Raw genomic sequence first — 144,179 nt, forward strand, 5'->3', positions numbered from 1 at the left:
CAGGTCCATCAAGGTTACATTTTTTCTCATCAGAGAATAAAACTTTCTTCCACCTTTGAATGTCCCATGTTTGGTGCTCTCTTGCAAAGTCCAAACGAGCAGTTCTGTGGCGTTCAAGGAGACGAGGTCTTTGAAGACGTTTTTTGTTTTTGAAGCCCTTCAGTCTCAGATGCCGTCTGATGGTTATGGGGCTGCAGTCAGCACCAGTAAGGGCCTTAATTTGGGTCGAGGATCGTCCAGTGTCTTGACGGACAGCCAATTGGATCCTACGGCTCAGTGCTGATGACATTTTTTGGGGTCTTCCACTTGACTTTTTTGTTCCATAACCCTCAGGATTATTTAAGAAATTCCAAATGACTGTCTTACTGCGTCCCACCTCAGCAGCGATGGCGTGCTGTGAGAGACCCTGCTTATGCAGTTCAACAACCCGACCACGTTCAAAAAGGGAGAGTTTTTTTGCCTTTGCCATCACAACCTGTGACTACCTGACAGAAAATGACAATGAATCCACACCTTTGCACAGATTTGGCCTTTTAAAGGTATGTAATCCTAAAATTTGGATCAGCTGAAAAACAGCCTGTTTCAGTTTAATCGTTATTTTCAATTAATTTAATGCTCAAAAAATGTTTTGTCTGACTCCCATTTCTTCTTGTTGCATGTTGAAGCTCTACTTGGAACCTTGTTAAGATCCAACCATGTAAAATATGTTTTTTTGCCATTTTTCAAGTGGTCTTAAACTTTTGATCAGGACTGTATATACTGTATATACAGGTGAAACTCAAAAAATTCGAATATCGTGCAAAAGTCCATTTATTTCAGTAATGGAGCTTAAAATAAGAATTTTGTGAAAAGGTTCAATATTCTAGGCTCAAAGTGTCACACTCTAGTCCGCTAATTAATCCATACCCCCTGAGCAAAGGGTACCTCAAAATTGTGACTTTGGGGTTTCATAAGCTGTAAGCCATAATCATCCAAATTATAACAAATAAAGGCTTGAAATATCTCGCTTTGCATGTAATGAGTCTCATCTGTTAGTTTCACCTTTTAAGTTGCATTACTGAAATAAATGAACTTTGCACGATATTCTAATTTTTCGAGTTTCACCTGTATATATATATATACACTCACCTATAGAATTATTAGGAAGACCTGTTCTATTTCTCATTAATGCAATTATCTAGTCAACCAATCACATGGCAGTTTCTTCAATGCATTTAGGGGGGTGGTCCTGGTCAAGACAATCTCCTGAACTCCAAACTGAATGTCAGAATGGGAAAAAAAGGTGATTTAAGCAATTTTGAGCGTGGCATGGTTGTTGGTGCCAGACGGGCCGGTCTGAGTATTTCACAATCTGCTCAGTTACTGGGATTTTCACGCACAACCATTTCTAGGGTTTACAAAGAATGGTGTGAAAAGGGAAAAACATCCAGTATGCGGCAGTCCTGTGGGCAAAAATGCCTTGTGGATACTAGAGGTCAGAGGAGAATGGGCCGACTGATTCAAGCTGATAGAAGAGCAACGTTGACTGAAATAACCACTGGTTACAACCGAGGTCAGCAGAGCATTTGTGAAGTCACAACACGCACAACCTTGAGGCGGATGGGCTACAACAGCAGAAGACCCCACCGGGTACCACTCATCTCCACTACAAATAGGAAAAAGAGGCTACAATTGGCACGAGCTCACCAAAATTGGACTGTTGAAGACTGGAAGAATGTTGCCTGGTCTGATGAGTCTCGATTTCTGTTGAGACATTCAAATGGTAGAGTCCGAATTTGGCGTAAACAGAATGAGAACATGTTTCCATCCTCTGATGGCTACTTCCAGCAGGATAATGCACCATGTCACAAAGCTCGAATCATTTCAAATTGGTTTCTTGAACATGACAATGAGTTCACTGGACTAAAATGGCCCCACAGTCACCAGATCTCAACCCAATAGAGCATCTTTGGGATGTGGTGGAACGGGAGCTTCGTGCCCTGGATGTGCATCCCTCAAATCTCCATCAACTGCAAGATACTATCCTATCAATATGGGCCAACATTTCTAAAGAATGCTATCAGCACCTTGTGGAATCAATGCCACGTAGAATTAAGGCAGTTCTGAAGGCAAAAGGGGGTCCAACACCGTATTAGTATGGTGTTCCTAATAATTCTTTAGGTGAGTGTATATAGTATGTAGCATTACTTAGAGGTTGTGGGGTGCCAGTACTGTTCAGGAGCAGCATGTGACAATCATTAGGACAGACGTACGGTGTGTGTAGTGACTCTCCACTTCTCCCTGTATACAAAGTTCCATTGACACATCTCCAATATGTTGTATTGTTGTATTAGCCATGCCAAATAGGGCCTAAATAGAAGTACCAGACATTATAGAGTCACACACTGTTTAAAGAAGTGTCATACAGTTGCCTAAATAACAGTGCTATACACTGCGTGCAGAATTATTAGGCAAATGAGTATTTTGACCACATCATCCTCTTTATGCATGTTGTCTTACTCCAAGCTGTATAGGCTCGAAAGCCTACTACCAATTAAGCATATTAGGTGATGTGCATCTCTGTAATGAGAAGGGGTGTGGTCTAATGACATCAACACCCTATATCAGGTGTGCATAATTATTAGGCAACTTCCTTTCCTTTGGAAAAATGGGTCAAAAGAAGGACTTGACAGGCTCAGAAAAGTCAAAAATAGTGAGATATCTTGCAGAGGGATGCAGCACTCTTAAAATTGCAAAGCTTCTGAAGCGTGATCATCGAACAATCAAGCGTTTCATTCAAAATAGTCAACAGGGTCGCAAGAAGCGTGTGGAAAAACCAAGGCGCAAAATAACTGCCCATGAACTGAGAAAAGTCAAGCGTGCAGCTGCCAAGATGCCACTTGCCACCAGTTTGGCCATATTTCAGAGCTGCAACATCACTGGAGTGCCCAAAAGCACAAGGTGTGCAATACTCAGAGACATGGCCAAGGTAAGAAAGGCTGAAAGACGACCACCACTGAACAAGACACACAAGCTGAAACGTCAAGACTGGGCCAAGAAATATCTCAAGACTGATTTTTCTAAGGTTTTATGGACTGATGAAATGAGAGTGAGTCTTGATGGGCCAGATGGATGGGCCCGTGGCTGGATTGGTAAAGGGCAGAGAGCTCCAGTCCGACTCAGACGCCAGCAAGGTGGAGGTGGAGTACTGGTTTGGGCTGGTATCATCAAAGATGAGCTTGTGGGGCCTTTTCGGGTTGAGGATGGAGTCAAGCTCAACTCCCAGTCCTACTGCCAGTTTCTGGAAGACACCTTCTTCAAGCAGTGGTACAGGAAGAAGTCTGCATCCTTCAAGAAAAACATGATTTTCATGCAGGACAATGCTCCATCACACGCGTCCAAGTACTCCACAGCGTGGCTGGCAAGAAAGTGTATAAAAGAAGAAAATCTAATGACATGGCCTCCTTGTTCACCTGATCTGAACCCCATTGAGAACCTGTGGTCCATCATCAAATGTGAGATTTACAAGGAGGGAAAACAGTACACCTCTCTGAACAGTGTCTGGGAGGCTGTGGTTGCTGCTGCACGCAATGTTGATGGTGAACAGATCAAAACACTGACAGAATCCATGGATGGCAGGCTTTTGAGTGTCCTTGCAAAGAAAGGTGGCTATATTGGTCACTGATTTGTTTTTGTTTTGTTTTTGAATGTCAGAAATGTATATTTGTGAATGTTGAGATGTTATATTGGTTTCACTGGTAAAAATAAATAATTGAAATGGGTATATATTTGTTTTTTGTTAAGTTGCCTAATAATTATGCACAGTAATAGTCACCTGCACACACAGATATCCCCCTAAAATAGCTAAAACTAAAAACAAACTAAAAACTACTTCCAAAAATATTCAGCTTTGATATTAATGAGTTTTTTGGGTACATTGAGAACATGGTTGTTGTTCAATAATAAAATGAATGCTCAAAAATACAACTTGCCTAATAATTCTGCACTCCCTGTACAGTGTCGTCACCATACACTGCAAATATAATATAGTACTGCCATACAGTGCTCAAAAACTGGCATACAGTGAGTAAATAACAGTGCCACACATAATATAATATGATAACAGTGCTGCACAATTTATATTAATATTTGTGGTGGTTCCAAGCCTCCTGTATAAGCCGATCTGGAGTGGACAATGTACCCTACTGTGGTGTTCTATGTACATGACTGCATGTAGACGCAGCACTTCACGCCCACTGAATGCGCCGCCAGTTGTCAGAAAGGAAGCCTTCGCTGCTCCTTGGCCCATGTAGATCCCCCCACGAGCGGTGTGTCACCTTTGCTGTTTATGTCGCTGCAATGTTGACAGCGCTGCATTCTCTTCATACAGCTGATCGGTCGGGGGGTGCCAGTAGTCAAGTCCCTCCGAACTGATATTGATGAATGACCTATCCTGAGCATAGGCTATCGATATAGTATAGGTGGACAACCCCTTTAGGCCTCATGCACATGGCCGTATCGCAGCCTGCAAACAGCGGGTCCGCAATATGCGGGCACCGGCCGTGTGCTCCCCGCATCACGGATGCGGACCCATTCACTTGAATGTGTCCGCAATCAGTAGCTGCAGTGCGGAACGGAGGCACGGAAGCACGAAGTGTGCCTCCGCACCTCAAAAAAATAGAACATATTCAAATTTTTTTGTGGTGCGGATGGATCACGGGCCCATTCAAGTTGAATGGGTCTGGATCCGTCCCGGCCGCCGCACGGACGTTGCTGGTGCATTGGGGACAGCAAATTGGGTCCCCAATGCACGGAATGGCCGTGTGTATGAGGCCTTAATCAGGGATGTAGCGAAGGGCAAGTTCAACTTGGGCCCCCCTTCCCTCAGTGCTTTCTGGCCAGGGGCAGGGAAGCACATAGTCTTTGTACTGCCAGAGGCAAAAATTTAAACGGCCGTCCTCTTCCCCCATGCCAAATTTTTGACCTTACCCCTTCCCTCAAGCCAGAGGTGTAACCTGCATGCACTTTCTATAATACCGGTGTCTTAATATGCAGCACAAGGGTCTTTGGGCCCCTCAGGCTCCTGGGCCCAGTAGCAACTGCTACCTCAGCACCCCCTATAGCTGCGCCCCTGCTTTTTAGTTTTCAAGGGGTTCTTGTGTTTTCATTTTCCGCTAGTGCATATTTGTCATTTTCTTCATGACCACTGGGGGGCAGACTAAGTCTAGCTGTAGAGCAGGCTGCCGGAGTTATGTTATAAAGTACGTTCCTTCATCTCTTTTTGCTTCACTGTCAGACTCTTTGATGCATTTGTGTGTTTAATCCGTGTTTGTTTTCTTGAGATATTTTTTTCCGGAGGCTTTGTGGCACCGCAACGCAACAAGTGATGAAAAATACACAAGAAATGCTACGTTCCTCCAAGGAGAGCAAGGACCTCGGGCTTCCTGCCTTCTACCAATTCCCAGTCCTCACAAGCCTGCATTTTTTTTAAATGCCTTATGCATAGATTTACCAGTAGTACAGAACCCAGCGCACTCCAGTCGCCTTCTCTAGTTCTCTGCGTAGGTCTATGGGGGGCGGATAGCCGCTTCCTGTAGAATGTGGTATACAGGTAAGGGCTCATGCACACAGCCATTGCTAGGCTATTCCGTGCATTGGGGACAGCAATTTGCAGTCCCCAATGCACGGGCAAAGTCTGTGCAGATTCCGCAGATGGATCCAGACCCATTCAACATGAACATGTTAAATTCTTTTGCGGTGCGGAGGCACTGAGAGAAACCCTATAGAAGCACCAAGTGGGGTTCCTCCGTTCCAGCCCGGACCGTCTGGATTGCGGACTCAAGGCCATGTGCATGAGCCCTAATACTGCATAGCTCTCGAGCGAGTGGCTGAACAAGTCCCTCCTGGGCCCCAACACTCAATCTGCAACAGGGCCCCCCTTCCCACCCACTATGTGCGAATACTGGTGTCCTATATGGCAGGAGGGCTTGGGTGCGACTGCTACCTCTGCAACACCTATAACTCCGCACCTGCGAAATCGCACCCTCCTAGTAGAAGGGGTTTCTTGGAAGCGCTGGGTCATTTGGATGACCTCTAATATACTGCACATGCCCTGATTCTACCAGATATTATCACGGCCCCTTGTTGGCCCATATTTCCTGCGGGTCCCGCTGTAACAGCATTGCGGCTTTTACCCTTAGTGACTAGTGCATCGTGTCTCAACCCTCCACCATATAATAGCGCCTCAAACACAACAGGTCAAAGTATTCTAGGTGGGGGTCTAAGCCCTGGGACCAGCGATCAGTAGAGTGAAGGGGCGTTGTGCTGCAGCGACCACTTCACTATAGACCACCAATGTGAATCCCTGGCAAATAACCCATAATGATGGCGTACGGCCAGAAGTTTGGCAGATACAAGCGTGCGAGTGATCCATAAAAGTAGCTTGGTCTGTAACTAATTGTCCTCTTGTTTATTTAGTTTGTGGCACAGGATATCATTTTATGAGATTATACACTGTGACCCACATACAACTGGAGAGTTATAAACCTCTGCGTTACGTCAGCGTATCTGATGGTAGCTCGGACCTGTGATAACTCAGAGCAGTGTCCTATGTGACCATACCAATGAACTATCTCACTGCAGCGCTCTATGGGGTCAACTGGCACGTTCCTCTGAACCTACCCCAGTATGACATCCTAGAATAACCTGCCCAGTGTGCTCCTGTTACTGTACTGACCTATCCAGTATGGCATCCTATAACTTGTTCTGCTGTACCATCCTCTGGTAACCTACCCAAGTATGTTCCTGTGAAAATCCATCTTACTGTAGCGTCCTATAATTACCTACCCCAGTGTGATCCTGTACTAATCTATCCCGCTGCAGTCTCCTTTGGTAACCTACCCCAGCATGACATCCTGCAATAACCTGTCCCTCTCGTGGTAAGGTACACCAACATGGTATCCTACAATAACCTACCCCCGTAGTGTCCTCTGGTAACCTTACCCAGTACGGCATCCTATAATAACCTGCCCGCTGCAGCATCCTCTGATAACCTACCCATGTAGGTCCCAGTTAAATAACCATATCTCCCAGCATTGCTCTGCCTCTCCCTTCACTTACCTCTCCTCATGTAGCAGACCTCACCACAGCTTCTTCTCCTCTTCACTGCCCTCCTCTCCTGCACTGGTCACATGACTGTGACATCATCGCAGGTCCTTCTCAACCACTGCCTGTTTTACTGGTCACATGACCTGTGATGTCACCACAGGTCCTTCAGCTCTTCCACTGCATTAGATTCAATTGTATTGCCCTCCTCATCAATACAGTTGTATCTAGCTGGCAGGCAGGATATTTGAGGTCTGGCACAAAACATCAGGGGCCCAGGCCTGGAATGTTTTAACCTAGCAACGCCCCTGACTGGGACTGTATGTTAGGGCTGAAGGGAGGGATGTTATTTACATGGGACTGTATGTTGGAGGTGGCTGGGGAGGGGGTGATGTTATTTACATTGGACTGTATGTTGGAGGGGGCTGGGGGAGGGAGTGATGGTATTTACATGGGACTGAATGTTGAGGGGGCGATATTATTTACATGGGGCTCTATGGTGGAGGGAGGGAAATAGTGTTGTTTACATGGGACTGCATGTTGGAGGGGCTGAAGGGAGGGGAACGATGTTATTTATGTAGGACTGTATTTTGGAGGGGGCAGGAGAGATGGTGTGATGTTATTTACATGGGACTAACTACAGGAGGCACTGCAAATTCAGGGGACATTAAGCGTTCTTATTACTACTGGGGGCTCTATAGGAGGGACTTAGAGATCTGCCTTATTTCTATATTTCTACTAAGAGCACTATGGGGGGTGTAGGAAGGTACAAGGGGTGACGTCATATCATCGCGACTTCCAGGAGCTCCAGCATGCTGCAATAGTTTGGAGTGAGTGACTATGGACGCGGAGTGCCCCCCAACTGCTGCCTCATGTCTGTGGAGTCCTGGTCGAGGACAGCAGCAGAGAACCCCCTGTGTATTGTGATCTGAGCCTTGTGCTGGGCTGAAAAGCTGAGACCCGTGTGTTGGGCGAGCAGGCCACCTAAAGCCTGCGTTTAAGGGACTTTCACACTAGCGTTTTTCTTTTCCGGCACTGAGTTCCGTCCTAGGGGCTCTATACCCGAAAATAACTGATCAGTTTTATCCCCATGCATCCAGGAGGCATCAAGATATCTTCAGTTCAGTCACTGAACGGCGTTTTGGACGGAGGAATTATCTCTGTCCAAAATTCCGGATCAGATGCCGGATCCGGCATTAATTTACATTGAAATGTATTAGTGCCGGATCCGTCCTTCTGGTAAAAATGTGAAAAAAATATACAACGGATCAGTTTCTCCGGATGACATCTGGAAAGACAGATCCGTTCTTGCAATGCATTTGTAAGACGGATCCGCATCTGGAGGGCTCTTCTACTAATGGGGGCACTCTTGGGGAGTATTATTACTGTGGGGTCCAATAGGGGGGCAGTATTACTAATGGGGGCACTCTAGAAGGGAATTACTATCAGTGGGACTATGAGGAGCACTATTACAATGGGGGGCACTAATATTTCTTTAGGATAGTATTTGGGGGTATTGGGGGGCACAGCGAGCAGCAGGATAACACTGCGGGGACTCCAGATTGGGGGATTATGATAGAAAAGTGAGAAAGCTAAGATGTCTGTGTGTCACACTCTGCAGAGACGAGGCGCGGCTGAAAGAAGTTGTACGGACCAAATGGAGATGATGAGAAGATCTACATCAAAGGAGACGTCACCTGGAGGCCCTGGATGTGACAGGTATGTGCTGCTGTATAGCAATTAAAGGAAAATCCAGTGTGCGGGGGGAGGGGGGGCGACTTAAAGAACTGGGCCATATTCATTGGGGCTTGGGCCCCGGATCTTTTGAGACCCTAGCAACGCCCCTGTACCCCGGTATCATATCCTATAAAAACCTGCCCGCTGCAGCGTCCTCTGATAACCTACCTTTGTATCACATCTTATAATAACCTGCCCGCTGCAGCGTCCTCTGATAACCTACCCCTGTATCAGATCTTATAATAACCTGCCCGCTGCAGCGTCCTCTGATAACCTACCCCTGTATCACATCTTATAATAACCTGCCCGCTGCAGCATCCTCTGATAACCTACCCCTGTATCACATCTTATAATAACCTGCCCGCTGCAGTGTCCTCTGATAACCTACCCCTGTATCACATCTTATAATAACCTGCCCACTGCAGCGTCCTCTGATAACCTACCCATGTATCACATCTTATAATAACCTGCCCACTGCAGTGTCCTCTGATAACCTACCGCTGTATCACATCTTATAATAACCTGCCCGCTGCAGCGTCCTCTGATAACCTACCCCTGTATCGGATCTTATAATAACCTGCCCGCTGCAGCGTCCTCTGATAACCTACCCCTGTATCACATCTTATAATAACCTGCCCGCTGCAGCGTCCTCTGATAACCTACCCCTGTATCACATCTTATAATAACCTGCCCGCTGCAGCGTCCTCTGATAACCTACCCCTGTATCACATCTTATAATAACCTGCCCGCTGCAGCATCCTCTGATAACCTACCCCTGTATCACATCTTATAATAACCTGCCCGCTGCAGCGTCCTCTGATAACCTACCCCTGTATCACATCTTATAATAACCTGCCCGCTGCAGCGTCCTCTGATAACCTACCCCTGTATCAGATCTTATAATAACCTGCCCGCTGCAGCGTCCTCTGATAACCTACCCCTGTATCACATCTTATAATAACCTGCCCGCTGCAGCATCCTCTGATAACCTACCCCTGTATCACATCTTATAATAACCTGCCCGCTGCAGTGTCCTCTGATAACCTACCCCTGTATCACATCTTATAATAACCTGCCCACTGCAGCGTCCTCTGATAACCTACCCATGTATCACATCTTATAATAACCTGCCCACTGCAGCGTCCTCTGATAACCTACCGCTGTATCACATCTTATAATAACCTGCCCGCTGCAGCGTCCTCTGATAACCTACCCTTGTATCACATCTTATAATAACCTGCCCGCTGCAGCGTCCTCTGATAACCTACCCCTGTATCACATCTTATAATAACCTGCCCGCTGCAGCGTCCTCTGATAACCTACCCCTGTATCACATCTTATAATAACCTGCCCGCTGCAGCATCCTCTGATAACCTACCCCTGTATCACATCTTATAATAACCTGCCCGCTGCAGCATCCTCTGATAACCTACCCCTGTATCACATCTTATAATAACCTGCCCGCTGCAGCATCCTCTGATAACCTACCCCTGTATCACATCTTATAATAACCTGCCCGCTGCAGCGTCCTCTGATAACCTACCCCTGTATCACATCTTATAATAACCTGCCCGCTGCAGCGTCCTCTGATAACCTACCCCTGTATCACATCTTATAATAACCTGCCCGCTGCAGCATCCTCTGATAACCTACCCCTGTATCACATCTTATAATAACCTGCCCGCTGCAGCGTCCTCTGATAACCTACCCCTGTATTACATCTTATAATAACCTGCCCGCTGCAGCGTCCTCTGATAACCTACCGCTGTATCACATCTTATAATAACCTGCCCGCTGCAGCGTCCTCTGATAACCTACCCCTGCATCAGATCTTATAATAACCTGCCCGCTGCAGCGTCCTCTGATAACCTACCCCTGTATCACATCTTATAATAACCTGCCCGCTGCAGCGTCCTCTGATAACCTACCCCTGTATCACATCTTATAATAACCTGCCTGCTGCAGCGTCCTCTGATAACCTACCCCTGTATCGGATCTTATAATAACCTGCCCGCTGCAGCGTCCTCTGATAACCTACCCCTGTATCACATCTTATAATAACCTGCCCGCTGCAGCGTCCTCTGATAACCTACCCCTGTATCACATCTTATAATAACCTGCCCGCTGCAGCGTCCTCTGATAACCTACCTCTGTATCACATCTTATAATAACCTGCCCGCTGCAGCGTCCTCTGATAACCTACCCCTGTATCACATCTTATAATAACCTGCCCGCTGCAGTGTCCTCTGATAACCTACCGCTGTATCACATCTTATAATAACCTGCCCGCTACAGCGTCCTCTGGAAACCTACCCCTGTATCACATCTTATAATAATCTGCCCGCTGCAGCGTCCTCTGATAACCTACCCATGTATCACATTTTATAATAACCTGCCCGCTGCAGCGTCCTCTGATAACCTACCCCTGTATCACATCTTATAATAACCTGCCCGCTGCAGCGTCCTCTGATAACCTACCCCTGTATCACATCTTATAATAACCTGCCCGCTGCAGCGTCCTCTGATAACCAGGCTACACTTTTGTAGACATTTTTCTTGTATCAGATACAGAATAATTTAATGACTTCGATATTTTTTCCTCCGTTTGGAGAGATCGGTGTCATCGTCATCAGTAACAGAAGGCGACTGAATTACCATCTTCTGGATAAGAAGAGTAATCACCTCATCTAAATTCTGTTCAGACGCCATCCTGCTCTGGGCTACCGGGGAGAAGCTGATAAACTTACTTATTAACAATGAGATGATCTGGGATTAGTCACAAGTAACGAGATCTGCAGTTTAACCAGAGGCCATTTAGATAAGTGTCCTCTGCAATGCAGCAGCGGAGTACACATTGTCATATACACTTGGCCAGGCTATGGAGGAACCCTACCTACCATGTGATAAAAGTGCTGGGCAGGAGATTTTCTCCCATAGGCTTCCTTATGCCTTCAGCTTACCGGATGGCACCGGCACTGGGTTACTGACCGCACAGGCAGGAGGAGGAGGACTTGGTTATTATTTTAAGGGTCATTATTAGTATGGGGGGCACAAAGGGGTCATGTCATCTCAGAGTTTGATGGTAGATCAGTAGGATATGTCATCAAAGTCAGATAGGTGCAGGTGCCATCTTTGAGACCTCGCCTTTTTGCTGACTGAGGAGAAAACTGAAACCGCGTCCCTCCCTCCCCAATGCCAATTTCTTAACCTAACCCCTTCCCTTCAGCACATGGCCCTTCGGCTGCCCCTCTCTTGCCCCTACCTGGTGCTGCCTGGCCTTATTGGTGGTGCACTCCTGCCCGCACCTATACCCAAAATGAGACTCCGGAAGTGAAGGAGAGTGCACCCCGCTTGCGCGGCGTGCTCCCCATTCACTTCTATGGGAGTTCCGAAAATAGCCAAACAAGGACGCTCGGCTATTTTTGGAAGTCCCATAGAAATGTATGGAGAGCGCACAGTGCAAGCGTGACCTTCCCTCAATTCACTTATATGGGACTATCGGATATGAATGGAGGGCGGCTGCTCTCCGGTCACTCCAGGGGTCCCGTTCTGTAGATAGGTCCTAGAGATATGTTACCAATGTGTAAGATGAGAATACCCCTTTAAGTATCTGGGGTCGGGAAGAAAGGGGGAACTATGACTGTATGAAGAAAAAAAAAAGGGGCAACTTTAACTTTCTGTTATGCCGTTTCGGGTATTACCAGGTAAGGCCCAAAGCTCTTGGCCTAAAAGGGGGGTTCGTTTTATCATCGGTGGGACTACCTCTGTCTTAGGCACAATGTGTACACAATTTTTGTCTACCAGTAGCCACTATTATTGAGGTTGCTATCCGTCTGACACCGTTTTTTTCATGGTCACTATCTGACAATATCAATTGAACATTTTCTTTATTGTCTTCCGATCTCAACACGATCAATTAAAGGGGTTCTCCACTTTGAACAATCTCTACTGCTTAGAAGGGTCCATTGACAATAAGCTGATCATAAAGTGTACTCCTGTTGGAGGTCAGCTGTAATCTGTGGGGAAACCTAGAAGAAGACATTCAGTTTCCCTGCAGCGTCACCACTGGGGAAATTAAGTCCGCAGCCCATTCGGTCCTGTCCTGTGTAATGCAGGACAGGTCCCCCAACAGCGAGACATGATCAATGTAAATGCTCTACAGTCCGGCCACGAGATGAGGATCCTGAAGACCATTGAACTCTTCGAATTGAATGGGGTTGTGTTGCAATCCATGACACAAAGTATGGTCAGGAGCAGGGGCATAACTACCATAGCAGCAGACCATGCGACTGCTATGGGGCCCAGTTGGGATCATCCCCTCTTCTACTGGGGGTAAAAACTTGGTCAGGACTCTACCCTCTAAAGAAACAACTTTTAGCAAACGAGGCCCAAGGGTTATCGAAAGGAGTTTAGGCAGAAACCCTTCTGTCCTGTGGTGGTGGGGGCTGGTTTGATTCTTGCTATGGGGCCTTTACTTCTCTATGGTCAGGAGTAGAGCTGGAAAAAGCCAATGAGCAGCATCAACTTCTGTCTTGAGATCAGCGATCCCACTTGTTGCCCCGGCTGTCCATGCCCTTCACCATCTCACTCCTCCCAATGGGCGCCTCCTGGAACATTCACCTGCTCTCCTGTTTTGTTTCCCCGAGTGGTTTGTACCCATCTGCATCCCTCTGCTTCTTCCTGGTGGGCATAGAGTAGCGCTGCTCGGGTCATTCCATGCAAACTGAGGACTGCTGCTCGCCTGCTCTGCATAGCAGTAGCCCCAAGTCAAATCTGTTCAGTGGCCCGTGCGCTTCTTTAACATAACCCCCACTGATCAGGTGGAGGAAACTATTTGATTCCTTGGTCCACCACTTAGAGAAGATGAGCATGTCCAAGAAAAGACAAGATACATGACATAAGATCTCTGATAGACACGTACTCCTCTGTAGATGAATAACAGTAGACAGCCGGCATGAGTTACATAGAACAAGCTGATGTCTCATCTGGCATTCATGAAGCTTTGTCCTCGAGTCTTGTCGCCACGTTCTGCGCAGGATATGAGCTGCTGAAATGTTAAACGGTCAAAAGGTTAAGCTGTCGTCTCCCCAGAGTCGGAGGCAGCCTGAGGTTATGACTAGAGATGAGGGAATTTCATATTTTGAAATTCGTTCACTCTTCGTTTACTGGTAAAAGGTGAATTGCGTTATGGATTCCGTTACCACGGACCATAACGCAGTTCTATGACGGAATGCCTTTAGAGACATTCCGTTATTCATTCCGTCATAATAGACGTTTATGGGCTGCAAAACGGATCCGTCTCGTTTCAGTTATGCAGGGGAGTCCTCTCCTGATCCTGAGTCCTCTCCTGCATAACGGAAAAGGGACGGATCCGTTTTGCAGCCCATAGACTTCTATTATGATGGAATGAATAACGGAATGTCTCTAAAGGCATTCCGTCATAGAACTGCGTTATGGTCCGCGGTAACCGAATCCATAACGCAATTCACCTTTTACCAGTAAACGAAGCGTGAACGAATTTCATAACCTGAAATTCGCTCATCTCTAGTTATGACTGTACGCGCAGACATCTGAGATTTATACCAGAAAAATGGAAGACATCAGTTCTCTAAGGTTCTCCGCATGTTTGTCTGGAGCAAGTGCGAATTAGCATAGGAAGAAACATTCCTCCAATCCTCAACAGGACCATTCAAGGTGGTCCCCAAGTGGGTACTTATCTACAGGTACCCAAAGGTGTTACTGGAAGCTCATGGGCTCCCACCTTCCATATTCTGTTAATAATACTGGTGTCTTGTATGGCAGAGGGGTCTTTCAACCTAGATCGAGCCATTAATTGTTTACCACATGAAATAACAATACCGGACCATATATTCTTATAACTGTATATTGTGCTATTCCTCTATTATTCCTAGTAGAAGCTTATAAATAAAGGTACAGCTGGGTTTTACTACTGGGGACGAGTCCCTGCACAGTCTGACTGTGCTGCTGCTATTGTCAGACTGAGCAGGGGCATTCCCCAAACTATTAACATCCAGTTAGACCTTTACCTAAAAAACTTCTAGAAGGAATAATAGAGGAGTGCACACAACATACAGAAGAAAAATATGCACTAGAATTGTTATTGCATGGGGAATCCAAATTGCTACTACAGACAGACATGTCGGGAGAGGTGAAAGGACACCTTTAAATGATACTGTTCTATCAGCCACCACTAGGTGGAGCTGTGGATCTAGCATAGAGTTTATAAATCTATATAAAGTGAGCTTTATGTAAGGTTCGCTAATCCCGCACCGTTCAAACGTACTAGGAGTATTAGGTGTTACCAATCCTCTCTAAATTCCTGAACAGTACAAATTATGGGGGATGGGCGTTTTGTCGTCTCCATTGTGGGCACCAAGGTGCTCGGGAAAATCCCACTGTAAAAATTGGCCCATGGGCCCTTCCTTATTGCCGCTCTCTATTTTATACTCCTCTCTGTCCATATAACAGTCATCTTTCTTGGTTATCTGTCACCATCGGACTCTCGGCCTCAAGATGCCCAATCTAAGCCCTCATGCACATGAACTTATCTGCCTTACGGTCCGCAAACAACAGGTTCGCAAAATATCGGATACCGACCATGTGTGTCCCTCGCTTTCCCATCCTGCCATATTGTAAAAATGCTTATTCTTGTCCGCATCACCTTCTGTCTCGGGACCAGTGATCCAATCTGTTGCCCACCTCCATCTCCCTCCTCCCAGAACACTCCCCTCCCCTCTTGCTGTGTTTCCCCAGTGGTAGGTACCTGTCTGCACCCCTCTGGTGGGTATGGAGTAGCGCTGCTCGCTCCACCCCATGCAGACTGTGGCCTGCTTCTCACCTTCTCTGCCTCTCACTGCCGATAGGGCACACACATTTCCTCCTGCTCTTAAAAGGACTGCCTCTTAATCTTCCCCAGCCTATGGCTGGCCACCTTTTGGGTGCGGGAAGGTGCCTGGGCAATAGGTTTTCTAGCTCTCTAGACCTTGCAAAGGTCCACCATATCGCATTTGACTACTTGTGTTTTACCTTGGCCTGACTACTGGATTTAAACCCTCTGTTGCCTGACCTGACTTCTGTCTGATTCCTGGATATGAAGCACAGATCCACAAGACATGGATAGCGGTCATGTGTGTCCCACACTTTCCCGTACCGCAGCTCCCTCCCTATTCTAAAAACGCCTAATCTTGTCAGCAAGACCAACAAAAATAAGACATGTTCTATTTAATTTTTTTGCATTGCAGGGTGGCAAAGGGTAGTTACAATTTTTTTTTAATTAAATTTTTTTGTCCTGTTCACCACAAATATCCCTTAAATTGGCATCTACCTTTGATATCACAGTCCTGTTCTTCTATGACAGAGCTCCTGCAGCTTTTCCTCTGTTATCAGCCGCCGGATGCTTAATCCTCAGGAAGTGTTAGGTCCTCAGCAGAACAAGCGTCCCATGCTCCACGGATCTCGCTGCTCGCTTCACGAGACAAGCACAGTTACCAGCAGATCCACTAATTGGAGATGGGGACGTCGCTGTGTCAAAGAATTAATCCTGGTTTGTTTTCTCAAATTTTTATTTTTAGGCGCTCAGAGGGCGGGACGGTAAATCCCTCCTGACAAACGTTCTTCCAAGCAGGCAACCGTGGCGGCAGCATCGCTTACACATAATAATCACTTCTGTCTGTCCTTCATCCCAGGTACTGCCGCACAGATTGCGACGCATGGGAAGAAGCGATCCTGATCTAGGTTTTTGAATGGAATACCAAAGCAAAGTGAAGACTGACACAGGAAGAGAAGAGGGGGATATTTCTGATACATATGTAATTTAAGCAGGGTGAAATCCCATAAGGTTGCTGCTATTTGTAGGTGTACCCATGTGACCTTGCGATTTAGAATTATTAAGATTTTTACATAGGGGGGTTCATGGGGTTATCCTATATATGTATTTTTTCATTGGGGCAATTGAAGGGTATACCAATAACATTTACAAAGACAGGTGCACTCTGCGGTCTGACTACACCCTCATCCTGATATTAAAATTGAGAGTTTAGCCAATATATCCTACTGTGGAGGACATGTCATATTCTTGAAGGGTATGTGAAAAAAGCGTCCTCTCCTCCATCATATAGATGCTAGTAGTAGCCGGCACTGTATGAGGAGGCATTCTGAGGCTTGCACTGGAGGCATACCTATAGGGGGCTCGTACCAGAGGTGTGCCTATACGGGATTCAGAGGTATCAGTTGCACCCCAGTTCTTGGTGCATGAGGGGGGCCCATAGGTTCTTCTGACACATAGGAAGACACCAGTATTATAGATGGCAAGTGGGGCCCTGTTACTGACTATGCGGCCTAGGAAGTTGCAACTCTTTGGGGGGCACACCAAATACCTCTGTTGCTGTACAGCAAGCATGTCAAACTCAAAGGCTAACATGGGCCAAAAAAAAAAAAATTTAAGTTTATGTGGGCCGCATCAAAAAAAATAAAATTTTTTTACAATATAATGCAGACGGATCCGTTCTAAACGGATCCACCGTCTGCATTATATGAGCGGATCCGTCTCAGACGGATCCGCTCTGAACGCAAGTGTGAAAGTAGCCTTAGGGGCGAGAACCTGGGATCTTTCATCCCTTGTCCTATTCAGCTCTATTAGGGTGAATAGGACTTCACACTGTCCCTGCTGCTCTGTGCCTTGTGCACACAGCATCAGGGATGTTACCATGGCAACCAGGGCTTCTGTAGCGTCCTGGCTGCCATGGTAACTGATCGGAGCCCCAGGCTTACACAGCTGGGGCTCCGATCAGAAGCTGCCACTGCACCACCAATGAGGGGGAGGGGAGAGGTTCCTGTGGCCACTGCCACCAATGATTTTAATACTGGGGGGGTTGAGAGGGGCTGGCGCACTGTGCCACCAATGATTTTAATGGGATGGGGGGTTGAGGGGGGCACACTGCACCACCAATGATAAATTTCCCCTTTATACAGGAGGCTGGTACTGGCAGATCAGCAGTTAACCCCTCAGGTGCGGCACCTAAGGGGTTAACTGCCTCTGATCGCAGCTCCCTGTCAGCGGCAGGGTGCCGGCAATGCGATTCTGCTGCCGGCACCCGCCTCCTGTATTGTGTTAAAGACTGACTCTTACTATCAGGCCACACAGAGCGGCGCCCAGCGATGTCTCAGCACTCACCATTAGTCCTGGGCGCCGCTCCGTTCGCCTGCAGTGCTCCATTACTGTCTCCTCTCCTGCTCCACATGCTGCTGATTACTATCGGAGCGATGGGAGGAGACATCAGCTTCACTAGTGGGCGTTCCTTCTTCCTGGCTGTAGCGCTGTCCAATCGCAGCGCAGGGAGAAGGAACGCCCACTAGTGAAGCTGATGTCTCCTCCCATCGCTCCGATAGTAATCAGCAGCATGTGGAGCAGGAGAGGAGACAGTAATGGGGCACTGCGGGCGAACGGAGCGGCGCCCAGGACTAATGGTGAGTGCTGAGACATCGCTGGGCGCCGCTCTGTGTGGGAAATGGGAATAGTCCTATCATTGGTGGCTCAGTGCGCCCGCACCTCCTCCGCCCCTCTCTCCTCATTGGTGGCGCAGTGCGCCCGCCCCTCCTCCCCCCCTCTCTTCTCATTGGTGGCAGCGGCAGCAGCACAGGGGGGAGGGAGGACAGCTTCCTTCTCCCCGTGCTGCTGAGAGAACATGAGCGCGCCGATAGCAGCGCGCTCATGTTCAGAGATACTAGACTGCCGGGCCGCAAAGATATTCATTGCGGGCCGCATGTTTGACACCCATGCTGTACAGGAAGTGGTTTGTGTTAATTAAAAAGCATGTGTGACCTCTCCTGACATGTCTGTTTTAGTAACTACTTTGCATTCGCCATGTAATAATTTTGGAGCAGCTATTAAGAGGTCTGGTCTGAGGTCTAGAATATCTGGTCTGGGGACTGTATTACTTTGGAAGGTTTGGTCTGAGGTCGTATTACTTTAGAAGGACTGGACTGAGGTCTGTATTTATTTAGAAGGTCTGATTTGAGGTCTGTATTTGTTTAGACGGTCTATATTTGTTTAGGAGGTCTAGTTTGAAGTCTGTATTACTTTGGGAGGTCTGGTCTGAGGTCTGTATTACTTTGGGAGGTCTGGTCTGAGGTCTGTATTACTTTGAGAGGTCTGGTCTGAGGTCTGTATTACTTTGGGAGGTCTGGTCTGAGGTCTGTATTTGTTTGGGAGGTCTGGTCTGAGGTCTGTATTTGTTTGGGAGGTCTGGTCTGAGGTCTGTATTTGTTTGGGAGGTCTGTATTTGTTTAGGAGGTCTGGTTTGAGGTCTGTAATACAGTCCTGATCAAAAGTTTAAGATCACTTGAAAAATGGCAAAAAAAATCATATTTAGCATGGCTGGATCTTAACAAGGTTTCAAGTAGAGCTTCAACATGCAACAAGAAGAAATGGGAGTGAGACAAAACATTTTCTGAGCATTCAATTTAATGAAAACAACGAATAAACTGAAAGTTTAGGACCACAGCTCCAAAAAAAAACTAAACCCCCCCAAAACAGAAATCCAACTTCCAAACATGAACTCAGTAATGAGTAGTTCCGCCGTTATTGTTTATCACTTCAAAAATTCGTTTCGGCATGCTTGATGCAAGCGTTTCCATGAGGTGAGTGGGAACATTTCTCCAAGTGGTGAAGACGGATGCACGAAGGCCATCTACTGTCTGGAACTGTTGTCCATTTTTGTAAACTTCCCTTGCCATCCATCCCCAAAGGTTCTCAATTGCATTTAGATCAGGGGAACACGCAGGATGGGCCAAAAGAGTGATGTTATTCTCCTGGAAGAAGTCCCTTGTCCTGCGGGCATTGTGTACTGTAATGTTGTCCTGTTGAAAAACCCAGTTGTTACCACACAGACGAGGGCCCTCAGTCATGAGGAAAGCTCTCTGTAACATCTGGACATAGCCAGCGGCCGTTTGATGCCCCTGCACTTCCTGAAGCTCCATTGTTCCAGTGAAGAAAAAAGCACCCCAGACCATTATGGCGCCCCCTCCACTGTGGCGCGTAGAAAACATCTCAGGTGGGATCTGCTTGTCATGCCAGTAACGTTGGAAACCATCAGGACCATCAAGGTTAAATTTTTTCTCATCAGAGAATAAAACTTTCTTCCACCTTTGAATGTCCCATGTTTGGTGCTCTCTTGCAAAGTCCAAACGAGCAGTTCTGTGGCTTTCAAGGAGACGAGGTCTTTGAAGACGTTTTTTGTTTCTGAAGCCCTTCAGTCTCAGATGCCGTCTGATGGTTATGGGGCTGCAGTCAGCACCAGTAAGTACTGGAGGATCGTCCAGTATCTTGACGAACAGCCGATTGGATCCTCCGGATCAGTGCTGATTAATTTTTTTTTGGGTCTTCCACTTGACTTTTTTGTTCCATAAACCTCAGGATCATTTAAGAAATTCCAAATGACTGTCTTACTGCGTCCCACCTCAGCAGCGATGGCGCGCTGTGAGAGACCCTGCTTATGCAGTTCAACAACCCAACCACTTTCAAAAAGGGAGAGTTTTTTTGCCTTTGCCATCACAACGTGTGACTACCTGACAGAAAATGACAATGAATCCACATCTTTGCACAGATTTGGCCTTTTAAAGGCATGTGGTCCTAAAATTTTGATCAGCTGAAAAACAGCCTGTTTCAGTTTAATCGTTATTTTTAATTTATGGGCATGGCTAAATGCGTCTTGGACGTGGGTAAGGCATGCCGAACCTGAACTATGGCTGAGTTGTGCCGGAAGCCACGGGCGTGGGTAAGCCTGGAGAGGGCGTACCCTATTGGAGTGTGTGAAAAAAGGGGTGGGAGGGAGGGGCAAGTGAGACACACCACCTGAGGGAAGGAATTGGCAGGTATATATGGGGAGCAAACGCCCTGCCCACAAATACAGGCTGAAATCAGCCTTAATACTTATGGGCATGGCTAAATGCGTCTTGGACGTGGGTAAGGCATGCCGAACCTGAACTATGGCTGAGTTGTGCCGGAAGCCACGGGCGTGGGTAAGCCTGGAGAGGGCAAAAAGACAAGTACACTATGTTGTCTACACTGGTTTATTCATATTCTTCCAGCCCGCATGACCTATAACGCCAACAACTGAAAAGCTTGAGAAATTTTCCGGTGTGGATTCGGAATGTATCTGTTGAAGCAAGATGACCTCCAGCGCCCCATGGATCGAATAACGTGAGCGGGGACTTGGTGTTTCGAAGCTGACGATGCCGCCCCGATACGTAACGAGTGACCCGAAATGGCTCCTGGGTCGTACCCCAGACCTGCCGCCAGAGAGCGGATGTGGGACGTGAATTGGTTTGAAGTGAGGGGTTTGTTCTTGAAGGGCAGGAGCAGACTGTCAGGAGGCGCTGTGTGCAACAGGGACAATAATTTATTGAGGATCTGGACTGGACACCAATTATTCCGGGTAGGGAAATATTTAATTTCAGTGGATGGCCCTGTCTGGTTTGTTTTGGTTGACGGAATGCTGAGTACATAATAGTTATAGTGCCACGACAGTTGTTCTTTGCGAAGACCGCCGGGTCTCGGAGAGCTGCCAGTGAACTCTCCTGGCAGGAGGAAGCCGTAAAAACTTAGAAACATGGCCGCTTGGATGACCGTGCTGGTCAAGGGCCAAAAAGGATCGCCGTCCAGGGCAGAAGACAAATCCCTGAACAGCTTGCCGGACACCGGCTGTCTGCGGGTGGCAGCCTGTTTTGCATTTTCCTGTATTCCCCTGAGGGCCGCCTTGATGACCTGGTTGGACAAGATAGAAGAAGAACCCGGATTACTGAGCATAAAATGGAGTTGAAGGCCTGCTAGGTATAATTTGATAGTATTATATGAGAGCTTTTGTTGGGAATGGCAGAAGACTATGAACGCCAGTAAGTAAGATATTTCGTCGCGGCCGCCCTGAGGATAGAGAAGTCTAAAACTCTCAAACGCTTTCAACGCTTTATAATTCCTGGACATATTTGGGGCTAATGATTGTGTTATCAGATGTGTTATGGATCAGAGATTCTAATCCATCACTGGGGTGTTGTATGCCGGGGTTGTGGCACCCGTGGGGTCCGCGTCGGGCATCTCCTTGCGGGGCTTTGCCTGTTTTTAGAATGATAATGGCCGGAGACGCTTCTAGGAATCTGGGGAAAACAAAGTAAACTGAATAACGTACCCGTGGGGATAGGATAAGGACAGTGAGACCCCTTGACCATCCGTGAGGCTCCTAACTAAGAACCGAGCCCGGATGGCCTGGAGTGGGGTGTGGCGGACTCAATATGACATATGGCGTGGAAACAATAATGGCTAAATTGAAGGTCCAGATGTCGCCCAGCATTTGGCTCATCCTGGCGGGACCCGGAGGCAAGATAAATGATGTGACATGGTATCAGTGGTAGCTGAACCTGGACAATCTAGGTGACATGCAACATTAAAACTCGGCCTGTACGATCCAGGTGACATACAACATTAAAACTCGGCCTGGACGATCCAGGTGACATACAACACAGAACTCGGCCTGGACGATCCAGATGACATACAATGTTAAAGTTGGCCTGGACGATCCAGGTGACATACAACATTGAACTCGGCCTGGACGATCCAGGTGACATACAACATTAAAACTCGGCCTGGACGATCCAGGTGACATACAACATTAAAACTCGGCCTGGACGATCCAGGTAACATACAACGTTAAACTCGGCCTGGACGATCCAGGTGACATACAAGGCTAAAGTTGGCCTGGACGATCCAGGTGACATACAACATTGAACTCGGCCTGGACGATCCAGGTGACATACAACATTAAAACTCGGCCTGGACGATCCAGGTGACATACAACGTTAAACTCGGCCTGGACGATCCAGGTGACATACAACGTTAAACTCGGCCTGGACGATCCAGGTGACATACAACGTTAAACTCGGCCTGGACGATCCAGGTGACATACAACGCTAAAGTTGGCCTGGACGATCCAGGTGACATACAACATTGAACTCGGCCTGGACGATCCAGGTGACATACAACATTGAACTCGGCCTGGACGATCCAGGTGACATACAACGCTAAAGTTGGACTGGACGATCCAGATGACATACAACGCTAAAGTTGGCCTGGATGATCCAGGTGACATACAACATTAAACACGGCCTGGACGATCCAGGTGACGTACAATATTGATCTTGGCCTGAGTGGTCCAGGCAACAGATAATTTAAGTACGCGGTATATGTGGTAACTAAACTGATCGCGCGCCACTGACGAATCTTCCCAGCCAAACCTGCGTTTGGAAAACGGGGAACCTGCCACGCGCAATTTTGTACCCCTGACACCTGCTGGCAGAGTGAATCCCTGCCTCCATGCCGAGACACAATTCTGACCTGCAGGGACCAAGTAGCTTACTGGCCCATGTGCTGTTGATTAATATATGTAAATACGCACACCAAAATTGCCCCTGATACAGGCTGAAAGCTGGGCTGCCGCAGCTTGGCGTAACGCCGGCAACAATGCCCACTGCTTCCCACCTGTGCCGCCTCTGCTATATAGCGTCTCTGCTGGGGCAATGATTTTATTATCCCTTTTTTTTTTTTTTTTTTTTTAAACTGGGGCGGATATTTCCGAATGGACATGTGGCGCGCTCATGGCCGCTGCAGGGAGGGGAAGGGGAACCCCCGTGCCTGCGACCCTGCTAGGACTGGGATGTGCGGTCCCCCAGTGCGAGCCTGGAGTGGACGGACGTGTGTGCCTTTCAAGGGGAACCTAGACTTGTACTCTTTCCCTAACTAAACATAGCTACCCCCGACTGCCCATTTCCTGCCACCGTAGGAGCTCCGGAAGGCAGAGCGAGCGGTGGACGTGTACAGGAGGGTCATTTCTTCGGCGCTCGGCTGAACATGCCTGTGGAGGCCCGGCGGTGACGTGTGCGTTCCACCATGAACCGCACGTCATCCGCGAGAAGGGGAGACCGACCCGTGGCCGCAAGTATACGGCACGCTCCATTGGACAAGTACTTACCTGGTGACAACCAGGAAAAACACTTTAAGTATTGCACTATACCGTGTAGCGAACCGAAACTTTTGAAACAACCGTGATGCTTGCACGTGCCGGCAGCTGGATGTGGCTCCTCTTGAGAACGAAAACTTCTCTCAGGAATGTCGCACTGTGCAGAGAATCGTACTGAAGAGAAAAAAACAGACGTGAAGCTTGCTGGGCAGCTAGGTGTGGCTCTTCCTACAGATGCAAGTGAGACACACCACCTGAGGGAAGGAATTGGCAGGTATATATGGGGAGCAAACGCCCTGCCCACAAATACAGGCTGAAATCAGCCTTAATACTAATTGAATGCTCAAAAAATGTTTTGTCTCACTCTCATTTCTTCTTCTTGCATGTTGAAGCTCTACTTGGAACCTTGTTAAGATCCAGCCATGTAAAATATGATTTTTTGCCATTTTTCAAGTGGTCTTAAACTTTTGATCAGGATTGTACCTTAGGATGTCTGGTCTGAGGTCTGTATTTGTTTAGAAGGTCTATATTTGTTTAGGAGGTCTGGTCTGAGATCTACATTACTTTAGAACAGAGATCAGCAACCTCCGGCACTCCAGCAGTTGTGAAACTACAACTCCCAGCATGCTCCATTCACTTATTTTGGAGTTCTGAGGACAGCCAAGCAAGTGTGCATGCTGGGAGTTGTAGTTTCACAACAGCTGGAGTGCCGGAGGTTGCTGACCCCTGCTTTAGAAGATGTGGTCTGAGGTCCATATTTGTTTAGGAAGCCTGGTTTGAGGTCTGTATTTGTTCAAATTGTCTAGCTAGAGGTCTGTATTACTTTAGGTGGCCTGGTCTATGGTCTATATTACTTTAGTAGGTCTGGTCTGAGGTCTGTATTACTTTAGAAAGTCTAGTCTTTTAGATCTATATTACTTTAGGAAATCTGGTCTGGAGTCTGTGTTTCTATAGGGGGTCTGGTCTGGGGCCTATTACTTAAAGGGGTTATTTGAGATAATCACTGTCCTTTGTAGTATACTGCTGAGGACCGCGAATCGCTGCAACGGTCATGTGCCATATTCCTGCACATCACCACTGTAGTCTGTAAACAAACAGCTGTAGGACTGGACTGGTGGCGCAGAAGTATACAGCCATATTTTTTTTTTACTTTTTCATTATTTTTCCGCACGAGTGCAAAACATTGTAATGCGTTTTGCACTCTCGTGAGAAAAATCGCGCATGTTTGGTACCCAAACCCGAACTTCTGTAGATTGTATTATTTCCCCTTATAACATAGTTATAAGGGAAAATAATAGCATTCTGAATACAGAATGCATAGTAAAATAGCGCTGGAGGGGTTAAAAATAAATAAAAATAATTTAACTCACCTTAGTCCACTTGATCGCGCTGCCCGGCATCTCCTTCTGTCTCCTTTGCTGAACAGGACCTGTGGTGAGCATTCATTACAGGTCAAGGACCTGTGGTGACGTCACTCCGGTCATCACATGATCCATCACCATGGTAAAAGTTCATGTGACGGATCATGTGATAATGTCACGGCTGTATGTGAGCAACAAGAGCATACACAGTAAATAGAGCTACTGACCGGACCCAAACTAGGGAGGATAAAGGGTGACCCCTGTCAGACCCTCAAAGCTCTCCCTATGCTGCTAAAGCACATGCCCGGATCCAAATGGTAGAACGAGGCATGCCCGCGTACCTAAGACTGATGACCACTGTAACCCCTACAATAGTGGAAGGGGCACGGCCACCGGTGCCCTGCTCAGTATATGAAGGGAACCGTGGTCGCCTCAGATCCAGTCAGAAAATAAACAGATACACTACAATGTCTGCACACTTAGCTGAAGGAGCTGCAGCAGCAGAGAAGACGGATCCAAAGACAGCTGGCAATATCCGGAGTACTTGCTGCAGCAGAACACAGGTCCAGTGAAATGATAGCTTACAAGTGAAGATACTCAAGCAAGAGCTACAACTCAAATGAGAAATATAATCCACACCCTACAAAAGGAGGAGGGGTGATTTAAAGGCAGGGAAATCAAACGCAGGAGGAACAGCTGGGAGGAAGGAAACAGAAAGTAAAAACCTCATCACAGGGGCGGAGAAACAGAGCAGTGAGAACTCCTCCAAGCTCTAGTAGTGACATCATCACAGGGGTGGAGAAACAGAGCTGTGAGAACGTCCCAAAGCTCTGGTAGTGACAGTACCCCCCCCCCTCTACGGGTGGACTCCGGACACCCAGGACCCACCTTCTCAGGATGAGCCCTATGAAATGCCCTGATGAGGCGAGTGGCTTTAATGTCCGACACCGGAACCCACATCCTCTCCTCAGGACCATAACCCTTCCAATAAATGAGGTACTGAAGAGAACCGCGGACAATGCGAGAGTCCACAATTCTGGAAACCTCAAACTCCAGATTGCCCTCAACCAAAATCGGAGGAGGAGGCAAAGAGGAGGGTACCGTGGGCTGGACATATGGTTTTAAGAGAGATCTGTGAAATACATTATGTATCTTCCAAACCCGTGGAAGATTAAGACGGAAGGCAACAGGATTGATGACTGACAAGATTTTATAAGGCCCAATAAACTTGGGACCCAATTTCCAGGAGGGAACCTTCAGTTTAATATTTCTTGTAGACAACCACACCAGATCACCCACATTCAGGTCCGGACCAGGCACACGTCTCTTATCAGCCACACGCTTATACTTCTCACTCATCTTTCTAATATTACTCTGAATCTTTTGCCAAATGGTAGACAAAGACGAGGAAAATCTCTCCTCTTCAGGTAAACCAGAAAGAGCCCCTCCCGAGAATGTCCCAAACTGCGGATGGAACCCATATGCACCAAAGAATGGTGACTTATCAGAAGATTCCTGACAACGGTTGTTCAGAGCAAACTCAGCAAGAGGGAGAAATGAACACCAATCCTCCTGGTTCTCTGCCACAAAACAGCGCAAATATGTCTCCAGATTCTGATTGAGGCGCTCAGTCTGACCATTCGACTGCGGGTGAAAAGCAGAAGAGAAGGACAGCCGAACCCCCAGGCGAGAACAGAAAGCCTTCCAGAACCTGGACACAAACTGCTTGCCTCTATTGGAAACAATATCAGAGGGAATGCCATGCAATTTAACAATATGGTCGACAAAAGCTTGTGCCAACGTTTTAGCATTGGGTAAACCAGGGAAAGGTACGAAATGAGCCATCTTGCTAAAACGGTCCACCACCACCAGGATCACCGACTTCCCTGAGGAACGAGGAAGATCCGTGATAAAGTCCATGGACAGGTGTGTCCAAGGACGGGAAGGTATGGGTAACGGGAGAAGGGAACCTGAAGGCCGTGAACGAGGGACCTTAGCGCGAGCGCACGTCTCACAAGCAGCCACAAAACCCTCCACCGACTTACGAAGAGCCGGCCACCAAAATCTCCGAGCAATGAGATCTACCGTGGCTCTACTCCCGGGGTGACCAGCAAGAACAGTATCATGATGCTCCTTGAAGAGTTTGTGACGTAGCTCAGGAGGCACAAACAACTTCCCAGAAGGACAACGGGCAGGTGCCTCAGTCTGGGCAGCCTGGATCTCGGCCTCTAAATCAGAATAATGAGCAGAAACAACTACCCCCTCCGCCAAAATGGGACCCGGGTCCTCGGAGTTTCCTCCTCCCGGAAAACAGCGAGAGAGAGCATCAGCCTTCACATTTTTGATCCCAGGGCGGAATGTAACAACAAAATTGAATCTGGAGAAGAACAGAGACCATCTGGCCTGTGTCGGATTCATACGCCTGGCCGACTCCAAGTAAGCCAGATTCTTATGGTCGGTAAAAATGGTGATAGGGTGCCTGGCCCCCTCCAACCAATGGCGCCATTCTTCGAAAGCCAACTTGATGGCCAACAACTCCCTATCTCCCACATCATAGTTTTTCTCTGCCGGGAAGAGTTTTTTAGAGAAAAAGGCACAGGGTCGCCATTTGGCAGGAGAAGGGCCCTGGGACAAAACCGCACCCACACCCACCTCGGAAGCATCCACCTCAACAATAAAAGGTAAGGAAACATCGGGATGCACCAAGACGGGAGCAGACGCAAAACTCTCTTTAATCTTAGAAAAAGCTGCAAGCGCCTCCTCCGACCAAGAGGAAAAATTCGCCCCCTTTTTTGTCATGTCAGTGAGGGGTTTGACAACAGAGGAATAATTCAAAATGAACTTTCTGTAATAGTTCGCAAAACCCAGAAAGCGCATCAATGCCTTCTGATTCTCAGGAAGCTCCCACTCAAGTACAGCACGGACCTTCTCCGGATCCATGCGAAAACCAGAAGCAGAGAGGAGAAAACCCAGAAATTGAATCTCCGATACCATAAAAAGACATTTCTCCAGCTTGGCATACAATTTATTTTCCCGCAGAATCTGCAGAACCTGAAAAAGATGATCCTGATGGGTCTGAACATCAGGGGAAAAAATCTAAATATCATCAAGATACACCAATACAAATTTCCCCATTAAATGGTAGAAAATACTATTAACAAAATGCTGAAAGACTGCCGGAGCATTCATCAGGCCGAAAGGCATAACGAGATTCTCGAAATGCCCGTTAGGAGTATTAAAGGCCGTTTTCCATTCATCCCCCTCTCTGACCCTGACCAGGTTGTACGCGCCTCTCAAATCCAATTTGGAAAAAACCTTGGCCCCAACAATTTGGTTGAAGAGGTCCGGGATCAGAGGAAGGGGATAGGGATCGCGAATCGTGATACTGTTCAGCTCCCTAAAATCTAGGCAAGGTCTCAGAGAGCCATCTTTTTTTTTAACAAAAAAAAAACCCGCGGCAACAGGTGATTTTGAGGGACGAATATGCCCCTTATCGAGACTCTCAGAGATATAGGTTCGCATTGCGATTCTTTCCGGTTGTGAGAGATTGTAGAGGCGTGCTTTTGGCAGCTTGGCGCCGGGAATGAGGTTAATGGGACAGTCAAACTCCCGGTGAGGAGGTAGCTCCTGAACACCGCTCTCGGAAAACACGTCCGAGAAATCAGAGAGAAATGATGGCGCAGTTTTAGTAGACACCTCTGCAAAAGTCGCTGTGAGACAATTCTCTCTACAAAAGTCACTCCACTCTTTTATTTGCCTTCCTTGCCAATCAATAATGGGGTTATGTCTAGTGAGCCAGGGTAACCCCAAAACTAGAGGAGAAGGCAATCCGTTAAGGACAAAACAAGATATATCCTCCACATGAGTGTCACCTACAGCTAGCCGGATATTGTGAACAATGCCCTTCAGAGATCTCTGTGAGAGTGGAGCAGAGTCAATAGCAAAAACAGGTATATCCTTTTCTAATGTGCAAACCTGAAAACCATGCATGGCTACAAATTGAGTGTCAATAAGATTGACGGCCGCTCCACTATCGACAAAAATCTCACAAGAAATGACTTTGCTCTCTAGCGCCACCCTGGCAGACAGGAGAAAACGGGAACTGCAGGTCAGAGGAAAAGCATCAATTCCTACATCAACTTTGCCCAAAGTAGCAGATGAAGCAGAATTTGATGATTTACCTTTTGAGGTTTTTCTCTTATTATCGCTCTTAGTACAGTTCAAGAATCTCCCCTAGACGGACAAACATTTGCCAAATGACCTATGCCCCCACAACAAAAACACACCATACTCTGAGGACTAAATCCTCTTTTATCAGGGGCAAGTCGACCTAGCTGCATGGGCTCCTCCTCAGAGGGGAGCGAGATAGGATGAGGCCCCTGCACACTGAATGAGTCCGCACCACTGCCCCTAGACTGACAATGGCTGGACAGAGAGGTCTCGTTTCTTTCTCTTAGACGCCTGTCAAGGCGTACCGCCAATGACATGGCAGACTCTAAGGACGTTGGTCTCTCATGGAAAGCAAACGCATCTTTCAATCTCTCTGAGAGACCATGACAGAACTGACTCCGGAGTGCAGCATCATTCCAACCTGAATCAGCTGCCCATCTCCGAAATTCAGAACAATAAAGCTCCGCAGACAGTTTGTTCTGGCATAAAAAACGTAAGTTAGATTCGGCCAGAGCAACACGATCCGGGTCATCATATATCTGCCCCAAGGCCACAAAAAATCTTTCCACGGATCGAAGGGAGGGATCCCCTGATGGCAGCGAAAAAGCCCAAGTCTGAGCATTACCCCTGAGCAGGGAGATGACAATCCTCACCCTCTGCTCCTCATTACCAGAGGAGTGGGGACACAAGCAAAAATGGAGTTTGCATGCCTCTCTGAAGCGAACAAAATTCTCACTGCCCCCGGAGAACGTTTCCAGAAGTGAGACCTTTGGCTCGCAACAGACTCCATGGGCCGGAGCAGAGCCCAATGCTTGAAGCTGAGTCATAGATTGACGGAGATCCGCTACCTCCAAAGAAAGACCCTGCATGCGGTCAACCAGGCCAGAAAGCGGATCCATGTCAAAAAGGACGGTTTTGGTGGATTATAATGTCACGGCTGTATGTGAGCAACAAGAGCATACACAGTAAATAGAGCTACTGACCGGACCCAATCTAGGGAGGATAAAGGGTGACCCCTGTCAGACCCTCAAAGCTCTCCCTATGCTGCTAAAGCACATGCCCGGATCCAAATGGTGGAACGAGGCATGCCCGCGTACCTAAGACTGATGACCACTGTAACCCCTACAATAGTGGAAGGGGCACGGCCACCGGTGCCCTGCTCAGTATATGGAGGGAACCGTGGTCGCCTCAGATCCAGTCAGAAAATAAACAGATACACTACAATGTCTGCACACTTAGCTGAAGGAGCTGCAGCAGCAGCGAAGACGGATCCAAAGACAGCTGGCAATATCCGGAGTACTTGCTGCAGCAGAACACAGGTCCAGTGAAATGATAGCTTACAAGTGAAGATACTCAAGCAAGAGCTACAACTCAAATGAGAAATATAATCCACACCCTACAAAAGGAGGAGGGGTGATTTAAAGGCAGGGAAATCAAACGCAGGAGGAACAGCTGGGAGGAAGGAAACAGAAAGTAAAAACCTCATCACAGGGGCGGAGAAACAGAGCAGTGAGAACTCCTCCAAGCTCTAGTAGTGACATCATCACAGGGGTGGAGAAACAGAGCTGTGAGAACGTCCCAAAGCTCTGGTAGTGACAGATAACCGGAGTGACGTCACTATCCCGATCGTCTCCTAGCAACTGTGCGTGAAAATCGCACCGCATCCGCACTTGCTTGCGGATGCTTGCGATTTTAACGCAACCCCATTCACTTCTATGGGGCCTGCGTTGCGTGAAAAACGCAGAATATAGAGCATGCTGCGATTTTCACGCAATGCACAAGTTATGCGTGAAAATCACCGCTCATCTGAACAGCCCCATAGAAATGAATGGGTCTGTATTCAGTGCGGGTGCAATGCGTTCAACTTACGCATCGCCTCCGCGTGGAATACTCGCTGGCGTGAAAGGGGCCTTAGGGTTTCCTCTAGGAGGTGTCCATCTTCCTTCCCTAGTTTCCAGGCCTTATTCCGGTATCCCCTTTCCCTCCTATGCTCGGTGTGGTGTTCTCCTCCCACACACGAACGTGACAGAAGGAGGCGGACTCGCTCTGGAGATAAGTGCAGGTTCCAGGGGAGGGACCCGCACCTGTCTGATATTGAAGGCATATCCTAGCGATATGCCACCAATGTATGAGATAAGACAACCCATTTAAACCAAGCACAATGCCTTGTAGGGCTAGCTTAGCCAAATGTTATGATACCTTTCACTTAGTGATCTGTTGCTTCATTCTGAAGTGAAAGTACATTTAGGCCTAGTTCACACAAACGTTTTTTTTGCGAGTGTACGGGCCGTTTTTTTGTGTTCCGTATACGGTCCGTATACGGATCCATTCATTTCAATGGTTCCGCAAAAAAAACGGAATGTGTTCCGTATGCATTCAGTTTCCGTATTTCCGTTTTTCCGTTCCGTTGAAAGATAGAGCTTGTCCTATATTTGGCCGTAAATCACGGGTCGTGGCTCCATTCAAGTCAATGGGTCCGCAAAAAAAACGGAACACATACGGAAATGCATCCGTATGTTTTCCGTTCCGTTTTTTCTGAACCATCTATTGAAAATGTTATGGCCAGCCCAATTTTTTCTATGTAATTACTGTATACTGTACATGGCATACGGAAAAACGGAACAGAAAAGCGCAAAGGAAACGGAAACACAACGGAACTCAAAAACGGAACAACGGATCCGTGAAAAACGGACCACAAAAAACAATAAAAGCCATACGGTCGTGTGAACTAGGCCTTAATCTGTATGCAAGTGCACTGAGGGCAGGCCCAAGCCATTCTGTGCACTCTTGCTTCTGCTTCTTCTGTGAGCTCCTACCTCTTGATTGACAGGGCCAGGTGAGATGACTATGCAGGAACCTGGCCATGTGAATCGGGAAGAAGAGGAAGAGGATGGCTAAGGAAGCTGGAGGAGAAGGGTGCACAGAATGGTCGGGGCCCATCCTCTAATTTGCATATGGAGTAAAAATATTTTCTCCTAAAGGTATTCAGCTGAGCTAGGTCTACAAGGTATTGTGCCTGATTTTACAAGTGAATTTCCAAGTGACAGACTCCCTTTAAGAGGTCTGAATATTTACAGGGTGGCACCAATAGGTGGCGCTACAGAGTTTAAAAAAAAGAAAAAAAAAGTCTTTAATGCAACCTAAATAAATAATTATAATTTTAGATTAATAGATACAGAAAACGAAGGAAAAAATTCCAGATAACAAAATTTCACATGATAAACACAGATAAAAAAAAAAAAGGGAGAGTTTAATGTGACTTGAGGCGTCTTATCGGGATTGCTATTAATTCCTTTGATGTTGAGATCTGGCCGTCTTCAGACATTTCACAGAGAAATATCAGCACGTTAGACAAGAGCCTCCATCAGACATTGGATTGCACGTCAGCCATGAGAGATCAAACATCTTCACCCTTCGCACAATATTAATTGTCATCAGCACTAATTTCTTTGATTTCTCTCACTCCTCAAAGACCTTCTTAACCTAATGTGGCCCCATTGGCCCTTCAGATGAACACAGTCTATTGTTCCCTGGTATCAGCCGTTTCAGGCTGTGGAGAGACTCTAGTGATCTTCAGTAATGGCCGGAGAAGCCCTCTCCCATTTGTTCATATCTCCAGCGCTGAGATTTCATTTTTTAAATAAACCAATGAATACTGTCTATATAATAGAGCTGGTTGTACAGGGAGTGCAGAATTATTAGGCAAGTTGTATTTTTGAGGATTAATTTTATTATTGAACAACAACCATGTTCTCAATGAACCCAAAAAACTCATTAATATCAAAGCTGAATATTTTTGGAAGTAGTTTTTAGTTTGTTTTTAGTTTTAGCTATTTTAGGGGGATATCTGTGTGTGCAGGTGACTATTACTGTGCATAATTATTAGGCAACTTAACAAAAAACAAATATATACCCATTTCAATTATTTATTTTTACCAGTGAAACCAATATAACATCTCAACATTCACAAATATACATTTATGACATTCAAAAACAAAACAAAAACAAATCAGTGACCAATATAGCCACCTTTCTTTGCAAGGACACTCAAAAGCCTGCCATCCATGGATTCTGTTTTGATCTGTTCACCATCAACATTGCGTGCAGCAGCAACCACAGCCTCCCAGACACTGTTCAGAGAGGTGTACTGTTTTCCCTCCTTGTAAATCTCACATTTGATGATGGACCACAGGTTCTCAATGGGGTTCAGATCAGGTGAACAAGGAGGCCATGTCATTAGATTTTCTTCTTTTATACCCTTTCTTGCCAGCCACGCTGTGGAGTACTTGGACGTGTGTGATGGAGCATTGTCCTGCATGAAAATCATGTTTTTCTTGAAGGATGCAGACTTCTTCCTGTACCACTGCTTGAAGAAGGTGTCTTCCAGAAACTGGCAGTAGGACTGGGAGTTGAGCTTGACTCCATCCTCAACCCGAAAAGGCCCCACAAGCTCATCTTTGATGATACCAGCCCAAACCAGTACTCCACCTCCACCTTGCTGGCGTCTGAGTCGGACTGGAGCTCTCTGCCCTTTACCAATCCAGCCACGGGCCCATCCATCTGGCCCATCAAGACTCACTCTCATTTCATCAGTCCATAAAACCTTAGAAAAATCAGTCTTGAGATATTTCTTGGCCCAGTCTTGACGTTTCAGCTTGTGTGTCTTGTTCAGTGGTGGTCGTCTTTCAGCCTTTCTTACCTTGGCCATGTCTCTGAGTATTGCACACCTTGTGCTTTTGGGCACTCCAGTGATGTTGCAGCTCTGAAATATGGCCAAACTGGTGGCAAGTGGCATCTTGGCAGCTGCACGCTTGACTTTTCTCAGTTCATGGGCAGTTATTTTGCGCCTTGGTTTTTCCACACGCTTCTTGCGACCCTGTTGACTATTTTGAATGAAACGCTTGATTGTTCGATGATCACGCTTCAGAAGCTTTGCCATTTTAAGAGTGCTGCATCCCTCTGCAAGATATCTCACTATTTTTGACTTTTCTGAGCCTGTCAAGTCCTTCTTTTGACCCATTTTGCCAAAGAAAATGAAGTTGCCTAATAATTATGCACACCTAATATAGGGTGTTGATGTCATTAGACCACACCCCTTCTCATTACAGAGATGCACATCACCTAATATGCTTAATTGGTAGTAGGCTTTCGAGCCTATACAGCTTGGAGTAAGACAACATGCATAAAGAGGATGATGTGGTCAAAATACTCATTTGCCTAATAATTCTGCACTCCCTGTATAGAGAAAACAACACACACTCAATAGAGTAATAGAGTCAAATATGCTGAATAGATTTATTGTAGTACACTCAAAAATTGTGGAAAATACTCAAAAATTGTGGAAAATTAATTCACAGTTGCTTGCCTTAAACCGCAGGCAAGTATTGTCTGATGAAGACATATAATAGAGCTGTACAGTGCCAAACTGATATCACCATACAGTGCCCACATAATACTCCTATACAGTGCCCACATAATGCTTGTCTACATTGTCAATACAACACTTCTATACAATATCTACATAATACTTCTATATTGAGTCCACTTAAAGGGGGTTTTCCATCTTGCTAATTCCTCCTCATCTGCAGCCAGATCTGCTGTTCACTTCCTGGATTCATGCTTCTAAGGCTGGGCGGGGCTTAGGCAGTTTGAGTGATGCCCTGCCACGCCTCTTTCTGACATCACACTCCTTACGTGCTCGTTCATGTGTCTCCTATGGCCACCGCTTCTCTACCGAACCCCTGGGCCGCTCGTGTGTAGCATCCCAGAGTATGTCACTAAAACTCTGTCACCCTGCTATATAATGTTAAGGTGTGAATGTGTTAACATCCTGTATAATCTGACATTACATTTGTATAATATGGATTTACTGGGACTGTTTAATATGTATATGCTGTAATTCTTGATGTACACCAGCAGGTGGCAGCAATATGTAGGCAGTCTACAGTTAGCTAGTTAACAGACCTAGACTGGAACAGACCATTCCGGGCTAGCTTCCCCCTATCTGAGGAGGAGTGGAATGTTCCCACATTCTACTTCAGAGGAAGGATAGAAAGTTCTAGGCAGTGTACCAGCCACCCCCTGTTGGGGTAGGCTGTGTCAGTAGGAGCTCCCAGAAATAGGGACCCCAACCAGGGATCCAAACCTCCCTGAGGCACAAGATCAACCTCCCCAGCCTGAGTCCCTTACCTCAGCTGGATGACAAGGAGAAGCAGCCATCTTCAGAACTATCAGATCTCCAGGAAGAAACCACCATTCCCTGCGAGCAGTCCTGTAAGTACAGATTCCAGAACAAGGAGAAGATAAGTACCTCCATAGCTAGTTAGGCCCAAACCAAGCAGAACTCAAGACAGAGCAGAAGACAGATACCTGCCAGATTCTTAAAGGCGTATGTATTAGATGCAGAATATATATATATAATTCCTGCCACATATTGCCAATACCTGTTGGGATCCTAGACTACTGCTATAACTGTATGGATCTAAAGCTGCATCTAATAACATCAAGTAAAGACGAGTTGGACCCTATCTTCTGTGTGGAATTCCATCATTCCTCAGTTACTCCTATTGACAGCACTCAATTTGTTGCATGTGAGCCAGGATACAGGAGTCCAGCCATACTACAGGTAGGAGACACCGTTGACACAATACAGAGACAATATCCCCCTCTGGCATTCCTAACCTGGTACGTGTGCTCATACCATCTTAAAGGGCCCTTCTACAGTACCTGCGCAAGCTGCAACTGGTGTCACGAACTTATTCACACCTAAATCTGACCCACTGCATAGCAGCCCCAATGACCCAGTGTCCTGCTCATTGCACTTGCGCAGAAGAATTATTTTTTTCACCCAGACAGCCGCTCATTGCAGTCCTGAACGTGCATGCTGCCGCGCATGCGCAAAGCTTATTTCTTTAGTATGAGAGGCGGCACTGAAGAAATATGCCTTGCGCATGCGCGGCAGCGTGCACGTTCAGGACTGCAATGAGCGGCTGTCTGGGTGAAAATTAAGTGTCTTCTGCGCAAGCGCGGCCCATGAATTCGGGAGGCGAGCAGTGGACGTATCTATGGGGTACAATATGACAACAATGAGGTAGGAGGGAAATAATTTTATCAAGAAAGGTGGGAATTTGCCAATACAATATATTTACAAAAATGATCACTGGCAAATCATTAACAGATTAAACAGTGATCATTGTGATGGGAATACCCCTTTAATACTTCCTTAGGTTCCATTAACGCGTCCGTATGTGTTTTTCGGATCTGCAAAACACGGACACCGGCAATGTGCGTTCCTGCCTTTTCTTGTCCACAATTGCGGACAAGAATAGGACATGTTCTATTTTTTTGCGGATCCGGAAGTGCAGATGCGGACTGAATGAAATGAATGGGACCGCACCTGTTCCGCAAAATTGTGGAACGGATGAGGACGTGTGAATGGACCCTTACAGTGTCCACATAATACTCCTATACAGTGCCTACAAAGCCCCAAAGCACATTTTTGAAAGCCCCCTCCTGTGCAACCCCCACTCCTGTGGCTAGTCAAAATAGCTCTCTCAGACCAGGCAGCCGCTGCGTCCATTTCCTACAAGTATATGCTGTATATCATGTCACTATGTACTGTAACTGTATATAATGTCATTGTATAATACTGTTTAGGAGGCACCCTCTTCTGAGTTTGGGCCCCACAGCAGCCACTTCCCCTGCTTCCACGATAGCTACGCCCCTGCTTTACATTGTCCATATAGTATTTCTATACAGTACTTACTTAATACAGAGTAAACATAATACTTCTATACAATCCCTACATAATACTTCTATACAATCCCTACATAATACTTCTATACAATCCCTACATAATACACCTATACAGTGTCCACATAGAATTTCTATACACTGCTTACATAATACTCCTATACAGAGTAAACAGAGTACTCCTATACAGTGTCTACATACTGTAATACTTCTATAAAGCGTCCACTTTAAAATATTATATAGCGCATAAATGATAGTACTATACAGTACATATTTAGTAGTTCTATACATTGCATATATACAGTGGTGTAACTAGAAATGTCTGGGCCCCACAGCAAGTTTTTGAACAGGCAGCAACTTCTTCACTCCCCGGGCTCGTCAGACGAGGCCCAGCAGCCACTTCGTCCTTTTCCTACAGTGTCATTGTATAACACAGCTGAGGGGGGGCTGACATTAAAATCTTTTAGTCCTCCTCCTAGATGGGCCCCTTCTGAGTTGGGGCCCCAAAGCAGCCGCTTCCCCTATAGTTACACCCCTGCAACTATAGTAGTACTATACAGTGCATATATTCTAGTGCTATACATACAGTAACAATTCATATCCGATGTTCTATACCGAGCAGTCACATTTTTGTACATTGCTCTGTGACATCTTATATCTTGTTTTTATATAATTTTTTGCTACATATTTTATTTATTTATTTTTTTACTTCTCTAAACACTTACACAATTAGGCAAAGGGTTTTAACAGTAAGGGCTCATGCACACAAATTTTGGGTCTGCGTCCGATCCTCATTTTTTGGCGGAACGCACACGGATCCGCTTATTTCTATGGGTCCGCAAAAAAATAAGGATGTCAGCGTAGGCCGTTCCGCAAAATATAGAACGTGTCCGATAAGCAATTTCTAGTGAAAATCGCGGCTTGCGGTCTGCGTATTTTGCAGATCCGTGGTTTGCGGACTGCAAAACAGAAAACGGCCGTGTGCATGAGGCCTTAGGCCTCTTTCACATTACAGTATGTCGATTTCAGTGTTTTGCGTTCCGTTTTTCACGGATCCGTTGTTCCATTTTTTTGTTTCCGTTTCGGTTCCGTTTTTTCCGTATGGCATATGCAGTATACGGTAATTGCACAGAGAAAATTGGGCTGGGCATAACATTTTCAATAGATGGGTCCGCAAAAAACGGAACGGATACGGAAGACATACGGATGCATTTCCGTATGCATTCTGTTTTTTTTTTGCGGACCCATTGACTTTAATGGAGCCACGGAATGTGATTTGCGGCCAAATATAGGACATGTTCTATCTTTCAACGGAACGGAGAAACGGAAATACGGAAACGGAATGCATACGGAGTACATTTGTTTTTTTTTGTGTTTTTTTTTGCACTTCCGGACCGTATACAGAACGCAAAAAATGGCCCGCAAAACGGAAAAAAAAACGGCCGTGTGCATGAGGCCTTAAGAGAATAAGTATGTATTTTTTATCTTTAATAAAAATATTTATCTTTATTTTTGTTACTAATTATTTTATTTTATTTTTATACTTTTATTTAACTTTTTTTTTAACCCTCATGGGGGCGTTTACTTTAGTTTTTTAATTGCTATATTGCAAGCTGGATTAAATGCTATGTGAGTGGTGGTCTCTTGTCCTCTCATGTTATGCTTAGCTAATAGAAGGACCCCCCCTCTGTATTGGAGCAGCATCTAACATGGCTTCTGGGTCTGGACCACCGACCAGCAGGACACATCCTGATAAACATTTGTTTACTCACTAGTGGGGGACGTCAATGGGGGAGGAGGAGGATGACAACCCCCTCCCTCCTGCCGACCTTAGAGCACTGTCATTTTTCAGCAGGAAGCCCTCCAGGGCAATAAACATGCCCAGTAGGTGACACGTCCGGGGACTTGTGCTGCGGTCAACAACCCTGCAAGATGGTGCAGCCATAAGAATCCCTACCCAAGCTTTCCCAGGCCCCTGAAAGGCAAACCTGCCTGGTTCTGCATTGCTCTTATCACTACGTCTAGTCAAGAGTAGTGACAACCCATGTAGGAGCGGTCATGACTGCGGCCATAGTCGCCCAGCTTTCTTAAAAACAGATAGAACCAAGATATCGAAGCAAATTTTGGGATCATTATTGAAACGAGCGCCGGCGGGGACCCCGGTGCAAAATCTGCAACAAGACCCCCCAACTACTACGTCATTTATAGTATTGAATCACGAATTTTAATCGCGAAAATTGCCACGTTGAGAATTTGTGAATATTTAGAATATAGTGCTATATATTCGTATTTGCGAATAGTGTTGATATTGTAATCGCGAATTTATCGCGAATATCGGCACTTAGCAACATCCCTAGCAACCAATAGGAAAGTTGCCTACCCCTTAGTGTTGATCACGAATATTCAAATCGCGAATTTTTATCGCGAATATATTACATTGCCGATTTTTGCAATTGAGTAAATAATGACTGGAGATCACGAATTCTCAAATTTGCGAATTTATGGTGAATATTTGGCCAAAAATTCGCAAAATATTGCGAATTCGAATATCGCCTATGCCGCTCATCACTAGTCCTTTACAGCACTGGTCTTCTGGGGGCAAAGGGACCTTTTGAGGGGCCATTTAGATAAAGGGCCAGGACTGTAAACTGAATCTTTTCCCCTAACTAAATATCGGGGTGTAACTATATCGATACCGCTGGGTGACCACCTGTGTAGCCGTAGTGATTGTCGCCCAGCTTTCCCGAAACCTCGCTATAGAATTTTTGGACAAAAATTCGTAAGACTTTTAGCCAATTCTAGTAAGGCCTCATGCAGACGACCGTGGTGTGTTTTGCAGTCCGCAAATCGCGGATCCGCAAAACACGGATGGCGTCCATGCGCGTTCTGCAATTTGCAGAACGGCACGGACAGCCTTCAATATAAATGCCTACTCTTGTCCGCAAAACGTGGACAAGAATTGGAAGGGCTCGGATGCGGACCCAAACAACGGCCGTGTGCATGAGGCCTAAAGATGTAGGATCGGTACGTTAACTACGTTTTTTTTTTGCAGGAGGATTCAATGCGTTATATTTGCAGAAATGTAAAAAATATGTTTACAGTTTTTGCGGATAGGATGCGGACCCATTTGTTTCAATGGCTCCGCAAAAAATGCGGACAGCACACCCGCTGTCCGCATCATTACGTCCGTTCCGTAGCCCCACAAAAAAATAAATAAATAATAGAACATGTCCTATTCTTGTCCGTTTTAGGCATTGTTACAATGGATCTGCCCAAAAAAAGGGATCTGTTTTTTATTTTTTGCGGACCGCAAAAACGCATACGGTCGTGTGCATGTAGTCTGAAAGGACATGTTCATCCATTCCTCTTTATAAATGGCGCCGCACGCCCTATGATTCTCTCGCCGTTCTCCTGTTTTTTTTTTTGTCCCTATCGGGAAACTTCTCCGCTTTTTCCTTCGGCTCCGTTCTCCCTCCCAGTTAAAAAAAAAAAATCTCTCCATGCCTCCTCCTGCTGCTGTCAGGATGCCTAACGCAGCCAGCAGGGGCCTCCGCTGGGAGGTGTAGTCTTCCAGTCCCCATCACCCAATCTACCAGGCTAGGAATTCCAGTAGGCAGGACTACAGCTCCCACAATGCCGCGCGGCAGGCTTCTCCCTCAGCCCATTGATTGGCCGGTGGTCCTGAGGAATGATGTCATTACAAGAAAGCAGAGAGAGAGAGAGAGAGAGAACTCCAGTGCATTCATTGTGCATGGAGCAGAGGACAGGGCTTGCACTGCATTGACAACCCAGCATTGTCCCCATAGGCAGGAGCCTCCTTTCTCGTCCCATGACCCGCTGAGCCCGTCTTATTACGCCCTATTCTTCTCCTCGTGTATGCATCCCACTCCAGGTGAGTCACGCTCGGCTTTGTCGATGGAGCATTTGGGATGCAGAAGGGATGCTGCTGCTGCCAAGTTGCCCTTGTCATTCTGGTCAGCGCGATGCCTGGCAACTTCCATGAGCTCCCTGCAATGCCGCGCGCAAGCCTCTGCGGGGTCATTACAGAGGGTCTCGCTCCTCTCCCCTTCACCAGGCGGAGAAATATATTTTGGCTGCAGGATCCTTGCCAGGCAGGAGGGAGAGCAGCATCTGGATAGCCTTAGGCTGTCACATTGTTTTTTATAGGTGTAGGAATGGGCAGCTCTACCGGGCGAGGGGGGCACTCACTTACCACATGCAGAATATGGAGGTTGGCGAATGACAGGCTTTAAAGGGGGACTCTGTATCTGCACACAGGGATGGAGGGCGCACACGGTAGTGTTATTGGTATCTTTGCTTCCCGCGGATGGTATGGCCGATCCGTTGGCCAGCACATTGGCGCGCGTTAGGTTTCCGGTATTTTTGACACCCCATGTGCTGGCGATGGCGCCTATAATAGGAACAAAGGTGACGTGTGTTATTATTATACTATTGTTATGTGACTTCATGATGATTGTTATATAGATCTGGCCCATTATTAATATTACTATTACTATATTAGGGCTCGCTCACACAAAACGTATTTTGCGTTCCGTAGACAGGCCGTTTTTCTGCATTCCGTATACGGAACCATTCATTTCGATGGGTCCGCAAAAGATGCGGACAGCACTCTGTGTGCTTGTCCGCATCCGTTGCTCCGTAACGTGGTCCCGCAAAAATGGGACGAGCCCTGTCCTATTCTTGTCCGTTTGGCGGACAAGAATAGGCATTTCTGTAATAGGCCTCCTGTTCCGTTTCGCAAATTGCGGAAGGCACACGGTCGCCATCCGCGGACCGCAAAAAAAAGCACCGTCGTGTGAACGAGCCCTTATTGCTATTATGTTCCAATAGTCCGTTACTAACACGCCACGTTATTTTACTGGCTTGTTTCTTTTATTGTTTGTTTTGGGGGAGGTTCTTATCTTTTTTATTTTTATTTTAAATTCTTTATTACATTTTCATTTTGCTCATTACTTTGTACTATTATTTATTGTTTTTGTAACATTTATTATTATTTTTTTTATTTATTATGATTTAACTTTTATTATTATTATTATTATGGCTCTTTTTTTATTAATGAATTAATATTATTATTCAGATTTTATTTATGTATTTTTTTTACTAATCAATGCAATTATTATTTTTTTGCCATCTGTGGTTTCTGGCGCCTTTTTTTTGTGGCTGATTTTTCTGGCTTTTGGTGCACACAGTGGGGCGGCATTTACCAAGGCCACGCCAGTCTGGAGAAAGATCCAACCAGTGCCACGCCTCTAGATAAACTTGTGGCATCTTCCGATGTCCATGCACCAGAACTGAAACCTATTCCGGCGCGGAGGTGGAGCAGATTTCCGGTGTACATGTGGTGGAAGAGGTCGCGCCCACCATCCACCTCCGTCCGGCCATGCCCTGCCCACTTTTTTGGGGGGGAAGTGGCAACGGTGTCGGAAAAAGCTAAAAAGTCTTAGATTTTGTTGCAAAATGGCGCTTGCAATGAAATGTATGACAAAAAAACACGCCGAAAAACGTGGCAAAATTGCAGAAAAACGCCATCGAAATCCTACAGGTGAAGGTAGCCTTACACTATATTCCTGGCACGATTGAACTGAAAAGAACGTCTGAGCGCCATAGTTTATCAGACCCTCCTTCTACACTACACGGCGATGCGCGGACGACCTAACGGTCTAAGGAAAGTCGAGCGACCCCAAAAAATTTGTGTGATTTGACTTCAGTTTTGGTCTTTAGGTTTCTGACTTAGGGCTCGTGCACACAACCGTGATTTTGGTCCGCATCCGATCCACGTTTTTTTTTGCGGATCGGATGGGGACATCAAAAGATTCGGACAGCACACCCATGCCCTGTCCGTATCCGTAAGTCCTTTCCACGGACAAAACAATAGAAGATGTCCTGTTCTTGTCCGTTTGGCAGAAAAGGATAGGATATTTCTGCAAGAGTTAAAAAAAACAATGGTGGCAAGCCCTCGGCAGATATCCGAACCCGCAAAACGCTCACGGCCATTTGCATTGAGCCCTTAAAGGGATACTCCATACTTACCTTACCAAGTGCCGAGTTGATTAGTGGGTTCCAACTGCTAGGATTCCCACCCGTCACAAGAATGGAGGGGTGGATGAGGCCCCTTCAGCAGGAGCCACAGGGCTCCATAGGGCCTTTCATGTTGGCAATAATTGGGGGTCCCAGCGGTCAGGCTGCCATCGATATCCTGTGTCACTTGTTTAGGTGGAAAAACCTCCTTCGAGGGGTTTCTCTAGAAGACAACCCCAGTCTATATACCATACAGATGTCAGATGGGGGGTCCCTCTCTGAGGACTCCCCCCTAGATGAGTCCAGAGAACCGCTCTCCACTGGACAGTCATTCATGCAGATGATGAGGCAGCCCCTTTAAGGAGTACTCCGCTCTCATCTTCCAGTCGTCAGAGTTCTTACTGTTTAGTGCTCAGGCAGATCTCAGCAGCCACAGCTTCATGATGTGGGGATGTATCTGTTTCCATTTACATGTAGCAGAGCTGAGATTGCTGTTTGGCACACCTCATGTTAAATATTCTCTGATTTTACATAGGACTGCAGGTAACCCTTCTGCTGTAGAGCAAGACATGTAAAAGAAACCATTATTTTGCAGATTCAGCTCTGCTCCATGATCTCTATGCACATCGGGAACCACTATAAAGTAAACTCAGCTCTGCTACATGATCTCTGTACACACTGGCAACTATTATATTGCAAATTCAGCCCCACTTCATGATCTCTGTGCACACTGGGAAACATTAAGTTTTGAACTCTCGCTGCTACATGATCTCTGTGCACATCAGGAACCATTATCGTGCACATTCAGCTCTGCTGCACGATCTCTGTGTACACTGGGAACCCATACATTGCACATTCAGCTCTGCTACATGATCTCTGTGCACATCAGGAACCATTATCTTGCACATTCAGCTCTGCTGCATGATCTCTGTACACACTGGGAACCATTATATTGCAAATTCACCTTTGCTACATGATCTTGATGCACACCACCAAACATTATATTGCAAATTCAGCTCTGCTGCATGATCTCTATGCACACCGGCAACCATTATATCGCACATTCAGCTCTGCTGCATGATCTCTATGCACACCGGCAACCATTATATCGCACATTTAGCTCTGCTGCATGATCTCTATGCACACTGGAAACCATTACATTGCACATTCAGCTCTGCTGCATGATCTCTATGCACACTGGGAACCATTATATTGCACATTCAGCTCTGCTGCATGATCTCTAAGCATACTGGGAACCATTACATCGCATATTCAGCTCTGCTACATGAGCTCTATGCACACTGGAAACCATTACATTGCACATTCAGCTCTAATACATGTTCTCTGTGCACACTGGAAACCATTACATTGCACATTCAGCTCTGCTGCATGATCTCTGTGTACACTGGGAACCATTATATTGCACATTCAGCTCTGCTGCATGATCTCTTTGTACACTGGGAACCATTATATTGCACAATCGGCTCTGCTGCATGATCTCTGTGTACACTGGGAACCCGGCCATACATTGCACAATCGGCTCTGCTGCATGATCTCTGTGTACACTGGGAACCCATACATTGCACATTCATCTCGGCTACATGATCTCTATACATGCTTATACAGACATGAACTGCCCCCCCCCCCCCTTCCCGAGAGCCGTGGCCCCCAAGATCTGACTTAGGTTACAGTTGATGTACATGCTGCACATTTTCTTCATGATGATTAGTTGAGGTCACATTTTTACCTGCAGCCTTCATGCAAAACCACAGATGACACATAGTGATATTACGATGAACTGCATCAAATGACAAACTCGCCTCTGCTGCATCTGACATATTTACAACCAACCCGAACACACAGTACTGGTCTGAAGTCTCATAAGTCGTAGGCACTAGAATTACGTGTTTCCTCAGATTTCTAGAAACGCTTGGTCTGGCTCAAATATGTTCCAAAATATTCGGGCCGCTGGTGCAGCCTGAGGGTGAAATCCTATACGGAGAGGGATTGACGCTGGAAAATATGTCTCTTTTATTCCCTCTGACTGCAGGTTTACACTTTACTACTTCTGAACCAATTCTAAGTTATTTCAGGTAGATTTTCTCTATTCACATCCAGAGCTGCATTCATAATTCTGCAGGTTGACCTTGGAAGCAGTCTGACACTCTTGACCTAAGAGCTTCTGTAACTGTCATCTTTGCTCCCACAATGCAATGCTCTCTGGTTCGCAGAAAGCTAGGAATTCTCAAATGCACACAAATTTCTTTTCTTTCCGCGTCCGTTCCGTTTTTTTGCAGACCGTATATGGAACCATTCATTTCAATGGGTCCTCAAAAAAAACAGAAGGTACTCCTGTATGTCCGTATGTTCTATTATTGTCTGCATTACGGACAAGGATAAGACTGTTCTATTAGGGGCCGGCTGTTCCGTCCCGCGAAAAATACGGATTGCACACGGATGTCATCCGTATTTTTTGCGGATCTGTTTTATGTGGACCGCAAAATGCATACGGTCGTGTGCATGAGGCCTAACATTGATAGATTATCTTTATGATAGGCCATTAGTGTATGATTGATGGGAGTCCAGCCCCGTTACCCCCAAGGACTAGCAGGAGGAAGGTATGGTACTGTGGTTCTGGTGCAGGGATCAGCAACCTTCGGCACTCCAGCTGCAGTGAAACTACAACTCCCAGCATGCACCCCTACTCTTCTGTTCTTTTAACTCTGGGAGTTGTAGTTTCAGGTTGCTGAACTCCTCTTTCTAGTGGATGGTGGCTGCAGTACCAGACACAGCCACACTGATGAGAATGGCGCTGTGTCCCATCCTGCAGCCAAGTGACCCTTCGTTCTTATTGTGGGGGATGAGATCTAATAAAATGAAAAAGAAACAGTTATGCAAAAGGTTATAAATAATAGGCATTATTGAAATTTGATGAAAAAAATAAATAAATGGGTTTTCCTGTCAGACCCCCGCTGATCAGGTACTGAGGACCTATCCAAATGATAGATCATCAGTAAGAAAAAGGTGTAGGACCCCTTTAATGTTAACAAGCGAGTTTTTTCTGTGTTTTTCGACAGTCTGATAATCCAGAATATCGGATTTCCCAGCTCCTATCAGTTCCCGTTGCTGCCGGATTAATGGAATTTTAGAACACGCGTGCATGAGAAATCATTGTATAAGGCGTCATACACACGACCGTTGTGTATTTTTTGCGGTCCGCAAAACACAGATGGAGTCCGTGTGCGTTCCGCAATTTTGCAGAACGGCACGGACAGCCTTAAATATAACTGCCTATTCTTGTCCGCAAAGCGCAGATTTTTTTGGCGGACCGCGGAACGGAGCAACGGATGCGTGAATGGGTCCGCATCCGAGACGGCAAAACTGCGGCTCGGATGCGGACCAAAGCAACGGCCGTGTGCATGAGGCCTAACTCTTGAGTTTTGTGCCTGCATAGCCTAGGCCTCAGTGAACAGTCACATATTTAGCAGTATTTGGAATATTTCTGTAGACAGCCCAAAAATCTGCAACCAATTAACCCCCTGAGGGCTCTGCTGTGGAATATAATTCCTCTCCCAGGCTGTATGGTGGGAGGTCTTCATCTTAATGAACCTCGCGGTCCCCCTCGTAAGTCGCATTCCACAGAAATGTCAAGATCTGTATAAGACTGGAGCTACATAAAGGTGCATAAAGCAATCTTCTCCATTCACATCTAAAGCTACAAACTGGATTCCTTTTAGTAGGGAGCAGTGCATACTGGGAGCACAGTGAGGTCACATGTCTGTCAGGGGGTGGAGCAAACTGCTGCCATGTACAAAACATAAATGGGGGAATTCATCGAAACTGGTGTAAAGTAGAACTTGCTTGGTTGCCCATAGCAACCAATCAGATTCCACCTTTCATTTTCCAAAGGAGCTCCGAGAAATGAAAGGTGGAATCTGATTGGTTGCTATGGGCAACCAAGCCAGTTCTACTTTACACTAGTTTTGATAAATTTCCCCCTAAGGCCCCTTTCACAAGAGCGAGTTTTTTCTGCGCGGGTGCAATACGTGATGCGAACGCATTGCGCCCGCATTGAATCCGGACCCATTCATATCAATGGGTCTGTGTACATGAGCGTTCTTGTTCACGCATCACTTGTGCGTTGCGTGAAAATCGCAGCATGTTCTATAGTCTGCGTTTTTCACACAACGCTGGCCCCATAGAAGTAAATGTGGAGTTGCGTGAAAATCGCATCACATCCGCAAGCAAGTGCGAATGCGATGTGTTTTTCACGGATGGTTGCTAAGAGATGTTGTTTGTAAACCTTCAGGTTTTTTATCATGCGCGTGAAAAACGCATCAATGCGCATTTGACCCGCGCGATAAAAACTGAACGCAATTGCAGGCAAAAGTGAATGAACTTCCTTGTGGGATTAAATCTACCCCTTTCCACTACCTCCCAAAAAAATTGCTCTTCTAAGGCCTATTGCACACGACCGTATGGCTTTTTCAGTGTTTTGCAGTCCGTTTTAAACGGATCCGTTGTTCCGTTTTTTGTTTCCGTTGTGTTTCCGTTTCCGTTCCGTTTTTCCGTTCCGTTTTTCCGTATGGCAAATACAGTATACAGTAATTTCATAGCAAAAATTGGGCTGGGCATAACATTTTCAATAGATGGATCCGCAAAAAACGGAACGGATACGGAAGACATACGGATGCACTTCCGTATGCATTCCGTTTTTTTGCAGACCCATAGACTTTAATGGAGCCACGGAACGTGATTTGCGGCCAAATATAGGACATGTTCTATGTTAAAACGGAACGGAAAAACGGAAAAACGGAAACGGAATGCATACGGAACACATTCCGTTTTTTTTGCGGACCCATTGAAATCAATGGTTCCGTATACGGACCGTATACGGACCGCAAAAAACGGCCAGTAAACGGGAAAAAAAAAACGGCCGTGTGAAAGAGGCCTAAGGCCTCGTTCACACTTCAGTGTTTGGTCAGTGATTTCCATCAGTGATTTGTGAGCCAAAACCAGGTGCAACTCTAAACACAGAACAGGAGCAGATCTTTCCCTTCTACCTCATGTCTGTGGAGGCTCCACTTCTGGTTTTGGCTCACAAATCACTGACCAAACACTGAAGTGTGAACGAGGCCTAAGGCAAAACTTACACAATGGCATCCCCTTTTTGTGACCTATTAGTACTGAGGGTGAATCTGACTGTTTGTAACCCACTAGGCCTCATGAGAACAGCCATTTTAGATAATCTGCAATGGTGTTGCCCATAGCAACCAATCGGATCGTTGCTTTAATTTTCTAACCTGCTTGGAAACAATAAAATCTTGATTCTGATTGGTTGCCATACGTGTATCCATTGTGACCTCTATTAAAATGGCCGCCTCTGTCGTGTACGTGAGCGAGCGGACGTTGGCAGGCCATGCGAGCGGTTTCGTGTGATCTGTGAGGACCATGTTCGTAACATAACACGGCCAAATGGAGCAACCAATTCATCAGGCCGTGAGGTGGTATTGATCTGTGCAGAGTGCATTCAGCACTGCTCTTCACGAGGGCTCGGCAGGGAAGGTTTCTCTTAGGCCTCTTGCACACAAACGTTTTTTTTCTTCCGTTTACATTAGCTTTTTTTGCATACGGAACCATTCATTTCAATGGATCCTCAAAAAAAACGGAAGGTACGCCGTATGCCTTCCGTTTCCGTTGTTCCGTTCAAAGAAAGAACATGTCCTATTATTGTCCGCATAACGGACAAGGATAGTACTGTTCTATCAGGGGCCAGCTGTTCCGTTCTGCAAAAAACTGAATGCACACGGACGTCATCCGTATTTTTGCGGACAGCGAAAATGCTGAAAAAGCCATACGGTCGTATGCAAGAGGCCTTAGGGCTTGTTCAAACGACCGTGTGAAGTCCGTGCCTGTGCTGTGGACCGTAAATTGCGGTCCGCAATGCATGGGCACCGTTCGTGGGGCAGCCGCATGGGGATCGCAGACCCATTCACTTGAATGGGTCCGCGATCCGTCCGTTCCGCAAAAAAGATAGAGCAAGTTCTATCTTTTTTGCGGTGCGGAGGCACGGAACGGCACCCCAGAAAGCACCCCGTAGTGTTCCGTTCCGCATCTCCGGATTTGCGGACCCATTGAAGTGAATGGCTCCGCATCCGTGATGCGAAATACGCACGGAACGGTGCCCGTGTATTGCGGATCCGCAATACGGCAACGGGCAGCACACGTTCGTGTGAATGAGCCCTTAGGCTGTAATCACGTTTCTGCTTTGTTAAAAAAATCATTAAAAAAATTGATTTTTTTTTTTTTTTTTTTGTACGTTTTGAAAAAAATTATGTTATAAAACAAAAATATAAGGAAAAAATTAGGAGGTGTCTGATATATGGATATAATGGAGGACAGTTTCCCACATGGGTCCTCTCTATTATCCTGAGCATAGAGGTGATGGAAAGAGGGTCTTGCCTTCTGGAGGACCCGGCCCGTCCATGCATTATATGGACCCCATGTAAAGCCTTGTTTCAGTCCACAGGGACTTGTGATCAGCCTGTTTTCGGGGGACTTGTCCATACTTAGAGATGGCAAATTCAGGGGCTCACCTTTGGGAATGCCCTCAAGTCCATCAGGACCACCCCATTATGGGTGGGGCTTACATAGGACCAATCCATTTACTGAAACGATGCGTGTCAGGAAGAGGCTATCCAATGTGGACAACCCCTTTAAGAGCCAGACCACATAGCCACTTCCCAGCGACCATGTAGTGGTCAAAAACGTTTTTTGCAATCGCCAAAAAGTCTCACGTTTTTGGCCGGGCCTAAAGCTGGATTCAGACAAGGCTCTGCTATATGCTAACCTTCTCACTGTTGCAACTTTCCAACCTACTTCGTGTTTCGATTCCTCACCGTTTCAGGATCTCTGCTTGTTGTCAGTGAATTGGAAATATTCTTGTTGACGTCCAAAGGCTGAAAAAGCCATCCTGACCAAATCGTTCTCGTAGCTGAGAGTTTGCTACAACTGCATCCAATAGCCTGTGAAAGAAATAGCCTGGACTTCAGACTATAAGGCATTTTATCTGCACTGATACATTGTAACAAACCATCAGGACAGGAGGTAGGTTTATGCTGCCGCTGCTACTTTCTTTGGCTCGCAGAGGACTACCTTGGCTGATACATTGTAACAAATTTTCAGATGTGAAAAATATTAGACTTGTACATGGATTTTGCTCAAAATCGGGTTAATGCCCCCTCCCCGCCCCCCTAATATCTTGATGTAGCCTCGGTGGAATTTTAATGCAAGGCTTTTAGCGAGTGTTATTATAAAGCAGAGTTCTTGCCAGGACGTGTGCAGGATATGTAGGTGCTGGGAACCTGAAACGCGTGGTACCTCCCTGTATATACAGATGAGGAATGCAAGGAGGAAAGTGATTTTTTAAATTTTTTTATTTATTCAGTTTGGATTTGCTCTGGAATATTTGGCTTCATTTGGATTTGTCGTCTAAAATCAAAATTCCAAGGGGATGTCTATATGTCCATATGCCCTATAGGGAGCCCTGAATGTCGCAGAAGAGGTTCCCCTCCTCGATACCCATATCTAGCTGTATAGAGAGAGGCTTCTGCCTTGGAGGACTTAAACATGATCGTGTATTGCATGGTTGTCCATTCATTTGAATGGGCGGCATGTAATACCAGCTTTCTCCTGTAGTGGCTGCTGCAGCAGGAAAATGCAGCCACCCACAGCTTCCGCGAGCCGATCGCAGGGATTTCAGAGTATTTTTCATGGCACAACCCATTTAAGGTTTTACACTGACTCTAGAGAGAAATCTAAAAAAAAATATGATATAAGGAACCAAACAAAAGTGTAGAACAAGAATAAACATTGAGCTTGGAAAGTGGTCACATTTTATCAAACGTCTTGAGCTGTAAGACGGAGCAGTAATGTCTCCTGAGACGCTGGTCACATGACCCAGCGTTGCATTGTTAAGTTCCCGTCCGACATGTTTCCTGCCTTCTAATTGTAGCTCTTCAGGAAACTCTTCAGGAACTCTGCGATTAGTGGGGTGTTCTGGTGGCAAACCACAGGCGGCCTCAGGAAACTTGTGGTGAACCAAGCGAGAAGGTGACGCTTGAGGTGTCGAAGCTACACCCAGACGCCAACTAAAACAATAAAATCTAAGGCGCACGAAAATTGTTGAAAAAGAAGTTAACCCCGATATTCTATTCATGTCACACTGACAGGGATCTAGGAAGCTGAGATATGTTTCCTGGAGTCCTCACTAGTAGATCTGATGTAGCCTCTGCTTGGACGTGGAGGGGACAATGGGGTCACTGGCTTACAAGCCGATCCTTATCTACCTCGACATCTGTTGTTGAGGGGGGAGAGTGGGGAGGACTTCAAATACATTTAGATGGTGAATCACCTGGTCTATGAAGGCTTAAAGAGCAGGATCAACCTTATTAAACCTGGCCTACTGCCTGGTAATCCTGCTGATTAAAATGATACCTGTCTTGTGAAACTCGGTTGTAGCATTCCTGAGGAAAAATTAGGGGTTAAGTGCACCCAGGGGTGTGTCCAGCACTGGAAACTTAAAAGTCTCGGCCACACCCCTCAGTACACTGAAGCCCTCATTTGCATAACGAATAAAAGTCAATTTTCTTGAGAACGCAACAACCAATTTTCACAAGACAGATATCATTGTAATCAATAAGGTCCACCCTACCAGATAGTATAGTTGGTTTGATAGGGTGGATCCTGCTTTTTTTTTTTTTTAATCAAATTTATCTTAGAAAACGGGTAAGCTGGTTCCACATGCCTATAATACGACCATATATTAGGGTGGTCACATGACTATGGCCACCGCTCTGGGAACTTTTGATGGGCTACATATCAAGGATGTATTGAATTGGAGTTGTAAGATGGCTCCAGGTAGGTAGCCTCACATGGAGGGAGGTCTACACCATGCTGAAGTTCTCAGACTTGTTACCTGTCTTTGACAAAGCCCCAACTTAGGTCCCGAAGTGTATCTCGCCTTCGGGTGCCCAACGTGGTACTTCTCTATTAGAGATGGTGACCAGGCTCTACCTCATAGCAGAAGAAGATCTTACCAGAAAAGCCACGTCAAAAAAAAAAAAACACCATGTCAAGATGGCAGACCTGAGGAGCAGAGATGAATGAAATAGGGAGAATTATTTCAGAGTATTTTTGAATTGCAGAGTAATGGGAAATCAAAGCAGAAACAAAAAGTTCAGCTTTGTGATTTGTCAGATGTTTTGAAGTACTTGGCATACTGTACGTTGCAGAAGATGATGGCAGATCTAAGAGATGTGATATTAGAAGATTTAGACTCCTTCGTTGCGTGCCGGCCGTTTCTAATGTAACCTGCCTGCATTTTATGTATAATTAAACAATACAACACGAGGCGGCGCGTTATGAAGCTCTGCAGGAGGCACAGCACTGACAATGGGCTTTGAAGAGTCCGCTGTGATTTCTAAAAAGTTCTTAGAATAAGATCCATCTGGGGGAATTTGATTCATTTTCTTCATAGCAGGTCTTCATAAACAGCTTTAACTTTGGTCCACACATCACCATGCTAGGTTGGAGGGCCATCAGACAACACAAGGATGTTAAGGGTCTGATATTGATAAAGGGTCTCTCCATGAAGTCCATCAGTGGTCATACAGAGTTAGACTGACCCTCCAAAGGCCCAGGATCCCCCTGTAGGACCAGGAATCTGATTTGTCAATGGTTCTCCAGCCATAACAAAACCAATGAGATCAAGAAGTGCTAGAGTCTGGACTAGCCCACCAGCAGACTTTGAGATCTTCTGACAGCCCCAGGTTTTAACATGATGCTAGCAATTGTCCATTCAGAGATCCATCAGTGGTCATGCTCGGAAGGACTGAGCCACAAAAGGACCCCAGGCCCATGTTCTAATATAGTAATAGGTCTCATCCAGCCACAATAGGGTTCTAGCAGTGGCCGAATAGAACACCCAAGTATCCTCTAATGAACCCTAATTCTGAGAAAGTTTGTAGATGATAACTGATGGTTGCTGTTAGTACTTGCAACTAAAAATAAATGTCATCAACTTGACAAAACAGGACGATTGAGGGACTTTTATGGAGTGGTATAGATTTTTGATGAAAGTGGTAAAGATGACCCAGGAAATTATCCATGAAATGTTGCGCTTCACGTCTCATTTTCTATAACATGAGTGTATTCTTGTGTCCTCATCATCTACAGCCCCAGGATTCATTCCAGTTATCACATGTCATCAAATACAAAGTGTCAGAGGCTGAACATACAAATATCCTATATATAGTGTGTATCACAGATTGATGTACAGTACGTGTGTTTATATACAAGTACATATGCTATTATAGTAGGAGCAGTATTATAGTAGTTAGGAGCAGTATTATAGTAGTTATATTCTTGTACAGAGGAGCAGTATTATAGTAGTTATATTCTTGTACATAGGAGCAGTATTATAGTAGTTATATTCTTGTACATAGGAGCAGTATTATAGTAGTTATATTCTTGTATATAGGAGCAGTATTATAGTAGTTATATTCTTGTACATAGGAGCTGTATTATAGTAGTTATATTCTTGTACATAGGAGCTGTATTATAGTAGTTATATTCTTGTACATAGGAGCAGTATTATAGTAGTTATATTCTTGTACATAGGAGCTGTATTATAGTAGTTATATTCTTGTACATAGGAGACAGTATTATAGTAGTTATATTCTTGTACATAGGAGCAGTATTATAGTAGTTATATTCTTGTACATAGGAGCAGTATTATAGTAATTATATTCTTGTACATAGGAGCAGTATTATAGTAGTTATATTCTTGTACATAGGAGCAGTGTTATAGTAGTTATATTGTTGTACATAGGAGCAGTATTATAGTAGTTATATTGTTGTACATAGGATCAGTATTATAGTAGTTATATTCTTGTACATAGGAGCTGTATTATAGTAGTTATATTCTTGTACATAGGAGCAGTATTATAGTAGTTATATTCTTGTACATAGGAGCTGTATTATAGTAGTTATATTCTTGTACATAGGAGACAGTATTATAGTAGTTATATTCTTGTACATAGGAGCAGTATTATAGTAGTTATATTCTTGTACATAGGAGCAGTATTATAGTAATTATATTCTTGTACATAGGAGCAGTATTATAGTAGTTATATTCTTGTACATAGGAGCAGTGTTATAGTAGTTATATTGTTGTACATAGGAGCAGTATTATAGTAGTTATATTGTTGTACATAGGAGCAGTATTATAGTAGTTATATTCTTGTACATAGGAGCAGTATTATAGTAGTTATATTCTTGTACATAGGAGCAGTATTATAGTAGTTATATTCTTGTACATAGGAGCAGTATTATAGTAGTTATATTCTTGTACATAGGAGCAGTATTATAGTAGTTATATTCTTGTACATAGGATACAGTATTATAGTAGTTATATTCTTGTACATAGGAGCAGTATTATAGTAGTTATATTCTTGTACATAGGAGCAGTATTATAGTAGTTATATTCTTGTACATAGGATACAGTATTATAGTAGTTATATTCTTGTACATAGGAGCAGTATTATAGTAGTTATATTCTTGTACATAGGAGCAGTATTATAGTAGTTATATTCTTGTACATAGGAGCAGTATTATAGTAGTTGTATTCTTGTACATAGGAGCAGTATTATAGCAGTTATATTCTTGTACATGTAACTTAGGAAGGATTACTGCCCCATTAATGTAACCTGTGACTGGAGCTGCTCTGTAAGGAATAGTCTCCTGTGTCAGAGAACAATAAGTTATCATTTATCATACTGTTTATCCGTCTTCTCCTGAGTATCATACAGTGGGAAAGGCTTGTGTAGTCTTATTAGGGCTTCTGGCAATGTAGTTTAGAAATCTCTGCTTGTGGTGGAGGTGGCAGATTGCGGCACTTCATAGGTCAGTGTTGGGGGCTGGGTTGGAGAGAAATGTTCTCATTACTGTTGATACACAGGCTGGATAAACAGAGGCTGCAGGCTACGTTCCATCATACAAAGACATCCCCAGTTCCTTCTCTTCCTACTTGTACAAAACATAAGAAGCTAAGTCTTTGTCTTCACCTCGTGCTTTCATGGTGTCATTTCCTTTTTGTGATCTTTGCTTTCTTTTCTTCTACAAGCACTGTACTTGTCAATAAGACACCATTATGGAGTATGAAATTTAAAGGGGTGGTAAACCTTAAGAAGGCTACTTATAAAAAGCTTTGTCTCGTCCACCGCACTTTTATATCAGTCCTACATATTTGGGTAAATGTTTCTCAAGGGTCTGAGAACGGGAGCATGTGACATGTTCTTCTCTGCAACTTGTAATACTGATAACTGGGAACTATAGATTCAAGAAGGACCTGCCGCCTCCACTAACATCTCTGTTTATACCTCATGGGATAACAATTGTGGAGCATCTTTTCCTAAAACTCTGTGTTGTGCCCTGCTTTTGTTATTCCTTCTTGATGCATTTACAGGAGGAATAACAGAGGAGCGGTACATAACAAAATTTTAAGAAAGCTCCAACATTTCTTAAATGGGAAATATAGGTGTCTACTAAAACAGACAAGTCAAGAGAACAGACAGGTCTTGTATGGAAACAAGGAGACAAGATGAACTTAGTGTTCCTTTAAGTTGGCTCCCAACTCTTATTTTTTACATTCTCTGTGCTTTGATCACGTGGACACAACGGTTTTGCTTACCGATCATGGTCGTTTGACCCTGGTGATGCCACAGCCTTACAAGTGATCTTCAGGGCTGGTGGTTTGAAGGGGCAGCACTGGAGCTAACAAAAGGGGCAGCTTCGTCAAAGTTGACCAAGAAATTAAATTTGTTACAAATTGGTCACAAATCGCTATAAGTCAGGTATACCCAGGCCACTCTGCCTTAGGGTTCATGCACACGAACCTATTTTCTTTCCGTGTCCGTTCTTTTCTTTTTTTTTCCGGACTGTATGCATAACCATTCATTTCAATGGGTCCGCAAAAAAATGTAAGTTAGTCCGTGTGCATTCCGTTTCCGTATGTCCGTTCCGCAAAAACATAGAACATGCCCTATTATTATATAGCACTGTTCTATTAGGGGCCAGCTGTATCATTCTGCAAAATACAGAATGCACAAGGACGTCATCCGTTTTTTTTGCAGATCCATTTTTGCAGACCACAAAATATATACGGTCGTGTGCATGAGCCCTTAGGATACTGTCACGCAGAGCGGCCGTGCTGTGGTGAAGAGCCACGCAGCCAATCAGCCCAATGCTGCCTTTCTTTTAATAATGAATACAGCGCTGTATAGTCAGTCTTCATTGTTAATGGGCGCGCGACACCTTTAATGCACCTTTAAACGGGGCTGTTGCTGGTATGGGTTTTGGCTGGTTAGGTGGAGGCACAATATACTGGCATACCCACTTCTCCAACCCCAGCGCTCTCCTGCCCTACAGGTGGGAGCCCTTCTTCTGCCACCTGCTTTTCTTCCTTTTCCACATCATCTAATATCGATGAGAATATGTCATGAGGAACATCCAGCTCCTCCTCTCTCTCTGCATCTTGCTGACTTTTCTAAGACATGGAGACCAAGGAGGATGATTTGGAAGAAGTAAAGCCAGCAAAAGATGAGGATGGTCATCATTAAGACCTGGCCTCCTAAGGGTGCAGACTGGATGGTATTGGTTGGCACGCTGGCACTGGAATAATAAAGGCTTCCATCTTATTAGTATTGAATTCAGCAACACTGTCCCTAGCGCTTGCCACATCTCTCCCTATGCTCAGCTCACAGGACAATGGCGGAGACCATGCGGGATGAGGGTTTTATAGGGCTGTGACATCACAGGGGATGGCTATTTGCGGATTGGCTGGCTGCAAGGCATTACGCTCCTGCCATGCCCTGCTCAGGCTATGTGCGGAGGTCTGCCAGGTTAGCAGCACGTGTGTAGCCTTTTGTTTTTGTTTTGGAGTTGAGCTGTATCCGCCTCCCTTCAGGTGCACTGGGTGGGGTCGTTGGTTTGAGTTTAAATTACGCCCACTCCCAGTGTCCTGTGCGGGTTATAGCTTCTGTCTTGCTCAGAGGAAGGAAGGAAGGATTTGCTGTTCCTGCTCAGTAACAAGATAAGTTGGTTTTGTTTTCTTGTGGTTGTCTGTCTAGGCTGTTAGAGAGACGCCTGCCCCCTCCAGGTCCTGAGGGAGCAGTCTGCCTCTTTCCCCCTTTCACCATCTTAGGGATTTTAGGGAATCTTCAGCCTAGGCACGGGGACATATTTATTCCCACCTTCAGGGTCTAAACGTGGGCATAGAAGTCTAGGAAGAGCTGGTAGGGATTTGTCAGGAGGTGACCTTTATCCCCAGCTTCTTGCCTAGACACTTGTTTGGTGGTATTCTGTGTATCTTGTATCCTGTCCACCGTGAAAGTTCCTGGGCTTGTCTCCTCTACACTTAGTCTCGCTTTGTAACATGTGCAGCCGCCATTTTAGGAAAACCTAATTTGTTACCACAAAGAGCAAGGATTCGGATCCGTTGCAAACTGAAGTTTTCCTAAACTTCGGACCGAATTCGCTTTGATTCACTCAACGCTAATAATTATACAATATGTAAAAGCAAAAATAAAGTTTATTAAAAAGTAATTACTTGAAAAAAATGGCCACACACATAAAATATCAAGAGTAAACACAAATTTACGGTAATTCTATAAATAAATAAAGAATTGTCCTTGGCCAAAAAAAACAAACGTGACCAAAAACTTGTCCTTGCACCAAAAAGTTGCCCATGCACAAAAAACTAAAAACTTGTCCGTATGCCAACAATTGTCCAAAATTGCACCAAAATTTAGTATAAGATTCAGATCTGTGTCCCCCCGTCCCCCCACTAAGTAAGGAAGCAGCGGAGAAACAGATTTCTAATACTGTCTCGCACTTCTTTAGACTGTCTAGTCTATGTTTATGCCACCTATAGGTCAGCGTAGTTTTACTCCAAAAACGGGCCAAAATTTTGGCCAACGGAGGCGCATTTAAGCAAAGCCCTTTTCGTGCGAAGTCCCTGTCTTTTTCGCTAAAGCCATGCCTCCTTGCCGGACAAGGCGTACAAAGGTTATAAAGGTGTTTAAAATAGTTGATAATGAGATGCAAAGCATGTACACCACTATATGGGCGCAAAATTACCCAAAAACTGGCTCATTTTCAGTAGTAATTTTGTCCCAATGAAACACAAACAGCAAGACCGTGAATAGCAGCAACAACCAAAGAATTGAAAGGTTATGGCTCCTGGACTTCCGGTTCGCAGAACGCTTCATCCTCTGCAAATACGGTCTCTAAATTTTGCAAAATGACCAATTATGATGGCGAAATATGGACGGGGATCATTAGGACTCATTTTCTCCCTCCGCTATGTGCTGTGAGCTTACATGATGGCCCCTTCTGCCTCGGGACTGTAGGTACAGACCTTTTATCATGAACTGCAGACAAATTACCGCTGCTCAAAAATTAATGAAGACCACCGGGAGCAACGCTCTGTAATTTTCCTTTAATTTGGTCTAGGGGGTTTGTTGCTGAAAATCATCCAATTTAGCTGAAAATTGCCTGTAAAAAATGAGTGAGACACGTGCATTGACTTCCTAACCATTTGTGCTGTGTGATCCTGATGCATTGTATACATAGATTTTTTTGTTAAACTTAAAGGAAATGTCCACATTTTGATACAATGTAATTTTTAGGTCTGACATTCTGTGCTGAGTAGTTTATTAACCTCTACAAAGCTCCAAATCCTCTGTATAAATTATAAAATTCTGGCTTCCACTAGGGGGAGCTTGTGTGCACATTGTTTAAATTGTATGCAGTCAGCTCCCGAGGTCCCCCTACTGGTGGCTTCAGGAAGTCAGAATTTTATCTTTAATGGGAGAAAATGGAGATGGAGCTCGGTATAAGAAAAACTGAAATCTGACCACTACAATAATGCTAAGAAATGTATCGGCCCAGAATATTTCTGGCACGCATTAACAATAATCGCCATATTCACATTCAAGATCCAACTTAATAATTTTTGCAATGATTCTGAGTTATACTGTGTATAATAATCCAGAGCTGCAATCACAGTTCTGCTGCTTGTAAATGAAAATAGCTAACACGTTTGTTAGCTTAGCTAAGCTCCTATCTTTTGGGGACAGTTAGTTTTGATTGTTGTATAATGCCTGGTGTAAAGGCTAGTCTACGCAGAGAACAAGCTGTGTACATACACTGAACAAGCAGGGAATGCTGGGAGATTTCTGTCTGCCGGCCTGTCTGTCTGTTCTTTTATGAGCGACCCAAAACTTAACCGATGTTCACCAAATTTGGCACACAGGTAACTCAGGTGTCCGGGAAGGTTTTAGACCGGGTCTGAGCTCTCTAGGACGTACCGTTCCTGAGATATTCCCAAAAAATGACCTGCATTAGCCAATAGAAGCCTGCAAGTCTTTCACTCATATCCCAACTGCCATACACAAGGTCACATGACCCTTATCAGCCAATAGAAGCTCGCAGGCTCTTAGTCTCCACATACACACAGTTTTACTCCAGGTTTCCATAACAACCCAGCCATTTGTCTTCACTGCTGTAGGTCAGCTTTAGGCTAGGGCTACACGACGACATGTCTTGCTTGACAATAAGTCTCATGACACATAGGGCACAACTACACTGCGACATTGATGTCACACAACAATTGTTATAATGGTAGTCTATGGTGTTGCACTGCGACATGCTGTGACTGTGACGCGACAGTCGCAAAAAAAACATCATGCGACACTATAGCCTATCATTATAAAAATTGCTGCGTGACATTGGTACAACAAAATGTCGCGCGACACATGTTGTCAAGTAGCCCTAGCCTTAAAGGGGCAGGGCGCTGTGGAGGTCACTGTTAAGGGGGCAGGGGCCACTAATAAAGGGGAAGCTGCTGTGGGGGTTACTGTTAAAGGTGGTCAGTGTTAAGGGGCGGTGTGCTGTATAGGTCACTGTTAAGGGGGTGGGCCCCTGAGGAGGTCAAGGGAGTGGAGTGCTGTGAAACTCACTGTTAAAGGGGTGGGCTGCTGTGAAGGTCAAAGTTAAGGGGATGGGCTGCTGTGGAGGTCCCATTTTAAGGAGGCGGGGCACTAGGGGGGCAGTGTTAAGGGGTGAAGGGCTGTGGAGATCACTGTTAAGGGGGCTGGGTACTGTAGAGGTCACTGTTATGGGGGATACTGTCAATATCTTTTAACGACACACAAAAACATTAAATGAAGTAGATAAAATATACCCGTGTGAAGCCGGGTCCTTCTACTAGTACATGATATAACTCAGGATCAGTACAGGATAAGTAATGTATGTACACAGTGACTGCACCAGCAGAATAGTGAGTGCAGCTCTGGAGTATAATACAGGATGTAACTCAGGATCAGTACAGGATAAGTAATGTAATGTATGTACACAGTGACTGCACCAGCAGAATAGTGAGTGCAGCTCTGGAGTATAATACAGGATGTAGCTCAGGATCAGTACAGGATAAGTAATATAATGTATGTACACAATGACTCCACCAGCAGAATAGTGAGTGCGGCTCTGGAGTATAATACAGGATGTAGCTCAGGATCAGTACAGGATAACTAATGTAATGTATGTACACAGTGACTGCACCAGAAGAAAAGTGAACACAGCTCTGGGGTATAATATAGGATGTAACCCAGGATCAGTACACGATAAGCAGTGAATCCACCAGCATAATAGTGAGTGCAGCTCTGGAGTATAATACAGGATATAACTCAGGATCAGTACAGGATATGTAATGTAATGTATGTACACAGTGACTCCACCAGCAGAATAGTGAGTGCAGCTCTGGAGTATAATACAGGATGTAATTTAGGGTCAGTACAGGATAAGTAATGTAATGTTTGTACACTAACATACAGAGGTGGACATATGTTGTACATCTGGAAATCTACAGTTTTTCAGTAGTATAGGTATTGAGAACATCCGCTCCAGTTATGTAAACACTGTCTGGAAATCTTTTGTTTCCTTGCTTTTGTAAAACTTTTATGTTCTGTATGTGTTTATATGCAGTAGATCAGGTGCACCATATGTTCCTAATATAAAGCGAGCAGGCTTTCAGATCACTGAGAAAACCGAAGGAGAGGGTGGAATAACACTTCCACTATAGATGGGTCTTCTGAACTACACTTGTAGGTGGGGATCCAAATCTTACTTTGATCTAGAACAGTGATGGCTAACCTCTGGCACTTCAGCTGTGGTGAAACTACGACTCCCACCATGCTCCATTCCTTTCTGTGGAGTTCTGAAAACAGCTAAGCAAGTGTACATCTTGGGAGTGGTAATTGTGCCACAGCTGGATTGCCTGACGTTAGCCATCAAAGATCTAGAATGTACCTGAGTAGATATAAAGCCTTGAGGTTCAATTGCTGGTACAATGAAACATATCCAAAGGACCACCACTTTGAGAAGACCACCTACTTATCCAGACCAGGCATATTTTGATTTATACTATGTATTGTGCACACAGGCCATCTTTGGAAGACTGCCCAGCAATTTTGGTTCGTTATCTCAAAGGGTTTTAATCTATGTTCCACCAATGTCTGATTGGCAGGGGCCCGAACAATGTGACTATATCCGTAATTTTTAGAACAGCGCTGGATGCTGCTATAGAATTAGCCAATGTATAAAAATCTGCCAGAAATAATCCCATGACCTTCTTGACTAATGTGTTCAGGAACCATAGGAAAGTTGTCATTGTAACAGCGGCTGCTGTGCACCATTGTTCCCCTGCTTACCGCCGCGGTCCTGGGCGCCGTGTTCAATGGTGACCTTCTGCCAGTGTTTCCTTTCAACCCTGGCCACAGCATGCTTGCTGCTTGTTTCCTGCAGCACTTCCTTAAAGGCCGGCGCACGTCACTTCTTGTGCTTTATGGGTTGGATCATGTGACCTCGCTGACGAATCCTAGCCCTCCTGCACATATATAAGTGGCTCAGCCCCCTTCCCAGATGCCTCAGTGTCAAGGTCCTTGTGTCCTGTTAAGTTTCATGATATCTGCTTGTGTTCCTGACTCGTACTTGTATTCCTGCTTGCCTTGACTCTCATGTTGCCAACCCGGATTGCCTGACCTGTACCTGTGCCGCCTGCCCTGACCTATTGCCTGTCTGACTTCCCCTCTGCCTCATCCTTCGGTCCTGCACTGTTGTTCCAGGTAACAACTCAGCCTTCTGGTACCTTTCTCAGGTACCCCCTGGTTCGCCTAGACCAGCTGCCTCATGTGCCTATCCTCCTCAAGAGGTACCGACCTGGTGTTCCCCTCGGGAAAGTCTATCCCCACCATCAGGGATACTGTAGAGATCGAGGGGTTCACTTAGACAACGCCTTTAGAGGAGGTAGGACACCTGGCACAGTGGGTTCACACCCGCTGGTTCGTGACAGTAATAGGAGTTCATCGTTGCTCTATAGCTTAAAGAGATTGTCCCTGTCCCATGAAAAATATTCTACAGTTTTCAAACCAGCACCTGGATCTGAATACTTTTGTAATTGCATATAATTAAAAATTTAGCATAGCCACTGAGCTATTCAATAAAATGTATCTGTATGGCGCCACCTGCTGTTTGTTTTTTTCTTATTTCTTTGCCCGACTCACTGAGATGGTCGCACATGCTCAGTTTCATCCTTCAACTGCCTCCTGAGCTGTGATAGGTAGAGAGCTGTATCAGAATGGACACAACCCCTTGATTGGCAGCAAAATGGACACGCCCCCTGAGCTGCAGCAGAAAAGACACTCCCCTTGAGCTGCCAGCTTGATATACATCTAGCAGAGCAATTGAAGCAATGAATGTGGAGATCTCTGGATCCATATGAGGTACATGGCTGGTTCTAGCTTTGTTAGAAAGAGATTGTCGTGTACTGTATGATGTAATTTTTACATTAATTATGGGATAGCCCCTTTAAGTTCCTGAGCAAAGGGAGATTAGAGGGGCTCCTGCAGCTAAAACAGATAGGCTTGAAGTGGGAAACCCTTGGAGAACTATTTTTGGCCTGTAGCTTAGTGTACAGGTAAGAGTCACATAATACTGGAGAAGGACTCGGAGGCGAATGCATCAATGCCCGGCTTGAATCTTCCTGAAACAGACTTTAAATTGTCTTTGGGTCTCATCTCTGGAAAGGTTCATAACATTGTGTGATAGTACAAAGTCCTGAGCAGCAGGAGAATCATGAGAAGCTTGGAGGTAGAGCTCCCATAGTGGAAGAGTTTCTGATGGGCCACCAGGAAGACTGGTTCTGTGGCACGCTTAGAAAATGGCGGTCCGTTTATCGTTGACAGCCAAAAGGCTGAAGATGTGCTGTCCATTGATAGTGATGCCCCAGAAGTAGACTTCTTCTAAGTGGCACACTGGCCAGGCTCAGTAGGATCCTGTACAAAGTCAAACCCTTTAGGGTTGTATAGTCCTAGATGCTAAGATGGTTGGATCTCCTGGTGGAGCACCTTCGGACTAAGCTGGAGAACTATCATGCTGTCTTCCGAGTCATATGCTTCAATACATTGTCATCAAAAATTCCTGACATCAAGGCCATACAATCTTCAAAAGTGTCTTGTCTCTTGCCCTTGAGGTAATCTCCTTGAGCTTATGAAGAATATTCTTGCTCCGTTCTCTGTGTCTCTTCTCCACCATTTTGTTAATCGTGAACGCTCTGACTAATTTCTTAATTAGATCTTCCTCACAAGGTTCTGAATAATAAATCCAGAGTCAAAATACAGTTTTGGCAGCCAGAATGATTCGAGGCGCAGAGTTTGGCAGGAGGGTTCACTGTCAGTAATAATAATGATAATGAAGCAGCAGCGGGAAAAAGATGGGCGGCAAAGTTATCCTAGAAACCACGAGCATTACATTCCAAGAAACCAGAAAGACTGATCTGTCACAGAGAGAAAAATTCTACTAAAAGCAGAGGAGTAAATATCCAGATGAAAGACCAAATATATACGTACAAATACTCAGGAGGAGGGCATATGAACTAACAGGTTTCCCTACGTATTAGTTTTATTCCTGTACATGGAAGGTAGTATATTCTTGTACATCGGAGGAGTATTATAGTAGTTATATTCTTGTACATCGGAGGAGTATTATAGTAGTTATATTCTTGTACATAGGAGCAGTATTATAGTAGTTGTATTCTTGCACATAGGAGCAGTATTATAGTAGTTATATTCTTGTACATAGGAGGCAGTATTATAGTAGTTATATTCTTGTACATAGGAGCAGTATTATAGTAGGTATATTCTTGTACATAGGAGGTAGTATTATAGTAGTTATATTCTTGTACATAGGAGCAGTATTATAGTAGTTATATTCTTGTACATAGGAGGCAGTATTATAGTAGTTATATTCTTGTACATAGGAGCAGTATTATAGTAGTTATATTCTTGTACATAGGAGGCAGTATTATAGTAGTTATATTCTTGTACATAGGAGCAGTATTATAGTAGTTATATTCTTGTACATAGGAGGCAGTATTATAGTAGTTATATTCTTGCACATAGGGGCAGTATTATAGTCGTTATATTCTTGCATATAGGAGCAGTATTATAGTAGTTATATTCTTGTACATAGGAGGCAGTATTATAGTAGTTATATTCTTGTACATAGGAGCAGTATTATAGTAGGTGTATTCTTGCACATAGGAGCAGTATTATAGTAGTTATATTCTTGATCAATTTTCTTTTTATTGATGAAAAGCATAAAGTCATATGACAAAATACAACGCTGGGATACCAGGCGCAGCTGGAAAGATGTCAATAATACAGCGAAATAGTTCTGAGGCAGTTACCATATGACAAGAAATACAATATCATGTGCAAATAGAAATAGTAGTTATATTCTTGTACATAGGGGGCAGTATTATAGTAATTATATTCTTGTACATAGGAGCAGTAATATAGTAGTTATATTCTTGTACATAGGAGCAGTATTATAGTAGTTATATTCTTGTACATAGGAGCAGTATTATAGTAGTTATATTCTTGTACATAGGAGCAGTATTATAGTAGTTATATTCTTGTACATAGGAGCAGTATTATAGTAGTTATATTCTTGTATATAGGAGCAGTATTATAGCAGTTATATTCTTGTACATAGGAGCAGTATTATAGTAGTTATATTCTTGTACATAGGAGCAGTATTATAGTAGTTATATTCTTGTACATAGGAGCAGTATTATAGTAGTTATATTCTTGTATATAGGAGCAGTATTATAGCAGTTATATTCTTGTACATAGGAGCAGTATTATAGTAGTTATATTCTTGTACATAGGAGCAGTATTATAGTAGTTATATTCTTGTACATAGGAGCAGTATTATAGTAGTTATATTCCTGTACATGGAAGGTAGTATGATAGTAGTTATATTATTGTACATAGGAGGCAGTATTATAGTAGTTATATTCTTGTACATAGGAGGCAGTATTATAGTAGTTATATTCCTGGTCATATGGAGTTGTATTATAGTAGTTATATTCCTGGTCATATGGAGTTGTATTATAGTAGTTATATTCTTGTACATAGGAGCAGTATTATAGTAGTTATATTCTTGTACATAGGAGGCAGTATTATAGTAGTTATATTCTTGTACATAGGAGCAGTATTATAGTAGTTATATTCCTGGTCATATGGAGTTGTATTATAGTAGTTATAGTCACATTCCTATTTCTAAAAGAATGGAGAATTTTAGAAGTAATAAGATATGTTATGTAAATATTTATTTAAATAATTAGTTTCACCTTTTTCATTTGTTGAAATATTAAATTTACTGACTTCCTTAGTGAAACAGTAGGACCGTCTACATTATCAGAATCCCAGGCTTTGTAGAACTAGTACGGTAATTATCATGCTGATATTGCACATGAGACTTCATCACCCCCCGACCCCTCATATTCCAGCCCCCAAGGGACCAAACATTACCACAACCTGCTTAAAATCTGTCCCCCCCCCCCTCCCCCAGAGAATGTTCTCTTTGAAGCTGTGAGTGACACATTCGTCCGCATTCACATATGTAGTCAAGATGTTCTCAGTGATTATTGGGCGGGAACCTGTCCTTCGTAGACTAAAGTCAAAGACCCAAATATTTCAACATTCCTGAGTTTTTCCTTAGTGGACTGTCCATCTAATGCTGGGACTAGAATGATTTTTTTCATGGACATTTCTTCCGATCATTGGAAAAGTCTGATTGATAAAATGTTTGTGTTTCTCCACGTGGAAATTTTCCAGGTAGTGATCTATGTTTTTTTTTTCAACCTCTTCACATCCAGAGTGTGTTGGTCCTGTATAATCAGACAGTATTTAGTGAATTTTGTGCCCATAGTGGATAATTTTATTAATTTGGTTATTAATATCATTTTAGGGCTATTTTTTGTTAAAATTCTTATAGCATTATTTTCTTATTGGGATAAATTCAGCAAAGGGTATAAAACAACAATAGTTTTTTTGTATTTCTTTATTTTTGTATTTTATAATTTTACATTTCTGAAATTCATACAAATTATTATTAATGGTGATTGATTTTTGGTGATTATTTTTCCCTAACAATTTTGATGAAATCGTAGACAGCCAGTGCTCATATGATCAGTCCCATTATGAGTACATCCACATGGGTATGGAAAATACGCCATGGCTTTTGCAGTAAATCCTCTGCAAAATCCGCAATAAATCTGCTGCAAAAAAAAAAATCTGAGTTGTGGGTGGGTTTTAACATGGATTTTGCTGTGAATTTCATCCTCTGCATTGCAAAGGGTGTAGTCTGTGGCGAAAATCCCAGTGGCATAACTATAGGGGTCGTAGCAGTTGCAATGGTGCCCACAAGCCCCTTCTCCGCACTAATTGTACTTGTTTGATCTCCTTTCTGCTTTCCTTTGATATCTGTCAGTCAAAATATTTCAAATCTGAGATGCTGGAGTGTATGAGACAGGAGAAGGAGATTCGTGATGCACTCTTTGTCCGGCATCCTCCATTGTCAGAAAGGATATCATTAACCTTTTAATGCCCAGAGTTATATTATTAAAGAGGGGAAGCTGTGGAGCAAAATGCAGACAGCCGCCTGCAAGGGATACAGAGTTGGTTGTTTGTGCACTGGTTGACACCAAAGAGCAAGTGCATGTCTAGAACTATACAAAATCCAGAATGTAGTGCAATATGGCATCAAACGTATGAAGTCGGAGATATAGGAAAGTACCGTAAGACTCTACAGACTTCCATGGGTGCTGTATTATAGCTTTATGCAGGTTGTACAGAGCCTGAGAATGGACCTGTGCATGCGGCCTAACATAAGATCCAGCATAAGCAGCACTCTTTGAGTGCCGTATGTGCTACAAGGACGGAAACCTTAATAAATAAGCTGCCATCAGTTGGCCAGAGCACAATCACTGTCAGTGACGTATCCGACCGTACAGATCTGCCTTCTCTTTCGCTATGCTGCTTTTTTTTTTTTTTGTCAAGGGCATATGGTGAAGCAAATAATAATGTGCCAAAAATCATTACCATCTGTGTGACCGCTCCGTGTCGTAACTATTTTCAGGACCTCTTTCCAGCCCGTCATGTCACAGCGGGGGGCCGCTATGCTTCTATTAACCCAGATATTAAAGAACTCAGACATGCAGCCATCAATAATCCCTCGCTGATCGCATTCCTGCTAGAGAATCTCTCTTACTGTGCTTAAAGGGAGACAGTCAGCAAGTTAAATACATACACCTGGGAAGACAGGAAAGAGGGTCAGGGGACAAGCAGCTAGCTTTTAATATGCTGCAGCACCCCTGTAACTGTACCCTCCACGGTTCCTCCATAAGTGAGCCAATCACAACAGACCTAGCCACAGTGTCCCATAACAGAGCCAGCTGGAGTCCCCATCACAAGGACAGACATACAGGTGAAACTCGAAAAATTCGAATATCGTGCAAAAGTCCATTTATTTAAGTAATGCAAATTAAAAGGAGTTGCAATAATACAGCTTAAAATTTTGTGAAAAGGTTCAATATTCTAGGCTGAAAGTGTCACCCTCTAGTCAGCTAATTAATCCATACCCCCTGAGCAAAGGGGACCTCAAAATTGAGACTTTGGGGTTTCATAAACTGTAAGCCATAATCATCCAAATTATAACAAATAAAGGCTTGAAATATCTCGCTTTGCCTGTAATGAGTCTCATATGTTAGTTTCACCTTTTAAGTTGCATTACTGAAATAAAATAATTTTGCACAATATTCAAATTTTTTGAAGTTTCACCTGTATAGCCATATACTAGTGATAGCCTCAATGTCTGCCCATAACATAGTCAATCTCTGTGCTCCCATAACATTGACCACCATAGTCTACTCCTAACAGAGCCCCAATAACAGAACAATCATAGTGCCCAATAACCGTACCAGCCACAGTGTCCTTTAATACTGGCACACTCCATAATGATGCCATCCACAGTGCCCCCATAACAGGGGCGCAGCACTACGCTTACCTTTTCCACAATCTTGTCTATCCCAGTAAACTTATGAATAACTAGCTGAAGGACGCGGCTTCGCTCGGGTATATTTAATCTCATTACATTTACTGTATGTGTCGTTAAAAGATATCAACACTATCCACTATAACAGTGACATCTACAGCACCCCACCCCCAAAACAGTGATCCCCCCACAGTGCCCCTTTCCTTAAAATGCGACCTCCACAGCAGCCCATCCCCTTAACTTTGACCTTCACAGCATCCCACCCCTTAACTTTGACCTTCACAGCAGCCCACCCCTTTAACAGTGACTTTCACAGCATACCACCCCCTACACAGTGACCTCCACAGGGGCTCGCCCCATTAACAGTGGCCTTTACTGGATTGGGGGCGTGTCCTTTTGAACAGCTCGCTCTAAGACCGCAGCACTGTACTGTCTGAGTGTGACCTGCAGAGAGAAAGTCACCCTCCTTCTCACCTCTGCAGCTGACAGAAGTTGATTTTTACCTTCATTTTTTAAATCCCTGTTAGCTGAGGAGTAGAGGGGGTGTGGCCTAGCCAGATCAGGGGCGTGGCTTAGCGGGACCTAGAAGTTGATTTTTAACTTAATTTTTAAAATCTCAGTGGGCTGAGTGGGAGGGGGCATGGCCTAACCGGTTTGGGGGCATGTCCTTTTGAACAGCTCACTCTAAGACTGCAGCACTGTGCTGTCTGAGTGTGAGCTTCAGGGAGAAAGTCACCCTCCCACCCCTGCAGCTGACAGAAGTTGATTTTTACCTTCATTTTTTCCATCCCCGTTGGCTCAGGAGTGGGAGGGGCATGGTCTAACCAGATCAGGGTGTGGTTTAGCGGGACCTGGGGGCAGGGTTTTAAGTCTTTTGAGGGTGGACACATTGTGGCAGGGGGTGTGTCTGGGCTCCTTCCTGCAAGAGTGACGCCCCTCTGGGTACCTTACTGGCTCATTTGTATACCAAATAAACTGGATTTTCAGAGGATAAAAAAAAATCTATTGCTGGAACAAAGGCACATCTTGAAGAAATAATAATAATAATAATAATAATAATGATGATATTTTTATAGCGCTTTTCTCCCTGGGGACTCAAAGCGCTGTATATAAGGTACTAAGTGCTATTAGGCCATGGCTTTACTGAAATAGCGATTTATACTGGTGACAGATTACCTTAAAGCTCTCCTACAGCAGTGAAGATAAATGGCTGGGTTGTTATGGAAACCTGGAGTAAAACTGTATGTGGAGGCTGGAGGACCTGCGAGCTTCGATTGGCTGATAAAGGTCATGTGACCAAGCTTCTATTGGCTAATGCATTTTTTGGAAATATCTCAGGAACGGTACATCCTAGAGAGCTAAGACCCAGTCTAAAACCTTCCCAGACACCTGATGTACCTGTGTTCCAAATTTTGTGACTGTAAATGCGACGGTGTGGATTCCTTTAGTGGACATACACACATACACTCAGCTTAATATATTAGATCACAAAAGGGAACTTTTGCACATAAGAGAGAAGGCTCTACTGCTGTCTAATGTCCTGTAGCTAATAGCCTCCAGATGTCCTCACAGCCTCCACATGTCCTCTTTTTGTCTCCTGTGCCATTGCCGTTCTGCTTCATTATTTGTAGCAAATTGCGACCATATTGTAATCAGCATGAACGTCGGTTTGTGTTTAGATTCTTATTCAGCGTCCGGTAACACGTTATCAGCCCACATACTGCCATATTCAGTAGTTTACAATATGCACCTTTGCTTGGGAATGCTCATTGTGCCTCATGCCTCCTTTCTAAATTTTTGTTTAGACAATAGAAGCTGCCTCCACTTCACTAGCTGCATAGATACAGAGACCAACACTACATGTAGTTAAGGGGGTTGTTTTCATGTTCCATTCCTCCTTATAGTTTTTTTTTAATTTTATTTACTAGTGTTGATCGAGCATGCTCGGCCGAACACCACGTGTGCTCGATTGCGATGCTCGAGTCAGTGTATTTAAATGTAATTTAGCATCTATTTCTGAAAAATTTATGCCAGGATTTGAACTCCCAACCTTGTACATTAGAGGCAAGGTCCTTGTCCACTCAGCTATAAAGCTGAATGCTAAATTAGGTCAGAAAAACCTCATAGTAGTTTCTGATGTAGTGCGTATTCCTATTCAGCAGAAGACTTATTTTATATTTCTGTGTAGGTTAACATGTAGCTCTATAGTGTAGTGGTTAACATCCTTGCCTCTAATGTACAAGGTTGGGAGTTCGAATCTTGGCAGAAACATTTTTAGATATATATAATAGGTTTTTAGCCATAATATATTTACATATATTTATAATATATAATATATTATAATATATGTAAATATATTATTGCTAAAAACATCGGCAGAAACTTTTCAGAAATTAGATTTAAATACACCCAAGCACTGACTACATATATGGATATAGCTATATATGGAGTCAGAGCATGGACTCCTAAGCCGAACTAGAGTCCTGACACCCTCCCTTCTTCACCCTCCCTGGGGTTTTCACATTGACTTCCATTGTGCTCGGGTACTCGGTAGAACACCCGAGCATCTCAAAGTGTTCTACTCGAGCACACAAGCACTTTGGTGCTCGATCAACAATAAAAATTTACCTCATTTGCAGTTTTCTCTTATCTCCCATGCTTGAATGTTACTTCCTGGCTTGTCAGGTGACTGCTGTCCCATCGTGCCTTAGGATGGTGAGATGTCAGGACATGTGACACTAACCAGTTCATATTGCAGACTTCCTCTTCATCCGACACAGACTTGTTTCCCTCCCACCAAGGAGAAGGAAGCGTAAGGAGAACAAAAAAGCAAGTGAACCATTCATACCGATCCCATCCCCTCCTTGAACCTAGGAAGCAGAGCTATGGGTCACTGTATACAGGATCCTCACACTACAAATCAAAGTTACCAAAAGTTCAGATTTTGGCGGGACAATTCTATGAATGGGGCAGCAAAAGAGGGCATTTTTTGGGTGAGGGTACTTCAATGTAAATTTTTAAGATTCAGCTGTTAGTATCTGAAATCTGCTTTGAGTGTATAGATAGGAGGTCTTCATTCTGTTCTCTCTATCTGGAGGACCTGACACATGTGAGAATCATGTAATGCATCATTTTCCCTGTGGAGGTGCTGTAGGTGAATTGAACACTTGCCAGGTTCCAGTGTAGATCACTGCCAATTGCTGGTGGTTTCGGAAGCGGGACGTCATGTGATCTGCATATTTTCCAGGAGGTGGGGAGACTCTTACAAAAAGAGACCCCTTTAAGTTGCCTTTATACCTACAGAAGCACCATAGTGTGGAAGACAGGTAGTCAACCGTGAATTTCTGGACTCGGCTAATGAGATACGGGCTCTGATAGGCATGGAAAGGCAGACATCTGGACATTTATGGAATATCCATCTCTGGGCCCTGAGAATGGGGCCTCGTGAATGGAGAAGTGGCCATGCATGCGCAACTCTCTCTATTCACTTATTTGATAGAATAGCGGGCACACCTATTGGTGGGCGAACCCAAATTCAACCAGTCAGTTCAGTCCTACTGTGCTCTGGAAACCTGCCCCTTACCTTTAGGGCTCATGCGCACGACCGTATGTATTTTACAGTTCGCAAAACACGGATCCGCAAAAAATACGAATGATGTCCGTTTGCATTCCGTATTTTGCAGAACGGAACAGATGACCCCTAATAGAACAGTCCTATCCTTGTCCGTGATGCGGACAGGTTCTATTTTTTCACGGAATAGACATACGGAAACGGAATGCACATGGAGTAATTTCCATTTTTTTTTTGCGGATCGCATACGGTCCACAAAAAAAACGGACATAGAAAGAAAATACGTTCGTGTGCATGAATCCTTAGGGCTCATGTCCGTTCCATTTTTTTTTTTTTTTTGCGGACCGTATACCACTTATTTCAATGTATCCGCCAAAAAAATGGAAGTTACTCCGCGTGCATTCCGTTTCCGTATATGTCCATATGTCTGTTTGTGGTGATCTCTGATGGCAGGCCATCTGTGGCGCCCTTCAGCCAATGCGGCTGATGCGTTTTATGTGACCCGAGTGTGACCAAGAAATAATTTATTTTTTATTTTTTTATTGTTTCCACTCCTGGGAAGAATGTAAGTTCAGGGCATTTATCTTGGCAGGAAATGAACTTTATCCTGCAGAAACTGGAGAAGGAATTGAAGGAGCCTGGAGGAGTTTATTCATTTTAAGGAAAAAGTAATGAAAGTTGTGTATGTGAGAGGATCACAGCGGAGCGGTGAGACGGCACAATATTTACATCTACGTTTTGGTGGCATTATTTTTATTGCAGCAATGATTTTTGTGTTTGCAGCAGGTTTTCAGCGCGCAGTGAAATCTTTCCCTCTCGTCTGTATCTTCTGTGTGCGTCAGCAGCCTGGGCCGAGGCTCGGAGATGCATTCATTAAAAAGATGAATCATCAGTTCTAAGCGTGAACCATGTGGCGGTATATGTAGAAAACAATCATAATGGACTGGATCGGAGAGTTGCCCTCTTGTTCTCGTCCTTTGTTATGTATGGCATTCACCAAGACCACTCTAGATGGCACCAGGGGCCAAAATGTGTCATGTATGCCAGGGCCCAAGGGGTCGTCAGTTGGATTTGATGATGGCCCAAGTGGGTTGGACACAATCTGAACAGCGCAGACCTCTATGTGTGAGGAGGCATAGTATATGGCGTCATCGCAGGCAGCATTCAGCTGATAGCTACCCCCACCGCCATACACATGCATGGAAGGCGAAGGAGTGATGGAAAGCCTCATAAAATTTGGGTTCCTTGCCGGCTTTACCGGACCAGGAATCCCAGTCTGACCATGATGGTTCCATATGGTCTCCAACCTATGACACCCCATGTACCGTATACTACAGAAAATAGCATATTATATCCTCAGATAATCAGGGCCGTTTTCTAGAAGCAAAGTCTGACCCCCTGCTTGGTATCTTTTTTCTTGTCATTTTAGCCCACATAATACTACCATACGGTCATACAGGGCCAAGATAATACCAACATATAGTGGGCAAATAAATTAAATATCAAAATAATATTCACTCTATGAGCCCACATGATGCTGCCATATGGTTTTCACATAATACTACATTTCAGTTCCCACTATATACCACTACCACACACTGCTAAATATTACCGCCATAAATCACTACATAATATCACCATAGAGTGCTAAATTATACCATTGTACACCACTAAATAATACTACCATACACTACAAAATAATACCACCATACACCACTGAACAATACTCCTATAGACTTCTAAATAATAATACCATACACTGCTAAATATTACCGCCATACACTACTAAATAATACTACCATACACTGCTAAATATTACCGCCATAAATCACTACATAATATCACCATAGAGTGCTAATTATACCATTGTACACCACTAAATAATATTACCATACACCACTGAACAATACCCCTATAGACTACTAAATAATACTACCAGACACTGCTAAATATTACTGCCATGCACTACTAAATACCACCATACACTACTAAATAATACTACCATACACTACTAAATAATACTACCATACACTACTAAATAATACTACCATACACTGCTAAATATAACCACCATACACTACTAAATAATACTACCATACACTACTAAATAATACTACCATACACTACTAAATAATACTACCATACACTACTAAATACCACCATACACCACTAAATAATACTACCATACACTGCTAAATATTACCGCGATAAATCACTACATAATATCACCATAGAGTGCTAAATTATACCATTGTACACCACTAAATAATACTACCATACACTACAAAATAATACCACCATACACCACTGAACAATACCCCTATAGACTACTAAATAATACTACCAGACACTGCTAAATATTATTGCCATGCACTACTAAATACCTCCATACACTACTAAATAATACTACCATACACTACTAAATAATACTACCAGACACTGCTAAATATAACCACCATACACTACTAAATAATACTACCATACACTACTAAATAATACCACCATACACTGCTAAATATAACCACCATACACTACTAAATATTACTGCCATGCACTGCTAAATAATACTACCATACACTACTAAATACCACCATACACTACTAAATATTACTGCCATGCACTACTAAATACCACCATACACTACTATTACTACCATACACTACTAAATATTACTGCCATGCACTGCTAAATAATACTACCATACACTACTAAATACCACCATACACTACTAAATATTACTGCCATGCACTACTAAATACCACCATACACTACTATTACTACCATACACTACTAAATAATACTACCATGCACTACTAAATAATACTACCAGACACTGCTAAATAATACTACCAGACACTGCTAAATAATACTACCATATACTACTAAATAATACTACCATACACTACTAAATAATACTACCATACACTACTAAATACCTCCATGCACTGCTAAATACTACTACCATATGCAATGAAATAATACCACCATACGTTATTAAATAATCACTTTGGCAGTTGTGACACGTTGTATCATAGTTTCTAACTGATTTGGGACCATGAAAGCTCTACCGCCCTGCACACATTATTGTATCAGGTGTTTTGGTTGGAGTTCCCCTTTTTGTATGATAATAACTCCCTATAGATCCTCTTGTATCTGGTGTTTTCACAGTGGACCCTGACTCCACGTTGGCCCGCTGGGAATGTCCCAATCACTTCTTCGTGTCTCACATTCTTTGTGCAGCCATCTGGTAGGAGGCCTCCGCTTCCTCTGTATTCCAGGGCTGGATATTGTTTGCAGCATAACCTGACAACTATGGGACACCCCGGCCAGACCGGGCTGTTTTCATCACCAAATCTCGGGGGATGAATCACTTTAGTACTTCTATAAACTTGGATGTTGGACGGTGTCTTCGATTTTTGTGCCCCACAGTTAATAATAAAGAATGCTGCCATACAGTGAGCAGATAGCAGCACCACACATAAAGCAATGTAATAGTGCAATACAAGGGCTTAATAATACCGCAATACAACGATATTGAAGATTGTGTTGGGCCAAAGGCTCGGTTTCCAGGTCATCTTTGATGCCTCATTCATCGGGGGAGGCTGACGGCCTTATGTGACTGCGGAGGTCGCGCGCCCCTAAGGCACTGGCTGCAGCAGTTTCTGATTTAGCACCGGAATTGATTTCTTTGGTGCTTATTTTAATGTTATCCTGGGTTTAAATGAAAGTTGTCATGCTGGCAGCTATATCACCGAGAGGAACAGGGGTCGGGGCCCCGTCCTTGACATAGGTCCTGGCCCCCACAGGTGGGACCTGCTTTTAGCAGACATTTATGGTATTTCCTGTGGATTTACCGTAGAATATCTCAGTTGGAAATTTAATTTTAACCTGTGAGGTCATAACTTTATTTTTTATTTTTTTGTCTACAGGGCTATATGATGGTCTTTTATGAGTTGTATTTTGGAGTAAATATGACTCATTGGATAACTTTCATTAAAAGGGTTTTTTCAGGAGTGACATACTGATGACTATCCGTAGTAGAGGTCCCCTGCATGAGATTGGTGGTGGTCCCACATTCAGCGCTGTCGCCGTCAGCGGCAGCTTCCAGGAGGTGAACACCACAGCTCCGTACACCATGTAGTGGCTGTTCTCAGGTACTGCAGTTAATATTTCTGGGAGCTGAGCTGCAGTACCTGAGAACAGGCACTATGCGGCGCGCGGCGCTGTGGTGTTCCGGATCTGCTGGCTGTTGACCTTCAGAACCTGCGGCTGCCACTAACAGTTGTTTGGAGGGGGTGCAAGGTGTCAGACCCCCATAATACTCATATGTTGGGCCCAGAAAACACAATTATAAATTTTTTTCTTCACTGTTCTGGACCTGACACAGAACCAGGGTTAGAGCATTCTAGAAGCATCCAGTTCTAATGAACCACGTAAGATTTGGGTGTTGCGTCCATAATACAGGTGAAAAAAAACATATGGTGGCTGCCTGAACTGTATTATCAATGAAAAAAAAAAAAATGTTTTTAATTTAAACTAGAGATTTCTTGAAATTCATAAAAAAAAAAAAAAAATTATTACATAATAACATAGAGGAACAGGAAAAGCAGGGGAGGAGGACAGGAGAAGTGGAGCAGGAAGAAGGACAGGAGAAGTGCAGAGTATGTTGGCTGTACTGCAATACTCATCATGCATACTAAGTGGTCTCCCTAATGAAAAAGAAAGTCCCTCTCTCTCTCCCAAAACAAATCAGAAGAAATTAAAGTTAGTCAAAATCAAAATTTTTGGGAAAATTAATTGGTTTGCTCATCTCTACTTTAAACATTTTATTGCTTAAAAGTGCCATAATGGGGCCTATGGGGTGACAGAGGAAGGTCTGTTAAATTGCTTAGGAAGTGACCAGAGAATCTAAGTGATTAAACATCCAGGATCCAAGAGCCCATTTCACCTAGACCCAACCCTGCCTGTCCATCCCTTTTAAGGGGCATCTGTCAGCAGATTGGTACCTTTGAAACTGACTGACCTGGTGCGCTTGGCAGCTGAAGACATCTGTGTTGGTCCCATGTTCATGTGTGCCCGCATTGCTGAGAAACATGATGTTTTATTATATGCAAATAAGCCTCTAGGAGCAACGGGGGCGTCGCCATTACACCTAGAGGCTCTGCTTTCTCTGCACCTTCCGCACCCTCTTCACTTTGATTCACAGGACCAGGCAGTGAAAACATCATCACACTGGTCCTGTCAATGAATGTGGAGAGGGCGCGGCAGTTGCAGAGAGGGCGGAGCCTCTAGGTGTAATGGTAACGCCCCTGTTGCACTTAGAGGCTCATTTGCATATAATAAAACATCACATTTCTCAGCAATGCGGGCACATAGGAACATGGGACCAACACAGACGCCTTCAGCTGCCAAGCGCACATGTAACAGGTCAGCCAGTGTCATAGCTGCAAAACTGCTGACAGATGCCCTTTAAATAACTCTGTAACACATTTTTTTCAGCCCATGTCCAGTTCCCATTCTTTTCTTGCAGACAAACATTTGACATCAGATGACGTCGGCTCTGTACATAGTCCCCAGTGAGCAGCAGTTCTGGGTGGCTAGTTTTGGGCTAATGTTGATATTCTCACGGTTTGGCTCGATTGTTTTGTCTGCTGCTCTGGGTCTTTTTTTTGTGTGTTTTATTTTAGAAGATTGATGTTGCAGGAGGTTTTGTGATTGTAACTCAGCTACCGGAGAATTACGCGCTGTCCTTGCCTCGCTCTGTATAAACATCTTGGAAATGAGTCTTTTTATTGCTCCAATATGAAGTCTGTGCTGGGAATAGAAGAGAAATTGTCTTCACCAGGCGCCTCGATATTTCCATGTTCGGAAAGAAAGAAGATAAATCGTATTTGCATGATAGTGAAGGCCTAACCTTTTAACAACAAGGCATTTTTAGGTCCACAGTTTTTTTGCCGATTACGCTTTTAACCCCTTCCCGCGTCGAGCGCCAAATCCACTAGATAGATATAAAGCAAATTTTTTGAATTTGAAATTTTTGAAGCCACTTTCGCATCAGTCTGCAAATGTGGCGCACCTTTGAAAATTGTCTCCAGTTGACCACCACCCTACTGAAAAGTAAATTGTGCTGTTTTTATAACTTTTTAAAATGTTATATTTCATAGAACTGGCGTGTACTTATTTAGTTAACCAGCTCCACTTTCACACCCACTTTTCAAAAGTGACATAAAATCACAAAAAAACTTTTGAAAAGAATTGGCTATTTCGCCATGCCGCTGGACTGCCGCTCCGTCCCCATTGACTGTAATGGGGACGGGGGGGGGGAGCGGTGAGAGGCCACTGGACTAAAAAGTCGGACATGCAGTACTTTTTGTCCGGGGGCCTCTCGCTGTGCTGCGCCAGAGCTCCGCCCCCCCATCCCCATTACAGTCAATGGGGACGGAGCGGCAGTCCGTCGGCACGGCGAAATAGGGGCAGGACGGATCCAGCGGGGTAAACAGTCTGTCGGATCCGTCCTGCCGCTAGTGTGAAAGTAGCCTTAGTGAGCACTTCTCCTTTGTTGAGATAATCCATCCCACCTCACAGGTGTGGCATATCAAGGTGCTGATTAGACAGCATGAATATTGCACAGGTGTGCCTTAGACTGCCCACAACAAAAGGCCACTCTGAAATGTGCAGTTTGATCACACAGCACAATGCTACAGATGGAGCAACGTTTGAGGGAGCGTGCAATTGGCATGCTGACTGCAGGAATGTCTACCAGAGCTGTTGCTCGTGCAGTGAATGTTCATTTCTCTACCATAAGCCGTCTCCAAAGGTATTTCAGAGAATTTGGCAGTACTTCCAACCGGCCTCACAACCGCAGACCACGTGTGACCACACCAGCCCAGGACCTCCACATCCAGCATGTTCACCTTCATGATTGTCTGAGACCAGCCACCCGGACAGCTGCAGCAACAATTAGTTTTCATAACCAAAAAACTTCTTCACAAACCGTCTCAGGGAAGCTCCTCTGCATGCTCGTCGTCCTCATCGGGGTCTGGACCTGACTGCAGTTTATCGTCGTAACCAACTTGAGTCGACAAATGCTAACATTCAATTGCGTCTGGCACGTTGGAGAGGCGTTCTGTTCACGGATGAGTCCCGGTTTTCACTGTTCAGGGCAGATGGCAGACAGTGTGTGTGGCGTCGTGTAGGTGAGTGGTTTGCTGATGTCAGCGTTGTGGATCGAGTGGCCCGTGGTGGTGGGGTTATGGTATGGGCAGGCATATGTTATGGACAACGAACACAGGTGCATTTTATTGATGGCATGTTGAATGCACAGAGATACCGTGACCAGATCCTGAGGCCCATTGTTGTGCCATTCATCCACGACCATCACCTCATGTTGCAGCATGATAATGCACGGCCCCATATGCAAGGATCTGTACACAATTCCTGGAAGCTGAAAACATCCCAGTTCTTGCATGGCCAGCATAGTCACCGGACATGTCACCCATTGAGCATGTTTGGGATGCTCTGGATCGGCCTATACGACAGCGTGTTCCAGTTCCTGCCAATATTCTGCAACTTCGCACAGTTATTGAAGAGGAGTGGACCAACATTCCACAGGACACAATCAACAACCTGATCAACTCTATGCGATGGAGATGTGTTGCACTGCGTGAGGCAAATGGTGGCCACACCAGATACTGACTGGTCCCCCCCCTCCCCAGTAAGGCAAAACTGTGCACATTTCAGAGTGGACTTTTATTGTGGGCAGTCTAAGGCACATCTGTGCAATATTCATGCTGTCTAATCAGCACCTTGATATGCCACACCTGTGAGGTGGGATGGATTATCTTGGAAAAGGAGATGTGTTCACTAACACAGATTTAGACAGATTGAACAATATTTTTTGTGTCTGTAGAAAATGTTTCAGATCTTTGAGTTCAGCTCATGCAAAATGGGAGCAAAATCGAAAGTGTTGCGTTTATATTTTTGTTCAGTGTATATATAGTATGCAGTAAGCTCCTGTGCTCCTCTCTGGGTATGCAGGAGATTTGGAACTCTGCTTTAGAGACTCTTTAAAGATATTTTTAGGAAAATCAGTCTGCAAAAAATTTGGAACTATGTTTATTTTCAATATTTAAGGTGGCAAAGGGCAAGCTATGCTAATTAACTCCAGCTTCATCTCCATATTTTATTAACTGCATTGCATAACGTTTATTTGGTCTGTCCCCCATCTTCTTCCTTACCCTGTGGAAGCGGATACCCTGTAGATAATGCTGGCTCACGTTGGCAGCTAAGTACTACAGTTCTCAAGAGAGTCCCAATGAGAGTCCCAAAAATAAAAATAAAATCATTCCTTAATCCAATTAAATTTATAGGAGTTACAGCTACAATCCGGCTGTGCATTAAATTAATTTGCTCTTTATCATCCTTAAGCCGGTCAACAGCAAGTCTCGACACAAAGCCAATAAAAACTATTATTATAGTAGAACCACAAATGGAGCCACAAAGGCAGAAGGAAAGAGATTGTGAAGAGTGGGGAGGAGAATGGAAGGAGCGGGAAGGAAAATGGGAAGAGTGGGAAGAAAAAAAGGAGGAGTGGGGAGAAGAACATGAAAAGCAAGTTGGTTATGTGCAGGAAGAAGAAAAGGAGGAGCAGGAAGGAGAACAGGTGGAGTGGAGAGAGGAACAGGAGGAGCAGGGAGGGGAACAGGAGGAGCAGGGTACAAGGATTCTTGGAGCAGGAAGAAGAAAAGGAGGAGCAGGAAGGAGAACAGGTGGAGTGGAGAGAGGAACAGGAGGAGCAGGGAGGGGAACAGGAGGAGCAGGGTACAAGGATTCTTGGAGCAGGAAGAAGAAAAGGAGGAGTAGGAAGAAGAATAGGTGGAGCGGGGAGGGGACCACGAGGAGCGGGGAGGGGAACAGGAGGAGCAGGGAGGGAACCAGGAGGAGCAGAGAGGGGAACAGGAGGGGCAGGGTACAAGAATGCTAGGAGCAGAAGAAATCTAGGCGGATCAGGTGGAAGAATAGGTGGAGCGAGGAGGGGAACAGGAGGAGCAGGGAGGGAACCAGGAGGAGCAGGGAGGGAACCAGGAGGAGCAGGGAGGGGAACAGGAGGAGCAGGGTACAAGAATGCTAGGAGCAGAAGGAATATAGGAGGATCAGGAAGAAGAATAGGTGGAGTGGGGAGGGGACCACGAGGAGCGGGGAGGGGAACAGGAGGAGCAGGGTACAAGGATGCTAGGAGCAGAAGGAATATAGGAGGATCAGGAAGAAGAATAGGTGGAGTGGGGAGGGGACCACGAGGAGCGGGGAGGGGAACAGGAGGAGCAGGGTACAAGGATGCTAGGAGCATAAGGAATATAGGAGGAGCAGGAAGAAGAACGGGCGTAGTGGGAGGGGAAATTGAAGAGTGTGTAGGGAAGAATGGGGAGAGAACAGGAGGAGCAGTGAGTGAAACAGGGGAACAGGAGGAGCAGGCTAGAAGGATGGGAGGAGCAGGAAGAAGAAGAGGAGGATCAGGAAGGGGAACAGGCATAGTGGGTAGGGAGGAGCGGGGAGAGGAACAGGAGGATCAGAAAAGGGAACAGGAGGACCAGGGGAGGAGGACAGGGTGAAAGGAAAGAAGAACAGGAAGACGAACAGGAGGGGCAGGAAGGGAATAAGAAACGCAGTAGGAGGAGCGGGAAGGACAACAGGAGGAATGTGAAGGAAATCAAACGAAACAGAAAGGAAAATGGTAAGAGGGAACAGGTAGGAGAATGGGAGGAGCTGGAATGAAAACAGGAGGAACTGGGATGAAAGTGGAAGGACTCGGGGGGGGGGGGGGGGCAGGAAGGGATGAATTACAGATAGGCATAATGTTCGGCAAAAGTCAGGGATGCAAAAGGTGACCGACTTCTGGTTAATACAGTGACTGCTGTTACTGGTGGGTAGTCAGGCTAACATCACCTGATCCAACTGCTGGAAACAGAAGACAAAAACTGAAAAATTACAGAAGGTTCTACATCATTGTATCATAGATGATGAATGTGATTCTTGGCAAAAAATAAGGAAATTTCCTTTAGGTGGCATTTCCTTCTTATTGAAAAACAAAACAAAAACTGTGAATAATAGCGCTATAACACTCCGGATATCGCTAAACCACCTGGACCAACTTATTGTAAAATGTGAGCGTTACCTGCGCCCTCAAAGTCCTTCGGGCATCAAGTAAATGTTTTATTTAGGGGACTATTATGATTTTGTTGCCCAAGGGTCCACATACGCCTAGAGCCGGCCTTGCTGGGACCTGATATGAACTCTCTACTTTTTGTTTTAGGTTTTTCTAGTGTTTATAAAGTATATACCCTCGTCTGCTTGTACAGTGTCTATATGATAAAGGTGGATGGGGCTCAATGAGCAGTCAGTCTCCGGGTAAGGCCCAGTCATAGTCCTGCAGAAGCCTTGAGTGCAGCGTACCCCAGCTGAGGTTGGGAAGAAGACATATTGGTGGTGGTTGGAGGTCCTGCACTGTGCTGCAGAACACAGAGCAGTGCTCTAGAATGAGGAGAAGCAACATGTTAAGTAAAAGTTCTCGAGATGTCAACATACTGTGGATATGCCATAAAATCTGAGATGGGAATACCCTTTTAAGGTTTTTGAAATCCAGACAAATTCTTTAAAGAGTACATTCAGCAGGATCAACCCTATTAAACCAGGCTTAGTCCCTGCTACGGCTGATTCTGCTGATTAATACGATACTTGTCGTGTGAAAATCAGATGTGGCGTTCCAGAGAAATAAGGACTTTTATTCTTTTTGCCAATTAGGTTTTTAGCGCACTGAGGGGCGGGGCCTATCCCCTCCCGCATTTCAGTTCTGGCCACGCCCCGCTGTGCACTGAAATCCTTTTTTCTCGGGAACGCCACAACCGATCCTCACAAAACAGGTATCATTTTAATCAGCAGGATCAACACTACCAGCTGGTATGCCCGGTTTAATAGGGTTGATCCTGCAGACAGATGCTCTTTAAAGACAGAATAACGGTGAGTGTAATCCATCTGCAGGTCAAGAGAAGAGCTAAGAGGACATAGCTGTGTGAGGGTCCTGAGTCATCGAAACACAGGTCACTGCTTCTGGGAAGAATATGAGTGAGACGCATTTGGGAAAAATATAGATGAAGCGGGTGGTTCTGTAGCCACAGCCGTGCGCTCTGCAGGTTTTGCATCCAGAGCGCGCTCATTAAGGATGCCGTGTCATCTCATAGTGCTGCCTGATGCGGGAATCCTACGGGACATGATTCATTCCTACCTACCCAATATAATCTATTCGCAGACAATCACTTAAAGGAGAAGTCCATTTGCTGTGTAGCCGAATACAATCTATTGCTCTCTGTTATCAACCATTTCAGGCATGGGGGACGGGGAGGGGGGGGGGGGGCTGATTATAGTTTTCTTCAATGTAATAAATGGCAGCAAGTCCATAAAAATCACTGCCCCCAAGTTTCTACTGCAAATTTACATACATCCAATGCAACTTCCCCTATGCCATAAAAAACAATGGAGACTGACTGCAATTTTGGTCTCTCTGATTACAACTTCTTTTAAACACCGCCCACAAGAACAAGCCGTGCCTATAACGGCAGCCAACGTGCCACCATAGTGATGGCACACTGTCCCAAAAAACAATGCTCCCCCTAGTGGCGTCTGCCAGCTATGTGACCTTACTGCTATGTTTTCAGTCTTGTTGTCTGCTCCCATAATGCACTGCTCTCCTGAATTCAGCTTTGGATGTGAACAGAGAATATCACACATCTCATTGCGGTGTGAAATTGTTGTTCTCCCTGGTGGGTTGCTTAATTAAATGCCCCCCTCTCTGTGTTGCTTTGGCAGAATTCATTGCTACCCATTGACCGGCCTCTGCCTCAGCTCTGCCCAGCATGGGAGCTGCACAGGCGGCTTCTCCGGCTCCGTGAAATAAATCAATAAGCCTCTTGCTTTGTTTCCTCTGTGTTTTTTTTTTTTTTTTTTTTTTTATGTTTTGCATGGATGAGTAGAAATAATTAGTGACCCCTACGGTTTTTACCGGAAATGAAACAAAATATTCAGCGTTTTACCGCTGTCGCCATGAGGATGGGCTATTTGTATTGTAGTCCATGAAGCATGAGGCACGTACGCTCCTTGGGTGCCCGCTGTCTTATTATTGTGCTGACTCCTTATAAGATGTCCTACTCCATAGGCCCGCATATACAAAAAAACGGGGCCACAGAAGGGAGTGAAGGAGTCCGATGACCTATAGATTGGGATCCAATCGGCATACTTCCAGCCTGGGCCTTTTTCAGCTGCTGTCAAGCGAGGTTGTCTTCTCTAGGGTGCCACCTTGTGGTTTATGTTGTATAACATGAACCTTGATCACACTAGTGAAGCAATTTAAGAACCTATCATTGAGCTTAAAGGGGTTGTCCACTTTAGAAAACCCTTACATTAGGCAGAACCTTTCTTTCTAACTTCCTTCCCTGTAATCAAGTCTACAACAAGCTCTCTGTATTCCTTATACAGAGCTCCAAATTCCCTTTGTCCCCGTCATAGACTTACATGATAATAATCTGGTGGCCTGCAGCCATCACTAGGCGGAGCTATCTGCAAACATAGTTCTTATTAAAGTCAATGGGAGCTGTTTTAATCCATATGCAGTAAGCTCCCCCTGGTGGTGGCTGCAAGTAGGGATTTTTTTTTTAGGTCCATCATTAAAATAATAAGTTCATGATATAAAATGAATCAGGGAAATTTGGATGTATTTAGGTAGAAAAAAAAAAATTCCAAATATTTTAAGGAAAACGTCTCCCGTTGCTTATATAACGCCAACATATTCTGTAGAGCTGTAGAGAGGGAGAATATACAAACTGCATAACCTGAGCCACCACATCCATATTTCATATTAGGGCCTTTGCGTCCTTGGGGTGTCAGGTGCCTGTAATCTGGGGGGAGATGTCTCTGATAATAGAGAGTAGAGGTCCCCAATTCAGAACCTTCATCTGTCAGCCGGAACGGAGAGAGGCTACAATGAGCACCTCTCTCTGGAGGACCCAGCACCATTCCATAAACAGCCCATGTAATTAAAGTGTAATACTACATGTCTCCTGTGGAGGCACTGCAGAGAAACTGAACACTTACTGACAGGATCGCTCACAGATTATAGCTGATCATTGTGATCGGATTATTTTTAGGGGATTCTTTTAACACAAACCCCTTTATGCTCTGGACCTAGATGGGGACATCTGATGCAGACATGTAATATGAGGTCCTACAGGATTATTATTTGGGTGGCTCTAGTGAGCTGTTTTGATAACATCATATTTAGTTTTGGGTGGAGTATTTTTTTTTTATTACATCATCCAACTGGAGGGTTACGAGCCCAAGGAGAATGCATTAAACAATCCTGAGGAACATGCTGAACCCTCCACGTTATCTCCTGTAACTGGTCTAATGGATGAGCCTGATTACCCATCTGTAAGCGCTGTTTGAACAGGCGATACATTATGAGTCATGTGTGGACTCAAATCAAGAGACCTGAGATGATGTGATGAAGAGTGCACAACGTGAATCATCCTGAAGCCAACACAACGAGAATCATCTCCAAGGCTTATCACAAAGTCATACTGGTCCACCGGAAGAGCTTCTGGTAGGAGGTTTGGTGACCTGGTCGATGAGATTCAGCAGAAGACCACCCCTCCTCAAGCTAACTTTTGGGGGCAAATCCCACGCAAGGAACCAGGACTCACAGGCTTTCTCTCTGAGTGGGTGGGGAAAGCAGTGGTGTGACCTGCAGGTGGAGAACCATCTGAAAGGGAGTGGTAGTTGTGGCACTGATAGGAGTAGTGGTGTTTTTCTGTGGCTGTCCTCATTCCAACACTTCCTGGGCCGTTCAGTTATGGGAGGGTACACCCTTTCTTCCCTCAGGGCACACCCTGGACATTGTGGTCTCCTGCCGGATGGTGTTTGGGGTCCACTTGATGGTGGAGAACAGGTGTAGGCCGGCAAATGAATGGTGGAGTCTATGACCTAGCCCATTTGGTTACAATAAATAAAGTCTCTCCACTGTGCAGATGATGGGAGTCATAGTACATCTAGCAGCAATAGGCACAGTTCTGAGGTATAGTACAGAGCAGGCTCTTCCCAGTAGCTGTGTATAGGCAGCAGCAATGATGGTAGTGGTAGTCCTCCCTTAGTCTCTCTCTCTCTCTCTCTCTCTCTAAATACAAATAACCACAGGCATGCAATCCTGTTTTTATTAACTCTCTCTGCACCTCCCAGTCTGCGGGGTACAGATCTTAGATTGGATGGCCAGTCCGTCTCAAAGTGTGGTGGGGCGCTGAAGCAATATACCCAAGCCACAAGCAGTGAAGTCTTTTTGCCATAAACGTGCGGTACCTTACTGTCTGCCTTGGTTCTCTACGATGTGTATGGATTTCAGTCATTCTGTCAGGGGCGTTCTCTCGGTTTAGTTGGCATAAGAGTGCTTAGGTAATAAATCACAACATTTTAACTCTTTAGAAGTTGATTTCTTTTTTAACCCTTTTGCACTGGTCACTGCACAGGACTGTATCAGCGGGCGGTGGAAACAGAACTCACAGGTTCCTCTATGGGTGGTCAGGAGAAGCAGGACTTGCAGGCTTCAGGAGACCTGACAAAGCCGATTTAAGAAACCAAGCCCGAAATCAAGTGACTTCCCTCGGTCATTAGAAACACGTGCACATAGAAATTTATGGGGTCAAGTCGAGTTCCTAGATGAACACCTGTAAAACCGCAGTGTAATCGCCTGAGGAGGACCGCCTCATACTATCAGTAAATGGTCATGCATGGGCGGTGTCTTTATCTGTCCGGACCTTCTTAGGCAGTATGGAGAACAGGAAATGGCTTTGGATGTTGCACACAACCTCGTTAGTCCTGACATCCATTTACAGCCGGTTCCGAAAATCTTCTGTCAACACCTCATTGCCGTTCCAGCGATAGGGGGGTGAACGTTTGTCCTCCAGAGACAAGAAGATGAGGCTCCAGACTGATACACTGTAACAAACTATCAGGATAGCAGTGAGACTTTCTAGGCTGGACACAATTGTTACAAACCCTCTGCTTGTTTTAGTTTTTTAGTCTCTAGATGTAAACAAGAATGTTGCCATTCACTGACAGCAAGCAGAGGTCTTGAAAATGGTGAATAATTGCTGTGAAAATGGTGAAGAAAAGACTGTGGAACTATAATTATCATCATCCTCATTGCAATCTAGTAGTGATTTGATGCCCCGCTTGCGTCCGGTGGTACTGGGGGCTGCGTGCCCCCCCTTGTGATCTGCCCACACAATGCCGCTGCTCTCTGCAGTGATTGAACAGTCAATGTGACCTGATGGAGACATTGATCAGGCCATTCGGGTCATCCAGCACATGGCGGTAATCCCTTTCTCAGTGTCTGATACCCAGGACCCCCGCCGATCAGCTGTATGAGGAGATCGCGGCGCTCCAGTAAGTGCGGCTGCCTCTTCACAGCTTACCAAGCACAGCGCCACCCATTGTATAGTGGCTGTGCTTGGTATTGCAGCTCGACCCTACTTAACTGGGATTGATCTGCGCCTAGGCCATGCAACCGATGAAAGTGACGTCTTTGGTCTAGGGCAGGGATGACCAACCTGCGGCTCTCCAGCTGTTGCAAAACTACAACTCCCAGCATGCCCAGTCTGCCTACAGCTATCAGCCTACAGCAGGGCATGGTGGGAGTTGTAGTTTTACAACAGCTGGAGAGCCGCAGGTTGGCCACCCCTGGTCTAGGGTAAGCTGTGAGAAAGCTGCGGGAAAAACCCTTTAAAAATGATGCAGCCACTTTTTTAGGACTTTGCATTGTGTTGCTTCTCTGTTATTACTTTTGGAAATAATTCGAACTTGTGTTTTAAGTTCGGTGTCGGGTTATCAAAGAATCGCTTTATGGATTTCGCTACCACGGACCATAACGGAATTTAGAATCTATAACGCGATTCTTCGATAACCCGAACTTTAGACGCCGAACTTAAAACACAAGTTCGCTTAACGCTAGAAATGATCAACTAAATTAACAACTGGGTGTTACCATTTCCCTCGCCTATTGGTGTCTTTTCACATACTGTCCTGGTGTGTGTACGGACACCCTATCGAAAAGGGTTATTAATAGTGTTGAGCAAACTGGTTTTTTAAGTTCGGCGTCTAAAGTTCGGGTTATCGAAGAATCGCGTTATGGATTCTAAATTCCGTTATGGTCCGTGGTAGCGGAATCCATATCGGGATTTTTCAATAACCCGAACTTTAGACGCTGAACTTAAAACACAAGTTCGCTCAACGCTAGTTATTAATACATTTCCAGGAGGAATTACAGAGGACCAGCATCTTGCAGGCTTTAATGGGGAATCAAGTAGGTACTCGGACATGTCAGGAGAACTGGCAGATCCTCTTTTACATGTGTATTTGAAGAGCACCCATATCCAGACTGGCGCTGGCCCTTAGGTTCCAGTGCAGGGTGTTTGGTAGTGTGATGGCTTCTGCTGTCTATATATATATACAGGTGAAACTCGAAAAATTAGAATATCGTGCAAAAGTCCATTTATTTCAGTAATGCAAATTAAAAGGAATTGCATTAATGCAGCTTAAAATTAGAATTTTCTGAAAAGGTTCAATATTCTAGGCTCAAAGTGTCAGCTAATTAATCCATACCCCCTGAGCAAAGGGTACCTCAAAATTGTGACTTTGGGGTTTCATAAGCTGTAAGCCATAATCATCCAAATTATAACAAATAAAGGCTTGAAATATCTCGCTTTGCCTGTAATGAGTCTATCTCATATGTTAGTTTCACCTTTTAACCTCCCTGGCGGTACGATATCGATCTTAATTAAAGGGTTTCTACCACTTCGTTTTCACATAATTAGCTGTCAGACACTAGCGATCCGCTAGTGTCTGCTCTGCCAAACCATCCTAATATGATAGGTTTTGGGGCAGCCGTTTCGCTAAAAAAAGAACTTATATCTATATGCTAATGAGCCTCTAGGTGCTATGGGGGTGTCATTAGCACCTAGAGGCTCCGTCTACCTTCATAAACTGCCGCCGCCCAGCGCGTCCCTCCAGCCCGCCCATCTCCTCCGGAATGCGATCCTCTCCGTGCGCGTCTGTATTCGGCGCATGCGCAGGGAATGTCTGACTGCTTCCCTGCTCAGACATCTCCACTGACGTCATAGTGCTCCGAGGAACAGGCGCAGTGGAGATGTCTGAGCAGGGAAGCGGTCAGACATTCACTGCGCATGCGCCGAATACAGATGCGCACGGAGAGGATCGCATTCCGGAGGAGATGGGCGGGCTGGAGGGACGCGCTGGGAGGTGGCAGTTTATGAAGGTAGACGGAGCCTCTAGGTGCTAATGACGCCCCCATAGCACCTAGAGGCTCATTAGCATATAGATATAAGTTCTTTTTTTAGCGAAACGGCTGCCCCAAAACCTATCATATTAGGATGGTTTGGCAGAGCAGACACTAGCGGATCGCTAGTGTCTGACAGCTAATTATGTGAAAACGAAGTGGTAGAAACCCTTTAATTTTGTACCCGGAGCAGTACAAACTTCCGGAGCTACGGCCGAAAGTTCGCGCTGCGCTCCGGAAATGCAGATGCGGACAGCACACTGTGTGCTGTCCGCATCCATTGCTGCGCTGTTCAAATTAACTCATAAAGGTCCCGAGTGTGGCTCGGGGTTACCGCTGCTTGCCAAAATATATGCATCATTAATTGCCGATTAGCGAAATCGCGAATATATCTGCATATAAAGCCATTTTTAATGTTCTGCCGTGCCGACCATTTTCTCCAGTCTCAGGAAACTTCTAGCAGCTTGGAAAAGTAGCAAAAGTGACCCACGCCTGTATTGCGCGCGCTTTACGCGAATATTACATTGCCGATTTTTTCGCAATCAAGAAAATAATAGCGAATTTGCAAATATATGATGGATATTCTGCAAAATATTTGCGAAATATCGCGAATTCGAATATTGCCCCTGCCGCTCATCACTAATAAATTCAGCAGGAAAAACGAGTTACTTTCTGTTTTGAGATATTTACTTTATTATTCTGGTGTTTTCTGGAGTTTCATCTGTATAGTAATGTGCACATTCACCTACTGGTGGCTGCACATGCTCAGTACCATCCGTCAACTGATAGAAGCTGTGAACGTTAGAGGGAGAAAGCTGCAGCAGAAAGGACACCACACAGAGCTGTGTTAGAGAGAGAGAGAGAGCTGCAGCAGAAAGGACACACCCCCTCAGCTGTGGTAGGGAGAGAGCTGCGGCAGAAAGGGCATGCCCCTGAGCTGTGGTAGAGAGAGAACTGCATAAAAAAGGATATGCACCCTCAGCTGTGGTAGGGAGAGAGCTGCGGCAGAAAGGGCATGCCCCTGAGCTGTGATAGGGAGAGAGCTGCAGCAGAAAGGGCATGCCCCTGAGCTGTGGTAGAGAGAGAACTGCATAAAAAAGGATATGCACCCTGAGCTGTGATAGGGAGAGAGCTGCAGCTGTAACGACACCCCCCGAGCTGTGGCAGGGAGAGAGCTGCAGCAGAAAGGTAATGCCCCCTGGTCTGTGGTAGGGGGGAGAGCTATGGCAGAAAGGGCACCCCCAGGTGTAGTAGGGAGAGCTGCAACATAACGGACACACCCCGGAGCTGTGGTAGGGAGAGAGAGCTGCATAGAAAGGGCACACACCCCTCAGCTATGTTATGGAGAGAGAGTTGCAGCAGAAAGGACATGCCCCCTGAGCGTCGATAGGGAAAGAGCTGCAGCAGAAAGGACATATCCCATGTGCTGCCAGCTTGATATAAATCTAGCAGAGCAGTTGGAGCAATGGATGAGGAGATCTCTGGATCCATGTGAGGTACGGGGCTGGTTCTAGCTTTGTTAGAAAGAGATTATGTACTATATGGTGTCTGATTTTCATTTTTTTACATCAGTGATGGGAGTGCTCCTTTAGGCACATCCATGTCAGTCTCCCTTTAATTGGGGTAGATGGGAGGCGTCCCCTTGTACCTGGCTGGTTAGCGCCGTCCCTCCTCCCAGCATTGTGCAGTAATGGCCCTGACAATGCAGAAAGGCAGAGAGAAGGAGTCCGTGTGCCGGGGCCGCAGATGACACATGTAATATTAATGACGGCTTCATCGCCTGCATTGCGGGGGAAGACAGTAAGTGCTTGTTTATAGTGTGTGAATACATGGCGATGTAACATATGACGTCACACATCCATCGCTGCGCTAGTAGGATATAATGAGGGTTTAGAGCTAGGAAAACAGAAATGACAACATTTGAGAAGATACTGCCCCTTTAATGAGAACGTGCAACCTTTTCTGACAGGTATTTTAGTAACTGCTTGTATTCCTCATGTAATAACAATTCCATTCTTATCACTCTATGGTGTCCCTCTATTATTCTTACTAGAAGTCTATGAATGAATTGCCAGCAGTCTGCCATAAAGGTCCAGCTAAGGGCTTATTCACACGGCCGTTCCGTGCTTTGGGGACCGCACTTTGCAGTCTCCAATGTACAGGCAACGTCTGTGCGGCGGCAGGGACGGATCGAGACCCATTCAACTTGAATGGGTCCGTGATCCGTCCGCACCGCAAAAAAAAATAGAACATGTTCTATTTTTTTTGCGGTGCGGAGGCAGACAGAAACACTCCGTAGTGCTTCCGCGGGGTTCCGATACGTGCTTCCGTTCCGCATTTCTGTGATTGCGGACCCACTCAAGTGATGCGGATTGCACACGGGCCGGTGCACACGGGTCACAGACCCACAACGGCCGTGTGAATGAGCCCTAAGTGTTACCAGAGGGGGAGGGGGTGTTTATCCCTGTACAGTCTAAGGGCACATTCACACGAACGGCTCCGCAAAAGATGGCGCCGCAAAAGATGCAGACAGCACTCTGTGTGCTGGCCACATCCGTTGCTCCGTTCCGTTGCCCCGCAAAAATGAAAGATCATGTCCGTTTTTCGGACAAGAATAGGCATTTCTATAATGGGCAGTCACGGGCGGCATCCGTGTTTTGCGGATCCGCGATTTGTGAACCGCAAAGCACGGCACGTTCGTGTGCATGAGCCCTAACACTGGCAGCACTGATTGTACAGTGTCAGACTGCAGGGGCACCCCCACCCCCAACTGGTAAAAATCCCAGCTGTACCTTTATTGCAGACTGCTTGCAATCCATTCATAACTTCTAGCAGGAATAATGGAGGAATGGGACAAGTTATAAGAATAGATGGTCTAGAATAGTTATACCTTGGAGAATACAAGCAGCTGTTAGAACAGACATGTCGGGGGTCTTCTTTAACATTGACCAGAAGCGCCAGCTCTCAAGTTGGGCTTCTTCCCAGACATGAAGGACCCTTTACCGTGTTCCATCTTGTAGAATACGGAATGTCTTCTATGTGTCCTCTCACCTAACGCCTGCAGCTCCTCGCACATAAGACAAGACTGTACTTCTCTCTACATCATTTAGTTATTTCAGTTCATTCATAGCTCAGAGGGGGGTCCTGGCCCGTTTTCCATCAGATTTCCCCCGTTGCTGCCACTCCTATGGTGTTGGAGATGACCCTCCCTCATTCTATAATAAACGGGCAAGGGGAACGTGTGGGGAAAAACGGGCAACCCACAATTCTAGGGAGGCCATTATTTTAATCTGGATGCCACGATACCCCCGGGATGGCATTACTGCAGAAGAACGGCGATCCGCTTTTGTCACGCGGCAGGCGCAGCTTCTCTTGTTAAAGGAGAACTATCGGCCACAAATGAAGAAAAAAAAAGGGTCCTTTGGTGAATATTCAGAAGCTAAAAACCCCATCTTGATATCTTATTTCTAGGCTGAGATATGATCACTTGAATTTCTAAGCTCAAAGCTTGAGGCTGCACTACTGAAAGATTCTGATGACATCATCAAGGTCGATAACTGGATCCTTCCTGATTGCGAATCGTGTAAATTATATGTGCAGACCTTAATATAGTTGGTGATTCTGAGCCGCGCAAGGTCTCCGTGACAGCAGAAATCAGAAGGGGGCATGTTGTTGTCATCTCTCAGTGGTGCAGCCTCAGGCTTTAGGCCTGTAACTTCAAGGGGTCATATCTCAGCCTAGAAATAAGATATCAAAAAGCGGTTTTCGCATTTGTAATGTACAGCGAGTGCCCTCCATTGATGAAATCAGGAAAAGGGGGTTTGCCAAGTCACGTGCATTGCAGTGACAAACACAGCAGGGATCTGTGACGTCACAGGTGCCTATGCCGAGTATGTGCATATTTATATATATGTGTAACGCTCATCTACAGTACACAGAGAAACTGTCATTTCCACCGTTGCTCGTGACTGGCCTTTAAATGCAGGTAGATGCCTATTGATTGACCGCATCGATCCCTGCGTGCTAACCGCCGTGGTGTCCAAATTGTTTAACCCCTTCTGTGCCAGAATCCCCTGTGCGGGAAGCAGTTCATGAAGTCTTCTATATAATAAGGGTGGGGGAGGAAAATACAGAGCGTGCACTGTACGACATTTCGAGTCCGTGTACTGTCACTTTAAGAAATCTGGACTGATTTGGGGCTGCTATTTAAAGGGGCCATGTGCTTTTACGTGGGCTCCATTGGAAAGAATGTCAGCTCTTCAGTCCAGGAATATGGCACCACCAATGCAGCGTTCATTACAGATCCCTAAGTGGTCACCCAGCTTTTCTAGGCTCCTGAATGGCAAATCTGACCAGTTCTTGGGAAAGCTGGGTGACAACCCTCACACTGAGCTGTCAATACAGTCATTTTGTTGTCTGGCAATCAGAAAAAGCCACAGAAGCATTAGATTGGCCCCAAAAGGACACGTTAGAGCCCCCCGCAGATCAATCCTCCGCAGCGAGTGATCATTGAGCGCGGTGACAGGTCATTTCCACAGGCTCGATGGTGAAACTCCTCCAAGGAGCCACTTTTACAGGTTGCAATCAAGCGCTTGAGCGAGCGGCTAATGCCTGGACATCCTGACGGCTCCACCAGGTCACATTTATTGGCTTTGCTTCAAAGTGTAACCACTAAAGAATGATGGGGAAGGGTTGTGCGCACAGATGTAGCAGAGCTGAGCGGGCTGCATTGTTGATAATGCATGTAGGTATGTTTGCAGTCCTATGTAAAGCTGCAACAGACCCAGTGGAGAACTTTTATTATTCATTGCTCACCTGACCCGCATTGAGTTGGTAGGTGGGTTGGCGTGTTTGTCACTGGAGGGATTTGGGTACAGGGCAGGAAGACTGGATGCACCCACATTATTTTTTTTACTTGAGGAAAGAGGAACCATATATACTGACTGCTGCAGGAGCCGATGCGATGCCAGCCATAGGACCCAATGCAATGCCAGCCATAGGGCCCAATGCAATGCCAGCCATAAGACCCAACGCAGTGATGGCCATAGGACCCAATGCAATGCCAGCCATAGGACCCAATGCAATGCCAGCCATAGGACCCAATGCAATGCCAGCCATAGGACCCAATGCACTGCCAGCCATAGGACCCAATGCAATGATAGCCATAGGACCCAATGCATTGCCAGCCATAGGACCCAATGCAATGCCAGCCATAGGACCCAATGTACTGCCAGCCATAGGACCCAATGCAATGATAGCCATAGGACCCAATGCATTGCCAGCCATAAGACCCAATGCAGTGACGGCCATAGGACCCAATGCAATGCCAGCCATAGGACCCAATGCAATGCCAGCCATAGGACCCAATGCAATGCCAGCCATAGGACCCAATGCAATGCCAGCCATAGGACCCAATGCAATGCCAGCCATAGGACCCAATGCAATGCCAGCCATAGGACCCAATGCAATGCCAGCCATAGGACCCAATGCACTGCCAGCCATAGGACCCAATGCAATGATAGCCATAGGACCCAACGCAGTGCCAGCCATAGGACCCAATGCACTGCCAGCCATAGGACCCAATACAATGCCAGCCATAGGACCCAATACAATGCCAGCCATATGACTCAATGCAATGATAGACATAAGACCCAATGCAGTGCCGACCCTAGGACCCAATGAAATGCCAGCCATAGGACCCAATGCACTTCCAGCCATAGGACCTAATACAGTGACAGTCACTGGATTGAATACAGTACCCACATACTGCAATACAAACATCCCTCTCCTAAAGCCACAGGAACCCCATACAGTGAGCGTCACAAACGCCTATGTAGTGCCAGCCATAGGAAGTACATACAGTACAAGTCATAGGACCCAGTACAGCCATCATCTCACAGGACCCCTGACAGCTACAAGGACATTATACAGTACCAACCATAGGACCCCTAACAATGCCAGTCACTGCACCCCCCATCCCTTGCATCCATAGGACTCCAATACTCCCAACAGCTCTGCAGTAACAATGGCAGCCCCCAGACATCATGCACCCACTGCTGCACCCCACCCATGTCCCACAGGGAGGATATGTGGTACAACACCTCTAAGTGGGTCTGTGGCTAGGCTGTAGACGGGCACCAGGGCATAAGGGGGTACAGACATTGTCACCCCCAGACAACTCCTATAGCCCCCTATGCGGGGACAACTACTACTAACACATGACATTCGGGGGCCCATGAAGTTAGCCCCCTGGGTCCTGAGACAATTGTGTACATCTACTACTAGTCACCACTACAATGTAATGTAAAGTGCGGATAATGTGGAGAATACGGAGATCATGGAGAGGTCCATATACCATGACTGGACTTGTAGAAGAATGTGGGACAGAAGAGCTCTCCGGGTTCTGCTGGAGCCACTGGTGAAATACTTGTAGAATCAGGGATGGGGCCATTGCTGGCAGTAGATAGGACTTACAAAGATCCCTGGACGCTGACGTTTCGCTGTACAGAGAGATTCTGTCATGCTTAAAAAATCCTTGATTCCGCACCCAGAGTCATAAGATGTACTGACCCTCATAACCTAGACAATTCCTCCCATAAATAATCAAATGGATCAATTCCAGTCACCAGTGATCTAGAAAACATTCCCAGGAGACATGGTCAAGATGTTCTAATAGATGTGTTCTTTGTCGCCCCCTGCTGGATACTTATCATTATAAAAAGTGACAACTGCTCTAAACAAGAGAGAAACTATATGGTTGTCACTTTTCAGACTTATTTATCCATTGTCCTGACAAATTGTTTGAGTGTATGTACTAAACTTCTATTATTATAAACTACTGTAATGGAAGAATACAAGAATATAACTGCTATAATACTGCTCCTATGTACAAGAATATAACTACTATAATACTGCTCCTATGTACAAGAATATAACTACTATAATACTGCTCCTATGTACAAGAATATAACTACTATAATACTGCTCCTATATACAAGAATATAACTACTATAATACTGCTCCTATGTACAATAATATAACTACTATAATACTGCTCCTATGTACAAGAATATAACTACTATAATACTGCTCCTATGTACAAGAATATAACTACTATAATACTGCCTCCTATGTACAAGAATATAACTACTATAATACTGCTCCTATGTACAAGAATATAACTACTATAATACTGCCTCCTATGTACAAGAATATAACTACTATAATACTGCTCCTATATACAAGAATATAACTACTATAATACTGCTCCTATGTACAATAATATAACTACTATAATACTGCTCCTATGTACAAGAATATAACTACTATAATACTGCTCCTATGTACAAGAATATAACTACTATAATACTGCCTCCTATGTACAAGAATATAACTACTATAATACTGCTCCTATGTACAAGAATATAACTACTATAATACTGCTCCTCTGTACAAGAATATAACTACTATAATACTGCTCCTATGTACAAGAATATAACTACTATAATACTGCTCCTATGTACAAGAATATAACTACTATAATACTGCTCCTATGTACAAGAATATAACTACTATAATACTGCTCCTATGTACAAGAATATAACTACTATAATACTGCTCCTATGTACAAGAATAAAACTACTATAATACTGCTCCTATGTACAAGAATATAACTACTATAATACTGCTCCTATGTACAAGAATATAACTACTATAATACTGCTCCTATGTACAAGAATATAACTACTATAATACTGCTCCTATGTACAAGAATATACTGCAGCCTGTGCCATTTACTTAAAGCAGGGAGAAAGGGCATCCTGGAGGATCTTTGGGTATATAATTTTTAGGGTTGGGTTATCTGATGTCTGATTTTTAACGGATCTATATTTTAGGTGGTCTGGTCCATATTCATATAGAGTTTTTTTTAAAGGCTGGTCTAGGGGCTACACCTATTTAGTGCATCGTTGTCCAAATTAATTGAGTGGTTTTTTTTAGGGTGTGTGATCTGCGTTCTCTGAGTTTAGAGGAACTTGCATATATTTAAGCATCGGTTTTGGAGGTCTGGTCTGGGGTCTGTATGTGATTAAGGGGCTGTTCAATGGGGAGGGGGGGTTGCTGATGGAGATCATATGTACTATGACTGCTGTGATTTAAATGCCATAAGTTGTGAGAATGTCATATACAAATGTGTAGGGGAATAACGCCCAAAATCTTTGCATGGCGCTTGTTATTTCACCTTTTGAAAGCCCCAGGGTTGGTAATGTCCCCTATTATACAGCAGCAATAATGTACCGCTGAAGGTTGCTATAGGAGCGATCATGGAGGATCACCTAGGCACTTGATTTCCCGACTCCTTTAAGAGCGCCCTTATTGTGCAGCACATACGGCATTGTGTGTGTATCCAGGCAACTGCCGCGTAATGAGATCAATCTCTGCTGAAGAATAATTATAGGGTACGGGCCCTGTATAGAGAGGTATAATGAGGACCCTAATAAACCAATGCTTTCCTCCTCAGCAACCACAGGGCGGTTACTTACCGTATAGCTGTAAACCTAACACATTCTGGATTTAACCTGTAGCTCTTCTAGATTTGTATGTAAAGCCCCCGACTTATTAAAGTGTAACTCCACTGACATAACTGCGCGTAATCAGATTATTTAACATCCCCTACTTGGGAAGGGGTGATCTGGGAATTTGATATTAATGGTCTATCCTCAGGATAGGTCATCAATATCAGATCGGTGGGGATCTGACTCCCGACACCCCCTCCGATCAAGGAGCACTTCAGTGAGTGTTCCTTGCAGCTCACCAAGCACAGCGCCATACATTAGATAGTGGCCGTGCTTGGTATTGCAGCTCATCCCCATTCACTTGAATGGGACTGAGCTGCTCCTAGGCCAGGGGTGGGCAACCAGTGGCATTCCAGCTATTGTGAAACTACAACTCCCAGCATGCATACTTGCTCTGCTCTTCTCAGAACTCTTATAGAAATAAATAAAGCATGCTGGGAATTGTAGTTTCACAACAGCTGGAGTGCCGCACCCTTGTGACCCTAGGTCATATGACCGATGTACGGTCGGTGATGTCACTGGCCTAGGAAGAGGCCTAAGCACTCATGGAGCTCCATGGCTTCTTCGAACAGCTGATTGGCGGGGGTCGTGGGTCGTCGGACCCCCGCCGCTCTGAAGGATAGGTCATCAATATCAGATTCCTGGATAATCCCTTTAACGCCAAGTTTTACAGGATTGTCCTTAGTCTCTGTATAAACAAACAGATAGACATAGTATATTAGAAAGTTGTCTATCAATTCCATATCCTTTTCAAGATCTTTGCTTGCTGTCAGTGAGTTAGAACACTTGTTTGCATTCAGAGGCAGTAAACCTGTACATAGCTGCTCCAGCTGAGAAGTGGATACAATTGTATCCAGTTTAGACAATGCTCTGTGACCTAAGCAACCCCCGACCCAGACTGATACATTGTAGCAAACGAGCAGAGAGCTCTGTGAAACACCCAGAGCATTGTCTAGACTGGATACAATTGTATCCTCTGAGAGCAGGTCTAGATACCTACAGAGTACTGCCTCTGAATGTAACCATGAATGTCATTGTTCACTGACAGCAAGCACCTCTTTGAAATTGAAACATAAAGTAGTAGAATCTTTTCATTTATACAGTATATGAGGTGTGACCGACTAGACACCCACCGCCATCTGCATTGTGTGGCTGCACCTGGTACTGCAGTGCTGCCTGTTCAAGTTAATAAAGGTACCATATTTTTTGCCCTATAAGACGCACTTTTGCCCCCCAAAGTGTGGGGAAAATGTCAGTGTGTCTTATGGGATGAATACTAACGAGTGCTTCCATTATGGAAGCGCTCATTAGTACAGGAGGACTGGGAAGCAGTGAATGCAGCGCTCCCTGGGCTCTGTACTCTCCACCTCCTGGTCCTAGGCTGCTTATTGTGCTGTGACTGCGCACAGCGTGAGGACGTCGGCGCTATGTGACCTCACGCTGTGCGCGTAGGGACACAGCACAGCGTATGGCTGGAAGAAGAAGAGACCTGGATCCTAGGAGCGTCGGCGTCCGGAGCAGGAGAGGTAAGTAGATTTTTTTAAAACTTTTATTTGTTCTGAGGCATGGGGGTCCGATCTGATGTCTGACTGGGGGTCATTTACATTGGGGGTCTGATCTGAGGTCTTACTAATTTGGGGGTCTGGTCTTAGGTCTGATTGAGGGTCTGATTAACATTGGGGGTCTGATTGCTGGTCTGATCTGAGGTCTAATGAAAAATATTTTTTTCTTATTCTCCTGCTCTAAAACCTAGGTGTGTCTTATATGGCGAAAAATACGGTAGTTAGTAGTACCAGAAAGCGAGTTAGTAGTACCAGACACGGCCACACATTGCTGGGGGCCGGTGGAGTGTTGTGTGGTTGGAAACCCCCTTTAATTGGTGTCACTTGCAGTCAGGGTTCCTATTCAGACATTAACCATATTAATATAGCATTCATCACCGGTAAGTATACAGCGGTATCAAAGGCGCCATGCGCTCCGCTAAATGGAACAGTTTAGCAATTACAGGAGGATGTTTAAAAACGCTTTTCTCTGTGAAAGGCTTTACTGATTCATTAACGGAGACATCAGATGCTTCCCGTCCCAGCTGGGAAGGCGGCGCGCTGCTCATCCCCACGTACAAGCTCCAGTCTATTATAGATTCGCTTATCTCCGAATATGTCTGGGAGATTTACCCTACGGCTCTGTCATAATCAGCCCTGGTTGAGAGAGGAGAAAAGGAAATAACTGATGGTAACCATACAATGAAGAATGGATGGAAAAGCCACCAATGGTCCACCATCGATGAAAAAGAAGTCCAGAATCTGTCATCTCTGGGTAGACACATGAGCTCTAGACACAGAAAGTGTGGACCTCCAGGTTAAAACTTTTGGAAGTTTGCCCTTGTGTCCTGGGTTGGTTTGCTTCACCTGAGTACCAGAGGATCCTTGGTTGGAACTTCATATAAAGGTTTTGGTCAGGGAAGCCTTAAGAATTCCTGCCCCACCGTCCTTTCTGCAGTTATAAATGCACGCATTAGATCCTGGGTGGTCTACATGGGTGAAAGAATTGATGGTGATAACCCTGGTTATTAAAGACGGTAATACAGGGCTCAAGTAGACAAGCAGGTGATACTAACATCACTGGTGGTCTAGTGCATTGAAGGGGTTAAAGGGCCTCTGTCAGCAGTTCTGTACCTATGACACCGGCTGACCTGTTACATGTGCTCTTGGCAGCTGAAGGCATCTGTGTTGGTCCCATGTTCATATGTGCCCGCATTGCCGAGAAAAATGATGTTTTAATATATGCAAATTAGCCTCTAGGAGCAAAGGGCTCAGCTCTTTGCAATGTCAACGCCCCCGTTGCTCCTAGAGGCTCATTTGCATATATTAAAACCTAATTTTTCTTAGCAAGGCGAGCACATATGAACATGGGACCAACACAGATGCCTTCAGCTGCCAAGAGCACATGTAACAGGTCAGCCAGTGTCATAGGTACAAAACTGCTGACAGATGCCCTTTAACCCCTTAAGGACCCATGACGTACATGTACGTCATTTCTTTCCGGGACTTAAAGACCCGTGTCGTACATGTACTTCATGGTGATTGGGTGCAGGAGCTGCGCCCGCCCGATCAGCGGCAGGGGTCCGGCAGTCACTGATAGCCGGACCGCTGCTGCATGCGCCGGCATCGGTGATTTCACCCTTGATGTGCCGCGGTCAGCGCTGACTGCGGCACGTGCGATGTCCAACAGGGATCGAAGCTGCCATCGGGTCCCCGTGCTGCTGTGATGGGGACCCGATGGCATGAAAGGCAGCGCGATTCCTTCCTTCCTTTTTTTTTTTTTTTTTAAATGCTGTTATTGTGTAAACCTTAAGTAAATAAAAAGGATACATATTGGGTATTGCCGCGTCCGTAAGATCCTGCTCTATAAAAATATCACATGACCTAATCCCTCAGGCAAACACCGTAATTTAAAAAATATAAAAACTGTGTAAAAAAAGCAATTTTTTGTCACCTTACATCACAAAAAGTGTAATAGCAATCGATCAAAAACTCATACGCACCTCAAAATAGTGCCAATTAAACCGTCATCTCATCCTGCAAAAATCATACCCTACCTAAGATAATCGCCCAAAAACTGAAAAAACTATGGCTCTCAGACTATGGAGACACTAAAACATGATTTTTTTTGTTTCAAAAATGAAATCATTGTGTAAAACTTAAATAAAAAGAAAGTAGACATATTAGGTATCGCCGCGTCCGTAATATCCTGCTATATATAAATATCACATGACCTAACCCCTCAGATGAATACCGTAAAAAAAAAAAAAAAACTGTGTAAAAAAAGCAATTTTTTGGTTACCTTACATCACAAAAAGTGTAATAGCGAGCGATCAAAAAGTCATATGCACCCTATAATAGTACCAATCAAACCGTCATCTCATCCCCCAAAAAATGAGCCCCTACACAAGACAGTCACCCAAAAAATAAAAACTACGGCTTTCAGAATGTTTAGACACTAAAAAATCATTTTTTTAAAATGCTTTGTTCTGTAAAACTGAAACAAAAAAACTAGTCATATTTGGTATTGTCGCGTCCGTAACAACCTGCTCTATAAAAATACCACATGATCTAACCTGTCAGATAAATGTTGTAAATAACAGAAAATAAAAACAATGCCAAAACAGCTATTTCTTGTTACCTTGCCTCACAAAAAGTGTAATATAGACCAACCAAAAATCATATGTACCCTAAAATAGTACCAACAAAACTGCCATTTTATCCCGTAGTTTCCAAAATGGGGTCACTTTTTTGGAGTTTCTACTCTAGGGGTGCATCAGGGGGGCTTCAAATGGCACATGGTTTAAAAAAAACAGTCCAGCAAAATCTGCCTTCCAAAAACCGTATGGTGTTCCTTTCCTTCTGCACTCTGCCGTGTGCCCGTACAGCGGTTTATGACCACATATGGGGTGTTTCTGTAAACTACAGAATCAGGGCCATAAATAATGAATTTTGTTTGGCTGTTAACCCTTGCTTTGTAACTGGAAAAAATGGATTAAAATGGAAAATCTGCCAAAAAAGTGAAATTTTGAAATTTTATCTCTATTTTCCATTAATTCTTGTGGAACACCTAAAGGGTTAACAAAGTTTGTAAAATCAGTTTTGAATACCTTGAGGGGTGTAGTTTGTAAAGTGGGGTCATCTTTGGGTGGTCTCTAATAGGTAAGCCTCACAAAGTGACTTCAGACCTGAACTGGTCCTGAAAAAGTGGGTTTTAGAAATTTTCTGAATAATTTCAAGATTTTGCTTCTAAACCTCTAAGCCTTCTAACATCCCCAAAAAATAAAATGGCATTCACAAAATGATCCAAACATGAAGTAGACATATAGGGAATGTAAAGTAATAACTATGTTTGGAGGTATTACTATCTATTATAAAAGTAGAGAAATAGAAATTTGGAAATTTGCAAACTTTTCAAAATTTTTGGTAAATTTGTAATTTTTTTATAAATATATATTTTTTTTTTACTCAATTTTACCAGTGTCATGAAGTACAATACGTGACGAGAAAACAGTCTCAGAATGGCCTGGATAAGTAAAAGCGTTTTAAAGTTATCACCACATAAAGGGACAAATGTTAGATTTGCAAAAATGGCCTGGTCCTTAAAGGGGTATTCTCATCTTAATGATCACTGTTAAATCTGTTAATGATTTGACAGTGATCATTTTTGTAAATAAATTTTATTACCCAATTCCCGCCCTTTTTGAAAAAATAAGTCCCCTCTTACCTGATTGTTGTCTTTCGTCTCCCCTGGTTACGGCCACCTCTCGCCTGCCGAATCCCGTGGCCGCGCTTGCGCAGAAGACTGAAGATTTTCTCCCAGCCGGGCCGCGCAATGTCCTGAACGCGCACGCCACCGCGCATGCGCCATGATGACTTCTTCCTGGCCAGCATAGTACAGAGCTGCGAACGCGCACGCCGGCTCTGTACTATACAGGCCAGGAGTAAGTCACCATGGCGCATGCGCGGCGGCGGCGTGCGCGTTCAGGACATTGCCCGGCCAGGAGAAAATCTTCAGTCTTCTGCGCAAGCGCGGCCCGGCCGGGAGAAGACGTCAATCAAGCTGACTGAGCCCGTCCAGCCGAATCCAGGAAGTGAACATCGGGCTCGCCGCAGGTAAGTATGAAAACTGCTGATGGGAATACTCCTTTTAAGGTGAAAAGTGGCAGGGTCTTTAAGGGGTTAATACTTACTGTACATGCTTGCTGGTATTAAAGATGTCTCTGCAGCTTCCTTTTAAAGTGGAATGTATCATCTATTTTATTTTGTTTTTACTAATTGATATCTGATACTGATACATATTGGTTTTTCAGTGTGTCTTTATTTTCAGTTTAAAGATATGTTCACTTGTATTTTCTGTACATGATTATGGGGCGGCCATTTTGCCTGAGCTGCTGTTAACAGCAGTTCAAATATATGCTTAACAGCAGCCACATGGACCACAGGAGCCTGTAGTGTGCAGATGACTTACTGATTACTGTGGTGTGAGACTGTGCTGTGTGCATGCTCTATGACCTGGGCAGAATGGTCATTGTGCAGGGAGGGAGAGGAGTTGAGCTGTGAGTGACATCAGCTGTTGTGAACAACGCATCCTGTGTTCTCTTCCTATAGATGTTACATAGATAATAGAGGTGAAAAAAGACATAAGTCCATCAGGTTCAACCAAGCGATAGGTGGGGACACGAATCTGTCATTGTCCTCCTGATCATAATAGGATAACTGCTGAGAAATGAGCGCTACAGAACGAGAAGTCTCAGCAGAATGTTTTAAAAAATACGTTTGACATAAAAACCTGATTTGGATCAGCTGCAATCAGCCGTTTTTAAGATAAACACATTCCCTTAAACCCGTGCCGCTCGCAGAGCACCTGCAGGGCAGAGGATAGAGAGAAATGAGCAGCTGTGATTTAACAGCTTCATAGTTTTCTCTATGATCGGGACAGAGAGCTTCATGAGCAACAGACATGCTCTGTTGGGGTCAGACGCTACTGTTCTCTTGACTCATGGGCCCAGCGTGCTGCAGGGGAGAACCCCATTTTTAGCTAAAGACTGGCCAAATGATTCGCTGCTGAGGTTTGTGCATAGATACAGTGCCTTGAAAAAGTATTCATACCCCTTGAACTTTTCCACATTTTTTTTACGTTATACTCAAAAACTTTAATGTATTTTATTGGGATTTTATGTGATAGACCAATACAAAGTAGCAAGTATGTGTGAAGTAAAAAGAAAATGATACATGGTGTTTAAAATTTTTAATAAAAAAAAAATCGGGATAGTGTGCATTTGTATTCAGCCCCCCAGAGTCAATACGTTGTAGGACCACCTTTTTCTGCAATTATAGCTGCAAGTCTTTTGGGGTATGTCTCTACCAACTTGAGGGTCGTTGTCCTGCTGGAAGGTAAACCTCTGTCCCAGTCTGAAGTCTTTTGCAGCCTCTACCAGGTTTTCCTCCAGGATTGCCTTCCCTGTCCCTGCTGAAGAAAAACCTCCCCACAGCATGATGCTGCCATCACCATGTTTCTCAGTGGGGATGGTGAGTTCAGGGTGATGTGCAGTGTTAGTTTTCCATTTTGCATTCAGGACAAATAGTTCAACTTTGGTCTCATCTGACCAAAGACCTTCTTCCACATGTTTGCTGTGTCCCCTACATGGCTTGTGGCAAACTGCAAACGTGACTTCTTATGGCTTACTTTCAAAAATGGCTTTCTTCTTGTCACTCTTCCATAAGACCAGATTTGTGGAGTACACAACTAATAGTTGTCCTGTGGACGGATTCTCCTACCTGAGCTGTGGATCTCTAATTAGTTCTCTCCTTGCCTGGGCTGTCAGTTTAGGTGGACGGCCATGTCTTGGTATGTTTGCAGTTGTGCCATACTCTTGGGATATTTTTTTCATAACCTAACCCTGCTTTACACTTTTTCACAACTTTATCCCTGACCTGTCTGGTGTGTTCCTTGGTTTTCATGATGCTGTTTAATCACTAATGTTCCCTAACAAACCTCGGAGGCCTTCACAGAACAGCTGTAGTTATACTGAGAATACATTACACACAGGTGGACTCTATTTACCAATTAGGTCACTTCTGAAGGAAATTGGTGACACTGGATTTTATTTAGGGGTATCAGAGTACAGAGGGGTTAATACAAATGCATTTCACATTTTCCAGATTTTTTTTTATTAAAAGTTTTGAAAACCATGCATCATTTTCTTTTCACATTATACGCACTTACTACTTTGTGTTAGTCTATCATATAAAATCCCAATAAAATACATTTAAGTTTGTGGGTGTAACATGAAGAAATGTCGAAAAGTTCAAGGTGTTTGAATACTTTTTCAAGGCACTGTATATAAGAGTTTGTCTTTCACAAACCACAGAACTCACAGGTTGTATGTGGTATTGCAGCTCCATCCTAATTACTTCAATAGAGCCGAGCTGTAATATCAGACACAACCCCTGGACAGGTGTGGCGCTGTTTCTGGAAGAAAGCAGTGATGTTCTTCTAATCCTGGACAACTCCTTTAATCCTTGATGTGATCGCTGCAGACATAGAATCTTCATTCTGTCTGTGGTTACAGTGATAGCTCCTGAGATCTCTCACAGATAATGGTTAATGCCTAGTGTCTGCCGCGGCCGCGCAGAGACAATAGACAGATTGACGGAAATTTTGTGTGATATCCAACAATTTCCAGGGAGAAGTCTTCCCGAAAAATAACCAGTTGTGAACAGAACATGTCATTCTCTTACTAATAATGATGACATCCGCTGTGCTGTATAGAGGGAGCAGGATGGGGGGAAGGAGACGCAGGCAAATAATCTCTGCTGATATCTCACTATGTACAAAGGGGGATTTCTTATAATAAGACCGAGGAGCGGGCCGGAACATTCTGTCTGCTGCACGGAAAATAGGATTAGATCATAACCCAACCTTCATCTTCTCTTAGGTAAAGAAAGGTAGAGACTATCTATCTAGCTAGATAGATAATTAGACAGTAGATAGATGTGCGATAGAAGATGTGAGATAGATAAATAGATATTAGATAGATAATGGATAGATGGATAATAGATAATTAGGTAGATAGATAAGAGATAGATAGATATCTCATATCTATCTACCTAATTATCTATCTATCTATCATCTATCTACCTAATTATCTATTATTTATCTATCCATCTGTCTAATATCTATTTATCTATATCACATCTATCTACTGTCTAATTATCTGTCTATCTATCTATCTATTATCTATCTATCTCATATCTATCTATCCATTATCTATCTATCTATCTATCTACAGTATCTATCTCCTATCTATCTATCTATCTATCTATCTATCTATCTATCTATCATCTATCTACCTAATTATCTATTATCCATCTATCCATTATCTAATATCTATTTATCTATCTCACATCTTCTATCACACATCTATCTACTGTCTAATTATCTGTCTATCTATCTCATATCTATCTGTCTAATATCTATTTATCTATCTCACATCTATCTACCTAATTATCTATCTATCTAATATTTATCTATCTCACATCTTCTATCGCAAATCTATCTACTGTCTAATTATCTATCTGTTCATCCATCTATCTATCATATATAGTTCTGGATCGGTAGGGTCTTCTCAGTGACTACCCTCAGATGACGTCACTTGCTGTCACTGCTGTTACCACGGTTACCTGCGGAGCCCTGACATCTGTAGTAATACATGGCAGGCGCGCTGTGTACTTTATCAGACTAATCTCAGTGACAGAGTAGAACAAACCATTTACTCAGCAGACTAATCGAAATCCGATAGCGCAGGATTTACTGGGGAGGCTTATTGATGAGGCGTCCGCTCTTATTAGGGACATCATGTGCAATCAGTGACACATGGCGGCTATCACCAGGACATCCAGCACTTATGGAAACTCCGATTTTGTCCACTGAAATTAGTCAAAGCTAGTGCAAGAGAAAGTGGAGATGTTGCCCATAGCAACCAATAAGGATGCTGCTTTCATTTTCCAAAGCACCCCAGAGAAATAAGAGCTGGCTTCTGATTGGTTGGCTGGGGCACGGCACCACTTTCCCCTTGCAATAGCTGAGCTCCACTTCCTGCTGACATCCTGACAAAGTCGGGTCATCTCTGCGGCCACTGATTGGCTAAGAGACATTCACAGCCACTTCCTGTTGTGTTGGGACATTAACAGGAAGTGGTGAGTAGCAGAGACCCCGGCATCATCACAATAGCGGGGGGAATCTATGAGATCAGCATAAGCTTGTTTGCTTTTCTTTAACCATCTGATGTCCATGCAACATTTCTTTTGTACTGGAATAGGGGTTATCCCAGGAATAATGTAAAAAAGTGAGAACCAGACATCATCTAGTACATGGCAATCTCCTTCTAACAAAGGTAGAACCAGCCCTGTACCTCACATGGATCCAGAGATCTCCCCATTCATTGCTCTGCTAGATTTATATCAAGCTGGCAGCTTAAGGGGAGTGTCCTTTCTGCTGCAGCTCAGTTGAAGGATGAGACTGAGCATGTGCGGCCATCTCAGTGAGCAGGACAAAGAAATAAGAAAAGAAACAAACAGCAGGTGGCGCTATACAGATAGATTTTATTGACTAACTCCGTAGTTATGATACATTTTTAATTACATGCAATTACAAAAGTATTCAGATCCAGGGACTGGTTTGAAAACTGTAGAATATTTTTTTGCGGAACAACCCCTTTAAGTATGGAGCTGCAAGGTTTGCTGTGATTTGAAGTGTAAAATTCATAATCCAGCCTTTATCTTCTCTTGGGTAAAGAAAGCAATGAAAGCGATGATCTATCTATTTAAATCTAATCTAAATGATATCTAAATTACATTAAAAAAAAAAAATCTATAAAGAAAGTGATTTTAATAACGTATGCAATATACTTTATTAGGAAATTTTATGTACTTAGCATTGCTAGGGAGAATCCGTCTTTAGTGTGTACTAAATACTGAAAAGAGCTAAGTGTAATACACAGAGACAGGCTTCTCAGCCTGCCTCTCCTCTCCCCGCCCCAGCTGCTGCCTCCCTATAACTAATTTTCAAAACTGACTTTTTGTGCCCATAGCAACCAATCACAGCACAGCTTTTAGTTCACATTCTGCTCTTGAATAATTAAAGGGTTACCCCATGACTAATGTAAAAAATAAAAATCGGAGATCACATAGTAAATAACAACCTCTGTCTAACAAAGCTAGAACCAGCCCTGTACCTTACATGGATCCAGCGATCTCCACATTTATTGCTCTGTTAGATTTATATCAAGCTGAAAGCTCAAGGGGAGTGTCCTTTCTGTTGCAGGCCAGGGGGCGTGTCTCAGCTCTCCCTATCACAGCTCAGGAGGCAGTTGAAGGCTGAGCAGGTGCGGCCATCTCAGTGAGCAGGTCAAAGAAATAAGGAAAAAAACAAACAGCAGGTGGCGCTAAACAGATACATTTTATTGAATAACTCAGTGGCTACGCAAAATTTTTAATTACATGTAATTACAAAAGTATTCAGATCCAGGTGCTGGTTTGAAAACTGTAGAATATTTTTGTGGGACAACCCCTTTAAAGCTACAGTATAATAGGTTGCTACAGATGACAGTCAGTTTTTCTTTTAGAGAATTTTGATAAAGCTGTCCTGTGTGTAACACCTTGTGTAGGGGATGATACAGCCATTTTCTCTTTCATGTTTTTTTTTTATTATCCCTGTGTCACCCAGCTTTTCCAGAAACTAATATAAATAATAGGTTTCTAGGCAGAGAGCCCCCTGTATTAAAGGGCTATTTTCATCTTAGACATTGGGGGCATATCGCTAGGAGATGCCCCAATGCCTAATAGGTGCGGGTCCCACCTCTGTGACCTGCACCTGTACCTAGAATGGAGCCCGCAAAGTGCCGGAGAGCGCACCGAGCATGCGCGGCCCCCCTCAATTCATTTTAAAATAGCGCTCGCCTATTTTTTGACTGTCTAATTGAACGGGAAGAGCACCGCGCAAGCGTGGCCACCGCTCCATTCACGTCTTTAGGGCTACCCGGCTATTTTTGGCAATCCCATAGAAATAAATTGAGGGCGGCCGCACTTTGCGGGTCTGTTCAAAGTATAGGTGCGGTTCCCAGAAGTGGGACCCGCACCTACCAGACATTGGGGGCATATCCTAGCGATTTGCCCCCAATGTACAAACTGGGAGTACCTCTTTAACTTATTGCTGTCCCTTTAAACATATTATTATTATATTGTCATATCTGTTTGTGGAGCAGCTGAGTGATATCCAATATGGTCGTCATAACGTCCCTCAGCAGATGCTACCCAGCTTTCCCAATCTCATGAGTAGCAAATTAGCCTAATTGTGTGATGATACATCCCCCCACTTTAATATGGCTTCATAACCCGGCAGATTTTCCAAACTAGCATCTAGTAAGGTTGTATGATGACGGCCATTCAGCTTTCCCAGACTTGGGAATGCATCCCTCACTCCCATATAGCTTCGCAACTAAGCGGATCTACCATTATGGTATCTAGGAAGGCTGTATAATGGCGGCCATATTGGTTGATCACTCAGCTTTCCCAGACTCCTGAACAGAAAGTCTGCCTATCTATGTGGTAATGCATTCATAACATAACCAGGCAGATCTGCCGCTCTGCTATATAGAAAAGTTGGATACTGATTACTGTGGCGGCCATCTTGGTTGCCACCCAGCTTCCCTCGTACACAGTCAGCGGCTACAGTCTGTTGACATAACCCGGTGCAGAGCTGGAGACCTTTGCCCTGTTTACTTGGAGGGGTAAAGTTCCCTAGTGAATGTCACAATAACCCGGGATGGGAGTAGTCATCGTCCGCAGGAGTAGTCGCTCCTCAGTCCGCAGCCCGTGCACTGACCGCTCCTCTCTCTCCTCCACAGCTGTGTAAATGAGTATGGAAGATTATGACTTTCTATTCAAGATCGTACTCATAGGGAACGCTGGCGTAGGGAAGACCTGTCTGGTGCGGCGCTTTACTCAGGTAAGGACGTCTCCATTCATTACGTGGTGGGGGGGGTATGGACTGGACCGGACCGGACGAGGGCTGCGTGGCGACCCCCCCTGGATTGTGGTGGAATTGCGGTTTTACTGTGTCCCCCTTTTACAAGTAGTCATGGCGATGCTTCCGGCCTAGGACTGTAATGCCACCATTTCACCACAACAAGCTGGTGGTGCCCTGGAGCCAAGTTTTAGATATGATGGGGCCCTTAGAGAGCGGGGGCCCAATCTTGGTGGGTTCAGATCCCTTTGCAGCGCATTGTTGACAATCAAGGGGCTACAAATTATATATCGCGTATGGAGCGGGGGCTGGGCTGCAGTACCCCAACATGGTGCTGTCTGCTTCCGCTCTGTACACTGTATAGATTTCTCTGCCGAAACAGCCGATTGGTGGTGGTGCCAGGAGTTCCGATATTGATGACCTATCCTGAGGATAGGCTATTATTATCTGTAGTCCGGAGAACCCCTTTAACTGTTTATTGCCCATTGTTTCATTGTTATGGCGGCAACATATTTTGCAGCGTTGCCATCACCCTCATCGGTCTCTGCACCCAGAGGGCTCCTAATGGCATATCCGCAATTCAGGCACAATTTTGTAGGAAGGGAAGGCATGTTTTTGGAGGGTGGGAGTGCCCAGAGGAAATCTAAACCCCCTGCAGATGGTCGGATTCGAACCCAGGGCCTGAGTGCAGCAATACAACAGTGCCTACCACTAATCCACAGTGCCTACCACTGAAGTGTGCCCCCCCCCCCCCCCCATAATACTTACCGGTACCTCTGCTCCATGGTTCTTCTCCCACTCACTTTCTGCCGGCTGCAGTAATCTGTATAGATCTATAGATAAGCGGCGCCTGTGCAGTGCCGCCTGTCTCACTGATGAGTATTATCCTGCACCTTTCATTGTCCAGACCTTTCATTGACTGTCTTTTTCCATTTCACAGGGTCTTTTTCCGCCGGGCCAGGGGGCCACCATCGGGGTAGATTTTATGATTAAAACTGTGGAAATAAAAGGTGAAAAAATAAAGGTGAGATTATCGATTTTATATTCTAGAGGTTTTTTTTCTAATGCCAAAATTTCCAGCTATATAAAGGGGAAGAGGGAGCACTAAACCTTTATACATTTGTTTTAAAGGGGTTGTATAGAATTAGAGAAACAAGTTTACATTATAACGGTACTATTTATGTGTATGGGATAGAAGTGTTATGTATGTCTACGTCAAGGCGGTATTATTTATGTGTGGGTTGTAGAGGTAATATTGATGTGTACATTATAGTGGTAATAGAGATGTGTACAGTATAGCAGTACTATTTATATGTACATTATAGGGACAATATTGATGTGTACAGTATAGCAGTACTATTTATATGTACATTATAGTGGTAATAGAGATGTGTACAGTATAGCAGTACTATTTATATGTACATTATAGTGGTAATAGAGATGTGTACAGTATAGCAGTACTATTTATATGTACATTATAGTGGTAAGAGATGTGTACAGTATAGCAGTACTACCGTATTTATATGTACATTATAGTGGTAATAGAGATGTGTACAGTATAGCAGTACTATTTATATGTACATTATAGTGGTAATAGAGATGTGTACAGTATAGCAGTACTATTTATATGTACATTATAGTGGTAAGAGATGTGTACAGTATAGCAGTACTACCGTATTTATATGTACATTATAGTGGTAATGGTGATGTGCACAATATATAGCAGTACTATTTACAGTATGTATATATTATAGTGGTAATGGTGAGGTGTAGAGTCTGTTTGAATACTATGGTTTTACGTACCAGGAAATAATAAAAAAAACATCTGGTCCTTAGAAGGTCCTAAAATTATGTAACTACAACCTCAGATGAAGAACAAGCACACAACAGATTCCACCGCGTCATTATTTATTCACCAAACATGATGCAAAACTGGAAAAGTCATGTGTGAAATACGAAGTCTACCCCGCAAATCAATAGCTTGCAGAACCCCCTTTAGCAGCAATGACCTGAAGTAATGGTTCTCTGGATGACTTTAGCAGTCTCTCACATCGTTCTGGAGAAACTTTGACCCACTCTTCTTTACAATGTTGAGATTTGTGGACAATCCTTTATGCACAGCTCTCTCACGGTCCTACCAACGCATTTCAATTGGGTTGAGGTCTGGACTTTCACCTGATTCTTTTGATTCCATTCTGCTGTAGATTTGCTGGTGTGCTTGGGCTCATTGTCCTGTTGCATGACCCAGTTTCGGCCAAGCTCTAGCTGTTGTATAGATGGCCTCACCTTTGACTCCATAATACTTTGGTATACAGAGAAGTCCATGGTCGACTCAATGACTGCAAGATAGTGCAGATAGTTTGGAAACGGTTTTATAACCCTTCCCAGATTGATGGGAAGTACCAATGGCTTCCCCGAGATCATTGCTGATGTCTTTGCTCCTTAACACACGCCTGAATGCTCCAGACCAGCAAACTGCCAAAACTTCTGCTTTTATAGAGGTGTCCACATTTGCTGATGATCAGTTAATCAAGGGCATTTGGTGGCTACTTATCTTCTTGATCCCTAGGGTATACTTAATTTTTCACACACAGCTTCTGGACTTGGGCCTAGTCCTTGTAGAATAAATGATGGCACGGTCGAACCTGTCGTGTGCTGTTCTATATCTGAGGTTGTAGCTACCCAATTTTAAGACCTTCTATGGACCAGATGTTGTTGTATTGTCCTGACAGATAAAACCATAGAATTCAAAGAGGGTGGACTTTGTTTTTCTCAAGCCTCTAGGTCTAACTGCCTCTACTATGGCCCAGTAAGCTTCCACGAAGGGTCAGTAAGCCACTACTAAAGCTTAATAGGTTTTTACTAAGGTCCAGGTTGACTCTCTTTTTATGCCTGACCCCACTGTTTCTAGTCTAGACACTTGTTCTTCCCAATCCAGCTCTTCTGTGAACCTTTTGATATTGAGGTCATCTTTTCTGTTCTACTTAATGTGGTTGAGTCAGGCATTTTCAGTATAACTGGCGCCAGGGAACTGATTGGGGTTTGCGTAATAATTTTGTAGGTTTGATAAGATCCTGCCTGTTCTGTTCATATCTGAACGGAGCCTCTTGTTGTTTTGCTGAGTGGAGTCAAATTGCTTTTTCTAAGAGTCACTACAAATCTTGCAGCTTTTCGGGGCAGAGCAGCTGGATCCTATTATCACGTTCCGCTCTTTGACTATAAATCTGGAAACGCGCGGAGAAGGATCTGCCAGCTGGATTCGGTAGAAGCTTAGCGTGTGTTTTTTTTTTAAAGTATATGTATTGCCAATTTCGGAAAAGCTAATATTTCTCCATTTTTCTTTTCTTTTTTGGTTCCTTAGCTCCAGATATGGGACACCGCCGGTCAAGAGAGATTTCGTTCCATCACCCAAAGTTATTACCGCAGTGCCAACGCATTGATTTTAACCTATGATATAACGTGCGAGGAATCTTTCCGCTGCCTTCCGGAGTGGCTGCGGGAAATTGAACAATACGCTAACAATGAAGTCATCACTGTGCTTGTGGGTAAGTCAGGGCAGTTTAACCCTAAAACTGACAAATTCGTAACCTGACTTAACCTCACGGAGTCATCATATAATTAATATTAGCCCCCACCATCTGCAGTAACCTACATTCCTTGAGGAGCGTGACATCAAAGATGAGCAGGAATGATATGTTCTTCGACCACAGTGCCCCTAGTGGTAGCACATGTGCTCTACATACTTACTCACAATTATTGCTCAATGAGTGGACGCAATCTGCTAAATCTAATATATAAAGCTGAGTGTATGTGTGTATGTATGTATGTCCGCTAAAGGAATCCGCACCGTCGCATTTGCAATCACGAAATTTGGCACACAGGTACATCAGGTGTCCAGGAAGGTTTTAGATCAGGTATCAGCTCTCTAGGACGTACCGTTCCTGAGATATTCCCAAAAAATGCATTAGCCAATAGAAGCTTGGTCACATGACCCTTATCAGCCAATAGAAGCTCGCAGGTCCCCCAACCTCCACATACACAGTTTTACTCCAGGTTTCCATAACAACCCAGCCATTCATCTTCACTGCTGTAGGAGCAGTGGCGACTCTAGAAACAATACATGGGGGGGGGCACATAAGATACCACAGTCAAAAATGGGGGGGCACTAATCATTTTCAACACTTAATCATACTACTGAAAAAAACTAAATAAGTATATATAAATAAGATTACAAAATACGAGAGTATTGCGGTCTGCAGGGATATATAATATATAATAAAACAATTTACTTACAAAAGAAGCTATTCAGTCGTCTGCTGTGCCGTCCTCTGCTTGCCTCCGCGGATTCTTTCCCCTTCTTTCTGTCTCTCCTCAGTGCGCAGGCGCACTGTTATGGGGGGGATCTGTGGATGACACACTGTTATGGGGGATCTGTGGATGACACACTGTTATGGGGGATCTGTGGATGACACCGTTATGGGGGATCTGTGGATGACACTGTTATGGGGGATCTGTGGATGACACACTGTTATGGGGGATCTGTAGAGGACACACTGTTATGGGGGATCTGTGGATGACACCGTTATGGGGGATCTGTGGATGACACTGTTATGGGGGATCTGTGGATGACACACTGTTATGGGGGATCTGTGGATGACACACTGTTATGGGGGATCTGTGGATGACACCGTTATGGGGGCATCTGTGGATGACACACTGTTATGGGGGCATCTGTGGATGACACACTGTGATGGGGGCATCTGTGGATGACACACTGTTATGGGGGCATCTGTGGATGACACACTGTTATGGGGGATCTGTGGAGGACACACTGTTATGGGGGATCTGTGGATGACACACTGTTATGGGGATCTGTGGATGACACTGTTATGGGGGATCTGTGGATGACACCGTTATGGGGGCATCTGTGGATGACACACTTATGGGGGCATCTGTGGATGACACACTGTTATGGGGGCATCTGTGGAGGACACACTGTTATGGGGGCATCTGTGGAGGACACACTGTTATGGGGGATCTGTGGATGACACCGTTATGGGGGCATCTGTGGATGACACACTGTTATGGGGGCATCTGTGGAGGACACACTGTTATGGGGGATCTGTGGAGGACACACTGTTATGGGGGATCTGTAGAGGACACACTGTTATGGGGATCTGTGGATGACACTGTTATGGGGGATCTGTGGAGGACACGCTGTTATGGGGGCATCTGTGGAGGACACGCTGTTATGGGGGCATCTGTGGATGACACACTGTTATGGGGGCATCTGTGGATGACACACTGTTATGGGGGCATCTGTGGATGACACACTGTTATGGGGGATCTGTGGAGGACACACTGTTATGGGGGATCTGTGGAGGACACGCTGTTATGGGGGCATCTGTGGAGGACACGCTGTTATGGGGGATCTGTGGAGGACACACTGTTATGGGGGATCTGTGGAGGACACGCTGTTATGGGGGCATCTGTGGAGGACACACTGTTATGGGGGATCTGTGGAGGACACGCTGTTATGGGGGCATCTGTGGAGGACACACTGTTATGGGGGCATCTGTGGATGACACACTGTTATGGGCATCAGTGGATAACACTCAACCACAACCACACTCAAACCCAACTGGTCAAACTTGTTAAATGGCTCCCAAACACAATATGCACAATAACCCCCCCCCCCCCCCCCTCCAACACTTAATTAACCCCTTCATGGATTAAAAAACCGTTCAAAGCATAACACACAGCAATGGGGCTGGGTGGGCTGGCAAGGGAGGGGTTACTAAGTGATGGATGGCCCTGTGTTTACTAGGCAAGCACCTCTCCTAACTGTATTCCCCCCCCAGTCCTGCCAGACACAATGCAATTAATAGCACCCCCACCCTCTCCCCTTCACAATGATAATGCACTCAGCACTCCACCAGGCATCCTGCCAGCTGCAATCAGGCCCCTCCTCTCAATCCAAGAGCACATTGGGGGATCATTGAAGGAGATCTAGTAGTGCCATGAGTGGGGGTCAGTGACAGTGTTAGGGGGGCAGCTCCCCTCTGTATGAGCCAGTGCAGTCACTGTGCTGCTAACTCTGACTGTCAATGATCAGTTTTTATTTTCCCCTTCCCCTTAGGAAGCACTAAGCATAAGCAGGAAACTAAACCGCCTGTTCCTGCTTTCCCACTTTCCCAGAGAGAGCAGCAGCCAGCAACCAGTAGCCAGGAGCAGCCTTAGGCCTCTTTCACACGGGCGAGATTTCCGCGCGGGTGCAATGCGTGATGTGAACGCATTGCACCCGCACTGAATCCTGACCCATTCATTTCTATGGGGCTGTGCACATGAGCGGTGATTTTCACGCGTCACTTGTGCGTTGTGTGAAAATCGCAGCATGCTCTATATTGTGCGTTTTCCACGCAACGCAGGCCCCATAGAAGTGAATGGGGCTGCGTGAAAATGGCAAGCATCCGCAAGCAAGTGCGGATGCGGTGCGATTTTCACTCACGGTTGCTAGGAGACGATCGGGATGGAGACCTGATCATTATTATTTTCCTTTATAACATGGTTATAAGGGAAAATAATAGCATTCTGAATACAGAATGCATAGTACAATAGGGCTGGAGGGGTTAAAAACTTTTTAAATAATTTTACTTACCTTAATCCACTTGCTCGCGCAGCCGGCATCTCTTCTGTCTTCTTCTTTGCTGTGCACAGGAAAAGGACCTGTGGTGACGTCACTGCGCTCATCACATGGTCCGTCACATGATCCATCACCATGGTAAAAGATCATGTGATGAGCGCAGTGACGTCATCAAAGGTCCTATTCCTCAAAGAAGAAGACAGAAGAGATGCCGGCTGCGCGAACAAGTGGATTAAGGTGAGTTAAATTATTTTTTATTAACCCCTCCAGCCCTATTTTACTATGCATTCTGTATTAGGAATGCTATTATTTTCCCTTATAACCATGTTATAAGAGAAAATAATACAATCTACACAACACCTAACCCAAACCCGAACTTCTGTGAAGAAGTTCGGGTTTGGGTACCAAACATGCCGATTTTTCTCACTCGCATGCAAAACGCATTACAATGTTTTGCACTCGCGCAGAAAAATCGCGCATGTTCCCATCAACGCACCCGCATCTTTTTCCGCAATGCCCGTGTGAAACCAGCCTTAAGTTACCTCAGCGCAGCTGCCGCACTGCGACCCGAGCCCTGCTGCTCTGTTCCTCCTAGTCCTGGCTGCTGCGGCCAGGCGTGTGAATCTGCTGGGCAGCGTGTGCATGTGAGGTAACGTCAGGCGGGTCAGTGTGTGATTCGGATCGGGCGGGTCATGGGGCCACTGACTAGCGTTACATTTTAAAGGGAAAGGAGGGGAATCAGCGGGGGGGGGAAGGGCAAGGAATAACCTGGGGGGGGGTAATTGCCCCCCCCCCTTGCCCCTCTGTAGCGACGCCTATGTGTAGGAGAGCTTTAAAGGAAATCTGTCACCAGGATAATCGCTATTGCAGTAAAGCCATGGCCTAATAGCACTTAGTACCTTATTTCCAGATGGGCCTTTGTTCCAGCAACAGATGTTTTTTATTCTCTGAAAATCCCATTTATTTGGTATGCAAATGAGCCAGTAAGGTGCCCAGAGGGGCGTCACTCTTGCAGGAAGGAGCCCAGGCATGCCTCCTGCCACAATGTGTCCACCCTCAAAAGACGTAACCCCCCCCCCCCAGGTCCCACTAAGCCACGCCCCTGATCTGGCTAGGCCACACACCCTCACCGACGGGGATTAATAAAATGAAGGTAAAAATCAACTTCTGTCAACTGCAGGGGTGGCAGGGAAGGTGACTTTCTCCCTGCAGGTCACACTCAGACAGCACAGTGCTGCTGTCTTAGAGTGAGCTGTTCAAAAGGACACACCCCTAATCTGGTTAGGCCACGCCCCCTCCCACTCCTCAGCCGACTGAGATTGAAAAAATGAAGTTAAAAATCAACTTCTAGGTCCCGCTAAGCCACGCCCAGATCTGGTTAGGCCACACCCTCTCCCACTCCTGAGCCAACGGGGATTGAAAAAATGAAGTTAAAAATCAACTTCTGTCAGCTGCAGAGGTGAGAGGGAGGGTGACTTTCTCCCTGCAGCTCACACTCAGACAGTCTTAGAGTGAGCTGTTCAAAAGGACACGCCCCCGATCCAGTAAAGGGGGTGGGTCCCCTGTGGAGGTCACTGTCAAGGGGGTGGTATGCTGTAAAAGTCACTGTTAAAGGGGAAGGCTGCTGTAAAGTTCAAAGTTAAGGGGGTGGGCTGCTGTGGAGGTCCAATTTTAAGGGACGGGGCACCCCCAGCATGCCCAGACTGCCTACAGCTTTTAGCCTACAGCAGGGCATGCTGGGAGTTGTAGTTTTACAACAGCTGGAGAGCCGCAGGTTGGCCATACCTACAATACAGCCTTGGTCATTAAGATATACAAATCTGATGTGCCCTTTTACACTTCGGTACACCCTTGAGCACTCAAAGTATTGAATAAGTATTATAAAAATAAGACTGATTATTAAGATAAAATGTATCCATCAAGAGCAGCTTGGTGATAGTTTCTGGATACTTTGTTTTCTACACCTCACAAACAAACCAGTGTTAATAGAAGCAGAGCTTCATTTGTCTTGAAGACATCACGTCCTTGGATTTCTGGAAACAAACATTTCATCCCACCTCTTCTCTACCTCTAATTACAGGGAACAAGATCGACCTGGCGGAGAGGAGGGAGGTCTCCCAACAAAGAGCTGAAGAATTTGCCGGATCCCAAAACATGTATTACCTAGAAACCTCTGCCAAAGAGTCAGACAACGTGGAGAAACTCTTCCTGGACTTAGCATGCCGCCTCATCAGCGAGGCCAGGCAAAACGCCTTGGTGAACAATGTAGACTCTTCTTTGCCGGGAGAAGGGAAAACCATCAGTTATTTGAACTGCTGTAACTTTAACTAGCGGTCAGGAAAAAGCAAAAACAAACAGTCACCATGGGCTGAAGGCCTTTTCACCAGATGGTTTCCCTCTGGCTGATGTTGCTACGATTCTGGCCACAGAGGTGAACAGAGGACCAATACGGAAGTCACCAATGTTTGGTGGCAGGTGGCCGATAGGAGGACGCAAAGAGTCCTGTCGACAAGTCTTGGGTACAACCTAGAACATAAAACCCCCTATATTCATATATATAACGAAATGCTGCATACCACACTGGGTTTTTGTTAAACTTTTTGTTTTTTTAGTTCTAGTAGATAGAAAAGCATCTTCGAGGAAGCAGAAGCCAACAGCCGTCGTACGTTTATCCGACTGGAATTGAACAAACTGAGAACTTTTTATAATTATTTGGAATGCTAGCTCCACTTTTAATGCAACTTTTTGAGACCGAGGATGTTCCTTATAACCGTCCAGGGACTTCTCCTGGATTTTAATGACTGAGATTTTCTTAATTTCCTATAAACTGTGATGGAAGGAAGAGCCGTTTTCATTGACGTTCTGCAGGAATAAACGAATGTTGATTATTATTTTGCATTTATGTAGATCTCCAACAACAACAAAAAATCTTGGCTGCAGGTATCGACCTTTATTTTGCCCAAAAAAATTAAAAATGTTTTTTTTTGAACGGTTTTAAGTAGAAGAGCCATTGTTTGTATGAAACGATGAGATTGGGGGGGGGGGGGGGGGAAATAGCGTTATGGTTGCCGCATCAGCATTTAAATGTTTTTACAGGTCATGTCTGTAGAACTTTGCAAGCGGAATATGCACTGTAACCCATAGCAGAAAGTCTTTTTTTTTTCTATATCACAATGGTATCCACTTGAAAGAATGAATAAACAGTTGTACGGGCTTCGATTCCCACCACTATTATAGAGGAAATATTTATCTGGTGTGCATGGTTTGGCGATAACATATATAAACTTTAGCAATATGGCAAATTGTAAATATTTTCGTATAGCCCATATGGTTGAGTGTAGCTTTAGTTTTTTAGGCTCCTAGGCCATCGTGGTCTTGACTCCAAGGCCTTAGTCTTCACAGGCTCATAGGCCACTACAGCTCGAGACGTCATTAAAGGTTGAGGATAAGCCCAAGTGGTATCACACATTGCTTAGGCATATTTAAGTCACTATACCTTCATATGATTTCAGATTTAATGTCTATGTGGCTTCATAAGTCTATTTAAAGCTATGGCTATGGACGCCTTCAATATACATTAACCCTTTCAAGAGGAGTTTCTGTTTTTGTGTTTTCATTTTTTTAACTCCTTGCCTTCCCGAAGCCATAACTTTTTTATTTTTCCATTCACAAAATTAAAGTAGAGTTAAATAGAAAAAAATGATTTTCGATTTGCATTGCCATATTCTGACCCCTATAACTTTTCAATGCAACCATTAAAGGGTTATTCCTATCTCAGACACTGGGAGGATATCGCTAGGATATGCCCGCAATGTCTGATAGGTGTGGGTCCCACACCTATGCTTAGAACGGAGCCCTCAAAGTCCCGGAGGTCTCACTACACATGAGCGGCCGCCCTCCATTCATTCCTATAAGAGTGCCAACAATACACTGCCTGTCCAACAAAAAAGTCGCCACCTGGATTTAACTAAGCAAATCATTATGAGCCTCCTATTGGATAATTACTGCATGGGTGATTTATCTTTCAGCTGGCAACAAGTTGTTAAACCCCAACTGGTGCAATGAGTTGCTTCTCATTTCTTAGGCCTCATGCACACGACCGTTGTGTGCATCCGTGGCTGTTGTTCCGTTTTCCGTGATTTTCTGTGGACCCATTGACTTTCAATAGGTCCGTTGAAAACTCAGAAAATGCACCGTTGTTCATCCGCGGCCGTGATCCGTGTTTCCTGTCCGTCAAAAAAATAGGACCTGTCCTATTTTTTTGACGGACAACGGTTCACAGACCCATTCAAGTCAATGGGTCCGTGAAAAAACACGGATACACACAAGATTGGCATCCGCGTCCGTGATCCGTGGCCGTTGGCAACTTTCACACAGATGGATCACAGATCCGTCTGCATAAAAGCTTTTTCAGATATGAGTTTTCACTTCGTGAAAACTCATATCCGACAGTATATTCTAACACAGAGGCGTTCCCATAGTGAACTGTGTACATGACTGCCCCCTCCTGCCTGGCAGCACCTGATCTCTTACAGGGGGCTATGATACGCACAATTAACCCTTTAGGTGCGGCACCTGAGGGGTTAATTGTGCGGATCACAGCCCCCTGTAAAAGATCGGGTGCTGCCAGGCAGCAGGGGGCAGTCATGTACACAGTTTGTAGTATATTCTAACTTGAAGCGTCCCCATCACTATGGGAACGCCTCTGTGTTAGAATATACTGTCGGATATGAGTTTCACGATCTAACTCAAATCCGATGGTATATTTTAACATAGAGGCGTTCCCATGGTGATGGGGACGCTTCAAGTTAAAATATACCATCAGATTGGAGAAAACTCAGATCCTATGGTATATTAACTCCTGACTTTACATTGAAAGTCAATGGGGGACGGATCCGTTTGCAATTGCACCATATCGTGTCAACGTCAAACGGATCCGTCCACATTGACTTGCATTGTAAGTCAGGACGGATCCGTTTGGCTCAGCACGGCCAGGCGGACACCAAAACGACTTTTTTTTCATGGCCGTGGATCCTCCAAAAATCAAGGAAGACCCACGGACGAAAAAACGGTCTCAGATCACGGACCAACGGAACCCCGTTTTGCGGACCGTGAAAAAATACTGTCATGTGCATGAGGCCTTAAACAACCATGTCTAAAGACACATCTCATGGTCGTGGAAAAGATGTTAGTCTGTTTGAGAAGGGTCAAATCATTGGCATGCATCAAGCAGAGAAAACATCTGAGGAGATTGCAGAAACTACTAAAATTGGGTTAAGAACTGTGCAACGCATTATTAAAAACTGGAAGGATAGTGGGGACCCATCGTATTCGAGGAAGAAATGTGGCGGGAAAAAAATCCTGAATGATCGTGATCGGCGATCACCTAAACGTTTGGTGAAATCAAATTGAAGAAAAACAACAGTAGAACTCAGGGCTATGTTTAATAGTGAAAGTAAGAACATTTCCACTCAGGAAACTCAAGGGATTGGGACTGAACAGTGAGGCAAACCAGAAAAAAAAGGCTTCAATTTGCTGGGGAGCATAAAGATTGGACAATGGAGCAATGGAAGATCATGTGGTCTGATGAGTCCAGATTTACCCTGTTCCAGAGTGATGGGCGCATCAGGGTAAGAAGAGAGGCAGATGAAGTGATGCCCCCATCATGCCTAGTGCCTACTGTACAAGCCTGTGGGGGCAGTGCTATGATCTGGGGTTGCTACAGTTGGTCAGGTCTAGGTTCAGCAACAGTATGTGCTCCAAGAATGAGGTCAGCTGACTACCTGAACATACTGAATGACCAGGTTATTCCATCAATGGATTTTTTCTTCCCTGGTGGCACGGGCATATTCCAAGATGACAATGTCAGGATTCATCTGGCTCAAATTGTGAAAGAGTGGTTCAGGGAGCATGAGACATCATTGTCACACATGGATTGGCCACCACAGAGTCCAGACCTTAACCCCATTGAGAATCTTTAGGATGTGCTGGAGAAGGCTTTGCGCAGCAGTCAGACTCTACCATCATCAATGCAAGATCTTGGTGAAAAATGTATGCAACACTGGATGGAAATAAATCTTGTGACATTGCAGAAGCTTATCGAAACAATGCCACAGCGAATGCGTGCCGTAATCAAAGCTAAAGGTGGTCCAACGAAATATTAGAGTGTGTGACCTTTTTTTGTGGTGGCGACTTTTTTTTTTTGGACAGGCAGTGTATCTGAATGCTGGTTCAGCTACTTCCGTCAGCCCCACAGAAGTGAATGGAGTGGTTGCTGCCCTTGTGCAGTGCGTCTCCAACAAATTTCAATGGGATTTCCAAAAATAGCCAACATTTAGGATTGCTCGGGTTCTGACCATTGGGACTCCCGCCAATCAGGAGAACAGGAGTCCGTTTGTTAATGGAGTGGTAGTGCACATGGATAAGCACCTCTCCATTCACTGTATATGGGACTGCTGAGTACATCATTTAGCTCAGCCATGAAGTGGTGGTCACAAATGTGTGCTATCGCTCTAGTGATCATGAAAGGGGGTCCCTGATGTTGGACCCCCTCAATCATACATTTATCAGCTGAATAGGTTATAAATATTTTTAGTTGGCCAACCGCTTTAAATTCCAAAATATTACTCGTTTGCAGTTGCCATGAAGGGAAGCCCAGAAGCTGACTGAAGATGTGTCGGTTATGAAGTTTAATAGAGCTGCATACCGTACATCAGTCTGCAGTAGGCTCCCCCTAGTGGTGGCTGTAGATGGCAGTGTGAGGGGAAGGAGAGGATTTGAAGCTCTGCAACAGAAAAATGAATCTATGGCCTGTATACGAATATATAAGAAATACCTCAGCTCACAATGTTAAAAGGGAACCTGTCAGAAGGGTTTTCCTCTTTACCGCCGCTAGCTGTTCGATTACTTGCTGAGTTACTAAAGGTCTTCTTTTTAGGAAAAGTAAAATGCGCTTTAATCCAGCACATGCCGTATACTAATTGCCTTGTTGGCGTCATGCCAGTGGAGATGCTTTGGAGAAGGTTCGAGCTGATCATGCCCCAAACTTGATGTCTGTGAGAGCATAAAATTAAAAACCAGCCCAAAATCCTGTCCTCTAGTTGAACTTCTTTTCCAAAAGTTTGGTTGCTTCCAGGGCACATGCACATGACTCCGAGGCAAGTGCACAAGGCTTCACCGCTCATGTGTTAGAAGCCACCAAGCTGTCATGTCAGGTAGGGAACAGTGCAGACCTGAACCCCACTCACACCACTGTCCCCTACCTACTTGGATGATCCGACCTAAACAGAGGCCCACAACTGGGCGACAGTCTCTGACCAAGTACACAGGACCTACTGTCACGGATGTTGTAGGGGAGAACACCAAAAGACAACAAGACGGAAGGGAAAAGACACTAGGCTTCACCGCTAGGGAAGGAAAAGTGTCACCACCTATAAAACCCTGCTCCTGGCCCTAACTCCTATCCGTATGGGCACCTCTTGATGGTAGAGATGCCCATACACAGGAACCTAGAAAACCCTGGTGGCCCTCAGATGCCCTAGACTTATGACAGGGCAGAGACAACCCGCTCCTTCCCTGGTGAAGGAACCAGCGTCTCACTGAGGCCTAGTAAACAACAGAGGGGGGGGGGGGGAATACAAAACACAACAAGCGGAACACAACTTCTAAGGATGATGGATGATCAGGACTTCAACTAGAACCACACTCCAGCTCTTCCAACACCAAATGAAGCTATCCAGAGCAAGGAGTGATAAGTGGAGTCAAACTAAATAGGGGAAGGTAAAGGTCACATGATCCACACCTGAACAGGAGGTGTGGACATACAAGCAACACACAGACAAAGATGCTGTCAGATCACTAATGAGCAGATAATCTTTCAGATCTTCTCAAACCTGTCACCGGTGTGACACCTACTTAGTCAGACACTCTGAGTCAAAAGTAGAGAATACCATCAAAATTAGGGAAGAGACAAAAGCATAGTAATATATCAAGCAGGGAGAAAACCAGGATGTAAGGTCAGAACCAGAATAAGTCAATAAGAGGCAGAAGTCCAGGAATCCACATGAAACACAAACTAGCAAGCAAGAAGACCGATCACAGGCAATTGTGGCTAGCAGTTGGCTGTTTAAATACCCCACCGTCAGGAAGTATATGACGCTAGCATCGAGCCTCATTGGCGCAGCATCCCTGCTCCCTGGAGTGACGCTAATAGCACTGCATTAGAGGATGGACTCGCCGCTTGAACGCAGACAGGTAAGTACCTAACATAGCCTGCCCGAAGAGGAATAAAACTAGAGAACAAGGGCGCATGCACAGTATTTCATGCTCAGGGATGTCAATTGGGCAGGTTTAAAACATGGCCATCTTGATTCTTCTCCCGAGTCTCTCCACCTCTCTGTGACTACATCAATGTAATTAGCACACGGAGCATGCTTTTTTTTTTTTTATTAGCAAAATCCTGCACTTTTTCTGATGAGGATACTTTCAGCAAGAATAGCATCTAATCTAATAGCCAGTGTTGGCAGTTTCAAGAGAAAAAAACCTTCTGACCGGTTCCCTTTAACCTGTAAACGATAAGGTGTTAATTCGGTGTTGACTTCATATGGATGGGCGCTTATTATGAATTTTTTTCTGTGGCGACTAAGAATAAATTAGTAATTCTGAAATTATATTTTTTACGGCTTTCACCGTGTAAGGGGGGGGGGGGGGTCGTTACGGATGCACAGCATGTAAAGGGGTTAAACAGTCCGGATCGGTGCTCCTGTTGGTCCGGGCTGTTAGAGCAGGGGAGCTGCTCATGTTTTATTGTAGCTATCAATGTAAAAAACATTTGGACATTTTCACACTAGACCTGAGAGCAGCCACAATAAGCTGCCTGCTCCTGTTTTTACTTTTCGGTTTTGCTGTATAGATTGGGATAGGATGAGAAGAGTCATCTCAGGCACGTTAATGACAGCTCTGCTGTACTGCTTGAAGCCAAGATAAGGCAGGATAGTAACACTATGCAGTACACAGCTCCCCCGTCACTGTCTATTCTCTAGGGGAGAGGCTGAACGCCATCACTTCCCGAAGACTGTAATAATCTCTCTCTCTCATTCATTTCAACTGCACATACTTCCTGCCTATACGAATAATACAGGAACGAAATTTGTGTCCCCAATATGGCTGCTAGGGATGAGCGAATCGACCTCGGATGAAACATCCCAAGTCAATTCGCATAAAACTTCTTTCTAATACTGTATGGAGCAGGTGCTCCGTACAGTATTAGAATGTATTGGCTCCGATGAGCCGAAGTTATTGCTTCGCAAAGTCTTGCGAGACTTTGCGCAATAACTTCATAAATTAATTTGTACTGTAAAAATCTATTTCCCGAACTCAGGTTCAGTTCCAAGGAAGCAATAACTTCTAATACATTCTAATACTGTACGGAGCTCCTGCTCCGTACAGTAGTATAACAAAGTTTTAGGCGAATTGACTTCAGATGTTTCATCCGAAGTCGATTCGTTCATCCCTAATAGTCGCCTTCAGTAAAGTTTTTAAATGAAAAATAGTTCCAACATAAAAAAAAAATCACCATTACAGATCAAACCTATCAATAAAACTAAAATATAAGGAGACTAAACTATTGATGACCTATAGGTCATCAATATCAGATCCGCCACGGTCCGAACCTGGCACCCAACCATTCAGATGTTTTCAGGAGATGCAGCACCAGAACTACACAGCTCCCTACGCCATGTAGTGGCCGTACCTGGTTACTGCAGCACCTTTTAAATATACCCTCTACAGTTTTATCTAGGGCCAATTTTAACAGGTACCTCTCTCATTTAAAAAAAATAAAAAACTTGTGACATCACAGTGATTGATCTCTATAACGAAGGGCAAAAGCGCTCAGCTTACTAACAGAGAGAGGAGCAACTATTATACGGAATCCATAAGAAGTGTCTGTACACTGCTCTGTCCGCACTCTGATGAGACCGGAGCAGAGCACTCAGCTGAACGCCTTGACCCTTTTATTTTAGTGATTGCTGCTGGTCCCAGCACCCAGATTCAGTTCAGTTATGTGCCGGCACTTCCGTTATTACAAACACTGGTGTGACCCTGGCCCAAAACATGTAAAAAATGTCTTAAAATACTAGATCCCCGCATTTTTGAGTTGAAGTCATCTACAATTCTGCAATGAGATTAAAAAAAAAAATTATGAAAGATGAAATTATTTAATAATTTCTTCTAATCCAATAAAATTGTGCCGATTCGTCGGAAGTTTACCACACCGTCCTATTAAACGTGATCCGCAATATCATTTTTCATAACAAGATGAAGCAAATGGCGCACTCCCCGAGTTAACGCATTAGACAGAACACGCCGGACTCGGACGCGCTCACAGTTAAATCCCATTTAGAGTCCTATTAAGCGAGTACAGAAAGGATTAATGGCGGATCTCTGTGCCCATGAATATAAATGGAGCCGTGAACATTAAATAAATCGATTTGTTCCGGGGAAACGAGGCAACAAATTATAATTGTGATGTGCAGTGACAATCCTGCTCCCTATAGTGTCGGGCCTACAATATACGTCACCTGGGGCCAGACAGAACAATATGTCCAAGAAATGAGCCAAAAACATGGTAAGGCTCTGTGCACATTGTGCCTGAGCCTTACATTTAACATATCTGTTATACCTATCTATAGGGATCAATTTCTAAAAGGCCAGAATCACTTTTATTGCGTTTTCAAGTTGCACCAGTTGGCTACATTTGTGGGCACCCTATGGCACTTTAGTAAAAACTACTAAAGTTGGCACAATTTGCCCATATTAAGCACTATATGGGGTTAGAATATTAAACTTGGTGCAGCCACCGAAACTATAGGGAAAGTTTAGCATTAAGCAGGGTACTGTGTAGCTCTATGTTGGCAACCTATGGCACTCTCTGGACCCTTAAGTAAGGAAAGCAATGAAGAAGGGTAGCAAGAAATCTCTGGTGTGAAGTATGAGCTGGGCTGTCACCCTCTTGCTGCTCGTCCTCCCCAATACACAGGCTCACATAGATGAGGATGAGGAACTCCAGCCACATCCACCTCCTTTTACCTCAATGTGACAAGTACCCTCTGGCACCCAATAAAGTCTATGTACACCTTTGGGGCATTTATTTTATTTTATTATTGCATTGAGCTAAAAAAAAAAATAATTCGTCTTTATTAAAAAGTAGCACTCATTGGATTTTCTGTCTTTTCCATCAGACCAGGAGCTGACGGACTCCTTATCTCTGCTCTCTGACCTCCTACCCACTCATTATAGCTCAGTTCTTATCTTACTGATAAGAATGTGGCTTAAATAAGTGTTTATGACCTCTCAGTAGTTTAGAGATAAGGTTTATTAGATGACCTGGCACAAAAAGTACACACAGTTAGAAAAACAGGTAACCCTTTGTGACAGAACCGCTCAATATTTTTTAATAAAGACCAATTGAAAAAATGATTTTAGCCAAAAATTAGTAACATGCAATCGTAAAAAAAAAAAAATTCCTTCCGAAGGTGTACATAGCCTTTAAATTCAGAACATGAAACCCATAGTTATTTTGGCCTTTATTTTATTCTCTATTTTCTTCCTTTCCTTGGTCACTAAATGCACCTTTCTTCTGAGTGTCAATGGGTCCCCTTATCAGGTGGACCCCATAGCAGCTATGATGTCTACTATCCCAATAGTTACACCAAATGCTCCAGGCGCTAGTTATACACTCACCTAAAGAATTATTAGGAACACCTGTTCTATTTCTCATTAATGCAATTATCTAGTCAACCAATCACATGGCAGTTGCTTAAATGCATTTAGGGGGGGGCTCCTGGTCAAGACAATCTCCTGAACTCCAAGCTGAATGTCAGAATGGGAAAGAAAGGTGATTTAAGCAATTTTGAGCATGGCATGGTTGTTGGTGCCAGACAGGCCGGTCTGAGTATTTCACAATCTGCTCAGTTACTGGGATTTTCACGCACAACCATTTCTAGGGTTTACAAAGAATGGTGTGAAAAGGGAAAAACATCCAGTATGCGGTCGTCCTGTGGGCGAAAATGCCTTGTGGATGCTAGAGGTCAGAGGAGAATGGGCCGACTGATTCAAGCTGATAGAAGAGCAACGTTGACTGAAATAACCACTCGTTACAACCGAGGTATGCAGCAAAGCATTTGTGAGGCCACAACACGCACAACCTTGAGGCGGATGGGCTACAACAGCAGAGACCCCACCGGGTACCACTCATCTCCACTACAAATAGGAAAAAGAGGCTACAATTTGCACGAGCTCACCAAAATTGGACTGTTGAAGACTGGAAAAATGTTGCCTGGTCTGATGAGTCTCGATTTCTGTTGAGACATTCAAATGGTAGAGTCCGAATTTGGCGTAAACAGAATGAGAACATGTATCCATCCTCTGATGGCTACTTCCAGCAGGATAATGCACCATGTCACAAAGCTCGAATCATTTCAAATTGGTTTCTTGAACATGACAATGAGTTCACTGGACTAAAATGGCCCCACAGTCACCAGATCTCAACCCAATAGAGCATCTTTGGGATGTGGTGGAACGGGAGCTTCGTGCCCTGGATGTGCATCCCTCAAATCTCCATCAACTGCAAGATGCTATCCTATCAATATGGGCCAACATTTCTAAAGAATGCTATCAGCACCTTGTTGAATCAATGCCACTTAGAATTAAGGCAGTTCTGAAGGCAAAAGGGGGTCCAACACCGTATTAGTATGGTGTTCCTAATAATTCTTTAGGTGAGTGTATGTATAGTGTATATTATGGTAAACTCCCGTCTGATATAGACTTACATTAGAGCTTCAATAATACTCATTGGCAATGACAGAGCAGTTTTTTTCATACAAAAACAAGTTTCCAGACATAACAACATAGCTAAAATCAGACATTCTAAAGGTCAGGCTGTCTGCTTTTGGTGGTAAACAAGCCTGGGTTTTTCCCTCCAAAACATGGTCTTCTTTAAACCCTATGGCAGCTGTGGAAAATTACCAGCTTCTCAATCAAAGTCCTAACAGTCTCTCAGTATTCATTAACCCTTTCCACAGAGCCATGTAAATACAGTATAATGAACAGGATATATATATCACAACATACATATAAAATGCAGTAACAGTAAAAAACTGTATAAGTTCACCCTTTCAAGAGAAATAAAGTAAGAAGATTTTACTTTTCATAGGGGATATAGGCAAATGTCCGAATCAAATTACTCGCTGCTCCAGGGCACTATGGGTAGGGGAACTTAAATGGGTTTCTTGTTTTACATCAACATCCTTTAAAATAATCCTTTATGAAAGTCGCTGTAATCGTGTAATGTATTTCTTTTACCTTTATTGCTCCTATCTGGGATGTGGTCACATGACCATGTCCATGCAGCTCTTTCCTATTTCCTTTGATGCTGTGTCCATGGTAAGGCCTACGTCTATACATAACACAATTATTTTACTCCAGGGGCAGTTACCTTTTTACAAATGTTATATTGTAAGGTATACTATAAGAATGGACTTCAGCGCAGATACAGAAACTCTCTGCCTTCGAGGAAATCTCCACCTTCTAGGTGGACCTCACGATGTCACCGTTACGGCGCGAGGTTCCTACCCTCTATGGGATTTCACTCCTTCCTACCATGCATGTGTCCCCTGCACTGCAAAAATAAGGAAATAATAGGTTCTGAGTAATGCAGGTAATAAATCTGCCCACAATGTAGATTCTGCTCATTCCGCTCGGTGACAGGTTATTATTTCAGTCTGCTCTGTAATAACATCTCCCTGTAATGCGACTCTGCGGAGGAATCAGAGCACAAGCTTTACTAGGAAATTTCCAGATTAATTGTCTTTGCACCGAGGCTCATCCATTCTACAGCAAATGTTCTTACATACTGCAGATCCAGGTATAAGCAGAGTCATTTAAAGGGGTCTACAACTAAAGGACAAGCTGTATCCACACTAGAAAGTGCTGATACAGGAAGGATACCCATAGGCTACGGATGCTTCACCACCAATGCACTCAACTGTCTCTGCATCCAGAGCGAGACATGCCACAGCCGCCCCGGGACCTCTAATGGGACTGCCTCACTGGACCCGGGATGGTTGGGAGGTATGGATGGTACCTGCAGTTCTATGTAACACCACCGATAACTCTGAGTACAGATAATGTAGTAGATGCCACCAGCAGTCTTATGCAACACCCACAGATAAAGTGATAAATCTCTCAGTACAGATAATGTAGTAGACGTCACCTGCAGTCCTATGCAACACCACAGATAACACAGCAATAACTCTGAGTAAAGATAATGTAGTAGATGGTACCTTCAGTCCTATGTAACACCAGAGATAACACAGTGATATCCAGGGGTGCACCACCAATGAGGCCAGGTGAGGTGATCGACTCAGGCAGCACCGGGTAAGGGCAAGAGGGGGGCAGAGAAAGGGCCATGGGCAATGAATGCTTTCATTGTGGCAAAGCGGTTAGGTTAAGAAATTGGCATGGGGGGGGGGGGGCGTTTCAGTTTCACCTCAGGCAGCAGAAATGCTAGGTGCACCCCTGGTGATATCTCTTTGAGTACAGATAATGTAGCAGATGATACCTGCAGCCCTATGTAACACCAGAGATAACACAATGATATCCCTCTAAGTACAGATAATGTAGCAGATGATACCTGCAGTCCTATGTAACACCAGAGATAACACAGTGATATCCCTCTGAGTACAGATAATGTAGCAGATGGTACCTGCAGTCCTATGTAACACCAGAGATAACACAGTGATATCCCTCTAAGTACAGATAATGTAGATGTCACCTGCAGTCCTATGTAACACCAGAGATAACGCAGTGATATCCCTCTGAGTACAGATAATGTAGCAGATGGTACCTGCAGTCCTATGTAACACCAGAGATAACACAGTGATATCCCTCTAAGTACAGATAATGTAGTAGATGGCACCTGCAGTCCAAAGCTCGCACCGCTACCTCCTCCCTCTTGCCGTGCTGCTGTGACCTGCTCCTCTTTTGGTAGCAGCAACGCAGCAAGAGGGAGGAGGCGGCGCAGGCTTTGAACACTAGTCGGAGGCCGGGCCTGCAGCGGTGAGCAGGCCTGTGGAAGTTGCACGGCCGTGCAGCTTAGAGAGAACACTGTTGGCGACTATTTTGGGGACTGCAATCTGAGACAGTAATACATCTTTGAGGGGGTTTAAGGGTTTGTACCCAGATCCCAAGAATGAGGGTCCCGATTCTCCCAAATGAACAGAGTATTCATTCTCTTTAGGACTGCTGGAGATCTCCGGAAGTCCCACAGAGAATGACAGCAGTGGTGGTGCACATGGTCAGCCTCCACTCCATTCATTTGGAAGTAGGACCCTCATTCTTGGGATCACAGATACTTATTTTCTCCTACAGATAGGGAATAGTTTTAGTCTTGGCAGAAACTATTTAAGGGTGAAGCAGGAGATTCCTTAAAGGAGTTGGTCCATCTGTGGCAAGGATATGCCATCAATGTCAGGTAGGTGCATGTTCCAGAGCTACTGTCTAGAGAATAGGACCTCAGAAGGGAAGGAGAGCATATTGCGCATGCGAGGCATGCTCTCCATTCATTGTTATGGCATCTCCAAAAAAAGCCAAGCCAGTGCGGTCAGCTATTTTCAGAAGTCCCATGGCAGTGAATGGTGATTGTACCACTCAACCGCACCCACCTTTCCATCCACTACTATGTGACTGCTAGAAAAAGCGCTCCCATGGTGGTGAATGGAGGATGGTCAAGCATGGGTGGCTCCTCTCTGTTCACTTTGGGGGCCACCCGTTCTGGAGATAGTAGTGGATCCTGCATCTATGTGACTGTAATGGTAAATGCTAGTAATGTCCCAGATTGGAAAGCCCCCAGAGATGTTGGGCCCGGGGCTGCTACCCCAAACGTCCCTATTATGATCTGCCATTGACCAGCGCTCATAAGGAGCTGTACAATAGTAGTTATATACAGTAAGACTTGGGGGAGATAGGCCTTAAAGGGTTATTCCCATCTTAGACATTGGGGACATACAGTGGCGGACTTGGAACTTAAAGTGGCCCTGGAAAAAAGAAAAAAAGTGGCCCCGTGGTTTATTAGATAACCTGGCACAAAAAGTACCAGTCACACAGTCAGGTCCAAATTGATGGAAGGCAGGTCCAGTAATACCATATTGTGGCATATTATACCACCCCAACAGAGCCAAATAACACAGTATCACAAAATACTACCAGCAGCACAAAATACATCCCCAAAAACGTCCACTGGCCGACCGTGAGGAATGCCCAGGTGGCCCCCTGGGTATCGGCCCACAGGGAGATTTCTCTGTAAGGTCTATCGTCAATTTGCCCCTGGGGGACATATCACTAGGACCCACCTCTGGGAACGGCACCTATACTTAGAATGGAGCTCGCAAAGTCCCGGTGGGCACACTGTGCATTCACCCTCCATTCATTCCTAGGGGAGCACCGAAAATAGCCGAACGCCAAAAATATTAATAGAAAGTGCAGCGTGCAAGTGCGGCCACCGCTCCATTCACTGCTCTACGGCTTACAGAAATAGCCGAGCCAGCACACTGGGCTACTTTCAGCGCTCCCACTGGAATGAATGGAGGGCAGCCGCGCATGTGCGCCCTCTGGGACTATGTTGGCTCTGTTTTAAGTATTTAGGTGTCTAAGATTGGAATACCCCTTTAATAAAGCAATCTCATGAGGGACCTGCATATAGATCACACATTACCATAGCTTAGGCTCATCTCAGACCCTTTGCTTACCTGCCATGTACTATGGGCAAGACGGCGGGCAGCCTCAAGAGCTTAGGACATCAGCAGAATCTAAAACCTTCAATACACAGACCTTACTCCCTCCAGGAAAGCTTCAACCCAAACTGCAGACATCACACAACCTCAGCCAGAACAACCCCTGCAAAACCACAGCCTCTACTGCATGCACCGAATATTCCATATGTGATTTCCATTTACTACTCATGTACCAGGAGACAGACGACATAATGTCTCCAACAGACCTGAGACCAAGAGCGACATTCAATTTAGATGAAGGAAAAAGGACTCAAAGGAGACGAAGTCACCTCATTTACAGAACAGATACTGTAACCTAGACTTATATGAGATCCCGGTGTTAGTCCTTCTACCTCCTGACTGAAGGTCAAAGGATTACAGGAGATAGATAGACTAGTCACTGATTCTAGGAATAGTGTATAACCACAGCAAAAACTATTCCAGGAGGAACTTATCAAATAAAATACTTTAAAAAGAGCAACTCAACTATAGTAGTTATATTCTTGTACATAGGAGGCAGTATTATAGTAGTTATATTCTTGTACATAGGAGCACTATTATAGTAGTTATATTCTTGTACATAGGGGCAGTATTATAGTAGTTATATTCTTGTACATAGGAGGCAGTATTATAGTAGTTATATTCTTGTACATAGGGGGCAGTATTATAGTAGTTATATTCTTGTACATAGGAGCAGTATTATAGTAGTTATATTCTTGTACATAGGAGCAGTATTATAGTAGTTATATTCTTGTACATAGGAGGCAGTATTATAGTAGTTATATTCTTGTACATAGGAGCAGTATTATAGTAGTTATATCCTTGTACATAGGAGCAGTATTATAGTAGTTATATTCTTGTACATAGGAGGCAGTATTATAGTAGTAATATTCTTGTACATAGGAGCAGTATTATAGTAGTTATATTCTTGTACATAGGAGCAGTATTATAGTAGTTATATTCTTGTACATAGGAGCAGTATTATAGTAGTTATATTCTTGTACATAGGAGGCAGTATTATAGTAGTTATATTCTTGTATATAGGAGCAGTATTATAGTAGTTATATTCTTGTACATAGGAGCAGTATTATAGTAGTTATATTCTTGTACATAGGGGGCAGTATTATAGTAGTTATATTCTTGTACATAGGGGCAGTATTATAGTAGTTATATTCTTGTACATAGGGGGCAGTATTATAGTAGTTATATTCTTGTACATAGGGGCAGTATTATAGTAGTTATATTCTTGTACATAGGAGCAGTATTATAGTAGTTATATTCTTGTACATAGGAGCAGTATTATAGTAGTTATATTCTTGTACATAGGAGCAGTATTATAGCAGTTACAGTCAGGTCCATACATTTTGGGACATCGACACAATTCTAACATATTTGGCTCTATACACCATCACAATGGATTTGAGGGTATTTACATCCAAATCAGGTGAACGGTGCAGGAATTACAACAGTTTGCATATGTGCCTCCCACTTGTTAAGGAACCAAAAAGTAATGGGACAGAATAATAATCATAAATCAAACTTTCACTTTTTAATACTTGGTTGCAAATCCTTTGCAGTCAATTACAGCCTGAAGTCTGGAACGCATAGACATCACCAGACGCTGGGTTTCATCCCTGGTGATGCTCTGCCAGGCCTCTACTGCAACTGTCTTCAGTTCCTGCTTGTTCTTGGGGCATTTTCCCTTCAGTTTTGTCTTCAGCAAGTGAAATGCTCAATCGGATTCAGGTCCGGTGATTGACTTGGCCATTGCAGAACATTCCACTTCTTTCCCTTAAAAAACTCTTGGGTTGCTTTTGCAGTATGCTTTGGGTCATTATCCATCTGCACTGTGAAGCGCCGTCCAATGAGTTCTGAAGCATTTGGCTGAATATGAGCAGATAATATTGCCCGAAACACTTCAGAATTCATCCTGCTGCTTTTGTCAGCAGTCACATCATCAATAAATACAAGAGAACCAGTTCCATTGGCAGCCATACATGCCCACACCATGACACTACCACCACCATGCTTCACTGATGAGGTGCAGTGGCGTACCTCCAATAGAGGCAGACCACGCAGCTGCTATGGGGCCCCTGGGGGAAGGGGGCCCGCAGTGGAGGATAGGCCCCGCCCACTAATTACACTTGTATGGCTACCTGAGAAAGTAAGAGGTGGAGAAGGACCTTTGGTGATGTCATCAACCATGTGACCAGTGCAGGAAGCCAATGAATAGCAGAGCAGCAGAAGTCTAAAGGACCTTTGGTGATGTCATCATCATGTGACCAGTGCAGAGGACTGGTGAAAGACCTGTGGCATATCACTGTGAGGGGGCGGAGCTTCTGTGTGGTGCCTGAAGGAGAGGTTAGTGGTGTTCTGGGATAACCTAACATCCTAGAAAAGCTGGGAGTTGTAGTTTTGTCGTATTATATGTTTCTCAATGTAATTTAAACGTATGCCCTAGTACAGGCTGGTAATGCTGGGAGTTGTAGTTCTCTCCTCTTATACCCCCTCTTTGGAATGTATACTGATGACCCATAATAAGTCTGGCCATACTGGGGGTTATAGTTATTTCTTTTTAAAGCTCTTACCTGGTACAACTAGATGATGTCCTATAATCTGGACATGCTGAGAGTTGTAGTTCTCTTTTCTTAGGCTGGATTCTCATCACAGTTTAGTTTTCCGTTTTGCATGCAGGACTTTTTTCTGTCTAAAATAACGGATCTCCGACAGAAATGGCATAAACGGATGCCAAATGTGCAGAACTGATGCTTGAAATACAGGATCATTTTTTTTCCTTTATTTTTCTGTTTATCTGACGGATCAGAAGAACGGAAAACTAAACGGTGATATGAACCCGGCCTTATACTCTGTGTAATATCTACGTATCTGATCATAACAGCCTGGACAGGCTGGGAGTTGTAGTTCTCTCCACTTTCACCTCTCCCTGTGTTGCTCCCTAATTTCCAATAATAATCTGGTGATGATGAGACTTGTAGTTCCCTTGTCACTATTATAATGTTCTGCAGCAGCTGAGGTGTGTATTACTTGTTCACTTCTGTGCTGGTGACGGTCGCTGTTCTGCCGTCATAGGAGCACAACAACGAAAATCACTGCAGTTCCGGATCTGGCACTTCATGGACGACAACACCTGACGGATCCCGCTGACTATGATGAGATCTGTCAGGTTTCCATCTTCCAGGCTATAAAATTGTGTCCAGCATTTATGACCTGATCCACGAATGAGGCCCCAACACAGATGTGAACGAAGCTTTATATGTTCTGCAGCAGCTGAGGTATGCATTAGGAGGTTCTGACAGTTCATAAGGCAAGGGGGGCTATGGTGGCACTGGTATACTATTATGCCAGCACCACCATAGCACCCCCAATGAGCTGTGCCTGTGTGCTGCTTATAGTGGACAGTGCCCTCAGACAATGAATGGGGACAATCAAAAGCGGGTTTTTTCCCGGTATTGAGACCCTATGACGGATCTCAATACCGGAAAATAGAAACGCAAGTGTGAAAGTAGCTCCTAATGTCTACACGGCTGCAACTGCTGGGGGTATGGCAGGGGAGAAGCCAGGGCAGGTGGTGGGATGGGCCAGTGGACGGAGTTAGTGGGGCCCCATTAAGATTCTTGCTATGGGGCCCAATGATTTCTATGTACGCCCCTGATGAGGTGGTATGCTTAGGATCATGAGCAGTTCTTTCCTTCTCCATACTCTTCTCTTCCCATCACTCTGGTACAAGTTGATCTTGGTCTCATCTGTCCATAGGATGTTGTTCCAGAATTGTTAAGGCTTTTTTAGATGTCGTTTGACAAACTCTAATCTGGCCTTCCTGTTTCTGAGGCTCACCAATGGTTTACATCTTGTGGTGAACCCTCTGTATTCACTCTGGTGAAGTCTTCTCTTGATTGTTGACTTTGACACACATACACCTACCTCCTGGAGAGTGTTCTTGATCTGGACAACTGTTGTGAAGGGTGTTTTCTTCACCAGGGAAAGAATTCTTCTGTCATCCACCACAGTTGTTTTCCGTGGTCTTCCAGGTCTTTTGGCGTTGTTTTGGCCAGGCCTGATGTTTTTGCTATCTCTCTGATGGGTTTGTTTTGTTTTTTCAGCCTAATAAAGGCTTGCTTCACTGATGGTGACAGCTCTTTGGATCTCATCTTGAGAGTTGACAGCAACAGATTCCAAATGCAAATAGCACACTTGAAATGAACTCTGGACCTTTTATCTGTTCATTGTAATTGGGATAATGAGGGAATAACACACACCTGGCCATGGAACAGCTGAGAAGCCAATTGTCCCATTACTTTTGGCCCCTTAACAAGTGGGAGGGACATATGTAAACTGTTGTAATTCCTGCACCGTTCACCTGATTTGGATGTAAATACCCTAAAATTAAAGCTGACAGTCTGCAGGTAAAGCACATCTTGTTCGTTTCATTTCAAATCCATTGTGGTGGTGTATAGAGCCAAAAATGTTAGAATTGTGTCGATGTCCCAATATTTATGGACCTGACTGTATATTCTTGTACATAGGAGCAGTATTATAGTAGTTATATTCTTGTACATAGGAGCAGTATTATAGTAGTTATATTCTTGTACATAGGAGCAGTATTATAGTAGTTATATTCTTGTACATAGGAGCAGTATTATAGTAGTTATATTCTTGTACATAGGAGGCAGTATTATAGTAGTTATATTCTTGTACATAGGAGGCAGTATTATAGTAGTTATATTCTTGTACATAGGAGGCAGTATTATAGTAGTTATATTCTTGTACATAGGAGCAGTATTATAGTAGTTATATTCTTGTACATAGGAGCAGTATTATAGTAGTTATATTCTTGTACATAGGAGGCAGTATTATAGTAGTTATATTCTTGTACATAGGAGCAGTATTATAGCAGTTATATTCTTGTACATAGGAGCAGTATTATAGTAGTTATATTCTTGTACATAGGAGCAGTATTATAGCAGTTATATTCCTGTACATAGGAGGCAGTATTATAGTAGTTATATCCTTGTACATAGGGGTAGTATTATAGTAGTTATATTCTTGTACATAGGAGCAGTATTATAGTAGTTACATTCTTGTACATAGAGGCAGTATTATAGTAGTTATATTGTTGTACATAGGAGCAGTATTATAGCAGTTATATTCTTGTACATAGGAGCAGTATTATAGTAGTTATATTCTTGTACATAGGAGCAGTATTATAGCAGTTATATTCCTGTACATGGGAGCAGTATGATAGCAGTTATATTCCTGTACATAGGAGGCAGTATTATAGTAGTTATATTCCTGTACATAGGAGCAGTATTATAGTAGTTATATCCTTGTACATAGGGGTAGTATTATAGTAGTTATATTCTTGTACATCGGAGCAGTATTATAGTAGTTATATTCTTGTACATAGGAGGCAGTATTACAGTAGTTATATTCTTTGTCAATTGTCTTTTTATTGAAAAGCATATCAAAAGAGATGTTTACATACATTGATACACAAATCAGAGTTATTACAGACAAGTCTAAAGCGTACTTTGACAGTATAGTGCATAGTATACATATGACATATATAAAGTGCATGTCTTCAGAGCAAGGTCATCTAGAACCAACTAATTGACATTTGGTGTGTGACCTGATGTAGGTAGGTCAAACAAACATATAAAAAGGGGGGGGAGGATGGGGGATGGGGGTGTCCTTAGAACTGGACAGATACGGTCTGAGGCTGTTAAGATAACCTTTGATGATTCCAAAGGGAGGAAGAAGGTTTAGCACCCTCCATTCTCACTAATGTGTCGTTCCTGTCTGGGGGGACATTTTCAAAGTTGTTTGTCTGTTGAAAATTGTTTAAGATGTTGGTGTACCATTCGCATATCTATATGTAATCCATGGGGCCCATAGCTTTTTGTGCTTCTCATGTGCCCTAAGTTCCCAGCCCGCTAGCTCTTCCATACGATGAACGTGATCTAGTTTGCTTAACCACTGAGAGGTGGTGGGGGGTTCTTTACTCAGCCACTTTTGGGGGATAAGTAGACGGGCAGCTTGAATCAAGTGTATAACAAGTTTGTTCCTTGATGGCGATAGTTCTTTTGTTGGAAGCCATAAAAGAACCAACTCTGGGGTTAATGTCAGGTTAGTGTTTAGAATTTCATTAATGGTCCGAGAGACGTCATCCCAGTATCCTCTTATTTTAGAACAGGACCAAAAAATGTGTAGAAGAGGGCCACTCTCTTCCCCACACCTCCAACACCTGTCATGATCACTCAGACCACTAAGAAATAGTTGTTTAGGGGAGAGGTACCACTGTGTGAGGACCTTATATGAGTGCTCTTGGATCTTCACGCAGCGGGAGAAGCCATGCGAGTGTGCGTGCATACGGAGAATATCTGTCTCCGAAAAGGTAACCTTAAGGTCATTAGCCCAGGTGTGGACATATTGTGGAGTAATGCGACGTTGTGGTGAGATCAAGGCCAAATATATAGTGGATATCAATTTGCGTTGAGGGGAAGGGGGGGTTGCTAATTTTTCAAACCATGTCGGGGTCATTACACATGACTTCTGAGTAGTTAGTTGTTTCCCAGCAGATTTTATAGTTATTAGGTCTAGAAAGTTAAATGTACTCCAGGCTAAGCTAAGGGGATGTTGATCCGGTAAAGTGCCGTTTACCTTTCCTATAAAGTCAGCTGTGGAGAAATCTCTTAATCTGTGCCAAATCTGCGCGACCTGAGATCCTGGAGGCTGAATCGAGTGTGGTATGAGATCTGCTGGCATTATACTAGGGGGGTTCTGTAGGAGCCCATGTGTCTTGTTGAGCTGTTTAATGACCAGGCTAGTGCCCTTTAAGAGGACATGTGAATGGAGTGATGCATTTGCCTGACCCCATAGTGCTGCTTTCTGTGGTTGGGTGAGCTGCATTAGTTCCAGTTCCGTGCCCAATGTGCGGTAGGCAGGGGAATAAAGCTGCAACCACCTCCTCAGGTGAATAGCCCTGTAATATGTTTGGACATCCGGCAGTGCTATACCTCCATGACCACGCCCCAGTATCAGCCTCTGGTGAGGAGCCCTAGCCTTCTTGCCGCCCCATAGGTAAGTCATAAAAAGCCTGCGAATCCTTGTAAAATATGAGTTAGGTAAAAATATTGGCAACATCTGTAGTACGTACATAATTTTTGGGAGGACAAACGCTTTTAGTATATTATTCCTTCCCATCCAAGAGGAATAAGGGAGGCGTAGCGATTGGAGCAGGTTTTGGACCTCTGATATTAGGGGAGTATAATTAAGCCGGAATAAATCTTCCGTGCAGGCGGAAATCCTAACTCCTAGGTAGGAAACACAGGAGGACTGCCATTTAAAATGGTGTATTTGATTTCAAAATGGCTATGGAGCTCGCCGGAGCATTAACGTTTAAAGCTTCTGACTTGGTATAATTCATTTTGTAGTTTGATAGCCTACCATACTCTTTAAACAGTGTCAAAAGATGCGGGAAGGCCTCGACCGGGTTAGAAACCATGATCAGTAGATCGTCAGCATATGCCACGTTAATGTATTCTATGGCGTCATTTTCTGTTTTCACACCACGTATATTTACATGGTCTCTAATGGCCTGAAGAAGGGTCTCCATGACCAATATATATAAGGCAGGAGATAGGGGGCAGCCCTGACGTGTCCCGTTGCGAATAGGGAAGGATGGGGACAATGTGCCATTGACCCTGATTCTAGCACTCGGATCCTTGTACAATGACATGACTGCCTCCTGAAATCTCGTCGGGATTCCAAAGCTCAGTAGAGTCCTCCTCATAAAGTCCCAGCTCACCCGGTCGAAGGCCTTCTCCGCATCCACACTGAGCAGCGCCAAGGGGAGGTTTTTTTTTTTGGCCCACTGTATTGCTGTGATTAACCTACAGGAATTATGATTCCCTTCCCTCCCTGGAACAAAGCCAGATTGGTCAGGGTGGATAAGTTTAGGAAGTAGATTTCCCAGACGTGTCGCCAGAAGTTTGGCCCATATTTTTATATCTACGTTAAGTAACGAGATTGGCCTAAAACTACCGCAGAGAAGGGGATCTTTCCCCGGTTTGGGGAGGATGGTTACCGTGGCCTCCAGTGATTGTTTATGAAGGGTTTCACCATTTAGGAGTGCATTGCACCACGTTACCAGGTGGGGTATTAATATATCTGAGAATTTTTTATAATAGCCCACTGGAAAGCCATCTGGGCCAGGACTTTTCCCCATGGGCATAGAGGCTAGTAACTTTTTCACTTCTAGTTCGGTGACTGGCTCTAATAAGGTGTCACTTTCTTGGGAGGTTATCTGGGGTAGATTGAGGCCTTTCAAAAACAAGTCTGTTGCTTCTGGTATTGATGGATCTGGGTGATTAGGGTCTGACAGGCCGTATAGTTGCTTATAGAATTTTTGAAATTCTTCTGCAATGTCAGCTGTTTTATGCAGCATATTTCCAGTACTGGATTTGATATTGGGTATGAACATGGACTCTTTCCTTTGTTTAATAAGGGAGGACGTCAGTTTAGAACCTTTATCCCCGTGTGAGTAGTGTTTAAATTGGGCATATTGATAAGCCTTTGCGTTTTGAATGTTTAAATGGTCTTTTAGTTGTGATCTTAGCTGGGTCAGTTCAGTCTGGACTTTTATTGCTCTAGACCGTTTATGGACCGCTTCTTTATCTGCTATCTGAACCAAGAGATCGTGTAGGATCTTTTGTTTCTCTTTTTTAACCCTACTACCTAAGGCTATTAACTCTCCCCGGATAACCACCTTGTGCGTCTCCCACAGTGTCGTCTGGGGCATACCTGGTGTCGCATTATCTATAAAGAAGTCCTTTAATTTTTGCTCCAGGATTGAGGTATCTGCTTGTCTATCTAGCAGCGTCTCGTTTAAGCGCCACTGTCTAACTGAGGCAGGCAAGCTGGAAAATCTGAGGGCAGCAGAGACTGGGGCGTGGTCAGAGACGGACACAACACCTATGTCAGCCGAGTCCACCATATCCACGGCATTGCTTGACAGTAGGATATAGTCTAATCTTTTATATGATTTGTGTGGGGCCGAGAAGAAGGTGAAGTCCCTAGTATCTGGGTGGGCTAGTCGCCAGACGTCCAGCAGATTCATGTCTGATATGTACCTATTGATGCACCCCAGTGCTGATTGGGTCAATTGGGAGGAGCCGTCAGAAGCATCAATCAAAGGATTCAGTGTGACATTGAGGTCTCCCCCAATCAATCTAATCCCCTCTGCAAACAGATCTAGTTTACTTAGTGTGATCTTGATCCATTGTTTCTGGCCACGGTTAGGGCTGTACAAACTAGCGAGTGTGACCTTTTGTGTACCTATAAGGCCTTTCACGAAAATGAAGCGGCCCTCAGGGTCCGTCAGGGTAGATATCAATGTAAATGGTACTTTTCTAGAAATTGCAATACCCACTCCTCTTTTTGCTTTCTCAAAGGCACTGAAATACCAGTGTTGGAAGTATGGGTTCTGAATTTTAGGTACATTTGTTTCTCTAAAATGCAGCTCCTGAAAGAAGCAAATATCTGTATTGTTCTTTTTTAGCAGACGGATGACCTGAGAGCGCTTTTGTGGGGTGTTAAAGCCCCTTACATTATACGTTGTACATTTAATTGACGACATCATTGAGAAAATGGGGTGACTTTGGAACCGGAGAACTCCAGTTATTCACATCGACCGTATCTAGGGAGTGAACAAGTAACATCACAACTAAAGTTTCTGTCAACATGACAAGTATAACAGTGCAATGACTCCCATGCCAGCAGCACCGCAGCAGGTCACTTAGCTGCAGTGAAGCGGGCATGAGCCGCCATTTAATCAGGCACATGTACCAGGTCTGTGCCAAGATAACCCTGGTAGGTAGGGGGGGTACAAAGTGGAAC

At 44.5% G+C, this 144,179-nt stretch overlaps 1 protein-coding gene across 1 annotated transcript; it reads left to right on the forward strand.

Annotated features, from left to right (window-relative positions):
• Positions 1-40,852: 40,852 nt before the first annotated feature.
• Positions 40,853-120,649, forward strand: RAB30 (RAB30, member RAS oncogene family). Its single transcript, XM_040426400.1, has 5 exons — positions 40,853-41,021; positions 110,674-110,774; positions 111,733-111,816; positions 114,154-114,337; positions 119,516-120,649. Exons 2-5 carry the CDS (start codon positions 110,682-110,684, stop codon positions 119,764-119,766), a joined length of 612 nt encoding a protein of 203 aa, XP_040282334.1. The 5' UTR covers positions 40,853-41,021; positions 110,674-110,681; the 3' UTR covers positions 119,767-120,649.
• The last annotated feature ends 23,530 nt before the right edge of the window (positions 120,650-144,179 follow it).

Source organism: Bufo bufo, chromosome 3 (genome assembly GCF_905171765.1).
Source record: "Bufo bufo chromosome 3, aBufBuf1.1, whole genome shotgun sequence".
NCBI lineage: Eukaryota > Metazoa > Chordata > Amphibia > Anura > Bufonidae > Bufo > Bufo bufo.

Coding starts and splice junctions, on each gene's coding strand:
- RAB30 (XM_040426400.1), top strand. CDS start 110,682: ATGAGTATGGAAGATTATGACTTTCTATTCAAGATCGTACTCATAGGG. Junction 110,775..111,732: donor TGGTGCGGCGCTTTACTCAG/GTAAGGACGTCT, acceptor TCCATTTCACAG/GGTCTTTTTCCGCCGGGCCA. Junction 114,338..119,515: donor AGTCATCACTGTGCTTGTGG/GTAAGTCAGGGC, acceptor CTCTAATTACAG/GGAACAAGATCGACCTGGCG.